Consider the following 144,179-nt stretch of genomic DNA (forward strand, 5'->3'; position numbering starts at 1 on the left):
AGGATGCACTCCAACCAACTGAGCCATCCGGGAGCTCAGCAGCAGCTCAGCTCAAGGTGCCGTGTTCAATCTTCGTTGCAGGGGGATCTGCCCACCATCCCTTCCACACAGTAATTCTTGAACCCTGACTCCTTCCATGTGCTACTCTCACATCATCAATAAAGGGAAAGGAATAGCAAAGAATATACAGGATGAAAGTGTGTTCATGCAAACAACAGATTTTCTGCATTAGTTATATTCGTAGCACTTCTTCCCTGCATGCAGTCTCTGATATATTATGATGGCTGACTTCCAAAGAAAAATTTTACCAAAATTCATACACAGAGTTTTTTGCCTGCATAAATTATGTCATACCCTTTGAGACATGACATGAACATGAAACTCTTCATTCATAGGGTTTCTCTCTTGTAAGTTGCGACCTGCACAACACAAGCAGTGGGGGAAAGCGAGGGAGGCGGCAAGGACTAAATTCTATTATAGAAATAAAGAGACCAGAGACACTGAATGCAGTGAAACCACAGAGGACCAAGGGACTCACAACCTCAAGAGACTGGAGCCCCGAATCGGGTCGTTGTGGGTATTTATTGCTTTTTTACAATAGGCATCACGATTCTGGGCAGGGTCTGTAAAACTCTTACACCACTAATACAATTAGCATATTCCCAATATCCAATCATATTGTCCCAAAGCAACCTGTGCATGCTGTCCCCATGTGAACAAGGTGCGGTGTATACAATCCCTGGGGGAGCAGGTCTCTCATGGCAATCATCCCATGAGCCAAGCGGGGAGCGAGATGGTTTCACTTAATTAATCATTCCTTAGCACAATAGGGTGCTGGTCACTTGAAGCAGGAGTCAGCAGCTCCCAGGAAACATTGGAGGAGGGGCATCCCTCCTAGTTTCAAAGGCTAACTCATGGGGGACCCTGGGGTCCCGTCTGGCTTAAGTCGTCCTTCCCTTGAGGAAACTTACTCATCTTTGACTGCAGACCCAGCATACTGGGACCAAGAGAGGAGACCTATAAAACTCAACCCCTAAGAGGGACAACCCGCAACCCTCTTTCCCTAAGGAAAGGATGGTAGGGACAAACGGTTAGGCTGCTGTGTGACAACATGAGTACGCTGATATTTTCCAAGTTTTGTCCTCCGCATGAAAGTTGTTCCACATTCATTACATTGAAAGGGTTTCTCCCCTGTGTGATTTCCCCCAAGATTTCTAAGGCATGCCTTCTGGCTGATTTCCCCACATTCATTACATTGATGATGTTTTAACCCTACGTGAGTCCTCTGATGTTTTCCAAGATGTGACATCAGACTGAAAGTTTTACCATATTCATTACATTGAAAGGGTTTCTCCCCAGTGTGAGTTCTCGGATGTGCTCTGAGGCTTGACATGGAATCAAAGCTTTCCCCCATTCATTACATTGATAGGGTTTCTCCGGAGTGAGTTCTATTATGTTGTCAAGACTTATCTTCTAGCTGAAAGTTTTACCACATACATTACATTGATAGTGTTTCTCCCCTGTGTGACTTCTCTGATGTCCTCTGAGGGCTGTCATAGACGTCAAAGCTTTCACTCATTCATTATATTGATAGGGTTTCTCCCCTGTATGAGTCCTCTGATGGATTCGCAGAGCTGAAGTCTGGCTGAAAGTTTTAACACATTCATTACATTAATAGGGTTTCTCCCGTGTGAGTTCTCTGATGTATTCCAAGAACTGACGTCTTGTTGAAAGTTTTACCACATTCATTACATAGATAGGGTTTCTCCCGTGTGAATTCTCTGATGTACTGTAAAGCCTGTTTTCTGCCTGAAAGTTGTCCCACAGTCAGTACATTCATAGGATTTTTCAACTGTGTGAGTTCTCTGATATGGTCTGAGGTATGCCATGCAGGTGAAACTTTCCCCACACTCATTACATTTATACGGTTTCTCCCATGTGAGTTCGCTGATGTTATCCAAGGTTTGACATCTGGGTATAACTTTTACCACATTCATTACATTGATAGGGTTTTTCCTGTGTGAGTTCTCTGATGTTCTCTGAGGAGTGACAAGCAGGTGACAGCTTTTCCACACTCATTACATTTATATGGTTTCTCCCCTCTATGAGTTCGCTGATGTCTTCCAAGGATTGACTTCTTCCAGAAAGTTTTACCACATTCATCACACTGATAGGGTTTCTCACCTGTGCGTGCTCTGATGCTCTCTGAATCGGGATAAGGAGAAGAAAGCTCTCCCACATTCGTTATATTGATAGGGTTTCTCCCCTGTGTGAGTGCTCTGATGTCTTCCAAGATGTGACTTCTGGCTGAAAGTTTTACTACATTCATTATATTGATAGGGTTTCTCCGGAGTGAGTTCTATGATGTACTGCAAGACTTATCTTGTGCTTGAAAGTTTTACCACATTCATTACATTGATAGGGTTTCTCCTGTGTGAGTTCTATGATTTATTCAAAGAGCTGACTTCTGGCTGAAAGTTTTTCCACATTCATTACTTTGATATGGTTTCTCCCGAGTGAGTTCTATGATGTAGTTGAAGACTTATGTTCTGCTTGAAAGTTTTACCACATACACTACATTGATAGGGTTTCTCCCGAGTGAGTTCTATGATGTACTGCAAGACTTATCTTGTGCTTGAACGTTTTTCCACATTCATTACATTGATAGGGTTTCTCCCCTGTGTGAGTACTCTGATGTTTTCTGAGACATGATAAGGAGACGAAAGTTTTCTCACATTCATTACATTCATGGGGTTTCTCTCCTGTTTGAGTTCTCTGATGGTGTGTAGCCTGTTCTTTGTATGCAAAAGTTTTTCCACATTTAACAAATTCATAAGGCTTCTCCCTAGTATGAGTTCTCCAGTGTACATTCAGATTAGATTTACTGAAGAAAGACTTCCCACATTCAGTACATTGATAGGGTTTCAATCCTTTATGAATTCTCTGATGTTCTCTAAGGCGAGATGAGGAGGCGAAAGCTCTCCCACATTCATTACATTTATAGGGTTTCTCAACCGTGTGAGTTCCCTGATGTCTGTGAAGAGATGACTTCTGGATGAAAATTTTACCACATTCATTACTTTGATAGAGTTTCTCCTGAGTGAGTTCTATGACGTACTGCAAGACTTATCTTGTGCTTGAAAGTTTTACTACATTCATTACATTGATAGGGTTTCTCCCCTGTGTGAGTTCTCTGATGTTTTGTGAGACGTGATAAGGAGATGAAAGCTTTCTCACACTCATTGCATTCATAGGGTTTCTCTCCTGAGTGAGTTTTCTGATGTTGTGCAACCTGTTCTTTGTATGCAAAAGCTTTTCCACATTCAGCACATTCATAGGGCTTCTCCCCAGTGTGAGTTCTCCAATGTACATTCAGATTAGATTTACAGAAGAAAGACTTCCCACATTTAATACATTGATAGGGTTTCTCTCATGTGAATTCTCTGATGTACATCAAGGCCTGTTGTGTGCTTCAAAGTTTTCCCACAATCATTACATTGATGGGGGTATTCCCCTGTGTGAGTTCTGTGATGTATTCCAAGAGTTGACTTCCTGTTGAAAGTTTTACCACATCCATTACATTGATAGTGTTTCTCCCATGTCTGACTTCTCTGATGTACTCTGAGGATTGTCATATACATCAAAGCTTTCCCCCATTCATTATATTGATAGGGTTTCTCCCCAGTGTGAGTTCTCTGATGTATTCCAAGAGCTGACTTCTTGTTGAAAGTTTTACCACATTCATTACATAGATAGGGTTTCTTCCCTATGTGTATTCTGATGTACTGCAAGGCCTGTTTTGTGCCTGAAAGTTGTCCCACATTTAGTACATTCATAGGGTTTTTCACCTGTGTGAGTTCTCTGATGTTGTCTGAGGTTTCTCGCCCAGGAGAAAGCTTTTCCACACTCATTACATTTATACGGTTTCTCCCCTGTATGAATTCGCTGATGTCTTCCAAGATTTGACTTGCTCCTGAAAGTTTTACCACATTCATTACATTCATAGGGTTTCTCCCATGTGAGTTCCCTGATGCTCTCTGAGTCGTGATAAGGAGACGAAAGCTTTCCCACATTCATTACATTGATAGGGTTTCTCCCGTGTGAGTGCTCTCATGTCTTCCAAGTTGTGACTTCCAGGTGAAAGTTTTTCTACATTCATTACATTGATAGCGTTTCTCCCCTGTGTGAGATCTCTGATGTATTCCAAGAGCTGACTTCTTCTTGAAAGGTTTACCACATTCATTACATTGATAGGGTTTCTCCCGTGTCAGTTCTATGATGTAGTACAAGACTTATCTTGTGTTTGAAAGTTTTATCACATTCATTACATTGACGGGTTACTCCCCTGTGTGTGTTCTATGATGTACTCGAATGGCTGACTTCTGGCTGAAAGTTTTACCACATTCATTATATTGATAGAGTTTCTCCCCTGTGTGAGTTCTCTGATGTACTCTAAGAGTTGACTTACGGCTGAAAGGTTTACCACATTCATTACATTGATGGGGTTTCTCCCCTGTGTGAATTCTCTGATGTTCTCTGAGACGTGATAAGGAGACGAAAGCTTTCTCACATTCATTACATTGATAGGGTTTCTCACCTGTGTGAGTGCTCTGATGTCTTCCAAGATGTGACTTCTGGATGAAAGTTTTACCACATTCATTGCATTGATAGGGTTTCTCTCCTGTGTGAGTTCTCTGATGTATTCGAAGAGCTGACATCTGGCTGAGAGTTTTACCACATTCATTACATTGATAGGGTTTCTCCCCTGAGTGAGTTCTATGATGTAGTGCAAGACTTTTCGTATGCTTGAAAGTTTCACCACATTCATTACATTGATAGGGTTTCTCCCGTGTGAATTCTGTGATGTATTCGAAGAGCTGACCTGTTGCTGAAACTTTTACCACATTCATTACATTGGTAGGGTTTCTCCCCTATGTGTGTTCTCTGATGTATTCCAAGAGCTGACTTCTTGTTGAAAGGTTTACCACATTCATTACATTGATAAGGTTTCTCCCCTGTGTGAATTCTCTGATGTTCTCTGAGACGTGATAAGGAAACGAAAGCTTTCTCACATTCATTGCATTCATAGGGTTTCTCTCCTGTGTGAGTTCTCTGATGTTGTGTAACATATTCTTTGCATGCAAAAGCTTTTCCACATTCAACACATTCATGGGGCTTCTCCCCAGTATGAGTTCCCCAGTGTACAGTCAGATTAGATTTACTGAAGAAAGACTTCCCACATTCAGTACATTGATAAGGTTTCAACCCTTTGTGAATTCTCTGATGTTCTCTGAGGCGAGATGAGGAGGCGAAAGCTTTCCAACATTCATTACATTGATAGGGTTTCTCCCCTGTGTGAGTGCTCTGATGTTTTCCAAGATGTGACTTCTGGCTGAAAGTTTTACCACATTCATTACATTGATAGGGTTTCTCCCCCGTGTGAGTTCTCTGATGTATTCCAAGAGCTGACTTGCAGTTGAAAGCTTTACCACATTCATTACATTGATAGGGTTTCTCCCCTGTGTGAGTTCTCTGATGTATTCCAAGACATGACTTCCTGTTGTAAGTTTTACCACATTCATTGCATTCATAAGGTTTCTCTCCTGTGTGAGTTCTCTGATGTTGTGTAACATGTTCTTTGCGTGCAAAAGTTTTTCCACATTCAACACATTCATAGGGCTTCTCCCCAGTGTGAGTTCTCCAATGTACATTCAGATTAGATTTCCTGAAGAAAGACTTTCCACATTCAGAACATTGATAGGGTTTCAACCCTTTGTGAATTACCTGATGTTCCCTGAGGCGTGATAAGGAAGTGAAAGCTCTCCCACATTCATTACATTTATAGGGTTTCTCCCCCATGTGAGTTCTCTGATGTCTTCTCAGGTTTGACACGCAGGTGAAAGCCCTTCCACATTCATTACACATATAGGGTTTGTCCCCTGTGTGAGTTCTCTGATGCTCTCTGAGACGTGACATGGTAATGAAAGCTTTTCCACACTCATTACATTCACACGGTTTTTCCCCTGTGTATATACTCTGATGTTTTCCAAGACTTGACTTACCGGTGTAAGTTTTACCACATTCATTACATTGATAGGGTTTCTCCCTTGTGTGAATTCTCTGATGTACTACAAGGCCTGTCTTGTGCTTCAAAGTTTTCCGACATTCATTACATTGATAGGGTTTTTTCCTTGCGTGAGTTCTCTGATGTTCTCTGAGGAGTGACAAGCAGGTGACAGCTTTTCCAGACTCATTACATTTAAACGGTTTCTCCCCTGTGTGAGTTGGCTGATGTACAACTAGGGTACATTTCCGGGAGAAAGCTGTCCCACATTCATTACATGCATAAATGTTTTCACCTGTGTGACTTCTTCGATGTAAAGTAAGAATTGACCTCTTAGAAAAGGATTTTTGACATTCATTACACTCAAACTGTTTTTCACTCACTTGAGGTCTCTGCTGTATATCAATCGGTGACTGAGAAGTGAAAGTGTCCTTATGAGTATTATTATCACAAGGTAGCTCTACCGTGTGAATCCTGTTTTGTACCTTAGTGGCTGAATTGTAGTTGAAGTGGTTCCCACAATCAAGTGGTTGCACTCCAGTGTGAGTTCTCTGATATTCGCTGAACTGTGGTTTTGGACCAAAAGTTTTCTCTCTTGTACCAGTTCTCTGAAGTTGAGCAACCCTCCTGAATCTGTTCCCAATTTTATTATATTTATCTTCATAAAATTCACAGGGACTCTTCTCTGTTTGAATACTGGGAGAAACAAGGGCTGATTCTTTACATAGCTGTCTTCCAAATTTATAAGATCTCTCTTTTGCATAAGCACTATTCCGTGTAATGAAGACAGGTTTATCATGCAAAGCACTACCACGTTCATTACATCCAAAAGACTGCCCCAAAGAAAATTCCGGCACATAACTGAAACTTTGCACATTTTTATAGTAATCAGAAGATTTCTCTCCAGTATCTCTTCTCTCATTTCGAGTATAAAAATGAGATGCATTACAGTCATCAATCTTCTTTTCCAACTCATTATGAGAAGCCAACGGGTAGAGATACAAGTATGTATGCCCTACACTGTCACATGAAGAGATCATTTTTCTTGAAGGAACAATGTCTGTGTGCAGATTACATGACTTTCCTGAAATTTTCTCTTGCTCTGAAGTCAATGGTCTGTTGGTGGTGAATGAAACTTGACATAAATACTTGTCTTGAATTTCTTGGCTCTTCTCAAAAAGTTGGCAGTCTCCTAAAAATGAAAAAGTTAAAAAAATTCTTTATGAAATGTAACATTGTTAATGTAGAAAGTCATATAGCTATATGCCCCACTATATATTTAACAAAATCCAGGTTCTTAAACTACCAAATGCAGATTAAAAAGATAGGATACTCATCAGTCCACATGTTCCATCTGGACGTTTCCCTTTCTCATTCTGCATATCAAAACCAAAATAAGTTTATAATGTAACAAATTTCCTCATATTTAAAGAAATAATCCTAAAACCCAAGTTCTGATTCTCCTGGGTGTCATTCTTAGGAACACAAATGCCCAAGAAGAAGTGTAAAAGTGACGGGAGGAAAGGGTATCTTTCCACCTCAATGGGAGTCATTGCTCTATTCTGGCTTTCATACTTTAGATTTCACTACTGTTGTTCAAAAAGCAAACGTTTTCTGACCAACAATCCTAAGTATCACGTTGTTAATATGCTCACCCATGTTGAAAACACCAGTTTTAACACTTTCCCAAATTTAACTCTGCTTTCCATACGCTTTTCAACATACCTGGTATCTACTAGTTGTGAGAACTTTAGGATCACATGTTTCAAATTCAACAAAATACTATGGAAGTGGAAAATAAGGATGTCTGCGTTGTGAGAGAAAATTTTCATCTTCAGTTGGTCATATTTGAAATAAAGACACCATAACACTGAGGTACAGCCACCCTAAACGAGGTCATCAGGATGAGATATAAAGGTCTGAATTACGGGGATGGATGACACAAGTATGGAGGGAGTTACTGGACAGAAAGAGCAGACAGAGAGGACAGAGCTCACAGACAAATTCGGAGAAGAAAGAGACTAGGAAACAAAATTTATTCACTCAAATATCCATTGTATGCCTATTCCTATTCCTTGTTGTGATGGAGGTACTAAGGATACAAGATAATACCAGGTCAATGAAATGTGAATAAGCATTCAGTGAAGCACAGACAAAAGTAGGATCAAATCCAAGGAGAGAGTGAGCTCGGGAATCATGATTAGTGCCATCACAGGAAGCAAACAATGTATGGGAGGGAGTATAGGCCTGTGAAGTTTTCAAATGGGACATAAAAGTAGAGATTCTGAAATATTATTCGAGAAGTAACAAGAGCTGATGAGTGCCTAGGAAAAAAATAAAACAAGGGCATAGATGGACTGACTGCTGGAGAAGAAGAGAGCCGCTATAAATAGGGCGCCGTGGAAGGACAGAGTTAGAAAGTGATCACAGGATCTGAATTCTTCATAGAAACAACACATTTGTGAGGAATGTATAGAGCAAGTGTCTCCCACTCATTACTCTGTTCCTTCCCAGCTTTTAGAACATGGATACCAAAACAAATGCACATAAATCCCTTCCGTATGAATGCACAGCAAATTGAGTTTTATGGTAGGGTATAAAGCTGGAAGAAAATGCCTTTTCATATAAATGTCTTTTGCAGCTTTCTACACTGTCATCCGGTTCATGAATCAGTTGTCATTAGAGCATGCATTTGTTTCTGGACCCTCTACTCTGTTTCAAAGCTCTGTAATTATCCCCATGCCAGTACCATTCTGTACCAAGTACAACAGATTTACAATATATCTTTAGTACCTGTTAGAAAAGATCCTACACCATCCCATTCTTCAGTATATTTATACAACATGGGTAAGAATTCAGAATTTTAGAGTAGTATCCCAATCTACGAACATGGTATATCCTCCATTTACTTCTATTTCATGTTGCTTAAAGATTTTCAAACATTTCCATATTTTGTGCAGATGTATTTCTAAGCATATTTCCATTGTAACTTCTTATATAATGTGTTCTCACTATTACCAGCATAGGATAACTACTATATGGATTCCATTTATTCTTTTCATTCCAAGAACCATATTTTGGCTTTTATTTAATTTATACTATTATAGCTTTCCAATTAATCCATTTACATATTTTTTTAAAATTAACTACTTCTGTTTTGCTTAAGTTTTCTCAAAATTCCTTGTACTTCAAACTTTCCATTACGTGATGCTATACCCATACCCCAAAATTGTGCGCAGTAAAGGGTAATCTCAGCAGGTTTGGTGTTGTACATTCCAAAGAAATGACTGCTCTCTGACAAAGTCGTGGGTGATGACGTATAAGCCCGTGGAACATCCTACCTGATAATAGTGTCTTTACATACCGGGGGCTTGGGCCAAAATGAATAGTTCAGGTTAACACTGGGATTTATGGTTGGGGCCTAGGTCCTCCCCAGACGGGCTACATGCTGAGTAAATGAGGTCAATCATACAGGTGGTCCAGCCCCACATGACCGACCCACAATAAGAACCTTGGACACAAAAGCTCGGGTAAATTTCTCTGCGTGACAATACTTCATGTGTGCTGTCATACATTGCTGCTGGCAGAATTAAGCACTTTCCATACAACTCAATAAGTTTGCATTAAGACTCTCTTGGATTCTGCCCTGTGTGACGTTTCCCTTTGCTGATTTTATCTGAAACCTTTTGTTATAATAAACTCTAATATAACAGCTTTACTGAGTTACCAGAGACCTCCACACACAGGTTCACAAATACATTTTATGCTTTTATAATTTTGATAAACCCGTGATCAAACAGATTTTCCAAAAGTTATATGTATTTTTAATTTAAATATGGGGTATTTTATTCTCATACTGTCTGGAACTTCTAGTTCTATGAAATTATGCTGCTTTACGAACTTAATGTTTTCTTTTAACCCAAAATAAAATTATGCTTTCTTACTCCACTGACTCTTCAGAGAAAGCTCATACTATATTTTCAGAGCACAGAGCTTAAAAAACACATATCATTGTATATTAGCACGTCATAAAATATGCTATTAATATGTAGAGCAGGGGTCAACCACCATTTATGTACAGGGCACGATGGTGAACGTTTTAGTCATTGTAGGCCATATAATATCAGTCACAACTATTGAGCCATTTTGTTGTACCACAAAGCCAGCCATAACCAATACACAAACAATGTATTCAAAAAACTTGTTATTTATAACAACACATAGCTAGCTGAATTTAGCTTAAGTAACATAACTTACCAACTCTTGACCTAGAATCACAGTTGTCGTCCACTGTATCTTGTTTGAAATCCGAGTGGTGTATAAGCAAGGTCGGACAATTAAGTGCGTGAACTCCTCTTAAAAAAGTGCTACATACCTCATTGCTGAATATCACTAGTGACCTTCAAAGTACTCCCCTTGGGAAGCTATGCACCGACGCGAGAGCCTAGTCTACCCATCAAAGTAATTTTGGAAGTCTTTTTCTGTAATGGCCATCAAAGCTGTCATAGTACCCTTGATGTCTTGAATGTCATCAAAACGTATTACTTTCAATATTTCCTTCATCTTCAGGTAAAGAAAGAAGTCAGCACGGTACAGATAAGGTGAACAGGAAGGGTGTTCCGACATCCTTATTTGTTTATTGGCTAAACACTCCCTCAGAGACAGTGCGGTGTCAGCTTGTGCACTGCCGCGATGCAAGGTCCTACAGGACCAATTTTGCACACACCTTTCTCATGCCAAGAATTTCAGTTAAGATTTTCTTAACTGTTTCTCTAACGATGTTTGCTTGGTCTGATATACGACTCCCAGTCAGCCAATGATTTTGACGCACAATTCAATGATTTTTTGCAATGTTTTCATCAGTTCTGTTTGTGACTGGCCAACCTGACTTCTCTTCATCAGTGAGGCGTTCTCTCCTCTCAGAAAAATGTTGAATCCATTTGTACGCTGCTGTTTTCTTCCTAGTATTATCCCCATAAATCTGGACCAATATGTCTCTCATTTCACTTCCCCTCTTGCAAACTTTAACAAGAATTTTAATGTTTGTTCATTGCTATAATTCTAGCTCACACATTCTTGCGACAGCACACAAAAACACACAACAATGTATGACACTCAGCAAGACACCACCACACGGTGACAAAAACACGGTTGCGAGGCACTGATATACCAACAATATAAAACCTTGGTGAGCTATTTGTACAGTGCTGCCAATGTAAGCACATGGTGGCAAGTTCGTGAACTTAACTGTCAGACCTTGTGTCTCTTCTCTCTCTTTTGCCATGCTTTAACATTCCATTTTAGTTAGCATTATAATCTTCCTCTATATTTAACTTTCTATTGGTTAAATAAAAACTCATTATTTGATTTGTCAGGTGTAAATGATACACTGTTGCCTAGTTCAAAAGATGAAAACAGGTAACGTTGTATCCTTTAAGTTTACACCCTCCATATCCATATTTTATTGGATCTACTCGTATCTAAACTTCCAAAGGTGCCCAATGTTGAACTGATCCCACTTTGGATTTAGTTTTCCAGGGATACCTTCTACCAGTATTCTCAAACTCACCTGGATAACACCCATTTAGAAATATGTCCTCCACTAACAATGGGTCTTCCTGTTCCAACTGGAAGATCACTTCTGGTTTTATAGAACAATACCCTGTAAATGGGAAATAATTTAGGAGATGGTTTCACTTCATGGGCTTTGATGATTCTAAACGTTTAGGAAGATGTGGCTTTAAGAATGGCACAGAAACAATATTCACTTGACCACCTCTAAGGGGAGGTGTAAAACAGAAATATTTTCAGCTGGTCAATGAACATCTCCTTAAACCCCTAAATCATAAGCCTAAATAACATTAAATTCTAATAAAGGTTCATGTTTAGTAGCTACAGTGAGAGAGAGAGAAAAAGAGCTACGGAGATCTACAGAAGGGCCCTTTCAATTTTTCATTGGATACTAACTTGTGGTCACATGTGAGGAAACTACGTAGGGGTGCAGAGTTACCACAGAAAAGTAGAATGAAAAATTACCAAGGCACACACAGAAGTGGGAAGTTTCTGTTTCCAGAGGAGAGAGGCAAAGACTCCTCAGTAAGATTCGTCATCAGAAACCATAAAGGGCAGAAGGTAGTGGGGTGATGATATACTCTTAAATACTCAAAGAAAAGGACTATCGGCAAAGAATCCAGGAAAATGATCTTTTAAAGATAAAGGTCAAGTGAAAATATTTCCAGAAGAACAAAAATTAACAGATGTTTGTGGCTAGTAGACGCGCGTGACAAGATACAGTAAAGAAAGTTGTCTTGACTGATTTAAAAAGTCATTGTGTACAACAATGAGTACATGTGTGCAATGTTGGGTTTCTAACACACACACGTGTGTTTTTATCTTTCCAAGAAAACCATAAAAGCGGTAGCAGGGAGTCAAGCTATACTAGAATAAGGAAATAATACCAAATGGTAACTCAAATGCACAATAAGAAATGAAGAGAAACAAAAATTAACAACATAAAACATATATAACAAAACATAATCCCTAACAATACCACAAAAGGGGGCGTAGGAAGAATAAACTTACATAGGAGGAACCTGTCTCTACATCTCTAAAATTAAGTTAAGATAACTTGTAGATCTGGTAAGTGCAGCTGTGTAAGGTAAACAGTAAAGGAATAACTAATTAAATGAACTCTCAATAAAGGTTGCGAATAAAATCATTATATAAACCAAAATGTTACATGAAAAAATATTCACATACTACAAAACAATAGAGAAATAGACGAGAAAAATACATGACACATGTAGGAAAAAAAATGCAAAATGGCGTACAAATATCCAACCATATAAAAAATAACATTAAATGTGAGCAAACTAAACAATCCAGACAAAAAGGAGAGACTGTCAGATTGATGAGGAAAAAAACAAGAAAAAAAAAACAAGCTCCAACTGTATTCAACTATACGTGGTCTAAGGACATACGCATTAAATTCAAAGATACAAAGATGTTGAAAGTGAGAGGGTGGCAAGAGATATTGCATGCAAACAGCAACCATAGGAAAGCTATAGTAATATGAAACAAAATACACTGTAAAAAATGTTATTAGAGATAAAAAAGATGTTAGTATTGATAAGGACAAAAGGGTAAATCCATCATGAAGATATTGTAACAATTATAAACACATGCACATGCAACAATTGAGCCCCAAAATACATAAAGTTAAAACTGGCAAGTGAAAAGAAAATAAACTATTAAACAGTAATAGTTGGAGACTTCACTGTCACACTCAATATGGAGAGAAAAGCTAGACACAAAATAGAGGACTTGAACAGAACTATCAGCCAACTAAACCTAACAGACATATATATACAACACACTCCACATAACAGGAGCACAATTCACATTTTCCTAAAATGCACATAAAACAGTCTCCATGATGTGCTACTTATTAGGCACAAAACAAACTTCAATAAATTTAAAACTACACAAATAATACAAAATATCTTTTCAGGCCCAATGGAATGAAATCACAAATCAGTAATTGAAAGAAATTCGGACAATACGCGAATACGTAAAAATTAAACACCAGTCTCCTAAATAAATAATACATCGAAGAGGAAATTACAAAGGAAGTTGAAAATCCTTTTTGATGACAGAAAGAGAAGGCACAATACACCAAACGTTGTAGTATGAAGAAAAATCAGTTTTTAGAGGGAAATTTATGACTGCCAACACCTTTAGAGTTGACTCTTCAACAATGCAGGTGTTGGGGTGCCGACCTGTGAGCAGGTGAAAATCCACATATAAATTCTGACTCCCGAAAAACTCAGTCATAACTCGTATACATGGGAAGTTGGCTCCAGGATGATCCCATCCCATGGGGACTAACATCTACAGCTGCTCAAGTCCCTTATATAAAATAACATAAAACAATGCATCCCGTCTGCCCTCCGCATCCATGGGCTGCTAACCACAGACTGAAAATACTGTTTTCAATCTACAGTTGGTTGAATCTGTAAATGCAAAACCCAGGGATGTGCAGGGCCAACTGTATATTTATTGAAAAAACATATGTGGAGAAGTGGACCCATGCAGTTCAAACTCATGTTGTTCAAGGTTCAAGTGTATTAAGAAAGAAGATCTCAAATCAACAACCTAACCCTCACATCTTCATGCAAAGGAAAACAAGGGCAAACTAAACCTAAAACAGGCAGAGGAAACAAACAATAAAGACTGGATTAGAAATTTATGAAAGAAAGGATACAAAATCAAAGTACCCACAGTTGATTCTTTGAAAATATCAACAAAACTGACAAATCTTTACCTAGATTAACCAGAGAATAAAGGGAGAATGCAAATTATTAAAATCAGTAATGAAGGAGATGACATTGCTATTGACTATAAAGAAATAAAAAATGAGTATAAAGGAATATTATGAACTATTGTACAGCGATATATTAGATAACTTAATAAAAGGGACAAATTCCTGGAAAGACACAGACTATAGAAACTAAGTCAAGAAGAAATAGAAACTCTGAATAGAGTTATCACAAGAGATTGACTCAGTAACCAAAACACTACCCACAAAGAAAAGCTTATGCCCATAGGATTTACAGCTGAATTCTACCAAACATTTAAAGAACCAATAATACTAATTCTTCACAAACTCTTGCAAATGACAGAAAAGGGAACACTTCCTATCTCATTGAATGAGGCCACCATTACCCTGATGCCAAAACCAGGTAAAGACATCACAAAAAACGACATCCCAATATCTCTTACGAATACAGAAGCAAAAATCCCCATCAAAATACTAGCAAACTGAATATAGAAACATATTCAATGTACTATACACCGTGACCAAGTAAGACTGATCCCAAGTATGCAAGGCTGGTGTAACATCCAAAAATCCAGCAATGTAACTCACCATATCAATAGATTACAAACCACACGATCATCGTCATAGATAGAAAAAGCATTATGACAAAACTCAACACTCTTTCATGATAAAAATATTGAACAAACTAAGAACAGAATGGAACTTCTTCAATCTCAAAACGGGTATCTAAGAAAACCCCACAGCTAGCATCACAGTTCAAGATCAGAACCTGGAGCTTCCCCACTAATATTAGAAGACAGGATGTTCATTCTGAACACCTCTATTCACTATTGTACTGGAGGTTCTAGCTGGGTCAACTATGCTACGAAAAGAAAAGTTATCCAGATAAAAGGACGGAGGGAGAGAACGAGGGAGGGAGGGAAGGAAGGAAAGAAGGAAGGAAGGAAAGAAGAAAAGAAGGAAGGAAAGAAGAAAAGAAGGAAAGAAAGAAGGAAGGAAAGGAGGGAAGATTGATTCACAAATGAAAATATCTTACGTAGCAAGAATTCGAAGAAGGGCCGTTAGAAGTCAATCATCAATAATGGAGTCAGACTCCATTACAATTCACATCTGATGTTTGATGACTGAGAGGTGCCATGTTCCCCTTAATTGGATTTGAACTCATTAGCTAATATGGCACTCTATGAGGACTGCAACATGAGGTTGTAAAGAAAGTAAAAGGTTTTTGTTCAAGAGCCCAGTACTGTGTATTATGAGACGTGACATTAAGCGCTTTGGTCATCATCAATGACATCAAGACTTCAAAGGAGTATCTTAATGACGCCTTGTATCTTGGCTTTAGTAGGGCCAGACTCATGTGTAACCGTGATTTATATGTTTGGGTATCGGGGAGGCAAGATGTCCAGAGTCTTTCCCCCAAAGGGGACTAAACTGGAGAGGAAATTGTCATTGTCATTGGATGAACCACACAGTCAGTTCATTGGCAATAGCTGAAATGTCTGTAAAACGGTGCAGAAGGGACCAATATTGGTTAGCGCATCCTCAAATAGCAAGATGAGTGCTTGAAGTTTGGCCAGTTGTACTATCTTGGGTCCAGTCTTGATCACAGAAATCCCAGGTAAAGGAGGAAAAGCAGCAGTTCTCCACGGAGATCTGTCATGAGTCACAGTGGCACTGCCATCCGAAAAATGAGGGAACTCCTTCTGCTGTTCGTTCAGTTGATCCCAAGGGGTTCTCTAGGGGTTCAAGAGGTCTGCAATAAGGATGACCTCCTCCAGCACTGCACCATCTACCCACGGACTGAGCACAGGGCAGGCCAAGGCCCCCTCCTGCTGCATGTGGGATGTGCCAGAGAGCTCGTGTGTATCTGTCTTGTAAACACCACTTGCACTTCAGCCAGGAGGTCTCACTGGCCATTCCGAGGTTGACGGACACTGCTTCTAGGACACAAGGCACACTGTTCAGCTGGGTACTGAAAGTCACAGACTCAGGACATGTGAGTATCTATTTCCAGGAAAGGCAAGTGTGCAGTCCACAATGCTGATCCAATGGCATGTCACATGATAACGGGGGCACTTTCCTGCATCGGAGGCTCATGGGCATTTTATGTGAAGCATGGGTGGTCCAGAAAGTCCAAGAGGCATGAGAAGGGATTGCTAAAGCCTCTACAGCAAGAGTCTCTCAGGGATAGACGTGCCTCTTACATAACAATTTAGGCAGATTATACAGCGTTTGGTTGTAGGAAACACCATTCAAAGTGGATGATTTGTGACTAATATTATAAAATTTGTTAAAAGGAATATGTTGTCACCAAAAACCAAAGGAAGAAAAAAAAAACTACAGGTATTGGTAACACTGAGGATATGGAGAGTGCTAAGAGCTATCTCATGAATGTCAGGAATACAGCTGTCCCTCAACTGACGAAAAAATTCTCTGGAATTTAACTGAGAAGGTGCGGCTTTGTATTAAGGATGGGACAATGACTCACTACGTTTTGTGAGCTCTTTTATTAGTATCTGTATGTCCTGAATGACTGTGTCAAATGCATCTCCTCAGAGGAGCATGTCATCAATGTAGTAATCCTATCTGTGCTCCTGAGGAAAGTTGGATGTGGTTAAGATCGCGCCTGCAAAGACTGTGTGCAATGGCGTAACTGAGGGGTGGGTTCACTGAGTTACATTTGTCAAGCTAATGAAGCATAAGTGTCAGACATGTAATTTCATTACCTTTGTTGGGTCACTAGGTCCATGATGCACTACAATGGGTGCTGTGTCACCACAGTGAGGTTGGTTAAGGCAATCATTCCAATGGTTCAGGTGAAGCATAACTATTTGTCCTCTATACAACACCTGCCCTTACAGAAAGCATCCTGTTAAAAGTCACAGGAATCCCCGTGTTAACTGTAATTTGAGCCCCAGTATGGATTAAGGCCTGATGTTTGCCAATTTGCCAATCAGTATATCTCAGCAGATGTTAATTAAGGATATGTATTTGAGACGCAAAAGGAAGTTGGCACCATTTTTTTTTTTTTTTTTATATTAGTATATCTTGGACTGCCAACTGGGTTAGTTTGCAGACTTCATTTCCAATACTTTGTTTCCTGCCTCTGTAACTATCCATGTTTGGGCTGTTTTGTAGTGTATACCAGGACACAAAAAAGTTTGTTGCGCACATATTGAGGCAATCAGAAGAGAGCAGGGTAGGCACCCATGACAGAATGAAAACAGTTTGAAGGAAGGAACCAGTGGCCCTGGATTTTACTGTGGTCAGAGGATGCAGCCAGAGTGAGAGTTGCTATTGATTACGTTGGTGCAAAGTAACTGCGGTTTTGCAATTATTTTTAACCTTTTAAACCACAATTACTTTTGCACCAACTTAATATAACTGACAAGTTATAATAAGCCTGGATTTTCATGGTTTAAATGGACTGATTTGTGCCAAGCAAGGAAGGGGCGGACTTCATGATTATCTTGCACAGCCTTGGAGACAGGACGGAGGACATGAGGCTTGCCAGCTCTCAGAGCTAGACATCAAAAATGCAGACAAACTATTTGCTAAGGAAACGCCAAACAGAATTAGCCCAAATAAAGCCACACCAAGACATAAAACAGTCAGACATCTAAAAACTAAGGAAAAATAAAAAAACTGTGAAAGCAGAAAAACAAAAGTAACCTGAAATATAGGTAAAAAGCAATTGGAACAGTGACATCTCATGACAAAGCACAAGGGCTATATAGGAAAGTGGCACAATGATTCAACTGCTAAAAACTCTTAACCCAAAATTCCATATGCGGTGAAAATACCATCAGGAATGAAGTGTAATCAAGACATTCTCAGATGAAGAAAAATGTACACATTTATCACCAGCAGGGCTACCCTAAAAGAATAGGACAAAAATTCTTTCACAGATTTTAAATGTCTAGGGATCTTAAATATCAGGGAAAAAAGTGAACAAGACAAGAATTAAAAAATATTAAGTACAGCCGTCCTCTCATACCTGTGGGAAATACGTTCAAGAACCCCCGGTGGGTGCCTGAAACTGCAGACAGCACCAAACCCTGTATATAGCATGATCTTCCTATACATACATACGCATGATAAAGTTTAATTTTTAAAATAGGCACAGAAACATATTAACAATAACATAATAAAATAGAACCATTATAAGAATAAACTGTAATAAAAGTTACGTGACCGTGGTCTCTCTCTGAAGGCAAACTAGCACAAATTTCTTTCTCCTTCTCGACAATATCACAGATAGAAGATTTGTTCTTACTGTACATTGTAGCAACTTCATCATATGAGTTTTTTTTCTCATTAAGAATGTTTACCTTTTCACTTAAACGAAGCACTTTATGGCTGCTCTTTGGCATGTCCGAATTGCCAGCCACTACTCTTGCACTTTAGGTCATTATGAAGTAAATCAAGGATGACTCGAACACAAACACTGCAACACCCTGACAGTCGATCTCATAACCCAGATGGCTACTAAGTGACAGTAGCAAACACAGTGTGGAGACCCTAGACAAAAGAATGACTTATGTCCCACACAGAATGGCCAAGATTTCATCACACTACTTACTCAGAATAACGCACAAGTTAAAACTTACTGTTTATTTCTGGAATTTTTCCATTGAACTTTTTGCAGACCTCGGTTGACCGCAGGTAACTAAAACCATGGAAAGCACAATCAGGGATGAGGGGGGACTACGGTATATCCAACACGCATTCCTTCTCTTACGTTTTCTAAACTCCTTCATGGTGGAAGCAGCATTATAACTGTCTGATATAGTTATGAGTATGTGGAGAGAAAATGTTTGACAAAGTTACATTATAAATTAGGGAAGGTAAAAGGAGGCACACTTCACTCAAACTAATAAAATGTGAACACTAGCAGCCTGTGATAAGTTATATAAAATGGAATTCCTAGAGAAAGCACTAAAAAGAACTACACAAAAACCTCAAAGACACTATGGGCAGATCAAAATGGAATTCTATAAAATTCTGAGGTAGCCCACAGGAAGGAAAAAATAAAGAAACAGAAGAAAATAATAAACAGCAGACTTAAGCCTTAACATATCAATAATTACATCAAATGCAAAAGCTCTAAAGACAACTTGTGAAACACAATCAGACGGATTTACAAACAATCTGACTACATACTGTCTACAAGAAACTCACTTCAAAGTAATGATGTAGGGAAGTTTAAACGTAACACACCAGAAAAAGATATACCGCGCATACATTTAAAAAAGAAAAAAAAAAAGGCTGAGGGTCTATATTTCTACCAGATAAAGTAAGCTGAACAGAAAAGAATATAAAGAGAGAAAGAGAAGGACAGTACATAATGATTAAAGGAACAACCCACCAAAATGACATGTCCATATAAAACATGTATATAGCAACAACAGAGATTCAAAATACATGAAGCAAAACCTAAGAGAATTAAAAAGAGAAGTCGACAAATTCATAATTATAATCAGAACCTTCAACATCCCCTTCCAACTACTGATAGAACTAGACAGAAAATAAGCAGATACACAACTTAACAAAACTATCAACCAACATGCTGTCATAGACATGTATAGAAAAGTCCACACAGTAACAGCAGAATACACATGCTTTTAAAAACTCTATACAACATGTACCGAGATAGCCATTATCCTGGGACATTAAAAAACCACAACAGAAAAGAAGTTTAATAAAAATGAACTAAAGCGTATTCTCTGACCACAATGAAATCAAACTAAAAATCAGCTACAGAAAGTTTTACAAAAATCTCCAAAGAAGTGGAAGTTAAACAACACATTTCTAAAGTCTTTCAAAGAGGAAGTCTCAAGAGAAACTAAAAGAAAAACACTGAACAAAATGAAAGTAAGACATATCAAAATTTGTGGGAGGCAGCTAAAACACCACTGAGATAAAAAACTGATACCACTAAATGCTTACATTAGAAAACAGGAAAATTCTCAAGTCAATAATCAAGCTTCTATCTCAAGAAATTAGAAAAAGAACAAAATGAAGCCCAAATAAAGAGAAAGAGGGAAATTAAAGCCCATTCATGAGAAAATTCTCTAACTTAACTAGCACAGAGAATTTCTTCCACTTCATAAAGAAAACTTATAAAAACCGTATAGTCAACATCATATTTAAGTAAGAAACAATACCAGTTCTATTCAATCTCTTCTAGAAAATAGTACAAATCGGTGGACTCAATTTATAAGTATTACCATGGCATCACGTCTTGAGACGTTACATCTAAAAATATCCTTTAGGGGCCGGCACGGTGGCTCAGGCGGTTAGAGCTCCATGCTCCTAACTCCGAAGGCTGCCAGTTCGATCCCCACATAGGACAGTGGGCTCTCAACCACAAGGTTGCCAGTTCAATTTCTCAACTCCCGCAAGGGATGGTGGGCTCCGCCCCCTGCAACTAAGATTGAACACGGCACCTTGAGCTAAACTGCCACTGAGCTCCTGATGGCTCAGTTGGTTGGAGCACATCTTCTCAACCACAAGGTTGCCAGTTCGACTCTCGCAAGGGATGGTGGACTGCACCGTCTGCAACTGGCAACGGCAACTGAACCTGGGGCTGAGCTGCGCCCTCCACAACTAGGACTGAAAGGACAACAAATTGAAGCTGAACAGCACCCTCCACACCTAAGATTGAAAGGACAACAACCGACTTGGAAAACAGTCCTGGAAATACACACTGTTCCCTAATAAAGTCCTGTTTCCTTTCCCCAATAAAATCTTAATTTTAAAAAAAACAAAAAACTTTCAACAGATTAGAGAATTTTCTGAAACTGATAAAGGTCAGTTTTAGAAACTAACAATTGATTCAGTTAATTAATTATGTCATGGTGAAGAATGAATGCTTTACCTTGAAGATTAGAAACAACACATAAGTATATTCTGTCACCACTTGTATTCAATGTTACATTGGTGGCCCTAGCCAGTGACGAAACAAACAAACAAAAAAGGCGTATAGTTTAAAAATGAACAAGTAACATATCTTAATTCACATAACATAACTGTTCATATAAAATATCCTTCAGAAGCTCCAAAAGATCTGCTACAATAAGAATAATAAAGTTACAAAACACAACGAAATAAATAAATCAACTGGATTTCTATATATTTCTAACAAACAATTGGAATTTGTAGTTGTAAATTAGAAGCCATTTACAGTATCAACTTCATAAAATACATTGAACAAAATATGTGTAAAATACACGCAGAGCTACAACTCATTGCAAACAAAAAAGGTAAAGATCTAAATAAAAGGGAGAGATACACTATCACTTAATGTATCAGAAGATCCATATTATTAATACGTAAATCCTTCTGGACCACTGTGAAGACTCAACACTATATCAACCAGAATTCCAAGCAAAAGTCTTGAAGAAATTGATTCGAAATTCTAAAAATTATATGGAAATTACAAAGAACGTATAATCAAAATAATTTTCAAATTAAAATATATTTGGAGGACTAAATCCTCCTTATTTGGTAACTTTCCAGAAAGCTACATAATCAAGAAGGTGCATTTCACACTCACAGAACCATTAAACGGAATAGAGTCCAGGTACAGAACTACATATATATGATCAATTTGTTTTTGACAAAGAACCAAAGCCAATTCAATGGAAAACTAATAATCCTTCCAGCAGGTGGTATGACTATAACTAGACACAGGTATACAAAAAGTGAACCACAACTCTTATTTCACAGCACATAAAAAAATTCGCTGGCAGTGAATCAAAATCCTACATGTAAAATTATAAAATATCTTCATGAAAACAAGGGAGGAAGTTTTAGTGACCTTAGATTAGGCAAAAAAAATATTTAAAAAGATACAAAAACGATGAAATATAACAAACGATGAAAAAACCATGGAAAAAAAACATTAAAAAAAAAAACAACGATATCTTAAAAAACAAAAAATTCTGCTGTTCCAAGACACTGTTAAGAAGAAAAAGCAAACAACAGGCAGAAAATTTAGCAAAAGATTTATCTAATCCTGGTCTTGCATAAAGATTATATAAAGAACTCTGTCAATTCAATGTAACTCTTTAAAAGAAACAGTCTTGAAAAATGGGCTAAATATTTGAACAGATTTCAAGAAACAAAATCCATGCATGGCAAAAAGTACCTGAAAAGATGTTCAACTTCCTTAGACATGCGGAAAACACAAATGAAAATCCAGTAAGATACAAAAAAATCTACTAGAATCTTTAAAAAAAAAAACAGCAACCACTGTTTAATCATGCTCCAAGATAAAAGTTATAAAAGCACAGTTATTTAACATGCAATTATATGATATGTAAAAAGTATTTCCTAGCTGTCTATTACATAAATTAGAGATCTTTGTGCACATCCAGAAAATTTCATTACGGCACAAAGTTATAGGAAAAAAAATGAAAGCACTACTGGTTAAAAGTCACATGTAAATTGAAAACAACATTTATTGGGCTTCAAAAATATGGAAATGTAGAAAGGAATAGACTAAAACAAAAAATGATTTCTACTCCCACAATTTTAAGTGGTCTCTTCCTCTTATTTTAAATATCTACTTTATGACTGTAAAACAAACAAACAAAAACAAAGTAACGGCCACCATGGGAGCACACAGTGAGAGGCTGGCAGCCTGCAACCCAGAAGCGGGTCTCCACCAGATATGGAGTCTACTCCATGATCCTGGACTTCCAGCCTCCACAACTGTGAGAAATCTACGTTTGTTGTTTGTTAAAAACCAAAACAAAAAACCATAATGACCTCCATTCCCACATATTGGTGAGAATGTAGAGCAACCATAACTATCAGACACTGCTAATGGGCACGCAAACCGGCACAGCCACTTTGGAAACATTGGGCAGGTTCCTATAAAGTGAACATAAGAACAATAATACCACATTATGGAATGTTTACACAAGACAAATGAAAACAAATGTCTCAACAAAACATGTAATTAAATGCATACTGCAGCTCTATTCCTAACAGCACAACTAAGGAAAACCCTACATGTCTATCAAGTGGTATACGGCTGACAAATTGTGGTGTACACATGCAAAGAAATACTGCCTAGAAATAAAAAAGAATGGTGACATACACAAAAGCATGCATGAATCTCAAACGCTAAGTGAAACAAAGAATTGGAGAGAAATTCATCCATGGATTGGAAGATCAACACAGTTAAAATGGCCATATTACCCAAAGCAATATGATGACTTCATCCAATCTCCATCAAAACCCCAAAGGCATTTTCTCAAAGAAATAGAGGAAAAAATCATCAGATTTGTATAGAACCACAAAAGATCATGATTAGCCAAGCAATCCTGAAAAAAAAGAACAAAGCGGAAGGGTCATACCTCCTGACTTCAAATTATACTTCAAAGAGACAATACTCAACACCGCATGGTATTGGCAGAAAAACAGACACACAGACCAACGGAACAGAAATGAGAGCCTACAAATGAACCCACATACATACGGGCAAATAATTTTCAATACAGGAGCCAAAAACATACCATTAAGCAAAGAAAGCCTCTTCAATAAATGTTGCTGGGAAAAGTGGAAAGCCACATGCAAAAGAAGGAAAGTAGATTACTATAATATCTGTCACCATACATCAAAACTCACTAAAAATGGATCAAAGAACTAAATACAAGACATGAAAAAATAAAATACGTGGAACAAACCATTGGTATTAAACTCACGGAACTTGGTCTCACGGAGGATTTTATGAGTGTGATCTCAAAGGCAAGGGAAGTAAAAGCAAACATAAAGGAATGGGACTGTATCAAACTCAAAAGCTTTTGCACAGCAAAAAAAACCATCGAGAAAACAAACGAATCAGACAAGATATTTGCAACAACGACTACCATAGAGGGGCCAAATACAAAATATATAGGGAACTCACGTAACTCAACGACAACAACAAAAATCAAACAATCCAATTATGGGTGGCCAGTTAGCTCAATTAGTTAGGGCACGGTGCTAATAACACCAAGGTTGCTGATTCGATCCCCGCTTGGGTCACTGTGAACTGCGCCCTCCAAAACAAATGGGCAGAGGCCCGAAAGAGACACTCATCCCAAGAACACAAATAAACGGCCACCAGCTACAAGGAAAAGATGCTCAACAATACTAGCTACAGGGAAATGCAAATCAAAACCTCAATGAGATAGTATCTCACACCTGTGTGAATGGCTGTTATCAACAAGGCAAGTCATCGAAAGTCTTGGAGAGGCTGTGGGGCAAAAAGGAACCCTCATACACTGTTGGTGGGAAAGCAAATTGGAATAGCCATTATGGAAACAGTATGGAGGTCGCTCAAAAAATTAAGAATACAATTACCATGTGACCCAGCAATTTCTCTCCTCACTGTCTAGCCAAAAATATCTGAAAACATTTATCCATAAAGATATATGCACTCTTATGTTTACTTCAGCATTATTCACAGTGGTCAAGACGTTGAAACAAACAGAGCATCCTTCAATAGATGATTGGATAAAGAAGACCTAGTACCTACATACAACAGATTAGTTGGCCACGACAAAAGTTAGACGGAAAACGTCGAGAACCATATGATTTCATTCATATGTGGGATATGAAACTGAAAACAAAAAAAAGACAAATAGACAAAAAAATCATTGACAGATAACAGTATGGTGTTTACCAGAGGGAAAGGCTAGAAGGAAAAGGTTCAATGAAGAGTCAAATATCTCCTGATAGAAGGAGATTTGACGTTGGGTGGTGAACACACAAACCAATATACAATTATGCATCATAGACCGGTACACTTGAAACCTATATCACTTTATTAACCAATGTCACGTCAATAATTTAATAAAATTAAAGAAAGATTTTTTTTATTTATTTTATTTTATTTATTTTTTTTTTGGCAGAGGACTTGAAGAGACATTTCTCCAAAGAGGACATACAAATGGCAAATAGACATATGAAAAAATGCTCAACATCACTAATCATCAGAGAAATGCAAATCAAAACCACAATGAGATATCACCTCACCCCAGTCAGAATGGCTATCATCAACAAGACAAATAATAACAAATGTTGGAGAGGCTGTGGAGAAAAAGGAACCCTCATACACTGTTGGTGGGAATGCAGACTGGTACAGCCGTTATGGAAGGCAGTGTGGAGGTTTCTCAAAGAATTACGAATAGAATTGCCATATGACCCAGCAATCCCTCTTCTGGGTATCTACCCAAAAAATCTGAAAACATTTAGAGATAAAGACACGTGTGCTCCAATGTTCATTGCAGCTTTGTTTACGGTGGCCAAGACATGGAAACAACCAAAATGTCCTTCGATAGATGAATGGATAAAGAAGTTGTGGTATATATACACAATGGAATACTATTCGGCAGTAAGAAAAGATGATATAGGAACATTTGTGACAACATGGATGGATCTTGAGAGAGTAATGCTGAGCAAAACAAGTCAGACAGAAAAAGCAGAGAACCATGTGATTTCACTGATATGTGGTATATAAACCAAAAACAACAAAAGAACAAGACAAACAAATGAGAAACAGAAACTCATAGACACAGACAATAGTTTAGTGGTTGCCAGAGGGTAACGGGGGCGGGGGGTGGGGGGTGGGAGATGAGGGTAAGGGGGATAAAATATATGGTGATGGAAAGAGAACTGACTCTTGGTGATGAACACACAATGGGATTTATAGATGATGTAATACAGAATTGTACACCTGAAATCTATGTAATTTTACTAACAATTGTCACCCCAATAAATTTAATAAATAAAAAAAAAAAAAGAAAGAAAGAGCCAAGTAAAAGAAGAAAGAAAAATGTGTAAATAACGTACGGTGTACATAAAATTCTAGAAAGGCAAAACTATTGGGACTAAAATACACCAGTGCTTGACAGGGAGGGGGAAAGGGAGAGAAATATGACTGGAAAGAGCTACAAGGAAAGTTTTTGGGGTGACAAAAGTATTTTATATCATTATTTTGGTGGTAGTAATCACCTATAAACATTTCCAAACTCAGCAAATTATACACTAAACATTAGTGACATTTAATTTCTGTTAATTACACCCCAATAAAAGTAATTTCAATATGAAGGAGAGAAGGAAAACGGAATTGCATTCAGAGGGAGTCAGGTGGTCAGGTCTGCTCACCCACGGACACGAGGTGGCTGTAGATCTCCAGCATCACATCTCTGTAGAGGGCCCGCTGAGCAGGGTCCAGGTGTTGCCACTCCTTCTGGGTGAACTCCACAGTCACGTCCTTGAAGGACACTGAGTCCTGTAACGGCATTTCTTACTCAGTCACAAGGGTTCAGAAACAGGTGATATGGCAAATAACTTTGCAAGCTGTTTTCTATCAGAATTATTGTGAAGAATTTAAAAGAAAATTTTATAAAGGACGCCTATGATGGCCTATCATTGTCTTACACTGTGAGGGTACTCACATAATTGGAACAAATTCTATTCTCGTGCCCGGATGTATTTGCATTTATTTCTAAATTACATACCACAGACTGTCAGTTAAAATACTAATGATAAAGTTTAGTGACTTGTCTTTTAGACAGTTTTATAACTAGGCTTCCTGTCATCTTTTCCTGTGCCCTAGTGAACTGTCCTGAGCACTCTCTAGGGTACACACACCCTCTTGGAGTTCTCTGCTGGGCTAACAGGAAACCAACGAAGAGACACGAAGAGATATGGGTAAGCTCTGGAGGTCGTACGCATCATGAGACTTGGCCATCAGACACAATGCTGTACAAGAGCGGAGAAAGTTTCACTTAGGAAAATAGAGGAGACCAATTTAAGGACCTCGAGGGCATTACGCAAAGTGAAATAAGAAAGACAAATACCACATGATCTTTCGAAAAGAAGGATGGACAATTATTTCGTGAATTGTTGCAACAATGTTGCTACCCTTTTTTGAATTCAGAGAGATTGTGCCTTATGAATTTGTACCACCTGGACAAACACTTAACCAAGTTTACTATCTGGAAGTGCTGAAAAGGCTTCGTGAAAACAGTTCCATCATCTGACCTTCCTTCCAATAATTCAGGGCTCTTCCATCACAACAATGTACCAGCTCACAGGGCACTGCCTGTGAGGGACTTTATAGCGAGTAAATAAATAATTGTATTGGAAATCGCTCCCTACTCATCTGGTCGGGCCCCCGAGGACTTCTTTCTTTACCCTAAGATAAAGGAAATAGTGAAAGGAAGACATTTTGATGACATTCTGGGCATCAAGTGTAGTATGAAAACAGCTCTGATGGCCATTCCAAAAAAGATTTCCAAAACTGCTTTGAAGGGTAGACTAGGCGCTGGCATAGGTGCATAGCACCCGAAGGGGAGTACTTCAAAGGCAGTGATACAGTGGTACCTGGGTTTTCCCACAGAAAGCAATAAAAAATGGATTAATCCGTTCCAGACTTTTAAAATCAACCCCTAAAACAGTAATTTAGCATGAATTTTACTATCTAATGATACCGCAGATCCATAAAATTTACGGTATTCATAAACCGAAATGTTCATCAACGGTGACGTTCGAAAACTGAGATACTACTGTATTCAGCAAGGAAGTATGAAGCACTTTTTCTAGAATGAGTTCGTTAACTTAACTGTCAGACCTTGTATCGGTGGAAACTACAAAGAAACAAAAAAAACACCACAGTTCATACCGACAATAGATTGGTGATTGCCAGAGGTGAACGATGAGGGATAGAGAAATGGATGAACTGTTTTGGTTTTTTAGTACTAACTCCATTTCTGAATTACGGTATTTTCAACTTACAGTGAGTATACCAGGATGGAACCCCGTGATAAGCAGACAATTATCTGCATATATGGGTTTCTGCTCCTGGTTCCTGCCACAGAGCTCCTAAAACCCTTGTACGTGCCTAAGTGACAAGAGCACCTGGAGCATCGTTTGTTTTAATGAGGTGACTGTAGCTGGACTCCAGGATGGGCACTGGTCACCAGAGAGACCAGGCCATAATCGGAAGCTTGGAATTTTCAGCCCTGCCTCCCACTTCCATAGATAGAAGAGAGAGGCTCAAAATAAAGTTAAGAATTGATCATTGGGCTGGCCCGGTGGCTCAGGCGGTTAGAGCTCCATGCTCCCAACTCCGAAGGCTGCCGGTTAGATTCCCACATGGGCCAGTGGGTTCTCAACCACAAGGCTGCCAGTTCAATAACTCGAGTCCCGCAAGGGACGGTGGGCTCCGCTCCCTGCAACTAAGATTGAACACGGCACCTTGAGATAAGCTGCCTCCTGGATGGCTCAGTAGGTTGGAGCGCGGGCTCTCAACCACAAGGTTGCCATTATGCTCACTTAACTGTGATACAGATATTCATTTATAAGTACAAGCAGAAATATCCCAGCCAACTCATCAGCAAGTAGGGTGTATACAGGAAATCAACCATGAATTAATATTGGAACATTCATTTTGCTGCTCACGATATGCATACGTTAACTATAGCTTTATTTTAATGGATACAGGAAAAATATTTAATATAATTCAAAGTACATTCATGACTAAACTAAAATCTAAACAAAGCAGCAATTACATGGAATATACGAATCAAAGGTTATCTACCAAGAGCCACTGCAAACATCAGAGCTAATGCTAAAACTGTGTATTTTCTCTCAAGACTGGCTTTATTTCTACTTCTCTTTGCATTGAATCGATGGACACTTATGAACCTCATAAATCCATCACAATGCAAAGTGGGAAATGAACAAAGTGCTCACCTGAGATGTGTTCATTCTGCTGCTCTGGGGAGACTGTAGAGAACTGGGGAGGTTCGACTGGGAGGCCAAAGAAGGACCGTGCAGGGGTAGCACCATCTGTCCACATGAGATGGGAAGTGGACACCTCGACTAAACCGTACAGTTTTTCATTGACTCAACTTCTCTCTGGTTAAAAAACAATGTAGTTGATTTTCTGAATGATTAACATAAACAACTTAGTTACATTAAAGTACATACAGGATAAGACACTGCTCTTTCACTAATATTTACATAAAACACTCAGGCTGCATCATTTAACTCTTTTCCAATTAATACTGTTTACATCTCCAAGGAGAAAATCCTCAGAAAGCCCAGTAAAAGAAGTATAGAGGGTTTGAGGGCAAGAATATTTCAGTTTAGTTTTAACTGCATTATATTTTCTCAAATGGTCCTTTTCGTAAGATATTTTTGCTGACTTACCTGTGAGAAAGTGAACGGCAGTCGTTTTCCTCCTGGTTCTGTCCTAAACTTCCTGACCCTTGATAAGTCACTGAAACTCCCTGGTCCAATTTCTTAAAGCTTTCAAGAGTCATAAGGACATCAGCATGGAAACCCTTCATGAACCATCGTTTTGGGATTCTCTGAGGTCAGGACAAGTCAATAATGTCACATGGGCACAGGTGAGAGCAGCACAGTGTTGTAAAGCGTGAAATACAGGGGGCCATCGAGCAACACGGGGACAGAATTTCCATCATGCGTCTGGTTGCCCCTTACCCCAGACCTCACGCTCACAAGGTCTCCCACAAAATGACCTTCCCTGGGCAGCATATCCCTGAGCCACCCCAGCTCACCCCTCTCTCAAAGCTGATCCAAATTCTCCACAGTCACACCAGTGTGGTAGCCATGACAATATCACCAAATCAGGCAAAAGGGATTAAGAACTTCTGACTGTGCAAAATTGGGACCTGCTGTTTCCTGTGTTCTTTTGCCTCAGCTCTGAAGCTCTGGTGAGGAGAGTAAGAACAGGGCTGGTCTCTTCCAGGGAACATTCCCGTTCCTGGAGCCCTTCCGATTCCTACATCACAGGAGCTGCTTTGTTCTAAAGTAAGTCCTTCCCAAAATATGGGACCTGGCTCTGGGAAATAAATTCACATTAGGGCCACAAACCTGACACTCTTGGAATGCCTAAAATTTCAGACTTAAAAGACAGACTACCTGCCAGTGCAGGAAGAGCTAGGAGCCTCTGTCTGACCTCAGGATTCTGATGAGACCAGACCAGAAATTCCGGAATACACCTGACAGTGCTGAGAGTCCATTCACATTCACTTCCAGTTTTACCCACACGTAGGTAAGGATAGGTCACTCTCTTAAGTGCTGTGAAAGGTGTAATGATGGTTTTAGGTAGGTGTGGCATTTAGATATATCCTGAGATTTAAAGCACATCTGCTCCTAATTCGGAGCTCCATCATCCCGAGCTTGTGAGCTGAGCAATACGCTCCACCAACCTCGGCCTCGGTTGCTTTCTTTTATTCTAATGCAGATGGTTATGCCTACCTCATATATTGGATGTGAGGTTTACAAAAGCCACCCAGTGAAGAGAAAGACCTAAGTACCTTCTGAATATAATGGCAATTACCACTTACTAGTTGGCTATTTGCTTTATAAGCGAGAACTTCTCTCTCAAAACGCAATTATTTTTCAATGAGAAATCGGACTGAGGCAGGTTCCTTCTGTCGGCCCTGCCTACAGGTGACAGAGCTGGACTTTAACCGGTAGTTTTAGCCCCAGAGCTCGTCTCTCAAGCAGACTCACCGCCCGCGCTTTCTGGCTCTCACCGTCTCATTATAACCGCACTTTCCCCTCCTGCCGCTAAAACCGGATTTTCTCCCGACCAGCGGCTGGCGGGCCGCGCACAAGGTCCCTGCACCCCGGCCCGCACCGGGCACCTGCTCCTGACCGGGCTCAGTCCCATCTGCGCCACGGGAACCGAAAGGCAGGGGTCCCCCCAACAGGTACCCGCGGGCTCTGCACTGAAGATCCCGCCGGGGGGATTCCCGTGACCTCCCGTCCCCTCCTCCACAGACACAAGTCCCCACGCGCTTCAAGCTGGGCCCAGGTCGCCCAGATTCCCCTTCACCCCCGCGCTCTACCTTTACACGCGAACCACCATGCCCACGAGGAAAACCAGCTCTACCAGGTGCGCTCCGCGTGACCAAGGTCCGTGCGGAAGCCGGGAGGCGGGACTAGAGCTGCACGGAGGCCGACAGAGGCCGGAAGACTCGTTCCCAGGGTCCTGCGCGGCCGCCAGTTCCATAAAGACTACATTTCCCATAAGACAACCGCTCCCACTCCTTTTCCTGCGTTAGCAATGTTTCCCCTTCTTAATTTGGTTTAAAATGTTGGTATAACCATCTCTTCTGCAGGGTTTTATGAAAAACCGAAAACGTTAGGGGTTAAACTTGAAGTTTACCGCCAATACCAGGTGTGGTCCTCGTAAAACAATCCCGATTAAATAAGCAACAGCTGCAAAAGACATTGGTTATAATTGGGGAAACTTGAATGTGCACTGGGTTACTCTTAAGTGTAAATATAATTAATCCGGACGTGTAACTGACTTAGGACTGTGGCCAGCCATCCTCAACCTTCAGTGATTTCCACTGATGACTCATGATCGGCTTTGGAACCGGTAGTCAGGCAGTTTCAGTTGTAACTCCGCTGCAACCACCAAACCAACGAGAAGGGGAATGAGCCGGATCGCTCATTTGGCTCAGGGTGTTTCCAATATAGCGGCCATTATGGGGACTGGTAGGGGCTTAACTTCATCAGATAAGTGAATATCACGCAAGAAAGCCAATAGTGAATGTTCCCGACCAACTGAGCAGCTATTAGAGTAGGGTTAGCAGAGATTTGGAGGGGAGCTTGTGGCTTCTGCATAATATCTCGTCCTAAAAGGGGTATGGGGCAGTGGGGCATAATTAGAAAGCTATGTGTAAAAGCAAGGGACGCAAAGCAACAAGGTAAATGTAGGGTCTCTCTGCATGTGGTGGGATTGCCTTCACTACCTGTTAGGAGGAGGCTGGAAGGAAGTGTAGGGCCGAGGTCATGAATTAGAGCAGAGTATGTGGTTCCTGGATCAAGAACATAACATTCTTATCATCCATGACAAGCATTACCCTGGACTCAGCCTCTGTGATGTTGAGCAGCGAAGCCAGGATGAGTCCTGGGGCTCCTTAGTCGAGGTGACAGTTGTCTGGCTCATAGTTCCTGATGACAGACATTGGCAGCTAGTTGGAGGAGCCACCCCTTTGGCATTTTATCAGTCGAGACAGCCTCCTTCCTCAAAGGGAGAGGGGGCAGTCCTTCCAGTGTCCTTCCTTTTTGCAAAGGGGACAAGGGCCTGAAGGGGCCCTCCTGGCTAGGTGAGGCCTAGCCTGACTTCAGTGACATTCCTGATGATAGTTGTAGCAGGTGTTTGGGACTTTCTTTGGTGGGGTCCCTCCTCGTGGGCCCAAATCTAGTTCAGTCTGTGAGGGCAGGGCACTAGCAAGGGTAGCAGCCATTAATTTAGCCTTTGTCTGACCTTTTTACTTGTCCCTCCGTACCCTAGGCTCCTTTTCCACTTAATCCCTATTAAAGATCTGAAAGGCTGTATCTAAGAGGACTGGGAGCGGAGTCTGCGGACCCAGCTCTCATTTCTGAAGCTTCCTTCTGATGTCTATCTAGAGAGCTGATTGTCCAAAATAATGCAAGGCGAGAATAGCCCTCGCGGCTAGATGGATCTAGGTTAGTATATTTTCAGAGGGCGTTAGCTAAATTGGCTTGAAAGAAGACCGGGTTTTCATCCAATCCTTGAGTAATTTCCCTCAGTTTCTAATGGTTAACTGGTTTCATTCCATTTTTTACGCCCTCGAGAACACAGGTGACCATATGGTCTGGTCTAATCCCGCCCTGTTGGCCAGGTTTATAATTCTAATCTAGATTATGATTGGGAATAGCCTTAGGCCCAAACCTGTGTCATGCTAGATTCCCACTAGCTAGCTATTCTGTGTCTGCGTGTCTTTGGGAAAGAGCACAGATATAGCTTTTTTTTCCCTAAGGAGCAGCAGGTGGTTAAAACCATGCAATGACCTGCCAAGTAAGATCAAAGGCTATAGTTAGGCTCTGGAATTCCTTAATGAACTTACAAGGGTCTTCAGAATAGGTCCGTAATTTTGTCTCTGAGCTAGATCTGCCATACGGAAAGGGACATGAACCCGAATTGTATCGGCCTCTCTGTTTGTGACGTCCCGGAGGGGCAAAATGGAGTCTGCCTTAAAATGAGCTCCACTATGTGTGGTGCCTGCAGGACTGGGCGCTTTGGCAGAATAGAGAAGGGGAGCAGGAGAAGAGGTGGAATGGGGCAGAGCAGGTTTGAGGAAGGATAGGTAGGAGAGGTAGGAGGTGAGTTTCGAGGAGCTCTAGGAGGGACCTGGAATAAAAAGGCGTCGTGTGAAACATCCGGAGGGGGAGAATGAGGAATTTTCATAGGACACATGTGGAAGTGTTTCTGGAGGTCTGGGAACTGGCTCAGAGCCATAAAGGTTTAGACATATGGAGCCTCAGACCATCTGTGAAGGCGCCTACAGAAAAAATCTAGTTGCGTGACTATTATAGTCTAAGTGCCATTAGTCGGCCTGACCTCCTGATCGTCTAGTTTATATAGAGGCCAGGTGGTATTGCAAAAGAAAAGCTCTTTGTTCTTTTTGAGAAAGGAGAGGTCAAATTTGGTCCAATTTTTGAGAAGACAGCCAAGGGGGGAGACGAGAGGGACAGAGGAGGAGCTGCCCATGATGCTAGGTATGGTGGTCTCATTATGGCCGGACTAGGAGACCGAGGGATGTCCCCAAGTTTCTCCAACGGATTGTCTGACTCAGGAGTTGTGGAATTATCAGTTTTTACCACATATTCTGGAGAAAGATATGACCATTAGTTGTGAGCGCGTCCCTGCAACACCTAGGGTAGAGGGTCGTGGACCCGGCTGGTGGAAACCCTGGGACCCTACAGCCATCAAAAGGCACATCACCTACCGACCAAAGGTCTGTTGTTGATCCATGGAGGTGGCAATGAAGGTCCAGAGAAGCAAAACAAGAACGGGGAGCGAGGAAGCAAAACAACTACAGGGAGTGGCCAGAGGAAAGGGAGTCTGTGTGCCTTCGACTTGTGTGCATTTCTGATGAGTGGGTCTTGTGGTGTCTTGCAGCGGTGGAACCTAGTGGTAGAGTCCTGGACTAATACCAGATGTTTCTGTCATGGAAAACTTAATAAAGTGGTGAATGCCTTGGAGGAATTTATGTGTCCATCCCATATCCACTAACAGTGCGGCCAAGGAGACTTGCTGATCCCGAGAAATAGAAAGTAGCCTCACACAAGGCGTGGCAATGGGATTCCCCAGCCATCAGAGAGGCTGGACTTATGATTCCACCAGATAGACCAGGCAGGGAAATGTCAATTTCCAACCCTTAAGGGAGGGGAACTGACAGAGGCTCTGGATGCGGGGAAAAGGGGTAGAGTCCAACTATTGGGTTTGGCACCAAAATGAATTGGCATAGAATTAACCCCTGGTTGTTTGCAGAAGGTGAAACGATTCACAAGACTCAGAAAAGTAGGAAAGCAAAGAAAGTTTTATTGAAGGTTAAGCAGAGAGAGAATGCCCATGGCAGTGTCTAAAGGAGACGGCTGCCCCCAGGTGAGGGAATGTAGGGGTTTTACATTTTTTTTTATGCTACGCAGGGGCCAGTTATCTTGCAGTTGTTCAGAGTTGTGGCTGGCCCCTTCTGAAATATATTGTCACAGTTGGTTTCCTCCAAAAATTGTCCAGGTGTTTGTCAGTCCGCAAAGGTAATGTTTAATGAGAAATCAGAACTTAAGTGGTTAATCTTTGAACCTATTCTGCTAGCTCTGAGACTCATTTTAATGAACTTTTTCTGATTCATCAGTTAATCTTTCGGCATATTCCTGTTAGCTCCTACTCTTGTTCTCATTAGCTCTTTTTCTGACTCATCACTTACTTTTTAGTTCCTTCGTATCCCACAAATAATATGAGAGGTCAAACACTCACTAAAATGTTATCGTTTCCTCTTTTCCCTTAATTTCTGAGTGGAAATACAGATGGTACCAAAAAATGTACACACATTTTAAGAAAGGAAAAGACTATTAAAATTATAATGCCTAATATGTACCGATAACAAAAGATGAATACAACTCGTGTTTGACTTCTGCAATTGCAAGAGGTGCTCAAAGTGGTTCCATCAATGTCATGACACTTCTGATTGCGGGGAACTTCTACTTGAGCAACGCTGAGCAAAGTGTCCCCTTGTATCCTTTTTGTGGCATCCCTGGTAGAACTCATCATGGGGCACCATCTTTAAACTGACACTGCAGGGCAAAACATGGAACTGGTGACACACATATCAACGCCCAGCAAGAGTATGAGATGTGGAAGAATACTTTTTCCTTGGGAAGGTATTGCACTATATGTATTATTAGAAACTTCTCAAAAACCATAGGGGAATTGCTGGAGCTACCACCATCGTACTACTCTCAAGGAAAAATGTATAAATTCCCTTGCATAACATATTAGACAGCAGAATTGCTCTTTACCATCTAGCCACACAAGATAGGGTTGCTCTAATGTTAAGACCTACTCCTATACTTTGATAAAACACCTCTAGTGAAAGAGACGCGAGTAGATAAAATATGAGCACAAGCCAAGAGATTAAATACAGCGCGCACTTACACTTCATGGTTCTTTAGTACCTTCAACTGACTGCCCTCAGGTATTGCCTCATAGATCAGGTCTATTCTTCAAATTGGACTTATCATATTTTTGTTATTACATAAATTTTTTCTGCTCTAAAACTTTGTTTTGCATAGGTCAATCTTATAAAGTCACCACTCTGACAATGGTCGCACAACGTTTGAGATGTTCACTAAGGCCTCTGAGACTTCATAGGAAAAACCTCAAGAAAAGACAGAAGTTGTTTGCCCTTAAAGAAACATAATAATAAAGACTTCCTGTGTTCTGGGGCAATTGCTCAAGTGGGGACTAAGACTCCCAAGGAAAAATAAAACCATGTTCACTTCTATGTAGGACAGGATACACATGGAAGGAGTCTTCCTGGCAACGAGAGAACAATGATGCTTTTAATAAGTGACCACTGTTGCTTTCCCATGATTGATCAGTAAGGCTGTTAAGAAACAACCTCAATCAAAGGGGAGAAGTATAAAAAGTAACATGAATGGAGTCACTTTAAAATGGAGTCAGAGCTGCAATCCCAGAAGTACCTTGCATGTCTAACACCTCAAACCTTTGGAATGTTAAAACTGGGCAAAGGGACCTTTCAACTGGGCCTAAAGCAGCATTTCAGCATTACAAGAAAGCAGATGTGATGACTACTGGCTGACATTTTTAAATATTCTTTAGAATTAGCATCATTACGGACTGAAAATTAAAAATATGCTGTAGAATTAGCATCACAATGTTGGCTTGTCGACATATATAGAAATTCCTTCCTTCTATTCGTGGAATTGTTCCCCTTCCCTTTGTCATCAATACCCCTTGCTTTTCCTCCTAATGGAAATCCTATTGTGTTTCTACCTAAATCAGTGCTTCACTAACAGCTATTCATTTGGATCTCAAATAAATGCTTGTTGACTCCCACTTTGGTCTTTTACTTTTAGGTTAATAGTTTACAAATAGATTTTGGAAACAATTCAAAGAATTATCCCAATAATTCATCGATAAAAACTTTAAGGCCATGCATGTGTCCAGGTTTATTGGAAGAGGGACAAGCAGATGGGACAGAAGAAATGTTGGAATCAACTGGACAATTTTCTCACAGCTCCTCTCTCATCTTTAGGTTACATAATACATAGAAACGTGTGTATGTTTGTATGTGTGTGAGTGTGTCACAGCAGCAAGCTTCCAAATTCCTGAGCCAAGGGGCAAGATAAAATTTCACACCCTTTTTATTAAGTTACATTAACTCATTTAACTCATTTTGTGATGAATATTGCTCAGTCTCCTAGGGGCTTTCACAGACTCCCAGATGGAATTCACAGGAACTGCCCAACACCTCCAGGCAGGGTACAAGGTTTACTTCTTGACTCTCCTTATGCTTAATGATTAAAGAGCTCCTGTGCTCTGCATGTGTTTTATCCTGTGAAGCAATGGTGACCATGTCCCAGTTTCCTATTTGTCATCAAGTCACGGTGTTGGGATACAGACCCCAGTGTCACTGTTAAAATGCCCTGCCAGGCCCTGCCCTGCCACTATGCAGGTGTCCATGTGGCTTTCCCTCAAAGACACTGACCAACCAGGGGTCTCTCTAGATGCCTCCTGGGGCACCCCACTTCTGGACAAAATCTCCAACGGCTCTCAAAAGGATCCACAGACTACCCCGAATCAAGACTCAAACAAATTCTTCAAAACCTCTCCCCAGAGTTCATCAATACCCTATAAATAAAGAGGCCCACCAAAGCATCAAGCTCATAATAAAAGGGCCTCATTGTCTCCCATGCAGATCCATAAGGCAGGCAGGCGAAAGGAACATTCATGTTTAGGGCTCAGGTTACATTCTCTCGTGGAGGATGTGGTGTTGGGGAGTGTCCTCTGGACACGTGCCAGCAAAGAGGTAAAGCGGGAAAGGCCTGGGTTCTATGTCACTAGGACTCTGCCTATGGATTTTTCCAGGAATGGATCTCAGCCAGTTGGTTATGTCAGTTCTACCTTGTGGATACCTGACTGAAATGAAATGAAATGCTATTCCAACTAGAAATTTTAAATCTTTATTTAAGGGAGAATAATATTCTAAATTTTGGGGAAACACTTAACATTTTCCAAAATACGAATAAAGGATTTGCTCTATAATGAAAACCTTTACATGGCAGATTAAACATTCTCATGATCACACAAATAAAAGGATGGTTTGGTAAAAGCAAAAAGATATCAGAAAAATTAATATTGGACACATGAGCCAATATGAATGCCCAGCAGCTTTATCTCAGATGATGTGACCATCAAAACAAAATAAACTAATAGCACTAATTAAGAATTATAACCTACTGTATTAAGCAAGAATCTGAGTACACGCAAACAGAAATTAAAAATTCTGGAAAAAGGAAAACTGTTTCATACCATGATGAGGACAGGAGGAATACTGGGAAACGTAATATGAGTTTGCAACTATGGTAAAAGTTGATTTGGGAAATGACCAGAAGTAAATGCTAAAATTTGTGAATCTTGAGGATTACAACATACAGAGTATATAGCCTGAGAGTGTCTTCTGAGATACTTAATGACTTTTGTGTGAAGACACATGGAAGATACCACATTAACCAAATAATCCAATTTTGTATCGCTATGCATGGGACCAATTAACAGTATGTGTGTCCTGGTATGACGTATGGAGAAATCCTCAATACTTCTTTTGTATTGCTACAAAGGTACATAACCTAAATGTAATCATAAGAAAACATCTAACAAATCATGTTATTTACATGATTCGTAACACAGAACAGCCATGGTTAACAGCTAACTGAAAAGTCAGAATACTGTCAAGGAATCCCTCCATGTTACTATTTTGATACATACCCACTTATCACTTTTCACAGTCATAGTCATAGTCTGTGATAGCTAAGGGATGTCTAAGACAGGTGAGTAACAGGCAGATCCAAGCTTACAACAGCTCAGCAGAGAACAAGTTTATTTTTCCTTGCAAAAGTCACACTGTTAGAGGAGGAAACTCATCCACACAGTAATTCTTGAACCCTGAATCCTTCCATGTGCTACTCTTCCACCATCATTGTAGGGAAAATGAACAGCAGAGAATTTATCGGATGAAAAAGTCTTCATGGGACTTGTTTTACCACTGACAGTCATATTCCACTACTTTAAATTTGATGACATTACCGCATTAGAATGAAAGAGTGCCTGGGAAATTTAGACTAGTCATGGACCTGAGGATAAAAGGAAACGATTATTGGTGAACATGTAGTATACGAGACAGGGGTCTTTTAATCTTAGGTTTATTATTTGTATATACTATATTGTGGATTGCCTTCTGGCAGTATTTCCCAAATCCATTACCTTCATAAGATTTCTTTCATTTGTCGATATACTATGAGGTCTCCAAGCTCTTCGCATTTTCTCCTGTACTGAGAAGGGAGGCTTCTGCCTGAAGTTATTACACATTTATCGCATTCTACATTTTCTTCATTGTGTGAATTCTCTACTCAGTGAGATTGAATCTTTGACAGAAGCCTGACACGTTTTCATTACACAGTATTTCTCCACAGCGGAAATTTGCTGACGGTTGAGATCATACAGAATATTGCCTATATTCATTACCTTCACAATGTGCTGTCCCCCAGAGAAGTCTCTGATCTCCAGGAAGGACTAAACTTATCCTTAGTGACTGAAAGACTGTGTATATATATTTCAAGGATTTCCGTCCAGTATAAGTTCTTGCTAAGAACTGAATGTTTCTGATCTCCCCAAATTCATCTGTTGAAATTTTATCCCCAACATGCTGGGATTTGGGGGTGGAGGGCTTTGAAGGTGATGATGTCATCAGGACAGAGCCCTTATTAAAGAGGCTCCAAAGAGAGCCGTTGTCTCTTCCACCACGTGAGCACACAAGAAAATAGCCGTCTAAGAACCAGAAAGTGGAGCCTCACCAGACACCAAATCTACCAATCCCTTGATTTGGGACTGCCACCTTCCAGAACTGTGGGAAACCAATGTTTGTTACTTAAGCCAACCAGTCTATGGTACTTTGTTCCAGTAGCCTGAAAGGACTAAGGCAGTTCTCTCATGTCTACGGAGGAGCTTCCCGAGGAACTCTATGTTCTTCAGCTTAATAAATTGTGGTCCCTATTCTGAGTTCTGCAACCTTTTCTTGACCTTGACTTGTACCTTCCACTACATTCATCATCTTTATGATTTCTCCCCTGTGAGTTCTCTGATGTTCTCAAAGTATGATTTCTGGGTGAAATCATTCCAACTTCCGTAACATTTAGAGGGTTTTGCATGTGTGTGAGTTCCCTTAGGTAATGCAAGATTTGATGTTTGGATGAAAGTTCTTCCACATTCATACAATCACGTCAAATTCCCTGTGAGTTTTTGATATTCTCTGCGGTTTGACTTCCAGTAAAAATTTTCCCTACTTCTACAGTTGTAAGGTGAGATCTCCCTGGTGTGATCAAAGACATCAAAATATGTCATGCCAAATTAAGCCAAAAGATTATTATCAGCGAAAGCAACTAAAAAGAATAGAAAGAAAACCCTTTTCACTCCACCTCCATATGACAAATGTCAGGGCACAAGTCTCCCTTCGTAAAGGTGTTCTGCATGCCCTCTGTGGAATAAGCAATAAGGGACAACTCATATCCCGTAGATGACACCAACTAGTACCTGCATAAACAAATCTTAATGAAATAACACTCCTCTCCCATTGGTTCCCCGAATATTTACATCCCCAGAACTTAGCACCTGCACAAGCTCTCAACCATTTTTTCTTTGTCTGGACACTTGCTTGCAAATGTATTGTCCTTTTGTTTGAATGGCATATAAGCTTCCAGGTCTGTTCACCTCCGTGGAGTTTTCATTTCATTTATCTGACACTCTCCATATGCATATAAAATAAACCATTCTCTCCTATTAATGTCTTTAATTTGCAGGATTCCAGCCACTGAACCTAACAGAGTACAAGAAAAAGTTATTTTTCCTCCCCTTCGCTTTTTGCATCTGAAAACTCTAAGAAGATTTTCCCATATTGACACGTTCATAAAATTTTTCACCTTTGTGAGTTTTCTGATGTTTTCGTAGGTGAGACTCATTGCTGAAAGTATAAATCACTACACTCCCGTCTGAATTGTGTCATAAGTTCAATTTTGAGAGTTTAGTTGGAAACAAAACCTTTGCTGCATCAGTTACATTTGCAGCATTTCTCCCTGTATGCAGTCTCTGACATGAGGGCTGATTTCCAAAGAAACTATTTCCCAGAATTCATACTTTCACAGGTTTTCCCCCCTGCATGAATTCTCTGATGTCCTTTGAGATATGACATGAAAATACACACGTTCAGTTTCATAGGGTTTCTCTCCTGTGGTGAGTGCTCTGATGTTTTCAAAGATGTGACTTCCACAGGAAAGTTTTTACATATTCATTATTATTACAGGGTTTCTCTCCTCTGTGACATTTCTGATGTTGTCTGAGTGATGAAAGCTTTTCCACACTCATTACGTTCATACAGTTTCTCCTGTGTGAATTCTCTGATGCGCTCCAAGGATTGACTTCTTGGTGTAACTTTTATCACATTCATTACATTGGTAGAGTTTCTCCCCTGTGTGAGTTCTCTGATGTACTGCAAGGCCTGCTTTGTGTGTGAAAGTTTTCCCACATTCATTACATTCATGGGGTTTTTCGCCTGTGTGAGTTCTCTGATGTTTTCCAAGGCTTGACTTGTGGGTATAACTTTTCCCACATTCATTACATTGATAGGGTTTCTCCCCTGTGTGAGTTACCTGATGCACTACAAGGACTGTTTTGTGCATGAAAGTTTTCCCACATTTCGTGCATTCATACGGTTTCTCCCCTGTGTGAGTTCTCTGATGTTTCCCAAGGCTTGACTTCCTGGTGTAACTTTTACCACATTCATTGCATTGATAGGGTTTCTCACCTCTGTGAGTTCTGTGATGTACTGCAATGTCTGTGTTGTATGTTAAAGTTTTCCCACATTCAGTACATTCATAGGGTTTCTCCCCCGTGTGAGTTCTCTGATGTTTTCGAAGTCTTGACTTCCGGGCGTAAGTTTTACCACATTCGTTACATTGATGGGATTTCTCCCCTGTGTGAGTTTTCTAATGTTCAACTAAGGATTCTTTCCAGGAAAAAGCTTTCCCACATTCGTTGGAGTCATACATTTTCTCGCCTGTGTGACTTCTGTAATGTAAAATGAGGGATGACCTCATACAGAAAGATCTTTGACATTCATTACACTCACAGTGTTGTTCCCTCCCTTGAGTTGTCTGCCGTATACCGAAGGCTGACTGAGAACTGAATGTTTCCTCACGTGTCTTATTATTACAAGATAGCTCTATTGCATGAGTTCTCTGTTGTACATTAATAACGGAATTGGAGTTAAAGTTTTTCCCACACTCAAGGGGTGGCACTCCTGTGTGATTTCTCTGATAGTCTGTGAACTGTGCTTTTTGACTAAAAGTTTTCTCTCTTATATCAGTTCTGTGAACTTGAGCAACCCTCCGCAAACTGTCCCCAATCATATTACATTTATCTTCATGAAATTCAAAGGGACTCTTCTCTGTGCTAATACTTGGAGAAACAAGGGCCAATTCATTACATACGTTTCTTTCAAATTCACAATAAGATCTCTCTTTTTTGTAAGCACTGTTCCATGTAATGAAGGCAGCCTTATCATGCAAAGCATTACCACGTTCCTTACATTCAAAAGACTGCCCCAGAATAAATTCCTCCACACAACTACAAGTTTGCACATTTTGATTGTAACCAAAAAACTTCTCTCCAATGTTTGGTCTCTCCAACTTCTCTCCAATGTTGTTGGAATGAGATGCATTAAATTCATCAGTCTTCTTTTTTGAGTCATTATGAGGAGCCAATGTGCAGACATCCATGTATGTAGTCCCCACACTATCACATGCAGAGAGTATTTTTCTTGAAGGAACAATGAGTGTGCCCAGATTAAATGGTTCTCCTGAAACTGTCTCTTGCTCTGTAGTCAATGGTCTGTTGGTGGTGAATAAAATTTGACATAAATATTTGACTTGGTTTTCCTGGCTCTTCTCTAAATGATCAAGTCGGCAGTCTTCTATAAATGAGAAAGTTAAAAAATTCCTTATGAAATTTTGCATATTTTTAATTTAGAAAGTAGTATAGACATTTACCATACTATATATTTCACAATTGGATTTCTTGCTAAGTCTTTCAACACTGTGGTAATTTCAAGTACATATTAACTATATTCTTTTACCTCGAGAGGCAGGAAGCTTGCTGTAGGAAAGGGGAAAAATGGAAAACAACTTGGAGGTGACTATTGTACGTATTTTGGCATTTTGAAATACAATTTTCAAACTTTGGCGTAAAAGAATGGAACGATGAATTGGGAACATAAGAAAGTTTTTAAGAAAGTTGGTCCTGTTGACAAAACAAATCAGAGAATGGCATGAATTCAACAACAACCAAAAAAATAAAAAATTATGGTCATGTGTTTTTATGGGTTCCAGCAGAGAAAGGGTTTGGATTAAGGAGATTATCAGGATCTAGGTTCTTAAACTATCAAATGCAGATTAAAATGGTAGGATACTCATCAATCTACATGCTTCCACTTGGAGGTTCCCCTTTTTCATTCTACATATCAATACCAAAATAAGTTATAATGGAACAAATTTCCTCATATTTAAAGAAATGATCCTAAAACCAAAGCTCTGATTCTCCTGGCTGTCATTCCTCGGAACACAAATGCCAAGAGGAAGTGTAAAAGTAACTGGAGGAAAATCCATCTTTCTACTGGGATGGGATGCATTGCTCTATTCTGGCTCTGTTGCTTTGGTGTTTGTTACTATTGGTCAAAAGTAAACAATTTTTGTCCAGAATATCTTAAGTATCACTTTTAAATATGCTCACTCATGTTCTTAAAACCAGTTTCAACTATGTCCCATATTTAACTCTGCTTTCTACACACTTTTCAACATACGAGGCTTCTACCGATTGTGAGAACTTTAAGGATCACATGTTTCTACCTCCTCCCATAAATTTTAAATATATCCCTTATGTTTAGCTATCATTAAAGAAATATTTGTATATTTGACTATTACCCTATTGCTACCTATATGCCATGCAAGCATGTCACGCTTAGCTAAACAGTTAAGATGATGCATAGCCCGCTAAGCACTCCTGACCCGCCAAAAGATAAAAGAATTAAGAGACATCCTTCTAGAAAATTTAGTTTTACATTACCTGTATTACTTAACGTATTCAAACTATCATTTCACAAATCTACTAGTCCACAGAATTTTCAACCATGGTCTGGTCCAGCCTATTTTCTTCTACAGTGGTTCATTTCAAAAAACACTATCTGTGGGCCAGCCCAGTGGCTCAGGGTGTTGGAGCTTCCTGCTCCTAACGCCAAAGGCTTCCGGTTTGCTTCCCACATGAGTCAGTGCCAGATTACTCAGTAGGTTGGAGCGTGGGCTCTCAACCAAAAAGTTGCTGGTTCGACTCCTCAACTCCACAAGGGATGGTGGGCTGTGCGCCCTGCAACTAACAACGGCAACTGGATCTGGAGCTGAACTGCGCTCTCCAAAACAAAGATTGAAAGGACAGCTTGACTTGGAAAAAAGTCCTGGAAGTACACACTGTTCCCCAATAAAGTCATGTTTCCCTTCCCCAATAAAATCTTTAAAAAAAAAAAAGGAACTAAAATTGTTAGAGCAACATTCTTCTTTTCATTGGCACTGGATGTTGCATATTTCCATTTAAATCAAAGGGAAAACTTGGTCATGAGCCACCTTACTCTTACCTAAATTGCTCACCAAATATTGTCAATTTTCCAATTGACAACAAATCTTGTAAATTTCCTTATAAAGTCACCACTAAGGATCATAAAAATAAACTCTCCCCACAGGATATAATCACTGATGGAGGAGGGAGTACTTATTGGACTTCCGGAGGACATGGACAGTTACAGCTCCACAAAACCAACCAAATCTCCCCAAACTTTTAAGTATTCTTGCTACTTTTTACTACCTATTTTCTTAGTACTTACACTTGTTGAATTCATTTATGTTATTCTTATTTATCTCTGTGCTCCAACATGACTTCACTTGGCAGTACTACCAACACTTATTTTCACTATTTTATATATTACCTTTTTCCTTTGTGAATATACCTACCAGCGGGGATGTCATGTGTCTCAAATAAACCCTTTGGGCAAACCCACAAACCATTATCAGGTCATGGGGCCCCAGGAGGGTATACCCCTCCTGTGTAATTTAGGACATAGGCTATGCAATAGAGACTGCTGCATATGCACTTATATAGCAGTAAGGTTACCTAACAGACAAAATAGGGCAATGGAATTTAAGAAAGTAAAACAACCAGCTTTTTAGTCTTTGGCATGCTTAGTGAAACATATTCTCCACTGTAGAATGCCTGGATACGTGGATTACACTTACAGAAAATATGAAGAACAGATAATGTCGTGTCCTGTCCGACAAGAGCTGTGGGAAGCGAGAAGGGCGGCACAGGGTTAAAAAAGACAGTAGCCAAGAGTAGAGTGCAAGCGGGGCCAAGGGACTCAAGTCTCAAGGACTGAGCCCCGAATTGGGCCAACGCATAGCTTTTATTGGTTAACAATTGAAGATGTTAATCTCAAAATCTGTGAATTACGTGCCTGCTGGCTGTCTTTCCGAAAGTGCCCATTGTGTTCCAGCTTGTACTTTTGCTTTCACACATGCACAACCCCAGGGAATCCACTGAAGGGGAGGGAACAATATGATTCCATCAGGTCTCAGTTTGCTGAGACATCCCCTCAAGGAAGCTTTTCTGATATCCCTCCATCCGGGCCTCAGTTTGCTGAGACACTCCCTTGTGAAGTCCTGGGAAGAGTGCGGGGGAGCAAACGGTTTGCCAGCTGTAAGGCAACAAGATAACATGGTACAAATATAATCTACAGATTGCTTTAAACTTTAGACAATCACTTAACCTAGTCTCACTACAAACTATTATCATTAGACAACTGTTAGACACCTTTACAGAGACACAGAAATACTTAATTAGAAGGATTCATTTTTTTAACACGCGTAGGAATGCCAAAACTAGACCATGAATTGGACCTTTAGAACCAAAACATTGGACAGAAGAAGAAATTATAGCTAGGATTCTGAGAAACTGCATTTTGAGTAGAAGAACAAATAATAGGGAAATTAGAAGGGGATTACAGGAATTACAAATCAGACCCTAATTAACTTTACCCCTGTCACAGATGATTTCGCCTTGCAGATTCACTTGCATAGTTTTCAGCTTTGTTTATTTGATCCTAATCTAGACAGCCATGTGTTTTACCGGACACTACACCATTTGTGGGACTAGAAATTGCTTTCAGGATAACATCACTGCAGGGGCTGACTGTAAAATGTTTACCAATTATACCTTGTGTTTTCTGGAAACATTGTGGCTCTAGATAGGAACTGCAAGAAGATGCTTCTTGGATACATAGATTTGATCTTCTCATGCCTGTAAGGAATGGGACCTTAATGCAAGAACATAAGGACTTACTGATACAAATTTGTTCAAGCATACAGCTTTTGGATAGACATCAAACTGAATATGGAAACATAGGATTTGCTTGGCTTTTAGTATACATACGGTACATTGTATTCGTCAGTTGCTTTATAAGCATCAGAGAGAACATAACCCTGAAATTTTGCTTGCTAGACCTGAATTACCTACTCCTAGACATGATGCAGTTCCACTTTTGGAACACATGCTTTCAGAAACTTCTCCTATCCACCCTCCTTATACTCGCAGGTATAGACCTTATTATTAATACAATCTCTGCTACAACTCTTACTGAAGCTCCAACACCCATGACATCATTACCACCTGCTAGAGCGACATATAGGACACCCACAGGTGCCACTCTCCTTCCAGCACCAGGATTAGAGGAACACATTCCTGAATATATTATATACAATTCTTCTAGGCTTTTGAGTACATTTTGAGGAGCATGAACTCTACAATGGCTCAGGGTTCGATCCTTTTGCTGTCTGTACCAGACACAGGACAGATGCACGCAGATTATATTGCAAAGACTGCAGACAGCCATGGGATGGAGGGAATTTACACAACAAACACCACAAAGACAAGATGTCCAAACCTGCAAGGATACACTGATAGGATGTACACAATTGGCTTATTGTACATTAAATCAGGATTTTAATAATATAACATGTCTTTTTTTCAGTTTACTTACAAGACCTAGAGGATGCAGAAACTTTTTAAAATTCACAAAGGCTCCATACAATATAATGACACACCTTTTGGCATGGACATTGATACCACCCGACTTAACCATATAGTCTCAGCCCTAATTCTACATGCTTCCAACTAATACTGGAATCTTACAATATAATCTATAACTTTTGGTAGGTATCTGGAGAAGAGCAAGAGGATGTTTATGATGAGTAGCATGATGAGGAGTATGAGCCGAGCAGTAACATCACATCTACTAACGTACTACACCTAACAGGAGTGCTACCTCTACAGCGAACCCATCCGTCCTCAATCTAATCTATTGTCCTTTCCTCTTCTCGCCTAGCAAAACAGTTATAACAGGAAGATTTGGATACCCACTTTCCTACAATATTACTTCCATAGACAAAGATGGTAGAATCTGGTATACATATAAACTGATAGATTTTCCAAATTTCCCAGTCTTTGGAAATTTTTGTGTCCATAAATGTGTGGAAAATTCACTATTTAATATTTTGTACAGCCCTTTGGACAATTTTTTTTCTCCTTCAAAATTTTTTAATAGACCCAAAACTACCCTTTCACCAGCAGAAATGCACTGGATCACTCATCCACCAGTTACAATTCTTACATCCACATTAGTTAATCTTAATAGGCTATTGGAATACCCTCAGAGAGATTTGGACCAGGAAATAATAGAAGCATGCACAAAACTGGAACACATTTTTGTAACTGGATACAGAGCTAATTATACTACAATACCCCTGAAGAACAGTACTTGGTTAAAAACTCAAAAACTTTTTGTTTGCTTCCCTGTAAATGCAACTATCACACAGAGAACTTGGAACCATGTAGGTACAGAAACACAATCTCATGCTATACTGTTCATATCTAATAGAGGTAGAAGCTTAAGGATCAGCATATCTTCTTTTTTTTTTAAATTTTATTTTATTAAATTTATTGGGGTGACAATTGTTAGTAAAATTACACATATTTCAGGTGTACAATTCTGTACTACATCATCTGTAAATCCCATTGCGTGTTCATCACCCAGAGTCAGTTCTCCTTCCATCACCATATATTCAATCCCCCTTACCCTCATCTCCCACCCCCCACCCCCCGCCCCCCTTACCCTCTGGCAACCACTAAACTATTGTCTGTGTCTATGAGTTTCTGTTTCTCATTTGTTTGTCTTGTTCTTTTGTTGTTTTTGGTTTATATACCACAAATCAGTGAAATCACATGGTTCTCTGCTTTTTCTGTCTGACTTTTTTCGCTCAGCATTACTCTCTCAAGATCCATCCATGTTGTCACAAATGTTCCTATATCATCTTTTCTTACTGCCGAATAGTATTCCATTGTGTATATATACCATAACTTCTTTATCCATTCATCTATCGAACGACATTTTGGTTGTTTCCATGTCTTGGCCACCGTAAACAAAGCTGCAATGAACATTGGAGCACACATGTCTTTATCTCTAAATGTTTTCAGATTTTTTGGGTAGATACCCAGAAGAGAGATTGCTGGGTCATATGGCAATTCTATTCGTAATTCTTTGAGAAACTTCCACACTGCCTTCCATAACGGCTGTACCAGTCTGCATTCCCACCAACAGTGTATGAGGGTTCCTTTTTCTCCACAGCCTCTCCAACATTTGTTATTATTTGTCTTGTTGATGATAGCCTTTCTGACTGGGGTGAGGTGATATCTCATTGTGGTTTTGATTTGCATTTCTCTGATGATTAGTGATGTTGAGCATTTTTTCATATGTCTATTTGCCATTTGTATGTCCTCTTTGGAGAAATGTCTCTTCAAGTCCTCTGCCCATTTTTCAATTGGGTTGTTTGTTTTTTTGTTGTTGAGTTGCATGAGTTCCTTGTATATTCTGGATACTAGCCCCTTATCGGAGGCACTGTTTGCAAAAATCTTCTCACATTCAGTTGGTGGCCTCTTTATTTTGTCAATGGTTTCTTTTGCTGTGCAGAAGCTTTTAAGTTTCATATAGTCCCATTCGTTTATTTTAGCTTTTACTTCCATTGCCTTTGGAGTCAAGTTCATAAAATGCTCTTTGAACCCAAGGTCCATAAGTTTAGTACCTATGTTTTCTTCTATGCAGTTTATTGTGTCAGGTCTTATACTTAAGTCTTTGATCCATTTTGAATTAACTTTGGTACATGGTGACAAATAGCAGTCCAGTTTCATTCTTTTGCACGTGGCTATCCAATTCTCCCAGCACCATTTATTGAAGAGGCTGTCTTTGCTCCATTGTATGTTTTCAGCTTCTTGGTCAAAAATTATCTGTCCATATTTATGTGGTTTTATTTCTGGGTTCTCAATTCTATTCCATTGGTCTATGTGTCTGTTTTTCTGCCAATACCATGCTGTTTTGATTATTGTAGCCCTGTAGTACAAGCCAAAGTCAGGAAGTGTGATACCTCCATTATTGTTCTTTTTCCTTAAGATTGCTTTGGCTATTCGGGGTCTTTCGTGGTTTCAAACAAATCTGATGATTTTTTGTTCTATTTCTTTAAAATATGCCATTGGGATTTTGATGGGGATTGCATTGAATCTGCATATTACTTTGGGTAATATGGCCATTTTAACTATGTTGATTCTTCCAATCCATGAGCATGGAATGTCTTTCCATTTCTTTGTGTCTTCTTCAATTTCTTTCAAAAATGTCTTATAGTTTTCAGCATATAGGTCTTTCACATCCTAGGTTAAGTTTATTCCTAGGTATTTTATTCTTTTTGCTGCAATTGCGAAAGGAATTGTTTTTTGTATTTCTTTTTCTGAGATTTCATTTTTAGTATATAGGAAGGCAATGGACTTTTGTGCATTGATTTTGTAGCCGGCAACTTTACTGTATTCGTTGATTGTTTCTAATAGCTTTTTGGTGGAGTCTTTAGGGTTTTCTATATATACCATCATGTCATCTGCAAAGAGTGATAATTTAACTTCTTCATTCCCAATTTGGATGCCTTTTATTTCTTTCTCTTGCCTGATTGCTCTGGCAAGGACTTCTAACACTATGTTGAAAAGCAGAGGTGATAGGGGACATCCCTGTCGTGTTCCTGAACGTAGAGCAAAGGGCTTCAGTTTTTCTCCATTAATTATGAGATTAGCAGAGGTCTTATCATATATAGCCTTTATTTTGTTAAGGTATTTTCCTTCTATACCTATTTTATTAAGTGTTGTAATCATAAATGGATGTTGTATCTTGTCAAATGCTTTTTCTGCATCAATTGATATAATCATATGATTTTTGTCCTTTATTTTGTTTATGTGGTGTATCACATTGATGGATTTGCATATGTTGAACCGTCCTTGTGCCCCGGGGATGAACCCCACTTGGTAGTGATGAATAATCTTTTTAATGCATTGTTGTATTCGATTTGCTAGAATTTTATTTAGGATTTTTGCATTGGTATTCATCAGAGTTATTGGTCTGTAGTTTTCTTTTTTTGAGCTGTCCTTACCAGGTTTTGGTATCAGGGTAATGTTGGCCTCATAAAATGAGTTAGGGAGTACTGTCTCTTCTTCAATTTTTTGGAAGAGTTTGAGTAGGATTGGTATTAGATCCTCTTTGAAGGTTTCGTAGAATTCACTAGTGAAGCCATCTGGTCCCGGACTTTTGCTTTTGGGAAGGTTTTGGATGACTGATTCAATTTCGTTACTGGTGATCGGTCTGTTTAGATTTTCCAGTTCTTCATGGTTCAGCCTTGGAAGGCTATATGCTTCTAAGAACTTGTCCATTTCTTCTAGGTTGTTGAATTTGGTGGCATATAGTCCTTCATAGTATTCTTGGATGATCCTTTGTATTTCTGTGGTGTCCGTGATAACTTCCCATTTTTCGTTTCTGATTTTGTTAATTAGTGTATTCTCTCTTTTTATCTTAATAAGTCTAGCCAAGGGTTTGTCAATTTTGTTAATCTTTTCAAAGAACAGACTCTTTGTCACATTAATTTTTTCTATTGTCTTTTTGTTCTCTATTTCATTTAGTTCTGCTCTAATTTTTGTTATTTCCTTTCTTCTGCTGTCCTTGGGTTTTACTTGTTCTTCTTTTTCTAGTTCTTTAAGGTGTAACATGAGGTTGTTTATTTGGGAGTTTTCTTGTTTCTTGAGATAGGCCTGTAATGAGATAAATTTCCCTCTTAAAACTGCTTTCGCTGCATCCCAAAAATTTTGGTAGGATGTATTTTCATTGTCATTTGTTTCTATGTATCTTTTGATCTCTTCTAACTTCTTCTTTGACCCAGTCCTTCTTTAAAAGTATGTTGTTTAATCTCCATGTGTTTGTGCTTTTTTCCGCTTTCTTTTTGCAGTTGATATTCAATTTCAAAGCCTTGTGATCAGAGAATATGCTTGGTATGATTTCAGTCTTCTTAAATTTGTTGAGACTGATTTTATGTCCCAATATATGGTCTATCCTTGAGAATGTTCCATGTACACTAGAAAAGAGTGTGTAGTCTGATGTTTTAGGATGAAGTGCTCTATAAATGTCAATTATGTCCATTTCATCTAATGTGTCATTTAGGGCTACTATTTCGTTATTTATTTTCTGTTTGGATGGTCTATCCATAGCTGTCAATGGTGTATTTAAGTCCCCTAGTATAATTGTGTTTTTGTCCATTTCTCCCTTTAGTTCTGTTAGTAGTTGCTTGGTGTATTTCGGTGCTCCCTGATTGGGGGCATAAATATTGATGACTGTTATGTCTTCCTGTTGTACAGTCCCCTTCACCATTATGAAATGTCCATCTTTGTCTCTTGTTATCGTTTTCACCTTGAAGTCTGTTTCATCTGATATCATTATGGCTATACCTGATTTTCTCTGGGTACCATTTGCTTGGAGTGTCAATTTCCACCCTTTCACTTTGAGTCTATGCTTGTCCTTGTAGCTGAGATGTGTGTCTTGGAGACAGCATATGGTTGGGTTTAGTTTTTTGATCCAATCTGCTACTCTGTGCCTTTTTATTGGTGAGTTCAGTCCATTTACATTTAGGGTGATTATTGATATGTGAGGATTTCCTGTCATTCTATCTATAGTTTTCTGGTAAGGCTGTGTCTCCATTGTATCTTTGCCTTTTTGTTGTTGTCTATTATTTCTGTGTGGTGGTATTCTATGATGTTTCCCTCTGTTTCTTCTTTTATTACAGTATATATTTCAGTTCTGGATTTTTTTTGAGTGGTTACCCTTAAGTTTATGTAAAAGAAAGTTTGATATTTAGAGTATTCCATTTTCTTCAGCACGCTTACTTTCTCCATTTCCGTATTCCGGTTCCGGCCTTTACTCTCCCCCTTTTTGAGCTTTGGTTGCCACAAATTGTCCCTGTTGATGGTGGTCGAATAGCCTCCTTTAGTATTTCTTGTAGTGCAGGTCGTGTATTAGAAAATTCCCTCAGCTTCTGTATGTCTGGAAAGGTCTTTATTCCTCCTTCATATCTAAAGGATACCTTTGCTTGATATATTATTCTTGGCTCATGATTTCTCTCTTTCAATAGTTTGAATTTTTGGTTCCACTCCCTCCTGGCTTGTAGAGTTTCTGCTGAAAAATCTGATGATAATCTAATGGGCTTTCCTTTGTAAGTTACCGTCTTCTTTTCCCTGGCTGCCTTGAGGATTCTTTCTTTGTCATTGATTTTAGACAGCTTCAATACAATGTGCCTTGGAGAAGGCCTGTTGGGATTGAGGTAACTAGGTGTTCTATTTGCTTCTTGGATTCGAGGGTCCAGTTCTGTCAACAATTTTGGGAAGTTCTCATCGACAATTTGTTTGAATATATTCTCTGTTCCCTTCTCTCTTTCTTCTCCTTCTGGTATGCCCATCATTCTTATATTCCTCTTTCTGATGGAGTCAGAAAGTTCTTGTAGAGTTCTTTCATTTCTTTTAATTCTCAAGTCGCTTTCTTCTTCCATCTGTGTCATTTCCAGGTTTCTATCTTTGAAGTCACCGATTCTTTCCTCCATCTGGTCAACTCTACTACCTAAGCTGGTTATTTCGTTCTTAGTTTCTTCTATTGAGTTCTTTATCTCCAGAAATTCTACTTGGTTCTTTTTTAGAATTTCAATCTCTTTCGTAAAATGCTCATGCTGTTCTTTGATTGAGTTTGAGTTCATTTAACTGCCTATCTGTGTTTTCTTGTATCTCGTTGAGTTTTTTCAGAACTGCAATCTTGAATTCTCTGTCACTTAAGTCACATATTTCTGAATCTTTAAGTGCCTTTTCTGGAGATTTTTCACTTTCTTTCTGTGCTATCTTGTTGCCTTGGTTATTCGTGACGATTACTGGTTTACTATTTCTCTTCCTAGACATCTACAGGAGTAACTTCTGCAACAGGTTGATAGGAAGCAGTCTTTCTTTTGTTTTCCAGTACTTGTTGATAGAATGTTTCATTTTTCTCCAACTGCAGCTTATTTTTCTTCTCCCACACGGTCGTGCTATGTTTTCTCTGCACTATTCCAGTTTCTCACACAATGGGGGGATTCCCTGGGAGACGCGCTTCTCCTCTGTTAATAGTTCGTCTAGGTCACAGGGTGCAGTGTCCCAGTGGGTATGCGGAGAGCTTTGGATGTTCCAAAGCTCTTCCAGCTCCTGATTCAGAGCCCGTATGTTTCAGCAGTTCTGTTTACTCCTGCAGGGATCCGCCCAGATAGGTGGGGCCAGGGGCAGGGTGAGTTGTGCGAGGTGGCCCAGAGCAATGGCAGCGACCACCAACACAGCCGGTCCTGCTTCCACAGCTCCCTCCCCTTTGCCGGAAGTAGATGGGCTGTGAATTTGTGTCTGCGGTCCACAGTTCTCAAAACAGCAAATTTTCTGTTGTTTGGATCTGACACTGCTACTGTTTCGCTTCTAGCACTGGGCAGGTGGGGGCGGGGCGAGCTCTGGGAGGGTAAGGAGGGGGCGGCTAGTCTCAGTGCCTAAGGCTCCGTCCTCTGCTCGGCAGTGAGGGCTTAAACCACCGTTTTCAGCCTTCTTCCCTCAGTCTTTTCTCCGAGGTCTCTGCCGTGAGCGTTGGGTTCAGCCGTGTTATATGCTGCCCCCTCAGCCCTGTGGGCCATAAGCGGAGCCCTAGGAGTCCGATTTCTTCCCTCTCCCGCAGCTGTGGTACTTCCGGGAAGCAGCGAGCTAGGAGCACTGAGCTAGTTCTGCGTCCTGCGCCCGTGCGGCTCCGTCTCTGTACTTCTCACACTTCTCCCTTCCCTCCTCCTCCCCACACTCGCGCGGATCTCCCACCTGTAGGTGATTTCAGTCGGTAGTGGGCCTCTTCGTCTTGCCTGTCTGCTGTGCAGGGAGTCCTTTGTGGAGTTTTTGTTGTTCGATTCTTTCTGAATTCCAGGGGAGCTTTACAGAGGCTCACCTCACGCCGCCATTTTTCTGGAAGTCGAGTGGTAAGGAAATTTTTTGTGAAGAAACATGGACGATATCACAGTAACCAAATAAACCAGTATCGCTTATTCATTTGACCTATGAACAGCATGTGTATCGTGGTATGATATACTCAGAAATCCTCAATACTTCTTTTGTATCGCTACAAAAGGTACACAACCTAAATGTAATCATAAGAAAATATCAAACAAGTCCTGTTATTTACATGAACAATAATAGATAAGAGCTATGTTTAATAGCGACTGATCATTCAGGATGTTGTCAGGGGTTCTCTCCATGTGACTCTTCTGACACAAATCCACTTGTCACTTTTCACTGAGATCACAGTCATAGCTCGTGATAGCTGAGGGATGTCTAAGACAGGTCAGTAACAGGTAGATCCAAACCTGTAACAGCTCAGCAGAGAACAAGTTCTTTCTTCCTTGCACAAGTCACAATGTCAGAGGAGGAAACTGTTCCACATAGTAATTCTTGAACCCTGACTCCTCCATGTGCTACTCTTTCATCATCACTGTAGGAGAAGGAACAGCAGAGAATATATAGGATGAAAATGTCTTCATGGGACTTGTTTTAGCATTGACAGTCATATTTCACTACCTAAAAATTGGTGACATTACTGCTTTAGGATGACAGAGTGCTTGGGATATTTAGACTAGTTGTGGGCCTAAGGTCAAAAGTAAATGGTTATAGGTGAACATGTAGTATATGGGGTAGGGGTCTCTTTTTATTGGACATATTATTTATATATATTAATTGTGGATGGACTACTAGCAGGATTTCCCAAATCCATCCATTACCTTCATAAGGTTTCTTTCATCTGGTCGATATACTATGATGTGTCTACTGCACTGCACATTTTCTCCTGTACTGAGAAGGGTGACTTTAGCTTGAAGTTATCACACATTTATCACATTTTACATTTTCTTCATTGTGTGAATTCTGTACTCCAAGAGATTCAATCTTTGACAGAAAGCTTTCATTTTTTCACTACAGTCAGTATTTTCCACAGTAGAAGGGCTGACGATTGAGTTCCTACAGAATATTTGCTACCATGTTTCCCCAAAAATATGACCTATCCAGACCATCAGCTCTAATGCATTCTTTGGAGTGAAAATTAATATAAGACCGGGTCTTATATTATTTTTTGTTCCAAAACACACATTAGAGCTGATAATCCAGGTGGTCTTATTTTCGGGGAAACATGGTATATTCATTACGTTCACAATGTTTCTTTCCCCACAGAGTTTTCTGATGTCCGCTAAACTTATCCTTAGTGGCTGAAAGACTGTCTTATACATTTGAAGGGTTTCCTTGCAGTGTAAGTTCTGAAAGGACACAAACTGAATGTTTCTGTTCTCCCCGAACTCATCTGTTGAAATCTAAACCCAAAGGTGCTGGGATATGGAGGTGGAGGCCTTTGAAGGTGATGAAGTCATTAGGACAGAGTCCTTATTAAAGAGGCCCTGACGAGTTCCCTTTCCCCTTCGGTCATGTGGGGCAGCCTGCAGGGTCTCTGGTCCCGATCCCCACATAAGAACGCAGACCATGGTGAGGCCAAAATGGAACACCCACGGAGCCATAGATAGGGGAGTCATAGCACTATATTCTCGCTGGCGGCTGGGTTGGAGAAACAAGAAACAGGAGCCACACATTCCGCAACCCGCTGTCCACTTGTCTCTACCAACCAACCTCACTCGCTAGCTGCAATCTGCTCTTGCTAGCTCAGCCACCATCTTCTTGCTAGCCCCGATTTTTCTGCTAGCATAGCCACAGCAATTATATTAGTGGCCAATGGCTCACTGGTTACAGCTGACAGCCAAATAGCCACAGCTGATGGACATCCAATCACAGTTGATGGCCATTTACTACCTGAGCCACCCCTCCACATGAGGCCGAGAGCCTGGGAACTGCTCTCTGGGGCTCTGTCCCCACACCTTCGTCTTTGTGAGGACACCAGAAGATGATGGCCATCTATGAACCAGGAAGTGGATTCTCACCAGACACCAAATCTGCCAGTGCCTTGATCTTGGACTCTCAACTTTCAAGAAATGAGAGAAAGAAATGTTTGCTATTTCAGCCAATGAGTCTAATGGTATTTTTTTTTTTTTTTTTTTATAATAGCCTGAACAGACTAATGGAGTTCTCTTCTATTTAGAGAGGACCTTCTCTAAGTTCTGAAATCTTTACTTTCCATACATTCATCTTTATGTTTTTTTGTGAGTTCTCTGATGTTCTCAAAAGTGTCACTTCAGGCTGAAAGCATTCTAAATTTGTAAGATTTATAGGGCTGTTCATGTGTGAGAGCTCTCTTAGGTAATGTCCCAATGAAAGTTTTTCCATAATCGTTACATTCATGTTTAATTCTCTGTGAGTTTACTAATGCTCTCTGAGGTTGACTTCTGGTGAAAATTTTCCCCACCTCTGTCACATTTATATGGTTCTCCCTGGTATGATCAATCAGATCAAAATATGCCACCCTGAAATCATGCCACTTTGGCAAAAGGATTCTTCTGAGCTGAAAGCCACTGAAAAATAGTAAACATAGAAAAACCCTTTCACTCTGTCTCCACCTTCCGAAAGGTAGTGTATAAATCTCCTTCATAAAAGTGTTCCCCATCCTCTCTCTGGTATAATCCAAAGGAGGCAATTCTTATCGTTGTAGATGACACCAACTAATGTCCGCATAAACAAATCTTAATGAAATACCACTCATCTTTCATTGGTTTTCCCGTCTATATACTTTCCCACCATGTACCACCTGTTTAAGCTCGAAATAGTATTCCTTTGATCACTTGTTTGCAAATGGTATATAAGCCAGAAGGTCTGATCCCCTCTTTAGTTTCATTCGATTTATCTAAGACTCTCCACATGCGTACGAAATAAATCATTTCTCTTCCACTGTTAATGTCTTTCAATTTGCACGGCTCCAGCCATGGAACATAATAGAATACAAAAGGAACAACAACAAAAAACTAATTTTTCCTTCCCTTTGCTTTTCACATCGGACGAGTCTCTGAACACTTTCCCACATTACCAAGTTTACAGGATTTTTCACCCTCTGAGTTTTCTGATGTTTCCATAGGTGACAGTCATTGGTGAAATTGTGTAAATCACTACACTCCATTGTGAGAACTGTCTTCAATTTTGAGAGTTAAGTTGCAAACAAAAGCTTTTCTTCCTTAGTTACACTGGTAGCATTTCTTCCCTGCAGTCTCTGTTGTATTAGGAGGACTGATTTCCAAACAAAAATATTCCCAAATGTCATACATTCATAGGGTTTTTTCCTGAGTAAATTCTCTGATGTCCTTTGAGGTATGATATGAAAACGAAACTCTTCCAGATTCATAGGGTTTCTCTTCCGTGCTGAGTGTTTGGATGTGTTTCCAAGGTTTGACTTCTGCTTCAAAGTTTTTCCAAATTCATTACATTGGTAGGACTTTAACCCTTTGTGGTTTCTCTGATGTACCCAAGGCTTGATTTCTCGATTAAGTTTTACCACATTCATTAAATTCATAATGCTTCTCACCTGTGTGAGTTCTTTGCTATTTTCCAAAGCTGCTCGGTGGCTGAAAGTTTTTTCACATTTAGTACCTTTGCAGGGTTTCTCCCGTCTAAGTTCTCCGATGATGTCTTCTGAGGTGTGACATGGAGTTGAAAGTGTTTCCGCATTCAGTACATTTGTAGGGCTTCGCCCCTGTGTGAGTTCTCTGATGACTTCTGAAGTGCGACATGGAGATGAAAGCTTTTCCAATTCATTACATTCATAAGGTTTCTCCCGTGTGAGTTCTCTGATGTACTCTGACAAGTGACATGGAGATGGAAGATTTCCCACTGAGTTCTCTGATGTACTCTGACAAGTGACATGGAGATGAAAGATTCCCCACTGAGTTCTCTGATGTACTCTGACAAGTGACATGGAGATGAAAGATTTCCCACTTCATTACATTCATATGGTATGCCCCTTATGTGTGTTCTCTCATGTTTTCCAAGGACTGCTTTGAGGCTGAAAGCTTTCCCACATTCATTACATTCATAGGGTTTCTCCCCTGTGTGAGTTCTCTGATGTACTCTAAGGCTTGACTTCTCGGAATAAGTTTTACCACATTCATTACATACATAGGGTTCCTCACCTGTCTGAGTTCTCTGATGTACTCTAAGGCTTGATTTCCAGGTGTAACTTTTACCACATTCGTACATTGATAGGGTTTCTCTCCTGTGTGAATTCTCTGATGTACAACGATGGATAATTTCCAGGAAAACCCTGTCCCACATTCATTGCATTCATAAATTTTCTTACCTGTGTGAGTTCTTTGATGTATAATGAGGGATGATCGCCTAGAGAAGGATTTTTGACATTCATTCCCTCCATGAGTTCTCTGCTGTCTACAGAAGCCTCACTGAGAACAAAACGTTCTTTACCTGTATTATTATCACAACACAGCTCTACTGTGTGTGTTCTTAGTTGCATGTTAATGGCTGAATTGTAGCCGTAGTTCTTCCCACATTCAAGTTTGCCCTTCTGTGTGAGTTGTCTGACATTCTCTGAAATGTGCTTTTTGATCAAAAGGTTTCTCTCTTGTATCAGTTCTCTGAAGTTGAGCAACCCTCCTGAAACTCGTCCACGTTTTATTACATTTATCTTCATGAAATTCACAGTGACTCTTCTTTATGTGAATACTTGAGAAACAAGGGCCCATTTATCACATAGGTTTCTTCCAAATTCATAATAAGCTCTCTCTTCTGTGTAAGCACTCTTCCGTGTAATGGAGGCAGCCTTATCATGCAAAGCACTACCACGTTCATCATAATCAAAAGACTGTCTCAAAGTAAGTTCGTCCAGTCAACTATTAAAGAAAAATTGCACATTTTGATTGCATTCCAAAGACTTCTCTCCAGTGTTTCTTCTCTAGCATTGGAATGAGAGGCATTAAATTCATAAGTCTTCTTTTTTGAGTCTTTATGTAGAGCCAATGGGTAGAAACCAAACTATGTGGGCCACACAGAGTCACATGTAGAGAGTATTTTTCTTGAAGGAACAATGTCTGTGCCTGGATTAAATGGTCTTCCAGAAACTTTCTCTTGCTCCCTAGTCTATGGTCTCTTGGTGGTGAATAAAACTGGACATAAATACTTAGTTTCCGTGGCTCTTCTCTAAAAGATCAACTCGGCAGTTTCTATAAATGGGAAAGTTTAAAAATCCCTTATGAAATTTAACACATATTTCATGTAAAAAGTCTTATAGACATATGCCCTACTTTATTTTTAACAGTTTCATTTCTTGCAATGTCTCGCAACACTGTACTAATTCAAAGTACACACTAACTATACTCACTTTACTTGGGATACAGGAGGCTTGCTGTAAGTGGAAAAGGGGAAAAGAAATTGGAGGTGTATATCGTACGTACTTTGGCATTTTGAAATATAATTTTTAAACTAGGGCATAAAGGAAAGGAGTAATGGATTGGGAACATTACGGTTTCAAGAAACTTGGGTCCTGGAAACAAATAATGTCAGAGAATAGTATTAATTCATTAACAACAACAACAAAAATTCTTAACGGATTTTAGGTGTTCCAGCAGAGAAAGAGTTTGAATGGAAAAGATTATCAGCATCTAGGTTCTTAAACTCTCAAATGTAGATCAAAATGGTAGGATACTAATAAGTCTACATGCTCCCATTTGGAGGCTCCCCTTTTTCATTCTACATATCAATGCAAAATAAAGGAACAAATTTCTTTATATTTAAAGAAATACTCCTAAAACAGAAGCTCTGATTCTCCTGGCTGTCATTCTTCGGATCACAAATGACCAAGAGGAAGTGTAAAAGTAACTGGAGAAAAAACCATCGTTCCACCTGTATTTTTTCATTGCTCCATTCTGGCTCTGATACTTTGGTTTCCATTAATGTTTTTCAAAAGTAAATGTTTTTTGACCTCCAAATACTAAGTATCACCTTTTTAATATGCTTACTCATGTTCTTCAAACTAGTTTTAACTCTTCCCATACTTAACTCGGCTTTCAATTCACTTTACAACATATCAAGTTTCTACCGATTGTGAGAGCCTTAAGCAAGGATCACATCTTTCAACCTAAACAGAATAACTAAGGAAGAAGTGAAATTTATGTCCTATTACAGTACTGTTTGGCCAATGTATATATTAGGTTCTGGCAGGCGCTGGCTGCTCAATAGATCCTTAGATTATTATACTATTTTGCAACTGGAATTGTTCTGTTAGAGGTCTGGAAAATAGGATGAAATTTCTTACGTACAAGCCTGTATGACAGACTCTGAAAAGAAGGGAACTAAACTGGTAGTTCAGAGAAAAGGGGAATCTATCCATCTCCAAATCCACTTACCGTATTGCCCCGAAAATAAAACTGGGTCTTATATTAATTTTTGCTCCAAAAGATGCATTAGGGCTTATTTTCAGGGGATGTCTTATTTTTTCAGGTACAACAATCTACATTTATTCATGCACAACAATCTACATTTATTCATTTATTTGTGTACAGAAATCTACATTTATTCAAATACAGCCATGTCTTCATTTTATGGAACATCGTCATAACTCTCCAAACCCAAAATTACTCCTGAATTTCTTGCAACTCCATTTCCTATAGAACCTTGACCTCACCCTCTCATGTCCAACAAAAGAGATCTTAAATGAGCACTTCTTGTCCATGTAGCCTGCTCATAGTGCATTGGCAACACAGCTGTCAGTGATTTTATCCCATGAATTCTTCACGCCAGTCACGACCTATTGCAGACTAGGTTTCACAATGTTTCCACACTGGTTTCTCTCCATTCTATTTTCAATGTAGTCATTGATTTCCATGCGCAAATAGTCCTTGATTGGCTTGCGTATTGCGATATCAAGTGTCTGGAGATAAGCAGTCATTCCTGCGGGAATCATTATTTCATCTATTCTTCTCTCTGCAAGGAAGTTCTTCATGTCTTTAGCGCAGTAAGTGCTGGCTGAATACCACACTAGCAGACCTCTTTGGCCCCCTCACAAAACAAGTGACAGCATTAAGTCGACCCACTTCCTTGTAACTGCTTGTGTGCACCAAAATTTTTCGGCTTCAAGAACATAAACGCCTGAAACACATTTAATAACTTCACTGTCTTCCAGCTTGAACAGTGTTGTCAATCTTCTTAGAGACAGTTCATATTGCTGAAGGAAGCCATCCAGCCTGTGTTGTGATGCTTTGAATTCTTCTGGGGATATTTCTAACTCTGGTGCCATGGCAAGGGCAAATGCTTGAGTATCACCCCTGGGCACAACCAAAGCCTCTGTTCTGTCAGCAATCCATTCACAGATGATGTCTTCCAACTCAGGAAATAATGGTTGCCGACCTGATCGACACTTGGGCTTCTTAGCATTTCCCTCCTCCACCTGTTGACTGAGGTTATCATACTCTGCTCACCATTTTCACACCATTCAGATATCCAACTTCTCTTTGCACACAGCTATAAGATTCTTGCCCTGGGAATACTCCACGATTCCTTTCATGTACTTGATGGACTAGCTTTCTTTTTGCACTCATCTTGTCTGGGGGTCTAAATATTCCCTTTATATCCACCAATAAATCAAGTGTTAGTTGGAGACTTACAAGACAGGAGTGGGAACAAAAATGATGACAGTTAAGAATGATGCTCCACACAAAAGCAATGAAAAATTGCAGGGACCAAAATTCAGAAATCGTTTCTTTATTTCACACGAGTGCATTAAGTACATCCGTTACAACATATGACATACTGAATTATGAAGATTCATATTAGACACAACCACGTCTGTTCATTATCAAGTGCGCATGTAATTCGTTCATTGTGTCTGTACTCCGATTGGTCATTTGACAATAAGTCTCGAGTTCATCTGTTTTCATAGGCGTTTACCTCTCATTCCAAGATGCCCACTTGGGTATTTATAAATACTTATAATTTATATTATCATTTACTTTAAGTATTAACGTCAATAATCTTTATTTGTATTTATATATTATTTTAGAATTCAATACGTCCATGATGTGTTGCAACGGAAGTACTAAAGGCGTCCATTTGGCTGCCGATCTTACCTGGAGCTAATTTTGGGGGTAGGCCTTATATTACGAGCATCCTGAAAAATCATGTTATGGCTGATTTTCCGTTTAGGTCTTATTTTCGGGGAAATAGGAATGCCTAAGGCTGATGTAACTGAAGAAAAAAGGCATTTCAAAAAGAACAAGCAGCTGATGTCACAAGTAGGACGCCACCCCTTGTTCCGCCCTTTTTGAAATCGTAAGAGCTAGGACCTCTCTGCAATTGTTAATAGGTCTCTTGATACCGTGTTTCCTCGAAAATAAAACGTAGGCAGACCATGAGCTCTAATGCATCTTTTGGAGCAAAAATTAATATAAGACCCTGTATTTTTTATATATTATATTACATTGTATTGCATTAAAGAACAGGTCATACAGTATGGAAAAATAAGGCTAGGTCTTATATTAATTTTTGCTCCAAAAGACGCATTAGAGGTGATTGTCTGGCCCGGTCTTATTTTCAGGGAAACATGGTATGTTTATGCTCTCTGATATTTGTGTTTGTCTATATTTTATATATAACATCTTTCCTTGGGATGGTATTACCAAATTATATTTGATGGGATTAAATTGAAAAAAGATTAAGCTCTTATATATAATTTAAATAATAAAAAGTTAATCCAAGTACTTGTCAGAATCACACAATCTAAGAAAATATTCCAAACTAAGCTGGTTTAACTTTTGGTTAAATACATGTGTTTTAAGGTTATTACCATTAAATATGGTATCTTTTGTTTTACCTGGCTTGCAAAAGTAAATTCATGGTATCTCTGTTACAAAATTTGTCAAGAAAATAGCTTGAGTAATAATTAACATTGAAATGCCATGACATGAAGAACTAATTAGGGGCAGCCACGAGGCTCACTTGCCTAGAGTGTGAGCTCTCAACACCAAGGTTGCCAGTTCAATTCCTACATGGGATGGTGGACTGTGCCCTCCAAAACTAAATTGATGGACAATGACCTGACTTCGAGCTGATGGATCCTGGAAAAAACAAACAAAAAAGCACACACAGAATACAAAGGGCCGGCCTGGTGGCTCAGGTGGTTGGATCGCCATGCTCCTAACGTGGAGGTCGTGGGTTCAATTCCCACATGGGCCAGAGAGCTGTGCCCTCTACAGCTAAGATTGGGAACAACAGCCCTCCCTGGAGCTGGGCTGCCGTGAGCAGCCGGAGGTTGGCGTGAGCTGCCTGAGAGGTGCCTTGTGCTGCTGCAGGCTGCTGTGTGCCGCCAGGAGCGGCTGGTGGCCAGCATGAGTTTCTGTGTGGTGCCGTGGGCTACCCTGTGCTGCTATGAGTGGCCGGTAGGTAACGTGAGTGGTCGGCAGCCAGCCTGAGTGATCGGCAGCCATCGTGAGCTGCTGTGTGCTACCGTGATCTGCTGTGAGAGGCCAAACAACGACTGGCGACCGACTGCCTCAGCCAGGGGGAAGCACGAGGCACACAATACCAGCATGGGCCAGGAAGCTGTGTCCTACACAAGTAGACTGAGAAACAACGGCTTCAACAAGAGTGGGGGAGAAGACAGAAGAAAGGGGGGAAAAAACTAATTAAATGTTAACTGAGGGCCACCCGGTGGCTCAGGCGGTTAGAGCTCTGCACTCCTAACTCTGAAGGCTGCCGTTTCGATTCCCACATAGGCCAGTGGGCTCTCATCCACATGGTTGCCGGTTCAGCTCCTCGAGTCCCGAAAGGGATGGTGGGCAGTGCCCCATGCAACTAAGATTGAATACAGCACCTTGAGCTGAGCTGCCGCTGAGCTCCCAGATGGCTCAGTTGGAATGCCCTCTCGACCACGAGGTTGCCGGTTCGTCTCCCGACAAGGGATGGTGGGCTGCAGCCCCTGCAATAAGCAATGGCAACTGGACCTGGAGCTGAGCTGTGTCCTCCACAACTAAGACTGAAGGACAGCAACTTGACTTGGAAAAAACTGCTGGAAGTACACACTGTTCCCCAATAAAGTCCCATTCCCCTTCCGCAATAAAATCATAAAATATATATATTAACTGAAATAAGGTTTTAGATAAAATTTTTCAGTAATAATTATGTTGTGTGCATGGGTGAACATGGTTTGTCAGCATATGTTCGTAACATTAAGATTTTAATTTTACTAAGCCATTTAAATGATAAAGATTGTTGAATCTCTAGGTATTTCAACATAATGAAATGCTAAACTGTTGCTTATTAGATCGCTCTGAGTTCATCTATTTTTGGATTCTTGTCACAGGAAACCTAAAAGGCAGATTGATATCCGTCAATACATATGTCTAGTATATTATTACAAAAGCCTATGCTTTTGAAGGTTGCAAATTATGTTCCTGGATTTGCCAGTGGAAATGCTAATTTCTTGCTTTAATTGTCAGCATAAAGTTCTGAAGGTTATGGATTCTAATTAATGTGAAAAGACATGATGAATGTCTTCAGGGAAGGTATAAGGCATGGGAACATACTTTTGAAGGAAGTGTAAGAAAGTAGTTTGTCTTAAGGATGGTTATTTATGAATGAGTGAGAAGAGACAAATTAAAGAAGTTGTAGATTTGTGGAAAAAAAACAAACCTTAAGAGAATTTTATAGGGTTTAGCTAAATGTGATTAATTAACTAAATTTATATATCAAAAGTAAAATGGCACAAAATTGGACGTCATAGGAATGGCGGCAGTGGGATGCACTTTTTGAGTTCTCCGTCCGATCTTATCAGAAACGGGAAGCTTATAACCCATCAAAGGACTCTCTGCTCATCACGCAGAACAGCGAAGAGACTCGCGCAGGGATTTCTTGCAGGTGGGGAAAAATTGAGCGAGCAGGGGAAGAAGGAAGGGAGCGGAGCGGAGACACGCCGCACCTGCGGCGGCGGTGGGGACGCGGGTGGAATCGCGGTCCACACCTGTGGCGGTAGAAATTCGGCCCCCACCCTTGGGTTGTGGAAATCTGCTCCGCACCTGTGCCTGTGAAATTCCAGCCCACACCCACGGCTACAGATATGCAGGATATTCCAGGACGGAGGAGAGCCCGGAAGCCAGGAGGTGGGCGTTTTGCCCTGCGTCCCACAGCCGGACCTCTCCGCTGCAGGGGCAGCGTATCCAGCAATTGAGGCAATAACTCCAGCTATCTCCAATAAGTCTTAGGCCGGACAAAGGACACAAACTCCATACCTGGGCTCCTCCCCCCGCTCTTCCGACACTACCCCCGCCTTTCTAGAGACTTGATCTAGCCCCTGCACTAAGGAGCAGCGGCAGATTACAGAGGAGCCTTGGAGCCCGGGCTCCGGGAAGACAGGTGGGCGGCTCTGGCCCAGGGAGGAGGCTAGGAGCTGGGCAGGGAGAGGGGGGAATCTTCCGTCCCCAGCCACCACCTTTTCTGGCCTGCGGGAAGAGTGTTAAGACAGCGGGGCTGGGAAAGAGAAGACCCCTCCTTCCATCCCCAGCCCCCACCCTTTCTGGCCAGCCTAGGGTGGGGCAACCACATCCCCAGCTGCAGAGACGCAGGGGTTCCCAGGACAAAAGAGAGAACACAAAAGCCAGGTAGCGGACTCTACTCTGCGTCCCACAGCAGACCTCTCCCCCCCGCAGAGGCAGGATATCTAGCATTTGAGGCAATTAACCTCAGCGGGACAAAGGACACAAACTCCATACCTGGGCCCTTCCCCCCGCTCTTCCAATCCTACCCCCAACCTTCCAGAGACTTGAACTGGCTCCTGATCTGAAGAGCAATGTCAGATTACAGAGGAGCCTTGGGGTTTGGGCTATGGGAAGACTGGCCGCAGGCTCTGGCCCAGGGAAGAGGCTGAGAAGAGTGTGGTTTGCCCTGGCCTAGGAGACAGGAGACTCATCCATCCCCAGACACCACCGTTTGTGGCCTGCGGGTGGGGTGTGACACAGCTGGACTGGGAAAGAGAAGACCCCTCTTTCCATCCCCAGCCCCCACCCTTTCTGGCCTGCCTGGGGCGGGGCAATTACATCGGCGGAGGCACTCCCAGGGATCAGCAGTAAGTGGCAGATGCAGCTCTCAGCTTTCAGCAGCTGAGGAATCCCCTGCCCGCCACACACACACACACACACAGGGAAGAGGTGCCCTAAGACTCAGGAGAACTGGACACAGGGCTGGTGGTGCTATTCTCGGTGTGCATATGTGCAGGCAAGGGCAGAAACTGCACTGGCTTTGTAAAACCTACTGTCCAGACCCCTCAGCCCCACGCATCTAAAGCTGCAGCCCCAGCGTCACTCTGGGCACCAGGTGACAGGCTCTACCTGCACAATACGCAGGGGACTCTGTGCTACAGCAGAGAACAACCTGGAGATTACTTGGTGGGCTTAAGCCACAAGTGGCGCTGTTTTGTTTTTTTTTTGTTCTGTTTTGATTTGTCTTTATATTTTTGACATCTTTGCCTGTGTTGAGTGGGGACTCTGTGCTACAGCAGAGAACAACCTGGAAATTACGTGGTGGGCTTAAGCCACAACTGGCGCTGGGTTTTTTTTGTTCTGTTTTGATTTGTCTTTATATTTTTTTGACATCTTTGCCTGTGTCGAGTGGGGGTTGTCCATTGCTTTTTTACATGTGAATGTATTTGACTTTTTCCTTGTTGTTGTTGTTGTGCTTGGTGATTTGCTTTGTTCTGAAATTGCCCTACCAGTGCCCAGCTTAAGAGGCACAAGATTCAACATACCCAGCGGCCAACTCCAGACCAAGCCAGAGTACTACCGGGTTTGACCTACAAGTGACACACCCAGAGGGGATTCTTTACAGGCACATAGAGGCCAAAGGGCAAACCACATCTAAGCAGTCAACCCTCACGCAGCAGAATACCCTGCGTGGGCATAGTCAAGTCTCACAACTAGTCAGCCTAGGAGTTAACCCCACCTACTCACAAGCAAAAAGCAATTAAGGATCTTCTTTAACAGGACAATATACACAACACAAGAGTCACTTTTAGAGCACACGCAGGGGAGAAGAACGAAGTAGTGCAAGTCAAATATAAAGGACATTTACTATATACTAATCCAGCAAGAACCAAGAACTCCAGGGCAACTACCTAATACATCGAAGCAAACACAGAGAGTCAGCCAGAATGAGGAAACAAAGAAACATATCCCAAATAAAAGAACAGAAGAAACCTCCAGAAATGGAACTAAATGAAGCAGAGGTAACCAAACTATCAGAGATAGAGTTCAGAATACTGATAAGAATGTTTAAGGAACTTAGAGAGGACATCAAGAAGGATGTAGAAATCATAACGAACAACCAGTTAGAACTAAAGAACACAGTTACCGAAATAAAGAACTCACTTGAAGGAATTAACAGCAGGTCAGATGAAGCAGAGGATCGAATCAGCGATTTACAAGACAAGTTAGCAGAGATCACCCAAACAGAACAACAGAAAGAAAAAAGAATAAAAAACCATGAGGATGGTTTAAGAGACCTATGGGATAACATCAAGCGCAACAACATGTGCATCACAGGAATACCAGAAGGTGAAGAGAAGAAACAAGGGATTGAGAACATATTTGAAGTAATAATGTCTGAAAATTTCCCTAACCTGATGAAGGAAACCAACATACAAGTCCAGGAAGTGCAGAGAGTTCCAACCAGGATAAACCCAAACAGGTCCACTCCAAGACACATTATAGTTAAAATGGCAAAGGTTAAAGACAAAGAGAGAATCCGAAAAGCAGCAAGAGAAAGACAGAGGGTTACATACAAGGGAACTCCCATAAGACTATCAAATGACTTTTCTGCAGAAACATTGAAGGCCAGGAGGGAGTGGCAGGAGATACTCAAAGTGATGGAAAACAAAGGCCTACAACCGAGGTTGCTTTATCCAGCAAGGCTATCATTTAAAATTGACGGGGAGATAAAGAGCTTCCCAGAAAAGAATAAGCTGAAGGAATTCATTACCACCAGGCCAGCATTGCAAGAAATACTAAAAGGACTTCTGTAAATAGAAGAAAGATGAAAACAATCTAACCACAAATTTAAAAATGGCAATAACTATGTACTTATCAATAATCACTTTAAATGTAAATGGTTTAAATGCTCCAATCAAGAGACATAGGGTGGCTGAATGGATAAGAAAGCAAGACACTTGTATATGCTGTATACAAGAGACTCACCTCAGATCAAAAGACACACAGGCTAAAAGTGAAGGGTTGGAGTAAGATATTCCATGCAAATGGAAATGAGAAAAAAGCTGGAGTTGCAATACTTATCTCTGACAAAATAGACTTTAAAATGAAGAAAATATTAAAAGACAAAGATGGACACTATATAATAATAAAGGGATCAATTTGACAAGAGGACATAACCCTAGTAAACATCTATGCACCCAACATAAGAGCACCTAAATATATAAAACAGATATTGACTGACATAAAGACGGAGATCAACAGTAACACTATCATAGTAGGGGACTTCAACACACCTCTGACAACAAGGGACAGGTCTTCCAGACAGAAAATCAATACGGAAACAACAGCCTTAAATGACACATTGGACCACTTGGATTTAACCGATATTTTCAGAGCATTCCACCCCAATGCTGAAGAATACACGTTCTTCTCAAGCGCACATGGAACATTCCCCAAGATAGACCATATGTTAGGCCACAAAGCTAGTCTGGATAAATTTAAGAAAATTGGAATCATACCAATTGTCTTCTCTGACCACAGTGCTATGAAATTAGAAATGAACTACAGGAAAAAGACTGGAAGATACACAAATTCATCGAGGCTGAATAACACGTTAGTAAATAATGAATGGGTCAAGCAGGAGATCAAGGAAGAAATCAAAAGATATCTCGAGACAAACGAAAATGAAAATACAACGACCCAAAATCTATGGGATGCCGCGAAAGCAGTCCTAAGAGGGAAGTTCATAGCACTGCAGGCCTACCTAAAGAAACAAGAAACATCACTAATCAACAGTTTATCTTCACACTTAAGGGATCTGGAAAAAGAACAACAAAATAAGCCCAAAGGGAGTACAAGGAAGGAGATAATAAAGATCAGAGCGGAAATAAATGAAATAGAAACCAGAAAAACAATACAAAAGATCAATGAATCCAAGAGTTGGTTCTTAGAGAAGATAAACAAAATTGACAAACCTTTAGCCAGATTCATTAAAAAAAAGAGAGAGAGGACCCAAATTAATAAAATCAGTAATCAAAGAGGAGAAGTGACAACAGACACCGCAGAGATACAAAAAATCCTAAGAAATTACTATGAGCAACTATATGCCAACAAATTTGACAACCTGGAAGAAATGGACAATTTCCTAGATGCATACAACCTTCCAAGGCTAACTCAAGAGGAGACAGAAAACCTGAATAGACTGATTACCACCAAGGAAATTGAATCAGTAATCAACAATCTCCCAACAAACAAAAGCCCTGGACCAGATGGCTTTACAGGTGAATTTTTCAGAGCGTTCAAAAAAGAATTGTCACCTATTCTCCTCAAACTCTTCCAAAAAATTGAGGGAGGGAAGACTCCCAAACACTTTTTACGAAGCCACTATCACCCTGATCCCAAAATCAGACAAAGACACCACAAAAAAAGAAAACTACAGGCTGATATCGCTAATGAACATAGATGCAAAAATCCTCAACAAAATACTAGCGAACAGAATTCAGCAATATATTAAAAAGATTATACACCATGATCAAGTGGGACTCATCCCTGGTATGCAAGGGTGGTTCAACATCCGCAAATCAATTAATGTGATACACCACATTAACAAAATGAAAAATAAAAATCATATGATCATATCAATTGACGCAGAAAAAGCATTTGATAAAATTCAGCAGCCATTCATGATAAAAACCCTTAAGAAAGTGGGAATAGAGGGATCATATCTCAACATAATAAAGGCCATATTTGATAAACCCACAGCTAACATCATACTCAATGGGGAAAAGCTAAAACCATTCCCCTTAAGATCAGGAACAAGGCAAGGTTGCCCACTTTCTCCACTTCTATTCAACATAGTGCTGGAAGTTCTAGCCACAGCAATCAGACAAGAAAAAGAAATAAAAGGCATCCAAATCGGTAAGGAGGAAGTAAAACTGTCATTATATGCAGATGATATGATACTATATTTAGAGAACCCTAAAGACTCCACCAAGAAACTATTAGAGCTGATAGATGAATTTAGTAAAGTAGCAGGATACAAAATTAATATTCAGAAATCAGTTGCATTTGTATATACCAATAATAGAACATCAGAAGGAGAAATTTAAAAAGCAATTCCATTTACAATTGCTCCAAAGACTATAAAATACCTGGGAATAAATTTAACCAAAGAAGTAAAAGATCTGTACTCAGAAAATTATAAGACACTGAAGAAAGAAATGAAAGAAGATACAAATAGATGGAAACACATACCATGTTCATGGATAGGAAGAATTAATATAGTTAAAATGTCCATACTGCCTAAGGCAATATATATATTCAACGCAATTCCTATCAAACTACCAACGACATTTTTCACAGAAATAGAACACATAATCCTAAAATTTATATGGGATAACAAAAGACCCCGGACATCTTCAACAATCTTGAGAAATAAGAACAAAGTGGGAGGTATAACAATACCTGACTTCAAATTATACTACAAGGCTACAGTAATCAAAACAGCATGGTACTGGCATAAAAACAGACCCATAGATCAATGGAACAGAATAGAGAGTCCAGAAATAAATCCATGCCTATATGGCCATTTAATCTATGACAATGGAAGCAAGAATGTACGGTGGGGTAAAGACAGTCTGTTCAATAAATGGTGCTGGGAAACCTGGACAGACACATGCAAAAAGATGAAGCTGGATCACCTCCTTACACCACATACAAAAATAAATTCAAAATGGCTTAAAGATTTAAATGTAAGAACTGAAACCATAAAATTCCTAGAAGAAAATATAGGAAGAAACTTCACAGACATTACCCGGAGTAAGATTTTTACTGATATATCCCCTCGAGCGAGGGAAGTAAGAGAAAAAATAAACATGTGGGATTACATCAAACTGAAAAGCTTTTTCACAGCAAAGGAAACCAACAATAAAACAAAAAGGGATCCTACTGATTGGGAAAAGATATTTGCCAATGATATATCTGATAAGGGGTTAATATCACAAATTTATAAAAAAACTCACTCAACTCAACTCCAAAAAAACAAACAACCCAATTAAAAAATGGGCAGAGGACATGAAGAGACATTTTTCTAAAAAGGACACACAGATGGCAAACAGACATATGAAGAAATGTTCAACCTCACTAACCATCAGAGAAATGCAAATAAAAACCACAATGAGATACCACCTCACCCCAGTCAGGATGGCTATCATCAATAAATCAACAAACAACAAGTGCTGGCGTGGATGTGGAGAAAAGGGAACGCTGGTGCACTGTTGGTGGGAAGGCAGATTAGTGCAGCCACTATGGAAAACAGTATGGAGGTATCTCAAAAATCTGAAAATGGAACTACCTTATGATCCAGCAATCCCACTCCTAGGTATCTATCCGGAGAAATCCAAAACTCCAATTCAAAAATCTTTATGCACTCCTATGTTTATTGCAGCACTATACACAATAGCCGAGACCTGGAACCAACCGAAATGCCCATCGGTAGATGACTGGATTAAGAAACCGTGGTATATTTATACAATGGAGTATTACGCAGCCACAAAGAAGAAAGAAATCTTACCATTTGCAACAACATGGATGGACCTAGAGAACATTATGTTAAGTGAAATAAGAAAGAAAGAGAAAGACAAATACCATATGATCTCACTTATATGCGGAATCTAAAGAAAAGAATAAGTGAATGAACTAATCAGAGACAGTTTTGGAAACATGGAGGAAAAACAGAGGGTTGCTAGAGGGGCGGGGGGGTGGGGATAAGGGGAAGGTGAGAGGTTTTGAAAAATAGTCGGTAACCACAAGATGGTCATGGGGGTTTGAAAATTAATTTGGGGAACGTACAGAGGGATAGTGGATGGGGGAAGGGGGGTTCACACAGTGTGAGGGACATAAATGATAAACGTCTAAGTTTTGCTTTGTCTTGTGCACCTGAAACTAATTAAAATATAAATAAATAAATTTGAAAAAAAATGGCACAAAATTAAAGTTTTCTGATGCTGCTAAATAACACACAGTTTGTTAGACAGATATTATGAAAAAAGTTTTCTGCCTAAAAATCAAAGATTATATTCATCATCAATAAATTTCTATGTTTTATATTGATTAATTGGGTCTTTGGTTACTCAAGAAAACTAAATCTAAGAACTAAGTTTTGCTAATAGCTTTGCAAACGTCTGTATTTTACGAATACCAGAGTTCAGGTGCCATTCTCGGCAATAAGAGTATAGACCCACCCACGGAAGTTAGGCTATTGTTTTTCCTAACCTGTTCGTGTATTACAGTGGTTCTACCCCACTGTTACATCCCTGATAAAGAGGCTAAGATAGTAAAAGAAAGCCAGGGAATATGTTTAAATGTCTTTAAACAGTGAGGCTGGAGATGAGGCCAGAGGAAGACCAGATTTTGGGCTGCTGTTAGTAGAGAAGCAAAGGCCAGGGACATAGCAGCAGCCCCAGAACACCAGGTAAACGAGCATGCGTTGGACGTAGAACCCCAGATCACTAGAGTAAGGAATGTCCCAATCCTCCTAAACAGCCATGGCCCCTACGCACACTAAAAGGACAGTGGAAGACGGATTGTCCCACTCTGAAGGGAGCAGGGATCAATTCCTTCCCTACAAGTGCTGATGAGTGAGACAGGTCTGAGGGTCACGGAGCCCCTCAGGAGAAAGAGGCTGTTCTCATGACAGGGGAGAACTGCAGGTGACCCTTGATGTGACAGGTAAGCCTGTTAACTTCCTGAGTGATATGGGAGCCAATTATTGTCTTGATCGCTCACTCTGGACCCAATTCTTCTGAAACCTATTTGTATAGATAAACAAAGCCCCGAAATTTGGGCTCATATTCAAGCTTGTTCCTTACCACTGGCCTATACCTTGCACAAAATGTAAAACAAGCAAATCTGACTTAAAAAGAACTCTGGAAGTTTTCTCAAAAGATTTCTAAGCCCTGGCTCTAATTGCTGCCCATGGCTTTGGATTCTCACCTCAAATCTGTTATTTCCTATGTTGTTAACTAGGGAGAGGTTCCGCCAACACTTCGGAAATTTGAGAGAATGGCATCTACCTAAAGCCCACTCTTATACATATAGTTGTCACCCCAGAAAGCCAGGGCAATGAATACTATTAGAAGCCTAGAGTGGCAGGGTTCTCTTACAGACCAGTCACTTCCTGAATGGGAGGGACCCTTTGCACTTTCCCGAGCACCACAACTGTTATCGGGCTTCTGAGAGTTGTGGTTGTGTCCACTTCATTTAAATCTCCACAGGACGCCCACAGAAGGAAGACTGTCTCTCCTCTTCCTGTAAGCCAACTGAAGACCTTAAGATCCTCTTCAAACAGAACTACTGGAGTTGCTTGGTATTGCCGCTCTACTTGTGCGCTCCCTGGGATACCCATTAAAAGCCTTTAGGCTCTCCTCTGCCCCCGGCTCCTCTAGGGAAAACAAGAATCTAGTATCTTTATAAAATTGTTCTAATAGCTAGGTGCAACAGGCTCTCTGACTGCTTGATATGCCATAAACATCGCTCTCCCCACTATGATAAATTAGCAAGAAATTCTAGGGCCCATAGGCAGGGATGATGCCCACTCACAGGAAGCAGCCAGGAAAAGTCATTGTCCCCTCCCCTTACAACCACACTAAATTTATAGAAATAAAATGAATAAAAGGGTAATTGAAGCAGGGCCTGGTTGCCTCCCCCTCACCCCCCATAGTACAGCCCTGTCCGTGACACCAGCCTCACCTTTTCTTGACCTATAGCTTAACAATAGATCATCTCACTACGGCTTGAGTTCCAAATGTCCCCTCTCCTACCCACTTCCCCGTTTTAGAAAATTACCCTGAAACTTATGATAAATACCCATAGGCTTATTGATCACAGTCTGGTCTAGCATTCTTTCCAGGCTACTCCCATCAGTGTTCCTGGGTTTGACACCACAAGAGAATGACACTACCAGAGGGAAGGCTCCTTGTAGACTCGCCAGAACCTTCACGTAGCCTCTGGCAGACCACCAGATATTCCCCTAAAATACCCCAAGCCGGAGTGAAAAGCTTAAGGCAGAGGTGTAAATCCTCTGCCTTCTCAGACCACCGGGGCTATGATAAAAATAGACTTATTCTATGACCCAACTCCTGCATCAGTCTATTGGCTGCACGGTGCAGGCAGCACTAGCCCTGACTCGGTTGGCCTCTGGATTCAACCCAAGACCCGGACGAGTCCTGCATAATCAACATTTTTCCTTCTTTCCTTACTTTATTTACTTCCTTCCATTCTCACAAATAATGAGAGGCAAAGCACTCACTATAATGTTAAGGTTTCCTTTCCCCATTAATTTCTGCCTATAAATATAGCTGAACAGGGAGCATTATCATTTAAGTGACTTTGCAGGTCAAAACGTGGAACTGGATGCACACGTAGTCAAAGCACAGCAACGGTATGAGATTTGGAAGAATACTTTTCCATTGCCACATACTGCAATACATAAAAACATGATCAAGAACGTCTGAAAAACCTCTAGGTAATTGCTGGAGCTACAACCAACTAGCCAAAAAGGAAAAATCTATAAAGTTCCTTACATGACTTATATTACACAACAGAATTGCTCTTCACAATATAGCTAAACAGGGTAGGGGTTGCTCTAGTGTTAATAATAACTCCCGTTCTACTTGGATAAAACACCTCTGGTGAAATAGAGTAGGAAATAGATAAAATATGTGTGCAAGCCAAGAAATTAAATACATCGCCCACTGACATCTCATGGCTCTTTAATATCTTCAGCTGACTGCCCTCAGGTATTGTCTCCTGGTTCAGGTCTAGTCTTGAAATTGGACTTATTTTGCTTGTTGTTACATGAGTATTTCCTGCTCTAAAACTTTATTTTGCATCGGTCAATGTTATAACGACACTACTCTGAAGACGGTCGCTCAACGTTTTCAGGTGATCGCTAACGCCTCTGAGACTTCATAGGAAAAACCTCAAGAAACTTCAGAAGATGTTTGCCCTTAAAGAAACAAAATGGAAAAGACTTCCTGTGTTTTGCGGCAATTGCTCAAGTGCGGTCTAAGGCTCCTAAGAAAAAATAAAACCACGTTCCCTTCTATGTGGGACAGAATGCACAGCGGACGGGGTCTTCCCAGCGATGAGAGACCAACAATCCTTTAATAAGTGATCAGTGTTGCTTTCTGATGATTGATCAGTGAGGCTTCCAAGGCAAGACCTCAATCAAAGGGGAGAAATATAAAAAGTAACAGAAACAAAGCCACTTTAAAATGGATTTGGAGCTGCCATCCCAAAGGAAGTACCTTGCACATCTTATTCCCCAGACATTTGGAATGTTAAAACTGGGCAAAAGAACCTTTGCACTGGGCCTAAAGCAGCATTTCAGCATAACAAGAAAGCAGACAGGATGACTATGGTGGAAATTTTTAAATAATCTTTAAAATTAGAAGCAGTATGGGCTGAAAATTTAAAATTCATTCAGAATGACCATCACTATTTTAGCTTTTCTGCACATAAATTCCTTCCTTGTATTCATGTAATTGTTCCCCTTCCCTTGCTCATCAATAGCCCTTGCCTTGCCTGCTAATCAACACCCTTCTGTTTCTGCCTAAATCAATGCTTCACAAATAGCTATTCTTTTGGATCTCAAATAAGTGCTTCTTGACTCTCACTTTCGTCTTTTACTTTTAGGTTAACAGTCGACAAATAGATTTTGTAAAAAAATCAAAAAATGATCCCAATCATTAATCAACAAAAACTCTAAGGCCCTGCATGTCTCTGTGTTCATTGGGAGACGCACAAAGAGAGGTGAAAGCAGAAATGTTGGATTCAATTGGGCAATTTTCTCACCACTCCTCTCTTCCCTTTAGTGTATATAACATATAGAAAGGTGTGTCAAAGCAGCAAGCTTCAGAATTTCTGAGCCAGAGCACAGGATGGAATCTCATTCCCTTTTTAAGTGATAAATTGATTTAGGTCATTTTCACTGATGAAAACTGCTCAGTCTCCTAGGGGCTTTCACAGACTCCTAAATGGAATTCACAAGGACTTCCCAACACCTCCAGTCAGTGTACATGGGTGAGCTCATCCCTGTCCTCGTGCTGTTTCATACCATGATGAGGACATACTGGGAGGAATACTGGGGAAAGTAGAATGGTTTTGTAACTATGGTAAAAACTGATTTGGGTGACAATCAGAAATAAATGCTAAAATTTGTGAAAGCTTGAGGAATACAAAGATATAGGTATCGTTTGAACGTATCTCAAGACACTTCTGACTTTTTTTTGTGAAGAAATATCGAAGACACCACATGAACCAAATAATGCAATTTCATTTCACCATTTTTGGGACCAAGTAAAAGTATGTGTGTCCTGGTATGATGTATCGAGAAAATCTCAATATTTCTTTTGTATTGCTACAAAAGGTACACAATCTAAATGTAATCATAAGAAAACATCGAACAAATCATATTATTTACATGATTAACAATAGAGAAGAGCTACGGTTAATAGGTACTGATCATTCAGGATACTGTCGGGGATTTCTCCATGTGACTCTTCTGATACATACCAACTTGTCACTTTATACAGTCATAGTTTGTCATAGCTGCGGGATGTCTGAGAAGGGAAAGTAACAAGCATTTCCAAACCTATAACAACTCAGCAGAGAACAAGATTTTTCTTTCTTGCAAAAGTTATACTTTCAAAGAAGGAAACAGTTCCACACAGTAATTCTTGAACCCTGACTCCTTCCATGTGGTACTCTCTCATCATCCATAAAAGGAAAAAACAGCAAGGATAAACAGGATGAAAGTGTATTCATGCAAACAACAGCTTTTCTGCATTAGTTACATTCGTAACATTTCTTCCCTGCATGCTGTCTCTGATGCATTATAATGGCTGATTTCCAAAGAAAAATTTTACCAAAATTCATACAGAGTTTTTTGCCTGCATAAATTATGTCATGCCCTTTGAGATATGACATGAACATGAAACACTTCCAGATTCATAGGGTTTCTCTCTTGTGAGTACTCTGATGTTTTACAAGGTTTGACCTCCGCCTGAAAGTTGTTTCACATTCATTACATTGATAGCGTTTCTCCCGTTTGATTTCCCTCATGATTTCTAAGGCATGACTTCTGGCTGCTTTTCCCACATTCATTACATTGATGATGTTTTCACCCTACGTAAATTCTCTGATGTTTTCCATGATGTGACATCAGGTTGACACCTTTACCTCATTTATTACATTGAAAGGGTTTCTTCCCTGTGTAAGTTCTCTGACGTATTCCAAGAGTTGACTTCCTGTTGAAAGTTTTACCACATCCATTACATTGATAGTGTTTCTCCCATGTCTGACTTCTCTGATGTCCTCTGAGGGTTGTCATATACATCAAAGCTTTCCCACATTCATTGTATTGATAGGGTTTCTCCCCTGTGTGAGTCCTCTGATGTATTCCAAGAGCTGGCTTCTGGCTGAAAGTTTTACCATTCATTACATTAATAGGGTTTCTCCCCTGTGTGAGTTCTCTGATGTATTCCAAGAGCTGACTTCTTGTTGAAAGTTTTACCACATTCATTACATAGATAGGGTTTCTCCCCTATGTGTATTCTGATGTACTACAAGGCCTGTTTTATGTCTGAAAGTTGTCCCACATTCTCTACATTCATAGGGTTTTTCACCTGTGTGAGTTCTCTGATGTTCTATGAGGTTTCTCGCCCAGGTGAAAGCTTTTCCACACTCATTACATATATACGGTTTCTCTCCTGTGTGAGTTCGCTGATGTTTTCCAAGGCTTGACTTCAGGGTATAACTTTTACTACATTCATTACATTGATAGGGTTTCTCCCCTGAGTGAGTTCTATGATGTAGTGCAAGACTTATCTTATGCTTGAAAGTTTCACCACATTCATTACATTGATAGGGTTTCTCCCCTGTGTGATTTCTCTGATGTCTGCAAAGATCTGACTTCTGGATGAAAGCTTTACCACATTCATTACATTGATAGAGTTTCTCCCCTGTGTGAGTTCTCTGATGTATTCCAAGAGATGACTTCCTGTTGTAAGTTTTACCACATTCACTGCATTCATAAGGTTTCTCTCCTGTGTGTGTTCTCTGATGTTCTGTAACCTGTTCTTTGTATGCAAAAGCTTTTCCACATTCAACACACTCATAGGGCTTCTCCCCAGTGTGAGTTCTCCAATGTACATTCAGATTAGATTTCCTGAAGAAAGACTTCCCACATTCAGAACATTGATAGGGTTTCAACCCTGTGTGAATTCTCTGATGATTTGTAAGAGTTGACTTCAGCCTGAAAGGTTTCCCACATTCAGTACATTGATAGGGTTTCAACCCTTTGTGAATTCCCTGATGTTCTCTGAGGCGAGATGAGGAGGCGAAAGCTTTCCAACATTCATTACAGTGATAGGGTTTCTCCCCTGTGTGAGTGCTCTGATGTCTTCCAAGATGTGACTTCTGGTTGAAAGTTTTACCACATTCATTACATTGATAGGGTTTCTCCCCTGTGTGAGTTCTCTGATGTACTTCAAGGTCTGTTTTGCGCCTGAAAATTTTCCCACATTCAGTACATTCATAGGGTTTTTCACCCGTGTGAGTTCCTTGATGTTCTCTGAGGTATGACATGCAGGTGAAAGCTTTTCCACACTCATTACATTTATACGGTTTCTCCCCTGTGTGAGTTCGCTGATGTTTTCCAAGGCTTGACTTCTGGGTATAACTTTTACCACATTCATTACATTGATAGGGTTTTTCCCCTGTGTGAGTTCTCTGATGTTCTCTGAGGAGTGACAAGAAGGTGACAGCTTTTCCACACTCATTACATTGATACGGTTTCTCCCCTGTGTGAGTTGGCTGAAGTACAACTAGGGTAAATTTCCGTGAGAAAGCTGTCCCACATTCATTACATGCAGAAATGTTTTCACCTGTGTGACTTCTTCGATGTAAAGTAAGAATTGACCTCTTAGAATAGGATTTTTGACATTCATTACACTCAAACTGTTTTTCACTCACTTGAGGTCTCTGCTGTATATCAATGGGTGACTGAGAAGTGAAAGTTTCCTTATGTGTATTATTATCACAAAGTAGCTCTACCGTGTGAGTCCTGTTTTGTACCTTAGTGGTTGAATTGCAGTTGAAGTGTTTCCCACACTCAAGTGGTTGCACTCCAGTGTGAGTTCTCTGGTATTCGCTGAACTGTGGTTTTGGACCAAAAGTTTTCTCTCTTGTACCAGTTCTCTCAAGTTGAGGAACCCTCCTGAATCTGTTCCCAATTTTATTATATTTATCTTCATAAAATTCACAGGGACTCTTCTCTGTTTGAATACTGGGAGAAACAAGGGCTGATTCTTTACATAGCTGTCTTCCAAATTTATAAGCTCTCTCTTTTGCATAAGCACTATTCTGTGTAATGAAGACAGGTTTATCATGCAAAGCACTACCACGTTCATTACATCCAAAAGACTGCCCCAAGGAAAATTCCGGCACATAACTGAAAGTTTGCAAATTTTGATAGTAATCAGAAGATTTTTCTCCAGTATCTCTTCTCTCATTTCGAGTATAGGAATGAGATGCATCACACTCATCAATCTTCTTTTCCGACTCATTATGAGAAGCCAACGGGTAGAGATCCAAGTATGTATACCCTACACTGTCACATAAAGAGATCATTTTTCTTGAAGGAACAATGTCTGTGTGCAGATTACATGGCTTTCCTGAAATTTTCTCTTGCTCTGCAGTCAATGGTCTGTTGGTGGTGAATGAAACTTGACATAAATACTTGTCTTGAATTTCCTGGCTCTTCTCAAAAAGTTGGCAGTCTTCTAAAAATGAAAAAGTTAAAAAAAATTCTTTAAGAAATGCAACATTGTTAACGTAGAAAGTCATATAGCTATATGCCACACTATATATTTAACAAAATCCAGGTTCTTAAACTACCAAATGCAGATTACAAAGATAGGATACTCATCAGTCCACATGTTCCATCTGGACGTTTCCCTTTTTCATTCTACATATCAAAACGAAAATAAGTTTATAATGTAACAAATTTCCTCATATTTAAAGAAATAATCCTAAAACCCAAGTTCTGATTCTCCTGGGTGTCATTCTTAGGAACACAAATGCCCAAGAAGAAGTATAAAAGTGACGGGAGGAAAGGGTATCTTTCCACCTCAATGGGAGTCATTGCTCTATTCTGGCTTTCATACTTTAGATTTCACTACTGTTGTTCAAAAAGGAAACGTTTTCTGACCAACAATCCTAAGTATCATGTTTTTAATATGCTCACCCATGTTGAAAACACCAGTTTTAACACTTTCCCAAATTTAACTCTGCTTTCCATACGCTTTTCAACATACCTGGTATCTACCAGTTGTGAGAACTTTAGGATCACATGTTTCAAATTCAACAAAATAAGGATGTCTGCGATGTGAGAGAAAATTTTCATCTTCAGTTGGTCATATTTGAAATAAAGACACCATAACAATGAGGTACAGCCGCCTTAAATGAGGTCATCAGGATGAGATATAAAGGTCTGAATTAAGGGGATGGAGGACACAAGTATGGAGGGAGTTACTGGACGGAAAGAGCAGATAGAGAGGACAGAGCTCAGAGAAAAATTAGGAGAAGAAAGAGACTAGGAAACAAAACTTATTCACTCAAATATCCATTGTATGCCTATTCCTATTCCTTGTTGTGACTGAGGTACTAAGGATACAAGGTTATACCAGGCCAATGAAATGTGAATAAGCATTCAGTGAAGCACAGACAAAAGTAGGATCAAATCCAAGGAGAGAGTGAGCTCGGGAATCATGATTAGTGCCATCACAGGAAGGAGACAATGTATGGGAGGGAGTAAAGGCCTGTGAAGTTTGCAAATGGGACATAAAAGTAGAGATTCTGAAATATTATTCGAGAAATAACAAGAGCTGATGAGTGCCTAGGAAAAAAATAAAACAAGGGCATAGATGGACTGACTGCTGGAGAAGAAGAGAGCCGCTATAAACAGGGCGCCGTGGAAGGACAGAGTTAGAAAGTGATCACAAGATCTGAATTCTTCATAGAAACAACACATTTGTGAGGAATGTATAGAGCAAGTGTCTCCCACTCATTACTCTGTTCCTTCCCAGCTTTTAGAACATGGAAACCAAAACAAATGCACATAAATCCCTTCCGTATGAACCCACAGCAAATTGAGTTTTATGGTAGGGTATAAAGCTGGAACAAAATGCCACTTTTCATATAAATGTCTTTTGCAGCTTTCTACACTGTCATCCGGTTCATGAATCAGTTGTCATTGGAGCATGCATTTGTTTCTGGACCCTCTACTCTGTTTCAAAGCTCTGTAATTATCCCCATGCCAGTACCATTCTGTACCAGTTACAACAGATTTACAATATATCTTTAGTACATGTTAGAAAAGATCCTACACCATCCCATTTTTCCAGTATGTTTATACAACATGGGTAAGAATTCAGAATTTTAGAGTAGTATCCCAGTCTACGAACATGGTATATCCTCCATTTACTTCAATTTCATGTTGCTTAAAGATTTTCAAATATTTACATATTTTGTGCAGATGTATTTCTAAGTATATTTCCATTGTAACTTCTTATATAATGTGTTCTCACTATTACCAGCATAGGATAACTACTATATGGATTCTATTTATTCTTTTCATTCCAAGAACCATATTTTGGCTTTTATTTAATTTATACTATTATAGTTTTCCAATTAATCCATTTACATATTTTTTTAAAATTAACTACTTCTGTTTTGCTTAGGTTTTCTCAAAATTCCTTGTACTTCAATCTTTCCATTACGTGATGCTATACCCATACCCCAAAATTGTGTGCAGTAAACGGTAATCTCAGCAGGTTTGGTGTTTCACAGCCTGCACATTCCAAAGAAATGACTGCTCTCTGACAAAATCGTGGGTGATGACGTATAAGCCTGTGGAACATCCTGCCTGATAATAGTGTCTTTACATACCCGGGGGCTTGGACCAAAATGAATAGTTCAGGCTAACACTGGGATTTATGGTTGGGGCCTAGGTCCTCCCCAGACGGGCTACATGCTGAGTAAATGAGGTCAATCATACAGGTGGTCCAGCCCCACATGACCGACCCACAATAAGAACCTTGGACACCAAAGCTCGTGTAAATTTCTCTGCATGACAATACTTTATGTGTGCTGTCATACATCACTGCTGGCAGAATTAAGCACTTTCCATACAACTCCACCGGGAGAAGAAAATAAGTTTGCATTGAGTCTCTCTTGGATTCTGCCCCGTGTGACGTTTCCCTTTGCTGATTTTATTTGCAACCTTTTGTTATAATAAACTCTAATATAACCGTTTTACTGAGTTACCAGAGACCTCCACACACAGGTTCACAAACACATTTATGCTTTCATAATTTTGATAAACCCGTGATCAAACAGATTTTCCAAAAGTTATATGTATTTTTAATTTAAATATAGGGTATTTTATTCTCATACTGTAACTTCTAGTTCTATTAAATTATGTTGCTTTACGAACTAAATGTTTTCTTCTAACCCAAAATACAATTATGCGTTGTTACTCCACTGACTCTTCAGAGAAAGCTTATAGTATGTTTTCAGAGCACAGAGCTTAAAAAACACATATCAATGTATATTACCACGTCATAAAATATGCTATTAATATCTAGAGCAGGGGTCAATCAACATTTACGCACAGGGCACGATGGTGAATGCTTTTGTCATTGTAGGCCATATAATATCAGTCACAACTATTCAGCCATTTTGTTGTACCACAAAGCCAGCCATAACCAATACACAAACAATGTATTCAACAAACCTGTTATTTATAACAACAAATAGCTAGCTGCATTTAGCTCAAATAACATAACTTACCAACTCTTGACCTAGAATCACGGTTGTCGTTCACTGTATCTTGTTTGAAATACGAGTGGTGTATATGCAAGGTCAGACAATTAAGTCCGTGAACTCCTCCTAAAAAAGTGCTACATATCTTATTGTTGAATATCACTAGTGACCTTCAAAGTACTCCCCTTGGGAAGCTATGCACTGATGCCAGAGCCTAATCTACCCATCAAAGCAATTTTGGAACTCTTTCTTTAATGGCCATCAGAGCTGTCATATTACCCTTGATGTCTTGAATGTCATCAAAATGTCTTCCTTTCCATATTTCCTTCATCTTCAGGTAAAGAAAGAAGTCACCAGGGTACAGAAAAAGGTGAATAGAAAGGGTGTTCCGATACCCTTATTTGTTTATTGGCTAAAAACTCCCTCAGAGACAGTGCGGTGTCAGCTTGTGCACTGCCACAATGCAAGAGGTCCTTTAGGACCAGTTTTGCACACACCTTTTTCATGCCAAGATTTTCAGTTAAGATTTTCTTGACTATTTCTCTATCGATGTTTGCTTGGTCTAATATGCTACTCCCAGTAAGCCAACGATTTTGACGCACAATTCAATGAATTTTTGCAATGATTTCATCAGTTCTGTTTGTGACTGGCAAACCTGACTTATCTTTATCAGTGAGGTGTTCTCGCCTCTCAGAAAAACATTGAATCCATTTGTACGCTGCTGTTTTCTTCCTGTATTATCCCCATAAACCTGGACTAACATGTCTCTCGTTTCACTTCCCCTCTTGCAACTTGCCAAGAAATTTAATGTTTGTTCATTGCTCTAATTCTACCTCACACATTCTTGAGACAGCACACAAAAACACGCAACAACAACAATGTACGACACTCAGCAAGACACCACCACATGTCGACACAAACACGGTTGCGAGGCACTGACATACCAAGATTATGAAACCTTGGTGAGCTGTTTGTACAGTGCTGCCAATGTAAGCACATGCTGGCAAGTTCGTGAACTTAACTGTCAGACCTTGTATCTCTTCTCTCTCTTTTGCCATGCTTTAACATTCCATTTTAGTTAGCATTATAATCTTCCTCTATATTTAACTTTCTACTGGTTAAACAAAAATTCATTATTTGGTTTGTCAGGTGTAAATGATACACTGTTGCCTAATTCAAAAGATGAACACAGGTAACGTTGTATCCTTTAAATTTACACCCTCCATATCCATATTTTATTGGATCTACTCGTATCTAAACTTCCAAAGGTACCCAATGTTGAACTGATCCCATTTTGGATTTAGTTTTCCAGGGATACCTTCTACCAGTATTCTAAAACTCACCTGGATAACTGCCATTTAGAAATTTGTCCTCCACTAACAATAGGTCTTCCTGTTCCAACTGGAAGATCACTTCTGGTTTTATACAACAATACCCTGTAAACGGGAAATAATTTAGGAGATGGTTTCACTTCATGGGCTTTGATGATTCTAAATGTTTAGGAAGATGCGGCTTTAAGAGTGGCACAGAAACAATATTCACTTGACCACTTCTAAGGGGAGGTGTAGAACAGAAATATTTTAAGCTGCTCAAAGAACATCTCCTTAAACCCCTAAATCACAAGCCTAAATAACATTAAACTCTAATAAAGGTTCATGTTTAGTAGCTACAGTGAGAGAGAGAGAAAGAGCTACGGAGATCTACAGAAGGGTCCTTTCAATCTTTGAATGGATACTAACTTGTGGTCACGTGTGAGGAAACTACCTAGGGGGGCGGACTTACCACAAAAAAGTAGAACGAAAAATCACCAAGGCACACACAGAAGTGGGAAGTTTCTGTTTCCAGAGGAGAGAGGCAAAGACTCCTCAGTAAGATTCGTCATCAGAAACCATAAAGGGCAGAAGGTAGTGGGGTGATGATATACTCTTAACTACTCAAAGAAAAGGACTATCGGCAAAGAATCCAGGAAAATGATCTTTTAAAGATAAAGGTCAAGTGAAAATATTTCCAGATGAACAAAAATTAAGAGATGTTTGCAGCTAGTAGACGCGCCTGACAAGATACAGTAAAGAAAGTTGTCTTGACTGATTTAAAAAGTCATTGTGTACAACAATGAGTACATGTGTGCAATGTTGTGTTTCTAACACACACACACGTGTGTTTTTATCTTTCCAAGAAAACCATAAAAGCGGTAGCAGGGAGTCAAGCTATACTAGAATAAGGAAATAATACCAAATGGTAACTCAAATGCACAATAAGAAATGAAGAGAAACAAAAATTAGCAACATAAATCATATATAACAAAACATAATCCCTAACAATACCACAAAAGAGGGCGTAGGAAGAATAAACTTACATAGGAGGAACCTGTCTCTACATCTCTAAAATCAAGTTAAGATAACTTGTAGATCTGGTAAGTGCAGCTGTGTAAGGTAAACAGTAAAGGAATAACTAATTAAATGAACTCTCAATAAAGGTTGTGAATAAAATCATTATATAAACCAAAATGTTACATGAAAATATATTCACATACTACAAAACAATAGAGAAATAGACGAGAAAAATACATGACACATGTAGAAAACAAAATGCAAAATGGCGTACAAATATCCAACCGTATACGAAATAACATTAAATGTGAGCCAACTAAACAATCCAGACAAAAAGGAGAGACTGTCAGATTGATGAGGAAATAAAAAAAAAAAAAAAACAAGCTCCAACTGTATTCAACTATACGCGGTCTAAGGACATACACATTAAATTCAAAGATACAAAGATGTTGAAAATAAGAGGATGGCAAGAGATATTCCATGCAAACAGCAACCATAGGAAAGCTATAGTAATATGAAACAAAATACACTGTAAAAAATGTTATTAGAGATAAAAAGACATTAATATTTATACCGACAAATGGGTAAATCCATCATGAAGATATTGTAACAATTATAAACATGTACACATCCAACAACTAAGCCCCAAAATACATAAAGTTAAAACTGGCAAGTGAAAGGAAAAATAAACGATTAAACAGTAACAGTTGGACACTTTACTATCACACTCAATATGGAGACAGAAGCTAGGTACAAAACAGAGGATTTGAACAGAACTATCAGCCAACTAAACCTAACAGACATATATATACAACACATCTCACATAACAGGAGCACAATTCAAATTATTCTAAACTGCGAATAAAACAGTTCCTTGATGTGCTATTCATTAGGCACAAAACAAACTTCAACAAATTTGAAACTACAGAAATAATACAAAGTATCTTTTCTGTCCCAATAGAATGAAATCAGAAATCAGTAATGGAAAGAAATTTGAGCAATACACGAATATGTAAAAATTAAACACCAGTCTCCTAAATTTGAGGAGGAAATTACAAAGGAAATTGAAAATACTTTCTGATGACAGAAAGAGAAAGAACAACATACCAAACCTTGTAGTATGAAGCAAAATCAGTTTTTAGAGGGAAATTTATGGCTATAAACAACTTTACAGTTGACTCTTCAACAAAGCAGGTGTTGGGGTGCCGCCCCTTGAGCAGGTGAAGATCCACATATAAATTCTGACTCCTGAAAAACTCAGTCATAACTTATATAAATGGGGGTTTGCCTCCAGGATGATCCCATCCCACGGAGACTAACATCTATAGCTGCTCAAGTCCCTTATATAAAATAACATAAAACAATGCATCCCGTCTGCCCTCCGCATCCATGGACTACTAACCAGATTCAAAATACTGTTTTCAATCTACAGTTGGTTGAATCTGTAAATGAAAAACCCAGGGATGTGCAGGGCCAAATGTATATTTATTGAAACAATATATGTGTATAAGTGGACCCAAGCAGTTCAAACTCATGTTGTTCAAGGGTCAAGTGTATTAAGAAAGAAGATCTCACATCAACAACTTAACCCTTACATCTTCATGCAAACGAAAAACAAGTAGTACAAACTAAACCTAAAACAAGCAAACGAAACAAACAATAAAGACTGGATTAGAAATTCATGAAAGAAAAGATACAAAATCAAAGTAATTACAGTTAGTTCTTTGAAAAGATCAGCAAAACTGACAAATCTTTACCTAGATTAACCAGAGAATAAAGGGAGAAGATGCAAATTATTAAAATCAGAAATGAAGGAGATGACATTGCTATTGACTATACAGAAATAAAAAATGAGTATAAGGGAATATTATGAACAAATATATAGCAATATATTAGATAACTTAATAAAAGGGATAAATTCCTGGAAAGACACAAACTATAGAAACTAGGTCAAGAAGGAATAGAAACTCTGAATGGAGTTATCACAAGAGATTGAATCAGTACCCAAAACACTACCCACAAAGAAAAGCTTATGCCCATAGGATTTTCAGCTGAATTCTACCAAACATTTAAAGAACCAATAATACCAATTCTTTACAAACTCTTCCAAATGACAGAAAAGGGAATACTTCCTATCTCATTGAAAGAGGCCAGCATTACCTTGATACCAAAACCAGATAAAGCCATCACAAAACAACTACGGACTGGTACCTCTTATGAATACAGAAGCAAAAATCCCCATCAAAATACTAGCAAACTGAATCTAGAAACATAGTCAATGTATTATACACCATGACCAAGTGAGACTGATCCCAAGTATGCACAGCTGGTGTAACATCCAAAAATCCAGCAATGTAACTCACCATATCAATAGATTACAAACCACACGATCATCTTCATAGACAGAAAAAGCATTATGACAAAACTCAACACTCTTTCATGATAAAAGTGCTGAACAAACTAGGAACGGAATGCAACTTCTTCCATCTGATAACGGGTATCTAAGAAAACCCCACAGCTAGCATCACAGTTCATGATCAGAACCTGGAGCTTCCACCTAATATTAGAAGACAGGATGTTCATTCTGAACACCTCTATTCACTATTGTACTGGAGGTTCTAGCTGGGTCAACTATGCTACGAAAAGAAAAGTTATCCAGATAGCAATGGAGGGAGGGAGGGAGGGACGAAAGGAAGGAAGGAAGGAAAGAAGGAAGGAAGAAAGGAAGGAAAGAAGGAAGGAAGGAAAGGAGGGATGATTGATTCACAAATGAAAATATCTTACGTAGCAAGAATTCGAAGAAGGGCTGTTAGGAATCAAACATCAATAATGGAGTCAGACTCCATTACAATTCACATCTGATGTTTGATGACTGAGAGGTGCCATGTTCCCCTTTATTGGATTTGAACTCATTAGCTAATATGGCACTCTATGAGGACTGCAGCATGAGGTGTAAAGAAAGTAAAAGGTTTTTGTTCAAGAGCCCAGTACTGTGTATTTTGAGAAGTGACATTAAGCGCTTTGGTAATCATCAATGACATCAAGACTTCAAAGGAGTGTCTTAATGACGCCTTGTATCTTGGCTTTAGTAGGGCCAGACTCATGTGTAACCGTGATTTATATGTTTGGGTATCGGGGAGGCAAGATGTCCAGAGTCTTTCCCCCAAAGGGGACTTAACTGGAGAGGAAATTGTCATTGTCATTGGATGAACCACACAGTCAGTTCATTGGCAATAGCTGAAATGTCTGTAAAACGGTGCACATGGGGCCAATATTGGTTAGTGCATCCTCAAATAGCAAGATGAGTGCTTGAAGTTTGGCCAGTTGTACTATCTTGGGTCCAGTCTTCATCACAGAAATCCCAGGTAAAGGAGGAAAAGAAGCAGTTCTCCAGGGAGATCCGTTACGAGTCACAGTGGCACTGCCATCCGCAAAATGAGGGAACTCCTTCTGCTGTTCATTCAGTTGATCCCAAGAGGTTCCCTAGGGGATCAAGAGGTCTGGAATAAGGATGACCTCCTCCAGCACTGCACCATCTACCCATGGACTGAGCACAGGGCAGGCCAGGCCCCTTCCTGCTGCATGTGGGATGTGCCAGAGAGCTCGTGTGTATCTGTCTTGTAAACACCACTTGCACTTCAGCCAGGAGGTCTCACTGGCCATCCCGAGGTTGACGGATATGGCTTCTAGGACACAAGGCACACTGTTCAGCTGGGTACTGAAAGTCACAGACTCAGGACATGTGAGTATCTATTTCCAGGAAAGGCAAGTGTGCAGTCCACAATGCTGCTCCAATGGCATGTCACATGATAACGGGGGCACTTTCCTGCATCGGAGGCTCATGGGCATTTTATGTGTAGCATGGGTGGTCCAGAAAGTCCAAGAGGCATGAGAAGAGGTTGCTAAAGCCTCTACAGCAAGAGTCTCTCAGGGATAGAAGTGCCTCACACAATTTAGACAGATTATACAGCGTTTGGTTGTAGGAAACATCATTCAAAGTGGATGGTTTGTGACTAATATTATGAAATTTGTTAAAAGGAATATGTTGTCACCAAAAACCAAAGGAAGTAAAAAAAAAAAAGCACAGGTATTGGTAACGTTGAGGATATGGAGAGTGCTAAAAGCTATTTCATGAATGTCAGAAATACAGCAGTACCTCAACTGACGAAATAATTCTCAGGAATTTAACTGAGGAGGTGCGGCTTTGTACTAAGGATGGGACAATGACTCACTACGTTTTGTGAGGTCTTTTATGAGTATCTGTATGATCTGAATGACTGTGTCAAATGCATCTCCTCAGAGGAGCATGTCATCAATGTAATAATCTTATCTGTGCTCCTGAGAAAAGTTGGATGTGATTAAGATCTCGCCTGCAAAGACTGTGCAATGGCGTAACTGAGGGGTGGGTTCACTGAGTTACATTTGTCAAGCCAATGAAGCGTAAGTGTCAGACATGTAATTTCATTACCTTTCTTGGGTCACTAGGTCCATGATGCACTACTTTGGGTGCTGTGTCACCACAGTGAGGTTGGTTAAGGCAATCATTCCAATGGTTCAGGTGAAGCATAACTATTTGTCCTCTATACAACACCTGCCCTTACAGAAAGCATCCTGTTAAAAGTCACAGGAATCCCCGTGTTAACTGTAATTTGAGCCCCAGTATGGATTAAGGCCTGATGTTTGCCAATTTGCCAATCAGTACATCTCAGCAGATGTTAATTAAGGATATGTATTTGAGGCGCAAAAGGAAGTTGGCACCATTTTTTTTTTTTTTTTTATATATTAGTATATCTTGGACTTCCAACTGGGTTAGTTTGCAGACTTCATTTCCAATACTTTGTTTCCTGCCTCTGTAACTATCCATGTTTGGGCTGTTTTGTAGTGTATACCAGGACACAAAATAGTTTGTTGCTCACATATTGAGGCAATCAGGAGAGAGCAGGGTAGGCACCCAAGACAGAACGAAAACAGTTTGAAGGAAGGAACCAGTGGCCCTGGATTTCACTGTGGTCAGAGGATGCAGCCAGAGTGAGAGTTGCTATTTATTACATTGGTGCAAAGTAACTGAGGTTTTTGCAATTATTTTTAACCTTTTAAACCACAATTACTTTTGCACCAACTTAATATAACTGACAAGTTATAATAAGCCAGGATTTGCGTGGTTTAAATGGACTGATTTGTGCCAAGCAAGGAAGGGGCGGACTTCATGATTATCTTGCACAGCTGTGGAGACAGGACGGAGGACAAGAGGCTTGCCAGCTCTCAGAGCTAGACATCAAAAATGCAGACAAACTATTTCCTAAGGAAATGACAAACAGAATTAGCCCAAATAAAGCCACAGTCAGACATCTAAAAACTATAGAAAAATTTAAAAAATTGTGAAAGCAGCAAAACAAAAGTAACCTTAAATATAGGGAAAACACAATTGGAACAGCGACATCTCATGACAAAGCACAAGGGCTACATAGGAAAGTGGCACAATGATTCAACTGCTAAAAACTCTTAACCCAAAATTCCACATGCAGTGAAAATACCATCAGGAATGACGTGTAATCGAGACATTCTCAGATGAAGAAAAATGTACACATTTATCACCAGCAGGACTACCCTAAAAGAATAGGACAAAAATTCTTTCACAGATTTTAAATGTCTAGGGATCTTAAGCTATCAGGAAAAAAAGTGATATGACAGATAGAAGATTTGTTCTTACTGTACATTGTAGCAACTTCAGCATATGGGTTTTTTTTCTCATTATGTCAAGAATGTTTACCTTTTCACTTAAACGAAGCACTTTACGGCTTCTCTTTGGCATGTCAGAATTGCCAGCCACTACTCTTGTGCTTTAGGTCATTATGAAATAAATCAAGGATGACTCGAACACAAACACTGCAACACCCTGACAGTCGATCTCATAACCCAGATGGCTACTAAGTGACAGTAGCAAACAGTGCGGAGACACTAGACAAAAGAATGACTTATGTCCCACACAGAACAGCCAACATTTCATCACACTACTTACTCAGAATAACGCACAAGTTAAAACTTATTGTTTATTTCTGGAATTTTTCCGTTGAATCTTTGCAGACCTCAGTTGACCGCAGGTAACTAAAACCATGGAAAGCACAACCATGGATGAGGGGGGCTACGGTATATCCAACACGTATTCCTGCTCTTATGTTTTCTAAACTCCTTCATGGTGGAAGCAGCATTATAACTGTCTGATATAGTTATGAGTATGTGGAGAGAAAATGTTTGACAAAGTTACATTATAAATTAGGGAAGGTAAAAGGAGGCACACTTCACTCAAACTAATAAAATGTGAACACTAGCAGCCTGTGATAAGTTATATAAAATGGAATTCCTAGAGAAAGTACTAAAAAGAACTACACAAAAACCTCAAAGACACTATGGGCAGATCAAAATGGAATTCTATAAAATTCTGAGGTAGCCCACAGGAAGGAAAAAATAACGAAATAGAAGAAAATAATAAACAGCAGACTTAAGCCCTAACATATCTATGATTACATCAAATACAAAAGATCTAAAGACAACTTGTAAAACACAATCAGACAGATTTACAAACAATGTGACTATATACTGTCTACAAGAAACTCACTTCAAAGTAATGATGTAGGCAAGTTTAAACGTAACACACCAGAAAAAGATATACCGCACATACATTTAGAAAAGAAAAAAAAAGGCTGAGGGACTACATTTCTAGCAGATAAAGTAAACTGAACAGAAAAGAACATTAAGAGAGACAGAGAAGGACAGTACATAATGATTAAAGGAACAACCCACCAAAATGACGTCAATATGAAATATGTATATAGCAACAACAGAGACTAAAAATACATGAAGCAAAAACTAAGAGAATTAAAAAGAGAAGTCGACAAATCCATAATTATAATCAGAACCTTCAACATCCCCTTCCAACTACTGATAGAACTAGACAGAAAATCAGCAGATACACAACTTAACAAAACCATCAACCAACATGCTGTCATAGACATGTATAGAAAAGTCCACACAGTAACAGCAGAATACACATGCTTTTAAAAACTATAGAACATGTACCGAGATAGCCATTATCCTGGGACATTAGAAAACCACAACAGAAAAGAAGTTTAATAAAAATGAACTAAAGCGTATTCTCTGACCACAATGAAATCAAACTAAAAATCAGCTACAGAAAGTTTTACAAAATTCTCCAAAGATGTGGAAGTTAAACAACACATTTCTAAAGTCTTTCAAAGAAGAAGTCTCAAGAGAAACTAAAAGAAATACACTGAACAAAATGAAAGTAAGAGATATCAAAATTTGTGGGAGGCAGATAAAACAGCACTGAGATAAAAACTGATACCACTAAATGCTTACATTAGAAAACAGGAAAATTCTCAAGTCAATAATCGAGCTTCTATCTCAAGAAATTAGAAAAAAAAACAAAATGAAGCCCAAATAAAGAGAAAGAGGGAAATTAAAGCCCATTCATGAGAAAATTCTCTAACTTAACTAGCACAGAGAATGTCTTCCACTTGATAAAGAAAACTTATAAAAATCGTATAGTCAACATCATATTTAGGTAAGAAACAATACCAGTTCTATTCAATCTCTTCTAGAAAATAGTACAAATCTGTGGACTCAATTTATAAGTATTACCATGGCATCAAGTCTTGAGATGTTACATCTAAAAATATCCTTTAGGGGCGGGCCCGGTGGCTCAGGCGGTTAGAGCTCCATGCTCCTAACTCCGAAGGCTGCCAGTTCGATCCCCACATGGGACAGTGGGCTCTCAACCACAAGGTTGCCAGTTCAATTCCTCAACTCCCGCAAGGGATGGTGGGCTCCGACCCCTGCAACTAAGACTGAACATGGCACCTTGAGCTGAGCTGCCACTGAGCTTCCGATGGCTCAGTTGGTTGGAGTACGTCCTCTCAACCACAAGATTGTCGGTTCGATACCGCAAGGGATGGTGGGCTGCACCCTCTGCAACTAGTAACGGCAACTGGACCTGGGGCTGAGCTGCACCCTCCAAAACTAAGACTGAAAGGACAAAAACTTGAAGCTGAACAGCACCCTCCACACCTAAGATTGAAAGGACAACAACCGACTTGGAAAAAAGTCCTGGAAATACATACTGTTCCCCAATAAAGTCCTGTTCCCTTTCCCCAATAAAACCTTAATTAAAAAAAAAAAAAAAAGCTTTCAACAGATGAGAGAATTTCCTGAAACTGATAAAGGTCAGTTTTAGAAACTAATAATTGATTCAGTTAATTAATTATGTCATGGTGAAGAATGAATGCTTTACCTCGAAGATTAGAAACAACAAATAAGTATATTCTGTCACCACTTGTATTCAATGTTACATTGGTGGCCCTAGCCAGTGACGAAACAAAAAAAACACACAAAAGGCGTATAGTTTAAAAATGAAGAAGTAACATATCTTAATTCAGATAACATAACTGTTCATATAAAACATCCTTCAGAAGCTCCAAAAGATCTGCTACAATAAGAATAATAAAGTTACAAAACACAACGACTATAAATAAATCAACTGAGTTTCTATATATTTCTAACAAACAATTGGAATTTGTAGCTGTAAAGTAGAGGCCATTTACAGTAACATCAACTTCATAAAATACATTGAACAAAATATGTGTAAAATACACGCAGAGCTACAACTCATTGCAAACAAAAAAGGTAAAGACCTAAATAAAAGGGAGAGATACACTATCACTTAATGTATCAGAAGATCCATATTATTAACACGTAAATCCTTCTGGACCATTGTGAAGACTCAAGACTATATCAACCAGAATTCCAAGCAAAAGTCTTGAAGAAATTGATTCGAAATTCTAAAAATTATATGGAAATTACAAAGAACGTATAATCAAAATAATTTTCAAATTAAAAATATATTTGGAGGACTAAATCCTCCTTATTTGGTAACTTTCCAGAAAGCTACATAATCAAGAAGGTGCGTTTCACACTCACAGAATCATTAAACGGAATAGAGTCCAGGTACAGAACTACATATATATGGTCAATTTGTTTTTGGCAAAGAACCAAAGCCAATTCAATGGAAAACTAATAATCCTTCCAGCAAATGGTGTGACTATAACTAGACACAGATATAAAAAAGTGAACCACAACTCTTATTTCACAGCACATAAAAAAATTTGCTGGCAGTGAATCAAAGCCCTACATGTAAAATTATAAAATATCTTCAAGAAAACAAGGGAGAAAATTTTAGTGACTTTAGATTCAGCAAAAAAAATATTTAAAAAGATACAAAAACGATGAAATATAACAAACAATGAAAAAACCTTGGGAAAAAAAAAGAAAAAAACAAACGATATCTTAAAAAACAAAAAATTCTGCTGTTCCAAGACACTATTAAGAAGAAAAAGCAAAAGATAGGAAGAAAACTTAGCAAAAGATTTATCTAATCCTGGTCTTCCATAAAGATTATATAAAGAACTCTGTCAATTTAATGTAACTCTTTAAAAGAAACAGTCTTGAAAAATGGGCTACATATTTGAACAGATTTCAAGAAACAAAATCCATGCATGGCCTAAAGTACCTGAAAAGATGTTCAACTAACTTAGTCATGAGGAAAACACAAATGAAAATCCAGTAAGATACAAAAACATCTACTAGATTTAAAAAAAGAACAAAACAAACAAAAAAAAACCACTGTTTCATCATGCTCCAAGATAAAAGTTACAAAAGCACAGTTATTTAATATGCAGTTATATGATATGTAAAAAGTATTTCCTAGCTGTCTCTTACATAAATTAGAGATCTTTGTGCACATCCAGAAAATTCATTACGGCACAAAGTTATAGGAAAAAAAATGAAAGCACTACTGGTTAAAAGTCACATGTAAATTGAAAACAACATTTATTGGGCTTCAAAAATATGGAAATGTAGAAAGGAATAGACTAAAACAAAAAATGATTTCTACTCCCACAATTTTAAGTGGTCTCTTTATCTTGTTTTAAATATCTAGTTTATGACTATAAAAAACAAAACAAAAACAAAAACAAAGTAACGGCCACCATGGGAGCACACAGTGAGAGGCTGGCAGCCTGGAACCCAGAAGTGGGTCTCCACCAGACATGGAGTCTACTCCATGATCCTGGACTTTCAGCCTCCACAACTGTGAGAAATCTACGTTTGTTGTTTGTTAAAAACAAAAACAAAAAACCATAATGACCTCCATTCCCACATATTGGTGAGAATGTAGAGCAACCATAACTATCAGACACTGCTAATGGGCACGCAAACCGGCACAGCCACTTTGGAAACATTGGGCAGGTTCCTATAAAGTGAACATAAGAACAATAATACCACACTTTGGAATGTTTACACAAGACAAATGAAAACAAATGTCTCAACAAAACATGTACTTAAATGCATACTGCAGCTCTATTCCTAACAGCACAAATAAGGAAAACCCTACATGTCTATCAAGTGGTATACGGCTGACAAATTGTGGTGTACACATGCAAAGAAATACTGCCTAGAAATAAAAAGAATGGTGACATACACAAAAGCATGCATGAATCTCAAACGCTAAGTGAAAAAAAGAATTGGAGAGAAATTCTTCCATGGATCAACACAGTTAAAATGGCCATATTACCCAAAGCAATATGATGACTTCATCCAATCTCCATCAAAACCCCAAAGGCATTTTCTCAAAGAAATAGAGGAAAAAATCATCAGATTTGTATAGAACCACAAAAGATCATGATTAGCCAAGCAATCCTGAAAAAAAAGAACAAAGCGGGAGGGTCATACCTCCTGACTTCAAATTATACTACAAAGAGACAATACTCAAAACCACATGGTATTGGCAGAAAAACAGACACACAGACCAATGGAACAGAAATGAGAGCCTACGAATGAACCCACATACATACGGGCAAATAATTTTCAATACAGGAGCCAAAAACATACCGTTAAGCAAAGAAAGCCTCTTCAATAAATGGTGCTGGAAAATTGGAAAGCCACATGCAAAAGAAGGAAAGTAGATTGCTATAATATCTGTCACCGTACACCAAAACTCAATAAAATGGACCAAAGACCTAAACACAAGACATGACAAAATAAAATACGTGGAACAAACCATTGGTATTAAACTCACGGAACTTGGTCTCACAGAGGATTTTATGAGTTTGATCTCAAAGGCAAGGGAAGTAAAAACAAAAATGAACGAATGGGACTGTATCAAACTCAAAAGTTTTTGCACAGCAAAAAAAAGTCAATAAAACAAAGAGAAAACCAACCAAATCAGACAAGATATTTTCAAACAACACCTACCATAGAGGGGCAAATACAAAATATATAAGGAACGCACGCACGTAACTCAACGACAACGACAAAAATCAAACAATCCAATTATGGGTGGCCAGTTAGCTCAATTAGTTAGGGCACGGTGCTAATAACACCCAGTTTGCTGGTTCGATCCCCGCATGGGTCACTGTGAACTGCGCCCTCCAAAACAAATGGGCAGAGGCCCGAAAGAGACACTCATCCCAAGAAGACAAATAAACGGCCACCAGATACAAGGAAAACATGCTCAACTTTACTAGCTACAGGGAAATGCAAATCAAAACCGCAATGAGATAGTATCTCACACCTGTGTGAATGGCTGTTGTCAACAAGGCAAGTCATCGAAAGTGTTCGAGAGGCTGTAGGGCAAAAAGGAACCCTCATACACTGTTGGTGGGAAAGCAAATTGGAATAGCCACTATGGAAAACAGTATGGAAGTCACACAAAAAATTAAGAATACAATTACCATGTGACCCAGCAATTTCTCTCCTCACTGTCTACCCAAAAAAATCTGAAAACATTTATCCATAAAGATATATGTACCCTTATGTTTACTGCAGCATTATTCACAGTGGTCAAGACGTTGAAACAAACAGAGCATCCTTCAATAGATGACTGGATAAAGACCTAGTACCTACATACAACAGATTACTTGGCCACGACAAAAGTTAGACGGAAAACGTCGAGAACCATATGATTTCATTCATATGTGGGATATGAAACTGAAAACAAAAAAAAGACAAATAGACAAAAAAGCATTGACAGATCACAGTATGGTGTTTACCAGAGGGAAAGGCTAGAAGGAAAAGGTTCAATGAAGAGTCAAATATCTCCTGATAGAAGGAGATTTGACGTTGGGTGGTGAACACACAAACCAATATACAATTATGCATGATAGACCGGTACACTTGAAACCTATATCACTTTATTAACCAATGTCACGTCAATCATTTAATAAAACTTAAGAAAGAGGCAAGTAAAAGAATCAAGAAAAATATGTAAATAATGTACGATGTACATAAAATTCTAAAAAGGCAAAAGTATTGGGACTAAAATACACCAGTGCTTGACAGGGAGCGGGGACAAGAAAGAAAAATAACTGCAAAGAGCTACAAGGGAAGTCTTTGGGGTGACAAAAGTATTTTATATCATTATTTTGGTGGTAGTAATCACCTATAAACATTTCCAAACTCAGCAGATTATACACTGAACATTCCTGACATTTAATTTCTGTTAATTACACCCCAATAAAAGTAATTTCAATATGAAGGAGAGAAGGAAAACAGAATTGCATTCAGAGGGAGTCAGGTGGTCAGGTCTGCTCACCCACGGAGACGAGGTGGCTGTAGATCTCCAGCATCACATCTCTGTAGAGGGCCCTCTGAGCAGGGTCCAGGTGCTGCCACTCCTTCTGGGTGAACTCCACAGACACGTCCTTGAAGGACACTGAGTCCTGTAACGGCATATTTCTTACTCAGTCACAAGGGTTCAGAAACAGGTGATATGGCAAATAACTTTGCAAGCTGTTTTCTATCAGAATTATTGTAAAGAATTTAAAAGAAAATTTTATAAAGGACGCCTATGATGGCCTATCATTGTCTTACACTGTGAGGGTACTCACATAATTGGAACAAATTCTATTCTCGTGCCCAGATGTATTTGTATTTATTTCTAAATTATATACCACAGACTGTCAGTTAATATACGAATCATAAAGTTTAGTGACTTGTCTTTTAGACAGTTTTATAACTAGGCTTCCTGTCATCTTTTCCTGTGCCCTAGTGAACTGTCCTGAGCACTCTCTAGGATACACACACCCCTTGGAGTTCTCTGCTGGGGTAACAGGAAACCAAGGAAGAGACACGAAGAGATACGGGTAAGCCCTGGAGGTCGTACGCATCATGAGACTCGGCCATCAGACACAATGCTGTGCAAGAGCGGAGAAAGTTTCATTTAGGAAAATAGAGGAGACCAATTTAAGGATCTCGAGGGCATTACGCAAAGTGAAATAAGAAAGACAAATACCACATGATCTTTCGAAAAGAAGGATGGACAATTATTTTGTGAATTGTTGCAACAATGTTGCTACCCTTTTTTGAATTCAGAGAGATTGTGCCTCATGAATTTGTACCACCTGGACAAACACTTAACCAAGTTTACCATCTGGAAGTGCTGAAAAGGCTTCATGAAAACAGTTCCATCATCTGACCTTTCTTCCAATAATTCATGGCTCTGCCATCACAACAATGTACCAGCTCACAGGGCACTGCCTGTGAGGGACTTTATAGCGAGTAAATAAATAATTGTATTGGAAATCCCTCCCTACTCATCTGGTCGGGCCCCCAAGGACTTCTTTCTTTACTCTAAGATAAAGGAAATAGTGAAAGGAAGACATTTTGATGACATTCAGGACATCAAGTGTAGTATGAAAACAGCTCTGATGGCCATTCCAAAAAAGATTTCCTTTGAAGGGTAGACTAGGCGCTGGCATTGGTGAATAGCCTCCGAAGGGGAGTACTTCAAAGGCAGTGATACAGTGGTACCTGGGTTTTCGAACGTAATTCCTTCCGGAAGACCTTTAGAGTTCTGAAACGTTCGAAAACCGCGGCACGGTTGCCCACAGAAAGTAATAAAAAATGGATTAATCCGTTCCAGACTTTTAAAATCAACCCCTAAAACAGTAATTTAGCATGAATTTTACTATCTAATGATACCGCATAGCCATAAAATTTACGGTATTCATAAACCGAAATGTTCGTCAACTGTGACGTTCGAAAACTGAGATGCTACTGTATTCAGCAAGGAAGTATGAAGCACTTTTTCTAGAATGAGTTCGTTAACTTAACTGTCAGACCTTGTATCGGTGGAAACTACAAAGAAACAAAAAAAACACCACAGTTCATACCGACAACAGATTGATGATTGCCAGAGGTGAAAAATGGATGAACTGTTTTCGGTTTTTTAGTACTAACTCCATTTCTCAATTACGGTATTTTCAACTTACAGTGGGTTTATCAGGATGTAAGCCCGTGATAAGCAGATGATCATCTGCATACATGGGTCTCTGCCCCTGGTTCCTGCCACAGAGCTCCTAAAACCCTTGTACGTGCCTAAGTGACAAGAGCCCCTGGAGCATCGTTTGTTTTAATGAGGTGACTGTGGGTGGGCTCCAGGATCGGTACTGGTCACCAGAGAGACCAGGCCATAATCGGAACCTTGGAATGTTCAGCACTGCCTCCCACTTCTGTAGAGAGAAGAGAGAGGCTCAAAATAAAGTTAAGAATTGATCATTGGGCCGGCCCGGTGGCTCAGGCGGTTAGAGCTCCATGCTCCCAACTCCGAAGGCTGTCGGTTCGATTCCCACATGGGCCAGTGGGCTCTCAATCACAAGGTTGCCGGTTCAACTCCTCGAGTCCCACAAGGGATGGTGGGCAGCGCCCCCTGCAACTAAGATTGAACATGGCACCTTAAGCTCAGATGCTACTGAGCACCCAGATGGCTCAGTCAGTTGGAGCGCTTCCTCTCAACCACAAGATTGCCGGTTTCGACTCCCGCAAGGTAAGGTGGGCTGTGCCCCCTGCAACTAGCAAGGGCAACTGGACCTGGACCTGAGCTGCACCCTCCACAACTAAGACTGAAAGGACAACAACTTGAAGCTGAATGGCACCCTCAATAACTAAGATTGAAAGGACAACAACTTGACTTGGAAAAAAGTCCTGGAAGTACACCCTGTTCCCAAATAAAGTCCTGTTCCCTTTCCCCAATAAAAAAAAAAAATTCTTTAAAAAAACAAACACAAAAACACACAGATTTAAAAAAAAAAAAAAGAAGAATTATGCCTATATGATGACTAGTCTACGAAAACCTCAAACCCCAAAATTACATATTTAGAGAGCCTCTAGATTGGGTTGCTGAACATAACAGTAATGTGTAAGGAGAGGGCTGCACCCCAACTCCATGGGAACAAAAGCTGCTGTGCTCAGGACACTCACCCTATGTATCTCTTCATCTGGCTGTTCACTTGTATCCTACACCATGTCCTTTAATATACTGATAATTGCCTTTCCCTCAGTTCTGTGTGTTGCTCTAGCAAATTAATCAAACCCAAGGAGGGGGTCCTGGGAACCTCAGATGTATAGCCCAAGGTCAGAAGCACAGGTGACAACTGGGAAATGCAGTTGGTACCTGCAGTGGAGTGGGAGCAGTGCGGTAGAATGAGCCCTTTACTGTGGGATCTCATGCTATCTCCAGGCAGATGGTATCAGACGAATTAAACTGTAACATGTTTGGCTGGTGTTGCAGACACTTACTTGGGGGGGAACAAAACCCACACACTTGGTGACCAGAAGCATCAGAAGTAACATATTCTGTGTAAGTAGCAAAGGAGACACACAGAAGGGAGGACTACTGGGTTTCTCGACATCACCCGTGAGCTGAGGTAGAAGAACTAAAGGAAGGGGATGGGCAGAGGGTCACAGTGAGGAAGATGTTCTTCATTTACAATTAAGAGATCTATCAACATAGAGATGGAACTATACACTGCGCTGTTGGATGCATGACTTTGGAACATAAAAGGGAGGTCTAAAACTGAGGTATAGCATCACTGCAACCACACGCAAAATTAGAGCACATTTTGAAGATACAAAGGTATATTCTAAAACTTTTAGGAAGAGGTAAAGGATTTACACTATCCAATACAATTATGAAAAAGCACAAGTTGGGGAAATGCACAACACCAATTTCAAGACTTACATGAAAGCAACAGTAATCAAGGGAGTATAGTATTAGCAAAAGGACTGACACACATCAACAGAAGAGAATAATGACTCGAGAAACAGAACCACAAATAATATAAAATCAAACGATTCCCCACAAAGGTGTCAAAGCAATTCCGTGGAGAAGGTATTTATATTCATTGCAGCAAATGTTGCTGGAATATCAAACATGCATAAGCAAAAGTAAACAATCTTGATCTATACCTTGCACCATAAAAGTTAATGCTAAAGATCACAAACTGTAATTATAAAACTTACAAAAACAGGACAAAACATCATCGTGACCTTGACTTAGGAAGATTTTTTTATATATGACCAAAAAAGCATAACTAACAAAAGGAAAAGACTAAAATTTTGAAAACCTGATTAAATGCTTCTGCTCTTTGAAAACTCCATGGTGAGAGAAAAACACAGGAGACACCTATGATCTTTAATAAACATATTTGGTACTCAAAATCTTCACACATCAATCCCCTGCAAACAACATGCAATTGGCATGGAATAAAATACAGGGGAAAAAACATTACACAAAGGAAACAAAAAAAAGGTGAGAGTCACATTCTTTTTATGAGGCTAATATAAACATATCACCAAAATTGGATGGAAACACGGGAAAAGGAAATGATACGCTCGCTTAACTGTGATACAGATACTCATTTATAAGTACAAGCAGAAATATCCCAGCCAACTCATCAGCAAGTAGGGTGTATACAGGAAATCAACCATGAATTAATATTGGAACATTCATTTGCTGCTCACGATATGTATACGTTAACTATAGCTTTATTTTAATGGATACAGGAAAAATATTTAATATAATTCAAAGTACATTCATGACTAAACTAAAATCTAAACAAAGTAGCAATTACATGGAATATACGAATCAAAGATTATCTACCAAGAGCCACTGCAAACATCAGAGCTAATGCTAAAACTGTGTATTTTCTCTCAAGACTGGCTTTATTTCTACTTCTCTTTTGCATTGAATATATGGACACTTATGAACCTCATAAATCCATCACAATGCAAAGTGGGAAATGAACAAAGTGCTCACCTGAGATGTGTTCATTCTGCTGCTCTGGGGAGACTGTAGAGAACTGGGGAGGTTCGACTGGGAGGCCAAAGAAGGACCGTGCAGGGGTAGCACCATCTGTCCACATGAGACGGGAAGTGGATACCTCGACTAAACCGTACAGTTTTTCACTGACTCAACTTCTCTCTGGTTAAAAAACAATGTACTTGATTTTCTGAATGATTAACATAAACAACTTAGTTACATTAAAGTACGTACAGGATAAGGCACTGCTCTTTCACTAATATTTACATAAAATACTCAGGCTGCATCATTTAACTTTTCCAATTAACACTGTTTACATCTCCAAGGAGAAAATCCTCAGAAAGCCCAGTAAAAGGAGTATAGAGGGTTTGAGGGCAAGAATATTTCAGTTTAGTTTTAACTGGATCATATTTTCTCAAATGGTCCTTTTCGTAAGATATTTTTGCTGACTTACCTGTGAGAAAGTGAACGGCAGTTGTTTTCCTCCTGGTTCTGTCATAAACTGCCTGGCCCTGGATATGTCACTGAAACCCCCTGGTCCAATTTCTTTAAAGCTTTCAAGAGTCATAAGGACATCAGCATGGAAACCCTTCATGAACCATCGTTTTAGGATTCTCTGAGGTCAGGACAAGTCAATAATGTCACATGGGCACATGTGAGAGCAGCACAGTGTTGTAAAGCGTGAAATACAGGGGGCCACCAAGCAACACTGGGGACAGAATTTCCATCGTGGGTCTGGTTGCCCCTTACCCCAGACCTCACCCTCACAAGGTCTCCCACAAAATGACCTTCCCTAGACAGCATACCAGAGCCACCCCAGCTCACCCCTCTCTCAAGGGTGACGCCAATTCTCCACTGTCACACCAGTGTGGTGGTTGCAACACATAGTATCTCCAAATCTGGCCCAAGGGATCAAGAACTTCTGACTGTGCAAATATAGGACATGCTGTTTGCTGTGTTCTTTTGCCTCAGCTCTGAAGCTCTGGTGAGGAGAGTAAGAACAGGGCTGTTCTCTTCCAGGGAACAATCCTGTTCCTGAAGCCCTCCCGATTCCTACATCACAGGAGCTGCTTTGTTCTAAAGTAAGTGCTTCCCAAAATCTGGGACCTGGCTCTGGGAAATAAATTCACATTAGGGCCACAAACCTGACACTCTTGGAATGCCTAAAATTTCAGACTTAAAACACAGACTACCTGCCAGTGCAGGAAGAGCTAGGAACCTCTGTCTGACCTCAGGATTCTGATGAGACCAGAAATTCCGGAATACACCTGACAGTGCTGAGAGTCCATTCACATTCACTTCCAGTTTTACCCACACGTCTGTAAGCATAGGTCACTCTCTTAAGTGCTGTGAAAGGTGTAATGATGGTTTTAGGTAGGTGTGGCATTTAGATATATCCTGAGATTCAAAGCACATCTGCTCCTAATTCGGAGCTCCATCATCCGGGGCTTGTGAGCTGAGCAATACGCTCCACCAACCTCGGCCTCGGTTGCTTTCTTTTATTCTAATGCAGATGGTTATGCCTACCTCATATACTGGATGTGAGGTTTACAAAAGCCACCCAGTGAAGAGAAAGACCTAAGTACCTTCTGAATATAATGGCAATTACCACTTACTCAGTTGGCTATTTGCTTTATAAGCGAGAACTTCTCTCTCAAAACGCAATTATTTTTCAATGAGAAATCGGACTGAGGCAGGTTCCTTCTGTCGGCCCTGCCTACAGGTGACAGAGCTGGACTTTACCCGGTAGTTTTAGCCCCAGAGCTCGTCTCTCAAGCAGACTCACCGCCTGCGCTTTCTGGCTCTCACGGTCTCATTATAACCGCACTTTCCCCTCCTGCTGCTAAAACCGGATTTTCTCCCGACCAGCGGCTGCCGGGCCGCGCACAAGGTCCCTGCACCCCGTCCCGCACAGGGACCTGCTCCTGACCGGGCTCAGTCCCATCTGCGCCACGGGAACCGAAAGGCAGGGGTCCCCCCAACAGGTACCCGCGGGCTCTGCACTGAAGATCCCGCCGGGGGGATTCCCGTGACCTCCCGTCCCCTCCTCCACAGACACAAGTCCCCACGCGCTTCAAGCTGGGCCCAGGTCGCCCAGATTCCCCTTCACCCCCGCGCTCTACCTTTACACGCGAACCACCATGCCCACGAGGAAAACCAGCTCTACCAGGTGCGCTCCGCGTGACCAAGGTCCGTGCGGAAGCCGGGAGGCGGGACTAGAGCTGCACGGAGGCCGACAGAGGCCGGAAGACTCGTTCCCAGGGTCCTGCGCGGCCGCCAGTTCCATAAAGACTACATTTCCCATAAGACAACCGCTCTCACTCCTTTTCCTGCGTTAGCAATGTTTCCCCTTCTTAATTTGGTGTAAAATGTTGGTATAACCATCTCTTCTGCAGTGTTTTATGAAAAACCGAAAACGTTAGGGGTTAAACTTGAAGTTTACCGCCAATACCAGGTGTGGTCCTCGTAAAACAATCCCGATTAAATAAGCAACAGCTGCAAAAGACTGGTTATAATTGGGAAAACTTGAATGTGCACTGGGTTACTCTTAAGTGTAAATATAATTAACCCGGACGTGTAACTGACTTAGGACTGTGGCCAGCCATCCTCCACCTTCAGTGATTTCCACTGATGACTCATGATCGGCTTTGGAACCAGTAGTCAGGCAGTTTCAGTTGTAACTCCGCTGCAACAACCAAACCTACGAGAAGGGGAATGAGCCGGATCGCTCATTTGGCTCAGGGTGTTTCCAATATAGTGGCCATTATGGGGACTGGTAGGGGCTTAACTACATCAGATAAGTGAACATCACGCTAGAAAGCCAATAGTGAATGTTCCCGACCAACTGAGCAGCTATTAGAGTAGGCTAAGCAGAGATGTGGAGGGGAGCTTGTAGCTTCTGCATAATATCTCATCCTAAAAGGGGTATGGGGCAGTGGGGCATAATTAGAAAGCTATGTGTAAAAGCAAGGGACGCAAAGCAACAAGGTAAATGTAGGGTCTCTCTGCATGTGGTGGGATGGCCTTCACTACCTGTTGGGAGGAGGCAGGACGGAAGTGTAGGGCGGAGGTCATGAATTAGAACAGAGAATGCGGTTCCTGGAGCAAGAACATAACATTCTTATCTTCCATGGCAAGCATTACCCTGGACTCAGCCTCTGAGATGTTGAGCAGCGAGGGCAGGATGAGTCCTGGGGCCCATTAGTCGAGGTGACAGTTGTCTGGCTCATAGTTCCTGATGACAGACATTGACAGCTAGTTGGAGGAGCCACCCCTTTGGCATTTTATGACTCGAGACAGCCTCCTTCCTCAAAGGGAGAGGGGGCAGTCCTTCCAGTGTGTGGGGGCAGAGCCCCAGAAAGTAGTTTCCAGGCTCTCGGCCTCACATAGACAGGTGCTGGTTCAGGTAGTAAATGGCCATCAACTGTGATTGCATGGCCATCAGCTGTGGCTAGTTGGCCATCAGCTGTAACCAGTGAGCCATTGGCCACTAATATAACTGCTGCGGCTACGAAGGAGAGCCGAGGAGAGGGAGAGAGAGAAAGAATGGGGGCTAGCAAGAAGATGGCGGCTGGGCTGGCAAGCGTGGATGGCGGGTTGCGAACAGTGTGGATCCAGCCTCCAGTGAGAGTATAGTGCCGCCAGAGAGAATATAGTGGTATGACTCCCCTACCTATGGCTCCGTGGGTGTTCCTTTTTGGCCTCACCATATCCTGCGTTCTTGTATGGGGAGCGGGAGCAGAGACCCCTCAGGCCTCCCTGCATGACAAATGGCGCAGCGAGCAGGGTACGGTGCCGGCCAAAGCTCTCCAAAGGACGGTGGAGCAGTTTGTGCATATGAACACTGAGTCTGAGGAAGACCAGGAGGAGCAGCTGCCGGAGAGCTGGACCCCCGTGGAGGGGTGGGAGGATGTGGACGGTTCTCCCACCAGCACAGGAAAAGCCATGCAGCTGCTGGAGAGATGGAGTCCCGTGGAGAGGTGGAAAGATGTGGACGGTTCCCCAACCAGCACAGGCCAGAGAAAGCGAAGGTCGTTGCAGCCCTGTGGGCCGGGAAGTTCCTGCTCAGGCAGCCCGGATGCGGGACTTGTCCCAGGAGGAAAGGCTTGCTGAGTCCTCCGTGGGAGATAAGGGTGAGGTCAAGGTCGTCCTTCACCCCAGGACAGCCCTGGAGAAATGACTATGTACTATGGGGAATTGCCTTCCATCCCTAATTTAATGGACCGCTTGACTGTTTGTTTGGGAACTGTTGTTAGTGGAACTGGGGGATATTTGCTTTTGTGTCTTGACTGGCCGCCATTGAGAATATGTAAGCACCTTGATTGTGAGTCGCTGTTGTTCCAGCAGGGTACCCTGAGAGGCACAGAGAGAGTGGCAGTGCCCTGAGAGCCCTGGCTGAGTCCAGGAAGTCTGGCTGTGCCCTGAAGATGCCCTGGCTGTGCCCAGGAAGTCGGGCTGTATCCCCGAGAGAGTGGCAGTGCCCTGAGAGCCCTGGCTGAGTCCAGGAAGTCTGGCTGTGCCCTGAAGATGCCCTGGCTGTGCCCAGGAAGTCGGGCTGTATCCCAGAGAGAGAGTAGCAGTGCCCTGAGAGCCCTGGCTGAGTCCAGGAAGTCTGGCTGTGCCCTGAAGATGCCCTGGCTGTGCCCAGGAAGTCGGGCTGTATCCCCGAGAGAGTGGCAGTGCCCTGAGAGCCCTGGCTGAGTCCAGGAAGTCTGGCTGTGCCCTGAAGATGCCCTGGCTGTGCCCAGGAAGTCGGGCTGTTCCCAGAGAGAGTGGCAGTGCCTTGAGAAATCCTAGCTGTGCCCGGGGAAACTAGTGGTACCCTAAGAAGTCCAGGAAGTCTGGCCGTGCCCAGAAGTACTGGTGGTGCCCTGAGAAACCCTGGCTGTGTCTGGGAAGACAGGTGGTACCCTAAGAAGTCCAGGAAGTCTGGCCGTGCCCAGAAGTACTGGTGGTGCCCTGAGAAACCCTGGCTGTGCCCAGAGAGCCTGGCTGTGTCCAGGATATTGCATTCACCTTCAGGCTCCTCGCACAGGGCCCCTCGCGGAAGACGCTTGTCACGTAGATGGTGAGGCGAGAGCCTGTAGGGGTGGAGTGTGGGGGCAGAGCCCCAGAAAGTAGTTTCCAGGCTCTCGGCCTCACATAGACAGGTGCTGGCTCAGGTAGTAAATGGCCAACTGTGATTGCATGGCCATCAGCTGTGGCTAGTTGGCCATCAGCTGTAACCAGTGAGCCATTGGCCACTAATATAACTGCTGCGGCTACGAAGGAGAGCCGAGGAGAGGGAGAGAGAGAAAGAATGGGGGCTAGCAAGAAGATGGCGGCTGGGCTGGCAAGCGTGGATGGCGGGTTGCGAACAGTGTGGATCCAGCCTCCAGTGAGAGTATAGTGCCGCCAGAGAGAATATAGTGGTATGACTCCCCTACCTATGGCTCCGTGGGTGTTCCTTTTTGGCCTCACCATATCCTGCGTTCCTGTATGGGGAGCGGGAGCAGAGACCCAGCAGGGTCTCCCACATGACACAGTGTCCTTCCTTTTTGCAAAGGGGACAAGGGCCTGAAGGGGCCCTCCTGGCTAGGTGAGGCCTAGCCTGACTTCAGTGACATTCCTGATGATAGTTGTAGCAGGTGTTTGGGACTTTCTTCGGTGGGGTCCCTCCTCGTGGGCCCAAATCTAGTTCATTCTGTGAGGGCAGGGCGCTAGCAAGGGTAGCAGCCATTAATTTAGCCTTTGTCTGACCTTTTTTCTTGTCCCTCCGTACCCTAGGCTCCCTTTCCACTTCATCCCTATTAAAGATCTGAAAGGCTGTACCTAAGAGGACTGGGAGCGGAGTCTGCGGACCCAGCTCTAATTTCTGAAGCTTCCTTCTGATGTCTATCTAGAGAGCTGATTGGCCAAAACAATGCAAGGCGAGAATAGCCCTCGCAGCTAGATGGATCTAGGTTAGTATATTTTCAGAGGGCGTTAGCTAAATTGGATTGAAAGAAGACCCGGTTTTCATTCAATCCTTGAGTAATTTCCCTCAGTTTCTAAGGGTTAACTGGTTTCATGCCATTTTTTACGCCCTTGAGAACACAGGTGACCATATGGTCTGGTCTAATCCCGCCCTGTTGGCCAGGTTTATAATTCTAATCTAGATTATGATTGGGAATAGCCTTAGGCCCAAACCTGTGTTATGCTAGATTCCCACTAGCTAGCTATTCTGTGTCTGCGTGTCTTTGGGAAAGAGCACAGATATAGCTTTTTTTTCCCTAAGGAGCAGCAGGTGGTTAAAACCATGCAATGACCTGCCAAGTAAGATCAAAGGCTATAGTTAGGCTCTGGAATTCCTTAATGAACTTACAAGGGTCTTCAGAATAGGTCCGTAATTTTGTCTCTGAGCTAGATCTGCCATACGGAAAGGGACATGAACCCGAATTGTATCGGCCTCTCTGTGACATCCCGGAGGGGCAAAATGGAGTCTGCCTTAAAATGAGCTCCACTATGTGTGGTGCCTGCAGGAATGGGCGCTGGGGCAGAATAGAGAAGGGGAGCGGGAGAAGAGGTGGAAGGGGCAGAGCAGGTTTGAGGAAGGATAGGTAGGAGAGGTAGGAGGTGAGTTTCGAGGAGCTCTAGGAGGGACCTGGAATAAAAAGGCGTCATATAAAACATTCGGAGGGGGAGAATGAGGAATTTTCATAGGACACATGTGGAAGTGTTTCTGGAGGTCTGGGTACTGGCTCAGAGCCATAAAGGCTTAGACATATGGAGTTTCGGACCATCTGTGAAGGCGCCTACAGAAAACATCTAGTTGCGTGACTATTACAGTCTAAGTGCCATTAGTCGGCCTGACCTCCTGATCGTCTAGTTTATATAGAGGCCAGGCGGTATTGCAAAAGAAAAGCTCTTTGTTCTTTTTGAGAGAGGAGAGGTCAAATTTCGTCCAATTTTTGAGAAGACAGCCAAGGGGGGAGACGAGAGGGACAGAGGAGGAGCTGCCCATGATGCTAGGTGTGGTGGTCTCATTATGGCCGGACTAGGAGACCGAGGGACGTCCCCAAGTTTCTCCAACGGAGTGTCTGTCTCAGGAGTTGTGGAATTATCAGTTTTTACCACATACTCCGGAGAAAGAAATGACCATTAGTTGTAAGGGCGTCCCTGCAACACCTAGGGTAGAGGGTCGTGGACCGGGTTGGTGGAATTCCTGGGACCCCACAGCCATCACAAGGCACATCACCTACCGACCAACGGTCTTTTGTTGATCCATGGAGGTGGCAATGAAGGTCCAGAGAAGCAAAACAAGAATGGGGAGTGAGGAAGCAAAAACAACTACAGGGAGTGGTCAAACGAAAGGGAGTCTGTGTGCCTTTGAATTGTGTGTATGTCTGATGAGTGGGTCTTGTGGTGTCTTGCCCCAGGTGGGACCTAGTGGTAGATTGCTACCAGATTATTCTGTCACAGAAAACTTAATAAACTGGTGAACGTCTGGGAGGAATTTATGTATCCATCCCATATCCAGTAAGAGTGCGGCCAAGACTTGTCGATCCCGAGGAATAGAAAGTAGCCTCACACAAGGCTTGGCAATGGGATTCCCCAACCATCAGAGAGGTTGGACTTTGGATTCCACCAGATAGACCAGGCAGAGAAATTTCATTTTCCAACCCTCAAGGGAGGGGGACAAAGGCTCTGGAGGTGGGGAAAAAAGGGTAGAGTCCAACTATTGGGTTTGGCACCAAAATGTATTGGCGTGGAATTAACCCCTGGTCGTTTGCAGAAGGTGAAAGGATTCACAAGACTCAGAAAAGTAGGAAAGCAAAGAAAGTTTTATGAAGTTTGGGCAGAGAGAGAATGCCCATGGCAGTGTCTAAAGGAGACGGCTGCCCCCAGGTGAGGGAATGTAGGGGTTCTACATTTCTTTTATGCTACGCAGGGGCCAGTTATCTTGCAGTTGTTCAGAGTTGTGGCTGGCCCCTTCTGAAAAATATTGTCACAGTTGGTTTCCTCCAAAAATTGTCCAGGTGTTTGTCAGTCCGCAAGGGTAATGTTTAATGAGAAAGCAGAAGAGAAGTAGTTAATTTTTAAACCTATTTTGCTATCTCCGAGATTCATTTTCATGAACTTTTTCTGACTTATCAGCTAATGTTTCTGACTCATCAGTTAATATTCCTGTAAGCTCCTACACTTGTTCTCATTAGCTCTTTTTCTGACTCATCACTTACTTTTTAGTTCCTTCCTATCCTACAAATAATATGAGAGGTCAAACACTCACTAAAATGTTATCGTTTCCTTTTTTCCCTTAATATCGGAGTGGAAATACAGAGGGCACCAAAAACATGTACACGCATTTTAAGAAAGGAAAAGACTATTGAAATTATAATGCCTAATATGTACCGATAACAAAAGATGAATACAACTCGTGTTTGACTTCTGCAATTGCAAGAGGTGCTCAAAGTGGTTCCATCAACGTCATGACACTTCTGATTGCGGGGAACTACTGCTTGAGCAACGCTGAGCAAAGTGTCCCCTAGTATCCTTTTTGTGGCATCCCTGGTAGTACTCAACATGGGGCATCATCTTTAAACTGACACTGCAGGGCAAAACATGGAACTGGTGACACACATATCAAGGTCCAGCAATGGTATGGGATGTGGAAGAGTACGGTTTCCTTGGGAAGGTATTGCACTGTATGTATTAACAGAAACTTCTCAAAAACCATAGGGGAATTGCTGGAGCTACCACCATCGTACTACCCTCAAGGAAAAATGCATCAATTCCCTTGCATAACTTATATTCGACAGCAGAATTGCTCTTTACCATCTAGCTACACAAGGTAGGGTTGCTCTAGTATAGACCTACTCCTATACTTCGATAAAACACCTCTGGTTCAAGAGACGCGAGTAGGTAAAATATGGGCACAAGCCAAGAGATTAAATACAGCGCGCACTGACACTTCATGGCTCTTTAGTACCTTCAACTGACTGCCCTCAGGTATTGCCTCATAGATCAGGTCTATTCTTCAAATTGGACTTATTGGTTTCTTATTACATAAACTTTTTCTGCTCTAAAAGTTTGTTTTGCATAGGTCAATCTTATAAACACACCACTCTGACAATGGTCGCACAACGTTTTGAGATGATCACTAAGGCCTCTGAGACTTCATAAGAAAAACCTCAAGAAAAGACAGATATTTGTCCTTAAAGAAACATAATGGCAAAGACTTCCTGTGTTTTGGGGCAATTGCTCAAGTGTGGCCCAAGGCTCCCAAGGAAAAACAAAAACGAGTTCACTTCTGTGTAGCACGGGATACACTGGGAAGGGGTCTTCCTGGCAACGAGAGAACAATGATGCTTTTAATAAATGACCAGTGTTGCTCTCCCATGATTGATCAGTAACTTTCAGGAAAAGACGTCACTCAAAGGGGAGAAGTATAAAAAGTAACAAGGGAGTCACTTTAAAATGGAGTCAGAGCTGCAATCCCAGAGGAAGTACCTTGCATGTCTGACACCTCAAACCTTTGGAATGTTAAAACTGGGCAAAGCAACTGGGCCTAAAGCAGCATTTCAGCATTATAAGAAAGCAGATGTGATGACTACTGGCTGGCATTTTTAAATATTCTTTAGAATTAGCATCATTATGGACTGAAAATTTAAAATGCTTTAGAATTTCCATCACAATGTGGGCTGTGGACACATATGGAAATTCCTTCCTTCAATTCATGGAATTGTTCCCCTTCCCTTTGTCACCAATACCCCTTGCTTTTCCTCCTAATGGAAATCCTATTGTGTTTCTACCTAAATCAGTGCTTCACGAACAGCTATTCATTTGGATCTCAAATAAATGCTTGTTGACTCCCACTTTGGTCTTTTACTTTTAGGTTAATAGTTTACAAATAGATTTTGGAAACAATTCAAAGAATTATCCCAATAATTCTTCGATAAAAACTTTAAGGCCATGCATGTGTCCAGGTTTATTGGAAGAGGGACAAGGAGATGGGATAGAAGAAATGTTGGAATCAACTGGACAATTTTCTCACAGCTCCTCTCTCATCTTTAGGTTACATAATACATAGAAACGTGTGTATGTTTGTATGTGTGTGAGTGTGTCACAGCAGCAAGCTTCCAAATTCCTGAGCCAAGGGACAAGATAAAATTTCACACCCTTTTTATTAAGTTAAATTAACTCATTTAACTCATTTTGTGATGAATATTGCTCAGTCTCCTAGGGGCTTTCACAGACTCCCAGATGGAATTCACAGGAACTGCCCAACATCTCCAGGCAGGGTACAAGGTTTACATCTTGACTCTCCTTACGCTTAATGATTAAAGAGCTCTTGTGCTTTGCATGTGTTTTCTCCTGCGAAGCCATGGTGACTACGTCCCAGTTTCCTATTTGTCATCAAGTCACGGTGTTGGGACACAGACCCCAGTGTCACTGTTAGAATGCCCTGCCAGGCACGACCCTGCCACTATGCAGGTGTCCATGTGGCTTTCCCTCAAAGACACTGACCAACCAGGGGTCTCTCTAGATGCCTCCTGGGGCACCCCACTTCTGGACAAAATCTCCAATGGCTCTCGACAGGATCCACAGACTACCCCCTATCTAGACTCAAACAAATTCCTCAAAACCTCTCCCCAGAGTTCATCAATACCCTATAAAGAGGCCCACCAAAGCATCAAGCTCATAATAAAAGGGCCTCATTGTCTCCCGTGCAGATCCATAAGGCAGGCAGGAGAGAGGAACATTCATGTTCAGGGCTCAGGTTACATTCTATCGTGGAGGATGCGGTGTTGGGGAGTGTCCTCTGGACACATGCCAGCAAAGAGGTAAAGCGGGAAAGGCCTGGGTTCTATGTCACTAGGACTCTGCCTATGGATTTTTCCAGGAATGGATCCTGGCCAGTTGGTTAAGTCAGTTCTACCTTGTGGATACCTGACTGAGATGAAATGAAATGCTATTCCAACCAGAATTTTTAAATCTTTATTTAAGGGAGCATAATATTCTAAATATTTTGGGAAACACTTAACTTTTTCCAAAATACGAATAAAGGATTTGCTCTATAATGAAAACCTTTACAATGGCAGATTAAACATTCTCATGATCACACAAATAGAAGGATGCTTTGGTAAAAGCAAAAAGGCATCAGAAAAATTAATACTGGACACATGAGCCAATCTGAATGCACAGCAGCTTTATCTCAGATGATTTGACCATCAAAACAAAATAAATAACACTAATTAAGAATTATAACCTACTGTATTAAGCAAGAATCTGAGTACATGCAAACAGAAATTAAAATTTCTGGAAAAAGGAAAACTGTTTCATACCATGATGAGGACAGGAGGAATACTGGGAAACGTAACATGAGTTTGCAACTATGGTAAAAGTTGATTTGGGAAATGACCAGAAGTAAATGCTAAAATTTGTGAATCTTAAGGATTACAACATACAGACTATATAGCCTGAGAGTGTCTTCTGAGATACTTAATGACTTTTGTGTGAAGACACATGAAAGATACCACATTAACCAAATAACTCAATTTAGTATCGCTATGCATGGGACCAATTAACAGTATGTGTGTCCTGGTATGATGTATGGAGAAATCGTCAATATTTCTTTTGTGTTGCTACAAAAAGTACATAACCTAAATGTAATTATAAGAAAACATCGAACAAATCCTGTTATTTACATGAATAATAATAGAGAAGAGCTATGTTTAATAGCGACTGATCATTTAGGATGTTGTCAGGGGTTCTCTCCATGTGACTCTTCTGACACATATCCACTTGTCACTTTTCACTGAGGTCACAGTCATAACTTGTGAGAGCTGAGGGATGTCTAAGACAGGTCAGTAACAGGTAGATCCAAACCTGTAACAGCTCAGCAGAGAACAAGTTCTTTCTTCCTTGCACAAGTCACAATGTCAGAGGAGGAAACTGTTCCACATAGTAATTCTTGAACCCTGACTCCTTCCATGTGCTACTCTTCCATCATCACTGTAAGAGAAGGAACAGCAGAGGATACATAGGATGATAATGTCTTCATAGGACTTGTTTTAGCATTGACAGTCATATTTCACTACCTAAAAATTGGTGACATTACCGCTTTAGGATGACAGAGTGCTTGGGATATTTAGACTAGTTGTGGGCCTAAGGTCAAAAGTAAATGGTTATAGGTGAGCATGTAGTATATGGGATAGGGGTCTCTTTTTGTTAGATTTGTTATTTATATATATTAATTTTGGATGGACTGCTAGCAGGATTTCCCAAATCCATCCATTACCTTCGTAAGATTTCTTTCATCTGGTCGATATATTATGATGTCTCTAGGGCACTACACATTTTCTGCTGTACTGAAAGGGTGACGTTAGCTTGAAGTTATCACACATTTATCACATGTTTCATTTTCTTCATTGTATGAATTCTGTACTCCAAGAGATTCAATCTTTGACAGAAAGCTTTCATTTTTTCACTACACAGTCAGTATTTTCCACAGTAGAAGTGCTGACGGTTGAGTTCCTACAGAATATTTGCTACCATGTTTCCCCAAAAATAAGACCTAGCCAGACCATCAGCTCTGATGTATCCTTTGGAGTAAAAATTAATATAAGATGAGGTCTTATATTACATTATATAAGACTGGGTCTTATATTATTTTTTGTTCCAAAAGACGCATTAGAGCTGATGATCCAGGTGTTCTTATTTTCTGGGAAACATGGTATATTCATTACGTTCACAATGTTTCTTTCCCCAGAGAATTTTCTGATGTCCACTAAACTTATCCTTAGTGGTTGAAACACTGTCTATATACATTTCAAGGGTTTCCTTCCAGTGTAAGCTCTGAAAGGACTCAAACTGAATGTTTCTGTCCTCCCCGAATTCATCTGTTGAAATCTAATCCCAAAGGTGCTGGGATATGGAGGTGGAGACCTTTGAAGGTGATGAAGTCATTAGGACAGAGTCCTTATTAAAGAGGCCCTGACAAGTTCCCTTTCCCCTTCTGTCACGCGGGGTGGCCTGCTGGGTCTCTGGTCCCGCTTCCCACATAAGAACGCAGAACATGGTGAGGCCAAAAAGGAACACCCACGGAGCCATAGAAAGGGGAGTCACACCACTATATTCTCGCTGGCGGCTGGGTTGGAGAAACAGGAAACAGGAGCCACACAATCCGCAACCCGCTGTCCACTTGTCTCTGCCAACCAACCTCACTCGCTAGCTGCAATCTGCTCTTGCTAGCTCAGCCACCATCTTCTTGCTAGCCCCCATTTTTCTGCTAGCATAGCCACAGCAGTTATATTAGTGGCCAATGGCTCACTGGTTACAGCTGACGGCCAACTAGCCACAGACGATGGCCATCCAATCACCGTTGATGGCCATTTACTACCTGAGCCAGCACCCCTCCACGTGAGGCCGAGAGCCTGGAAACTGCTCTCCGGGGCTCTGTCCCCACACTCCACCCCTACAGGGTCTCGCCTCACAATCTATGTGGCAAGCGTCTTCTGCGAGGGGCCCTGCACTAGGAGCCTGGAGGTGAATGCAATATCCTGAACAAAGCCAGGCTCTCTGGGCACAACAAGGGTTTCTCAGGGCACCACCAGTCCTTCTGGGCACAGCCAGACTTCCTGGGCTTCTTAGGGTACCACCAGTCTCCCTGGACACAGCCAGGGCCTCTCAGGGCACTGCCACTTCTCTGGGCACAGCCAGACTTCCTGGTCTCAACCAGGGCTCGCAGGGCACTGCCACTCTCTCTGGGCACAACCAGACTTTCTGGACACAGCCAGGGCCTCTCAGGGCACGGCCACTCTCTCTGGGCACAAACAGACTTTCTGGACACAGCCAGGGTTCTCAGGGCACTGCCACTCTCTCTGGGCACAACCAGACTTTCTGGACACAGCCAGGGCCTCTCAGGGCACTGCCGCTCTCTCTGGGCACAACCAGACTTTCTGGACTCAGCCAGGGTTCTCAGGGCACTGCCACTCTCTCTGGGCACAACCAGACTTTCTGGACACAGCCAGGGCCTCTCAGGGCACTGCCACTCTCTGGGCACAGCCAGACTTCTTGGGCTCAGCCAGGGTTCTCAGGGTACCACCAGTCTTTCTGGGCACAGCCAGTCTTTCTGACATATTCTCCACGGTGGCTGGTCGAGGCACAAACGCAAACATCTGCCAGTTCCACTACATGGTGGTATGCTCCCAGACAAACAGTCAAGCGGTCCATTAAATTAGGGGTGGAGCCCATTCCCCATAGTCCGCAGTCACTCTCCAGGGCTGTGCCTTAGCCTCACAATGTGTGATCTCTCTGCAGAGCAAGGGCTCCAAGTCCTCCCCAATCGGGGGTTGAGGGACGACCTTGACCTCACTAGCATCTTCCACCGAGGACTCAGCAAGCCTTACCCCTGGGACAAGTCCCGCATCCAGGCTGTCTCAGCAAGAACTTCCCAGCCCACAGGGCAGCAAAGACCTTTGCTTTCTTTGGCCTATGCTGGTTGGGGAACCGTCCACGTTTTCCCACTCCTCCACGGGGTCCAGCTGTCTGGAAACTGCTCCTCCTGGTCTTCCTCAGACTGAGTGTTCATACGCACAAACTGCTCGGAGAGCTTTGGCCAGCTCCATACCCTGCTTGCTGTGCCATTTGTCAAGCGGGGCGGCCTGCGGGGTCTCTGGTCCCACTCCCCACGTAAGAATGCAGGACATGGTGAGGCCAAAAAGGAACACCCACGGACCCATAGATAGGGGTCTCATACCACTATATTCTTGCTGGCGGCTGGTTTGGAGACATAGGAAACAGGAGCCACACAGTCCGCAACCCGCTGTCCACTTGTCTCTGCCAACCAACCTCACTCGCTAGCTGCAATCCACTCTTGCTAGCTCAGCCACCATCTTCTTGCTAGCCCCCATTTTTCTGCTAGCATAGCCACAGCAGTTATATTAGTGGTCAATGGCTCACTGGTTACAGCTGACGGCCAACTAGCCACAGCTGATGGCCATCCAATCACAGTTGATGGCCATTTACTACCTGAGCCACCACCCCTCCACATGAGGCCGAGAGCCTGGAAACTGCTCTCCGGGGCTCTGTCCCCACACCTTCGTCTTTGTGAGGACACCAGAAGACGATGGCCATCTGTGAACCAGGAAGTGGATTCTCACCAGACACCAAATCTGCCAGTGCCTTGATCTTGGACTCTCAACTTTCAAGAAATGGGAGAAAAAATGTTTGCTATTGAAGCCAAGGAGTCTAACGGTATTTTTTTATAACAGCCTTGAACAGACTAATAGAGTTCTCTTCTATTTAGAGAGGAACTTCTCTAAGTTCTGCAATCTTTACTTTACCCTGACTTGTAAGTTTCCATACATTCATCTTTATGATTTCTCCCCTGTGAGTTCTCTGATGTTCTCAAAAGTGTCATTTCGGGCTAAAAGCATTCCAAATTTGTAAGATTTACAGGGCTGTTCATGTGTGAGCGCTTTCTTAGGTAATGTCCGGATGAAAGTTTTTCCATAGTCGTTACATTCATGTTTATTCTCTGTGAGTTTACTGATGCTCTCTGAGGTTTCACTTCTGGTGAAAATTTTCCCCACCTCTGTCACATTTATACGGATTCTCCCTGGTATGATCAATCAGATCAAAATATGCCACCCTGAAATTATGCCACTTTGGCAAAAGGATTCTTCTCAGCTGAAAGCCACTGAAAAATAGTAAACATAGAAAAACCCTTTCACTCTGTCTCCACCTTCCGAAAGGTAGTGTATAAATCTCCCTTCATAAAAGTGTTCCCCATTCTCTCTCTGGTATAATCCAAAGGAGGCAATTCTTATCGCTGTAGATGACACCAACTAATATCCGCATAAACAAATCTTAATGAAATACTACTCATCTTCCATTGGTTTCCCCGTCTATATACTTTCCCACCATGTACCACCTGTTTAAGCTCGAAATAGTATTCCTTTGATCACTTGTTTGCAAATGGTATATAAGCCAGAAGGTCTGATCACCTCTTTAGTTTCATTTGATTTATCTAAGACTCTCCACATGCATATGAAATAAACCATTTCCCTCCCACTGTTAATGTCTTTCAACTTGCAGGGTTCCAGCCATGGAACATAATAGAATACAAAAAAAAACCAACAAAAATCCCTAATTTTTCCTCCACTTTGCTTTTCACGTCAGACAAGTCTCTGAACACTTTCCCACATTACCAAGTTTACAGGATTTTTCACCTTTCTGAGTTTTCTGATGTTTTCATAGGTGACAGTCATTGGTGAAATTGTGTAAATCACTACACTCCATTGTGAGAACTGTCTTCAATTTTGAGAGTTAAGTTGCAAACAAAAGCTTTTCTTCCTTAGTTACATTGGTAGTATTTCTTCCCTGCAGTCTCTGTCGTATTAGGAGGACTGATTTCCAAACAAAAATGTTCCCAAATTTCATACATTCATAGGGTTTTTCCTGAGTAAATTCTCTGATGTCCTTTGAGGTATGATATGAAAACGAAACTCTTCCAGATTCATAGGGTTTCTCTTCCGTGGTGAGTGTTCGGATGTGTTTCCAAGGTTTGACTTCTTCTTCAAAGTTTTTCTACATTCATTACATTGGTAAGACTTTAACCCTTTGTGATTTCTCTGATGTACCCAAGGCTTGATTTCTCGATTAAGTTTTACCACATTCATTAAATTCATAATGTTTCTCACCTGTGTGAGTTCTCTGATATTTTCCAAAACTGCTTTGTGGCTGAAAGTTTTTTCACATTTAGTACCTTTGCAGGGTTTCTCCCATCTAAGTTCTCTGATGTCTTCTGAGGTGTGACATGGAGTTGAAAGTGTTTCTGCATTCAGAACATTTGTAGGTCTTCGCCCCTGTGTGAGTTCTCTGATGACTTCTGAAGTGCGGCATGGAGATGAAAGCTTTTCCAATTCATTACATTCATAAGGTTTCTGCCGTGTGAGTTCTCTGATGTACTCTGATACGTGACATGGAGATGAAAGCTTTTCCACTTCGTTACATTCATATGGTGTGTCCCTTATGTGTGTTCTCTCATGTTTTCCAAGGACTGCTTTGAGGTTGAAAGCTTTCCCACATTCATTAAATTCATAGGGTTTATACCCTGTGTGAGTTCTCTGATGTACTACAAGGCTTGACTCCTCAATGTAAGTTTTATGACATGTATATCATTCATAAGGTTTCGACCCTGTGTGAGTTCTCTGATAAACTCCAAGTCCTGATTTGCAGCTGAAAGTTTTCCCACATTCAGTACATTCATATGGTTTCTTCCCTGCGTGAGTTCTCTGATGTTCTGTAAGGTGTGACATGCAGTGGAAATCTTTTCCACACTCATGACATTCATAGGGTTTCTCCCCTGTGTGAGTTCTATGAGGTACTCTAAGGCTTGACTTCTCACAATAAGTTTTACCACATTCATTACATTCATAGTGTTCCTCACCTGTCTGAGTTCTCTGATGTACTCTAAGGCATGCTTTCCAGGTGTAACTTTTACCACATTCAGTACATTGATAGGGTTTCTCTTCTGTGTGAATTCTCTGATGTACAACGAGGGATAATTTCCAGGAAAACCCTGTCCCACATTCATTACATTCATAAATAAACAGATTTTCCAAAATTTAACTTTACCTTGCTTAAATATAAATTCACTATTTGAGTTATAAGGTATTAATGATATACTGTGTTGCCTAATTGAAAAAATGAAAACAATTACATTCTATCCTTTATGTTAAACTCACAATACCCACATTTTATTGTAACTACTAATATCTAAACTTCGAAAGGTGCCCATTGTGGAACAGATTCCACTTTGGATTTAGTTGTCTAGGAATAATACCTTTTACCAGTATTCTAAAACTCACCTCGAAAACTCCCATTTAGAAAGTTGTCCTCTACTAACATTGGGTCTTTTTGTTCCAACTTCAAGATCACTTCTGGTTCTATAGCGCAATACCTTGTAAATGAGAAATAACTTAGGATGTGGGTTTCCTGTATGGGCTCTGATGATTCTGAATGTGAAGGAAGATTCAGATTTAAGAGTGGCACAGAAACGATACTCACTTGACCCCTTCTTTGGGGAGGTGAAAAACAAAAATATTTTCAGATGCTCAAAAGAACTCTCCTTAAACCCCTAAATCACAAACCTAAATAACATTAAGTTCTAACAAAGGTTCATGCTTATTAGCTACACAGAGAGAGAGCAAGAGCGAGAGCGAGAGCGAGAGCGAGAGAGAGAGAGAGAGAGAGCGCAAGAGTGTGCAAGCAAGCTATGGAGATCTACAAAAGGGTCCCTTCAATCTTTACTTGGATACTAATTTGTGGACACATGTCAGGAAACTATGTAGGGGTGGGAAATTACCAGAAAAAAGTAGAATGGTAAATCACCAAAGCACACACAGAAGTGGGAAGTTTACATTTCCAAAGTGGAGAGGCAAAGGATCTTCAGTAAGATACCTCACTAGAAACTGTAAAGGGCAGAAGGTAGTGGGCTGATATACTATAACTACTCACACAAAAGGACTATCAGAGAAGAATCAGGAAAATGATCTTTCAAAGATAAAGGCCAAACAAATATATTTCCAGATGAACAAAAATTGAGAGATGTTTGTTGCTAGCAGAGCCACCTTACAAGATACACAAAAGAAAGTTCTCTTGACTGATTTAAAAAGTAACTGTATAAAACAATGAATACATGTGTGCAATGTTCGGTTTCTAACAAACACAGATGCATTTTTATATTTCCCAATAAAACTATAAAAGACGTAAGTGGGAGTCAAGCTATACTAGACTAACGAAATACAGTAGTACCTCAGTTTTCGAGCATCACTGTTGACAAACATTTCGGTTTACATATGCCGTAAATTTTATGGATCCATGGTATCATTAGATAGTAAAATTCATGCTAAATTTGCTGTTTTAGGGGTTGATTTTAAAGGTCTGGAACAGATTAATCCATTTTGCATTACTTTCTATGGGGAAACCACACCTCGGTTTTTGAACATTTCAGAACTCAGACTTCCGGAACAGATTACGTTTGAAAACCATAATACCAAACAGTAACTGTAATACCAAACAATAACTGAAATGCACAGTAACAAATGAAGACAAACACAATTTAACAATATATTAACATATATAACAAAAATTAACATATAACAATACCACAAGAAGGGGGTAGGAAGAATAAACCTACATAGGAGTAACCTGTCTATACATCTCTAAAACTAAGTTAACATAAACTTGATGTAGATTCTGGTAAGTGCAGGTGTATGTGATAAATCCTAAGGGAATAACTAATGAAATAAACTCTAAAAATATTGTGTAAAATATCATTAAAGAAAGTAAAGTGTTACATTAAAAAATATTCACATACTACAAAACAACAGCAGAGAAATGGATGACCAAAATATGACACATGTAGAAAACAAAATTAAAAATGGGAGACAAATATTCAATCTTATAAGAAATAGCATTAAATGTGAAAGAACTAAGCAATCCAGACAAAAAGCAGAGATTGTCAGACTAGATTTAAAAAGAAAAAAAAAAAAAAAAAAAAAAAAAGATCAAACCACACTCAACTATATGCGGTCTAAGGACATACACATTAAATTGAAAGATACAAAGATATTGAAACTAAGAGGATGGAAGAAGATATTACATGCAAAGAGCAACCATAGGAAAGCTATACTAATATCCAACAAAATAGACTTTAAATTAAAAAAAAATGTTATTAGAGATAGAGACATATTTATAATGACAAAAGAGTAAATCCATCAAAAAGATGTTACAACAATTATAAAAATATACGCATCCAAAAACTGAGCCCAAAATACATAAAGTTAAAACCGTCAATTGAAAGGAAACATAGACAATTAAACAATAACAGATGGAGACTTCACTATCACTCTTTCAATAAGGGATAGAGTAACTACGTAGGAAACAGAAGATTTGAAAAACACTATCAGCCAATTAAAGCTAACAGACATATATATGGCACACTCCATATAACAGTAGCACAATTCACATTCTTCTAAAATGCACATAAAACAGCCACCAGGATATGCCATTTATTAGGCCAAAAAACAAACTTCAATAAATTTAAAAGAAGAGAAATAATACAAAGTATCTTTCCTGACCCTAATGGAATGAAATCAGAAATCAGTAATGGAAAGAAATTTGGGAAATTCACAAATATGTAAAAATTGAATACCAGTGATCTAAGTAATTAATGGATCAGAAAGGAAATTGAAAATACTTTTTGATTACCAAGACTGAAGGTACAACATACCAAAACTTATAGGATGAAGCAAAAACAGTGTTTAAAGGGAAATTTATAGCTATAAATAACTATAGAGTTGACTCTTGAACAACGCAGGTGTGGTGGGGCCCCAACCCCATGCAGTTGAAAATCCATATATAATAGGAGCTTCCGGAAAAATGGCGGCGTGAGGTGAGCCTCAGTACAGCTCCCCTGGAATTTACAAAGAATCGAACAAAAAAACTCCACAAAGGACTCCCTGCACAGCAGACAGGCAAGACGAAGAGGCCCACTACCGACTGAAATCACCTACAGGTGGGAGATTCACGCGAGTGGAGGGAGGAGGAAAGGGAGAAGTGCGCGGAGACGGAGCCGTGCGGGCGCAGGACGCAGACCTGGCTCAGTGCTCTGAGCTCGCTGCTTCCCGAAACTACCGCAGCTGCGAGTGAGGGAAGAACTCGGACTGCTAGGGCTCCGCCTGGGCTCCACAGGGCTGAGGGGACAGCATATACCACGGCTGAACCCAACGCTCACGGCAGAGAACTCGGAGTATAGACTGAGGGGAAAAGGCTGAAAACGGTGGTTTAAGCCCGCACTGCCGAGCAGAGGACGGAGCCTTAGGCACTGAGACTAGCCGCCCCCTCCCTCCCCTCCCAGAGCTCACCCCGCCCCCACCTGCCCGGTGCTAGAAGCGAAACAGTAGCAGTGTCAGATCAAAACAACAGAAAATTTGCTATTTTGAGAACTGTGGACCGCAGACACAAATTCACAGCCCAACTAGTTCCGGCAAAGGGGAGAGAGCTGTGGAAGGAGGACCGGCTATGGTGGTGGTCGCCGCCATTGCTCTGGGCCACCTCTCACAACTCACCCCGCCCCTGACCCCACCTATCTGGGCGGATCCCTGCAGGAGTAAACAGAACTGCTGAAACATACGGGCTCTGAATCAGGAGCTGAAGAGCTTTGGAACATCAAAAGCTTTCTGCATACCCACTGGGACACTGCGCCCTGTGACATAGATGAACTATTAACAGAGGAGAAGCCCGTCTCACAGGGAATCCCCCCATTGTGTGAGAAGTTGGAATAGTGCAGAGAAAACATAGCACTACCGTGTGGGAGAAGAAAAATAAGTTGCAGTTGGAGAAATAATAAAACATTCTACCAACAAGTACTGACAAACAAAAGAAAGACCGCTTTCTATCAAGCTGTTGCAGAAGTAACTCCTGTAGATGTCTAGGAAGAGAAATAGTAAACCAGTAATCGCCATGAATAACCAAGGCAACAAGATAGCTCAGAAAGAAAGTGAAAAATCTCCAAAGAAGGCACTTAAAGATACAGAAATATGTGACTTAAATGACAGCGAATTCAAGATTGCAGTTCTGAAAAAACTCAACGAGATACAAGAAAACACAGATAGGCAGTTAAATGAACTCAGAAACTCAATCAAAGAACAGCATGAGCATTTTACGAAAGTGATTGAAATTTTAAAAAAGAACCAAAGAGAATTTCTGGAGATTAAGAACTCAATAGAAGAAATTAAGAACGAAATAACCAGCTTAGGTAGTAGAGTTGACCAGATGGAGGAAAGAATCGGTGACTTCGAAGATAGAAACCTGGAAATGACACAGATGGAAGAAGAAAGCGACTTGAGAATTAAAAGAAATGAAAGAACTCTACAAGAACTTTCTGACTCCATCAGAAAGAGCAATATAAGAATGATGGGCATACCAGAAGGAGAAGAAAGAGAGAAGGGAACAGAGAATATATTCAAACAAATTGTCGATGAGAACTTCCTAAACTTGTGGACAGAACCGGACCCTCGAATCCAAGAAGCAAATAGAACACCTAGTCACCTCAATCCCAACAGGCCTTCTCCAAGGCACATTGTATTGAAGCTGTCTAAAATCAACGACAAAGAAAGAATCCTCAAGGCAGCCAGGGAAAAGAAGACGGTAACTTACAAAGGAAAGCACATTAGATTATCATCAGATTTTTCAGCAGAAACTCTACAAGCCAGGAGGGAGTGGAACCAAATATTCAAACTATTGAAAGAGAGAAATCATGAGCCAAGAATAATATATCCAGCAAAGATATCCTTTAGATATGAAGGAGGAATAAAGACCTTTCCAGATATACAGAAGCTGAGGGAATTTTCTAATACACGACCTGCACTACAAGAAATACTAAAGGAGGCGATTCGACCACCATCAACAGGGACAATTTGTGGCAACCAAAGCTCAAAAAGGGGGAGAGTAAAGGCCTGAACCGGAATACGGAAATGGAGAAAGTAAGCGTGCTGAAGAAAATGGAATACTCTAAATATCAAACTTTCTTTTACATAAACTTAAGGGTAACCACTCAAAAAAAATCCAGAGCTGAAATATATACTGTAATAAAAGAAGAAACAGAGGGAAACATCATAGAATACCACCACACAGAAATAATAGACAACAACAAAAAGGCAAAGAAACAATGGAGACACAGCCTTACCAGAAAACTATAGATAGAATGACAGGAAATCCTCACATATCAATAATCACCCTAAATGTAAATGGACTGAACTCACCAATAAAAAGGCACAGAGTAGCAGATTGGATCAAAAAACTAAACCCAACCATAAGCTGTCTCCAAGAGACACATCTCAGCTACAAGGACAAGCATAGACTCAAAGTGAAAGGGTGGAAATTGACACTCCAAGCAAATGGTACCCAGAGAAAATCAGGTGTAGCCATAATGATATCAGATGAAACAGACTTCAAGGTGAAAAAGATAACAAGAGACAAAGATGGACATTTCATAATGGTGAAGGGGACTGTACAACAAGAAGACATAACAGTCATCAATATTTATGCCCCCAATCAGGGAGCACCGAAATACACCAAGCAACTACTAACAGAACTAAAGGGAGAAATGGACAAAAACACAATTATACTAGGGGACTTAAATACACCATTGACAGCTATGGATAGACCATCCAAACAGAAAATAAATAACGAAATAGTAGCCCTAAATGACACATTAGATGAAATGGACATAATTGACATTTATAGAGCACTTCATCCTAAAACATCAGACTACACACTCTTTTCTAGTGTACACGGAACATTCTCAAGAATAGACCATATATTGGGACATAAAATCAGTCTCAACAAATTTAAGAAGATTGAAATCATACCATGCATATTCTCTTATCACAAGGCTTTGAAATTCGATATCGACTGTAAAAAGAAAGCGGGAAAAAACACAAATACATGGAGATTAAACAACATACTTTTAAAGAAAGACTGGGTCAAAGAAGAAGTTAGAGGAGAGATCAAAAGATACATAGAAACAAATGACAATGAAAATACATCCTACCAAAATTTTTGGGATGCAGCGAAAGCAGTTTTAAGAGGGAAATTTATCTCATTACAGGCCTATCTCAAGAAACAAGAAAACTCCCAAATAAATAACCTCATGTTACACCTTAAAGAACTAGAAAAAGAAGAACAAGTAAAACCCAAGGTCAGCAGAAGAAAGGAAATAACAAAAATTAGAGCAGAACTAAATGAAATAGAGAACAGAAAGACAATAGAAAAAATTAACATGACAAAGAGCTGGTTCTTTGAAAAGATTAACAAAATTGACAAACCCTTGGCTAGACTTACTAAGATAGAAAGAGAGAAGACACTGATTAACAAAATCAGAAACGTAAAAGGGGAAGTTATCACGGACACCACAGAAATACAAAAGATCATCCAAGAATACTATGAAGGACTATATGCCACCAAATTCAACAACCTAGAAGAAATGGACAAGTTCTTAGAAACATATAGCCTTCCAAGGCTGAACCATGAAGAACTGGAAAATCTAAACAGACCGATCACCAGTAACGAAATTGAATCAGTCATCCAAAACCTTCCCAAAAGCAAAAGTCCGGGACCAGATGGCTTCACTAGTGAATTCTACCAAACCTTCAAAGAGGATCTAATACCAATCCTGCACAAACTCTTCCAAAAAATTGAAGAAGAGATAGTACTCCCTAACTCATTCTATGAGGCCAACATCACCCTGATACCAAAACCTGGTAAGGACAGCACAAAAAAAGAAAACTACAGACCAATATCTCTGATGAATACAGATGCAAAAATCCTAAATAAAATTCTAGCAAATCGAATACAACAATGCATTAAAAAGATTATTCATCACGACCAAGTGGGGTTCATTCCAGGGGCACAAGGATGGTTCAACATCCACAAACCCGTCAATGTGATACATCACATAAACAAAATAAAGGACAAAAATCATATGATTATATCAATTGATGCAGAAAAAGCATTTGACAAGATACAACATCCATTTATGATTACAACACTTAATAAAATGGGTATAGAAGGAAAATACCTTAACATAACAAAGGCCATATATGACAAGCCCTCTGTAAATCTCATAATTAATGGAGAAAAACTGAAGCCCTTTGCTCTACGTTCAGGAACACGACAGGGATGTCCCCTATCACCTCTGCTTTTCAACATAGTGTTGGAAGTCCTTGCCAGAGCAATCAGGCAAGAGAAAGAAATAAAAGGCATCCAAATTGGGAATGAAGAAGTTAAATTATCACTCTTTGCAGATGACATGATGCTATATATAGAAAACCCTAAAGACTCCACCGAAAAGCTATTAGAAACAATCAACCAATACAGTAAAGTTGCCGGCTACAAAATCAACGCACAAAAGTCCATTGCCTTCCTATATACTAACAATGAAATCTCAGAAAAAGAAATACAAAAAACAATTCCTTTTGCAATTGCAGCAAAAAGAATAAAATACCTAAGAATAAACTTTACCTAGGACGTGAAAGACCTATATGCTGAAAACTATAAGACATTTTTGAAAGAAATTGAAGAAGACACAAAGAAATGGAAAGACATTCCGTGCTCATGGATTGGAAGAATCAACATAGTTAAAATGGCCATATTACCCAAAGCAATATACAGATTCAATGCAATCCCCATCAAAATCCCAATGGCATATTTTAAATAAATAGAACAAAAAAAATCATCAGATTTGTTTGGAACCACAAAAGACCCCGAATAGCCAAAGCAATCTTAACAAAAAAGAACAATAATGGAGGTATCACACTTCCTGACTTTGGCTTGTACTACAGGGCTACAATAATCAAAACAGCATGGTATTGGCAGAAAAACAGACACATAGACCAATGGAACAGAATTGAGAACCCAGAAATAAAACCACATAAATATGGACAGATAATTTTTGACCAAGAAGCTAAAAACATACAATGGAGCAAAGACAGCCTCTTCAATAAATGGTGCTGGGAGAATTGGATAGCCACGTGCAAAAAATGAAACTGGACTGCTATTTGTCACCATGTACCAAAGTTAATTCAAAATGGATCAAAGACTTAAGCATAAGACCTGACACAATAAACTGCATAGAAGAAAACATAGGTACTAAACTTATGGACCTTGGGTTCAAAGAGCATTTTGTGAACTTGACTCCAAAGGCAATGGAAGTAAAAGCTAAAATAAACGAATGGGACTATATGAAACTTAAAAGCTTCTGCACAGCAAAAGAAACCATTGACAAAGTAAAGAGGCCACCAACTGAATGGGAGAAGATTTTTGCAAACAGTACCTCCGATAAGGGGCTAGTATCCAGAATATACAAGGAACTCATGCAACTCAACAACAAAAAGACAAACAACCCAATTGAAAAATGGGCAGAGAACCTGAAGAGACATTTCTCCAAAGAGGACATACAAATGTCAAGCAGACATATGAAAAAATGTTCAACATCACCAATCATCAGAGAAATGCAAATCAAAACCACAATGAGATACCACCTCACCCCATTCAGAATGGCTATCATCAACAAGACAAATAGTAACAAATGTTGGAGAGGCTGTGGAGAAAAAGGAACCCTCATACACTGTTGGTGGGAATGCAGACTGGTGCAGCCATTATGGAAGGCAGTGTGGAGGTTCCTCAAAGAATTACGAATAGAATTGCCATATGACCCAGCAATCCCTCTCCTGGGTATCTACCCAAAAGATCTGAAAACATTTAGAGATAAAGACACGTGTGCTCCAATGTTCATTGCAGCTTTGTTTACGGTGGCCAAGACATGGAAACAACCATAATGTCCTTCGATAGATGAATGGATAAAGAAGTTATGGTATATATACACAATGGAATACTATTCGGCAGTAAGAAAAGATGATATAGGAACATTTGTGACAACATGGATGGATCTTGAGAGAGTAATGCTGAGCGAAATAAGTCAGACAGAAAAAGCAGAGAACCATGTGATTTCACTGATTTGTGGTATATAAACCAAAAACAACAAAAGAACAAGACAAACAAATGAGAAACAGAAACTCATAGACACAGACAATAGTTTAGTGGTTGCCAGAGGGTAAGGGGGGCGGGGGGTGGGGAGTGGGAGATGAGGGTAAGGGGGACCGAATATATGGTGATGGAAGGAGAACTGACTCTGGGTGATGAACACACAATGGGATTTATAGATGATGTAATACAGAATTGTACACCTGAAATCTATGTAATTTTACTAACAATTGTCACCCCAATAAATTAAAGAAAAAAAAAAATCCATATATAACTTCTGACTTCCCAAAAACTCAGTCATCACTTGGTGTCCATGGGAGGTTGGTTCCACGGTGACCCCATCACACGGATACTAAAATCCACACATGGCGGTGACGTCATAGGAATGGCGGCAGCGGGGCACACTTTTTGAGTTCTCCGTCGGATCTTATCAGAAACGGGAAGCTTATAACCCATCAAAGGACTCTCTGCTCATCACGCAGAACAGCGAAGAGACTCGTGCAGGGATTACTTGCAGTTGGGGAAAATTGGGCGAGCAGGGGAAGGAAGGGAGTGGAGTGGAGACGCGCCACACTGGCGGCGGTGGGGACAGGGGGGTGGAATCGGCACCTGTGCCTGTGAAAATCCAGCCCACATCCACGGCTACAGATATGCAGGAGATCCCCGGACGGAGGAGAGCGCGGAAGCCAGGAGGTGGGCTCTTTGCCCTGCATCCCACAGCAGACTTCTCCCGCTGCAGGGGCAGCATATCCAGCATTTGAGGCAGTAACCTCAGCTGATACCTCCAGTTAAGCCTTAATCCGGACAAAGGACACAAACTCCATACCTGGGCCCCTCCCCCCGCTCTTCCGACCCTACCCCCGCCTTTCTAGAGACTTGATCTGGCCCCTGCACTAAGGAACAGTGGCAGATTACAGAGGAGCCTTGGTGCTCGGGCTCCGGGAAGACAGGCGGGCTGCTCTGGCCCAGGGAGGAGGCTGGGAGGAGTGTGGTTTTTGCTGGGCTGGGAGAGGGGGGAATCCTCCGTCCCCAGCCACCACCTTTTCTGGCCTGCAGGAAGGGTGTGACACAGCTGGGCTGGGAAAGAGAGGACCCCTCCTTCCGTCCCCAGCCCCCACCCTTTCTGGCCTGCCTAGGGCGGAGCAGTTACATCAGCGGAGGCACTCCCAGGGATCAGCAGTAAGCGGCAGACGCAGCTCCCAGCTTTCAGCAGCTGAGAAATCTCCTGCCCGCCACACACACACACACACACACACACACAGGGAAGAGGTGCCCTAAGACTCAGGAGAACTGGACACAGGGCTGGTGGTGCTACTCTCAGTGTGCATATGTGCAGGCAAGGGCAGAAACTGCACTGGCTTTGTAAAAACTACCGTCCAGACCCCTCAGCCCCACGCATCTAAAGCTGCAGTCCCAACGTCACTCTGGGCACCAGGTGACCGGCTCTACCTGCACAATACGCAGGGGACTCTGTGCTACAGCAGAGGACAACCTGGAGATTACTTGGTGGGCTTAAGCCATGACTGGCGCTGCTTTTTGTTCTGTTTTGATTTATCTTTATATCTTTGACATCTTTGCCTGTGTCGAGTGGGGGTTGTCGATTGTTTTTTACATGTGAATGTATTTGATTTTTTCTTTGTTGTTGTTGTTGTGCTTGGTGATTTGCTTTGTTCTGAAATTGCCCTACCAGGGCCCAGCTTAAGAGGCACAAGATTCAACATACCCAGAGGCCAACTCCAGACCAAACCAGAGTACTACCGGATTTGACCTACAAGTGACACACCCAGAGGGGATCCTTTACAGGCACAAGAGCCCATTGAGGCCAAACCACATTTAAGCGGTCAACCCTCACGCAGCAGAACACCCTGCAGTGGGCAGAGCCAAGTCTCACAACTAGTCAGCCTATGAGTTAACCCCACCTACTCACAAGTGAAAAGCAATTAAAGATCTTTTTTAACAGGACAATATACACAACACAAGAGTCACTTTTGGAGCACACGCAGAGGAGAAGAACGAAGTAGTACAAGTGAAATATAAAGGACACATACTACATACTAACCCAGCAAGAACTAAGAACTCCAGGGCATCTACCTAACACATCGAAGCAAACACAGAGAGTCAGCCAGAATGAGGAAACAAAGAAACATATCCCAAATAAAAGAACAGAAGAAACTTCCAGAAATGGAACCAAATGAAGCAGAGGTAACCAACCTATCAGAGACAGAGTTCAGAATACTGATGATAAGAATGCTTAAGGACCTTAGAGAGGACATCAAGAAGGATGTAGAAATCATAACGAACAACCAGTTAGAATTAAAGAACACAATTACCGAAATAAAGAACTCACTTGAAGGAATTAACAGCAGGTTAGATGAAGCAGAGGATCGAATCAGCGACTTAGAAGACAAGTTAGCAGAGATCACCCAAACAGAACAACAGAAAGAAAAAAGAATAAAAAACCATGAGGATGGTTTAAGAGACCTATGGGATAACATCAAGTGCAACAACAAGTGCATCATAGGAATACCAGAAGGTGAAGAGAAGAAACAAGGGATTGAGAACATATTTGAAGTAATAATGTCTAAAAATTTCCCTAACCTGATGAAGGAAACCAACATGCAAGCCCAGGAAGTGCAGAGAGTTCCAACCAGGATAAACCCAAACAGGTCCACTCCAAGACACATTATAGTTAAAATGGCAAAGGTTAAAGACAAAGAGAGAATCCGAAAAGCAGCAAGAGAAAGACAGAGGGTTACATACAAGGGAACTCCCATAAGACTATCAAATGACTTTTCTGCAGAAACATTGAAGGCCAGGAGGGAGTGGCAGGAGATACTCAAAGTGATGGAAAACAAAGGCCTACAACCTAGGTTGCTTTATCCAGCAAGGCTATCATTTAAAGTTGATGGAGAGATAAAGAGCTTCCCAGAAAAGAATAAGCTAAAGGAATTCATTACCACCAAGCCAGCATTGCAAGAAATACTAAAAGGACTTCTGTAAATAGAAGAAAGATGAAAACAATCTAACTACAAATTTTAAAACAGTAATAACTATGTACCTATCAATAATCACTTTAAATGTAAATGGATTAAATGCTCCAATCAAGAGACATAGGGTGGCTGAGTGGATAAGAAAGCAAGACCCTTGCATATGCTGTATACAAGAGACTCACCTCAGATCAAAAGACACACACAGCCTGAAAGTGAAGGGTTGGAGTAAGATATTTCATGCAAATGGAAATGAGAAAAAAGCTGGAGTTGCAATACTTATTTCTGACAAAATAGACTTTAAAATGAAGAAAATATTAAAAGACAAAGATGGGCACTATATAATAATAAAGGGATCAATTCGACAAGAGGACATAACCCTAGTAAACATTTATGCACCCAACATAGGAGCACCTAAATATATAAAACAGATAATGGCTGACATAAAGACAGAGATCAACAGTAACACTATCATAGTAGGGGACTTCAACACACATCTGACTACAAGGGACAGGTCTTCCAGATAGAAAATCAATACGGAAACAACAGCCTTAAATGATACATTGGACCACTTGGATTTAATCAATATTTTCAGAGCATTCCACCCCAATGCTGCAGAATACACGTTCTTCTCAAGCGCACATGGAACATTCTCCAAGATAGACCATATGTTAGGCCACAAAGCAAGTCTTGATAAATTTAAGAAAATTGAAATCATACCAATTGTCTTCTCTGACCACAGTGCTATGAAATTACAAATGAACTACAGGAAAAAAACTGGAAGACACACAAATTCATGGAGGATGAATAATATGTTACTAAATAATGAATGGGTCAAGCAGGAGATCAAGGAAGAAATCAAAAGATATCTCGAGACAAACGAAAATGAAAATACAACGACCCAAAATCTATGGGATGCCGCGAAAGCAGTCCTAAGAGGGAAGTTCATAGCACTGCAGGCCTACCTAAAGAAACAAGAAACATCACTAATCAACAGTTTATCTTCACACTTAAGGCATCTGGAAAAAGAACAACAAAATAAGCCCAAAGGGAGTACAAGGAAGGAGATAATAAAGATCAGAGCGGAAATAAATGAAATAGAAACCAGAAAAACAATACAAAAGATCAATGAATCCAAGAGTTGGTTCTTAGAGAAGATAAACAAAATTGACAAACCTTTAGCCAGACTCATTAAAAAAAACAGAGAGAGAACCCAAATTAATAAAATCAGTAATGAAAGAGGAGAAGTGACAACAGACACCGCAGAGATACAAAAAATTTTAAGAAATTACTATGAGCAACTGTATGCCAACAAATTTGACAACCTGGAAGAAATGGACAATTTCCTAGAGGCGTACAACCTTCCAAGGCTAACTCAAGAAGAAACAGAAAACCTGAACAGACTGATTACCACCAAGGAAATTGAATCAGTAATCAACAATCTCCCAACAAACAAAAGCCCTGGACCAGATGGCTTTACAGGCGAATTTTACAGAACGTTCAAAAAAGAATTGTCACCTATTCTCCTCAAACTCTTCCAAAAAATCCAGAGGGAGGGAAGACTCCCAAACACTTTTTACGAAGCCACTATCACCCTGATCCCAAAATCAGACAAAGACACCACAAAAAAAGAAAACTACAGGCCGATATCGCTAATGAACATAGATGCAAAAATCCTCAACAAAATATTAGCGAACAGAATTCAGCAATACATTAAAAAGATCATACACCATGATCAAGTGGGATTCATCCCTGGTATGCAAGGGTGGTTCAACATCCGCAAATCAATTAATGTGATACACCACATTAACAAAATGAAAAATAAAAATCACATGATCATATCAATAGACGCAGAAAAAGCATTTGATAAAATCCAGCAGCCATTCATGATAAAAACCCTTAAGAAAGTGGGACTAGAAGGATCATATCTCAACATAATAAAGGCCATATATGATAAACCCACAGCTAACATCATACTCAATGGGGAAAAGCTAAAACCATTCCCCTTAAGATCAGGAACAAGGCAAGGTTGCCCACTTTGTCCACTTCTATTCAACATAGTGCTGGAAGTTCTAGCCACAGCAATCAGACAAGAAAAAGAAATAAAAGGCATCCAAATCGCTAAGGAGGAAGTAAAACTGTCGTTATATGCAGATGATATGATACTATATTTAGAGAACCCTAAAGACTCCACCAAGAAACTATTAGAGCTGATAGATGAATTTAGTAAAGTAGCAGGATACAAAATTAATATTCAGAAATCAGTTGCATTTGTATATACCAATAATAAAACATCAGAAGGAGAAATTTAAAAAGCAATTCCATTTACAATTGCTCCAAAGACTATAAAATACCTGGGAATAAATTTAACCAAAGAAGTAAAAGATCTGTACTCAGAAAATTATAAGACACTGAAGAAAGAAATGAAAGAAGATACAAATAGATGGAAACACATACCATGTTCATGGATAGGAAGAATTAATATAGTTAAAATGTCCATACTGCCTAAGGCAATATACATATTCAACGCAATTCCTATCAAACTACCAACGACATTTTTCACAGAAATAGAACATAATCCTAAAATTTATATGGAACAACAAAAGACCCCGGATATCCTCAGCAATCTTGAGAAATAAGAACAAAGTGGGAGGTATAACAATACCTGACTTCAAATTATACTACAAGGCTACAGTAATCAAAACAGCATGGTACTGGCATAAAAACAGACCCATAGATCAATGGAACAGAATAGAGAGTCCAGAAATAAATCCATGCCTATATGGCCATTTAATCTATGACAATGGAAGCAAGAATGTACGGTGGGGTAAAGACAGTCTGTTCAATAAATGGTGCTGGGAAACCCGGACAGGCACATGCAAAAAGATGAAGCTGGATCACCTCCTTACACCACATACAAAAATAAATTCAAAATGGCTTAAAGATTTAAATGTAAGATCTGAAACCATAAAATTCCTAGAAGAAAATATAGGAAGAAACTTCACAGACATTACCCGGAGTAAGATTTTTACTGATATATCCCCTCGCGCGAGGGAAGTAAGAGAAAAAAATAAACATCTGGGATTACATCAAACTAAAAAGCTTTTTCACAGCAAAGTAAACCATCAATAAAACAAAAAGGGATCCTACTGAATGGGAAAAGATATTTGCCAATGATATATCTGATAAGGGGTTAATATCACAAATTTATAAAAAACTCACTCAACTCAACTCCAAAAAAATAAACAACCCAATTAAAAAATGGGCAGAGGACATGAAGAGACATTTTTCTAAAAAGGACATACAGATGGCAAACAGACATATGAAGAAATGCTCAACCTCACTAACCATCAGAGACATGCAAATAAAAACCACAATGAGATACCACCTCGCCCCAGTCAAGATGGCTATCATCAATAAATCAACAAACAAGTGCTGGCATGGATGTGGAGAAAAGGGAACGCTGGTGCACTGTTGGTGGGAACGCAGATTGGTGCAGCCACTATGGAAAACAGTATGGAGGTATCTTAAAAATCTGAAAATGGAACTATCTTATGATCCAGCAATCCCACTCCTAGGTATCTATCCGGAGAAATCCAAAACTCCAATTCAAAAATCTTTATGCACTCCTATGTTTATTGCAGCACTATACACAATAGCCAAGACCTGGAAACAACCGAAATGCTCATCGGTAGATGACTGGATTAAGAAACCGTGGTATATTTATACAATGGAATATTACGCAGCCATAAAGAAGAAAGAAATCTTACCATTTGCAACAACATGGATGGACCTAGAGAACATTATGTTAAGTGAAATAAGTCAGAAAGAGAAAGACAAATACCATATGATCTCACTTATATGCGGAATCTAAAGAAAAGAATAAGTGAATGAACTAATCAGAGACAGTTTTGGAAACATGGAGGAAAAACAGAGGGTTGCTAGAGGGGTGGGGGGGTGGGGATAAGGGGAAGGTGAGAGGTTTTGAAAAATAGTCGGTAACCACAAGATGGTCATGGGGGTTTGAAAATTAATTTGGGGAACGTACAGAGGGATAGTGGATGGGGGAAGGGGGGTTCACACAGTGTGAGGGACATAAATGATAAACGTCTAAGTTTTGCTTTGTCTTGTGCACCTGAAACTAATAAAAAAAAAAGCCTAAATGAACTTCCAAAATAAAAATAAAAAAAATAAAATCCACACATGCTCAAGTTCCCTATATAAAATAACATAAAACAATGCTACAGTCGGCCCTCTGCATCCACAGATTGTCAACCACAGATTGAAAATACAGTTTTCAATTCCCAGTTGGTTGAATCTACAAATGTAAAAACCTAGAGATGTGCAGGGCCAACTGCATATTTATTGAAACAAAATCCATGTATAAGTGGACCCATGCAGTTGCAACTCATGTTGTTCAAGGGTCTATGGTCTTAAAAAAGATCTCAAATCAACAACCTAACCCCTATCTTTATGCAAAGGAAAAACATAAGCAAACTCAACCAAAAGTAAGCACAAGAAAACAAACAACAAAGACTGGATTAAAAATACATGAAAAAAAAGAACACAAAATCAATGTAACCACAGTTGTTTCTTTGAAAAGATCAGCAAAACTGACAAATCTTTAGCTAGATTAACTACAGAATAAAGAGAGAAGACTCAAATTATTAATATGAGAAATGAAGGAGGTGATATTACTATTGACTATCCAGAAATAAAAAAGGATTATAAAGGAATATTATGAACAATTATATGTCAATATATTAGATAACATAGATAAAAGGGAAAAATTCCTGGAAAGACAGAAGCTACAGAAACTAACTCAAGAAGAAATACGAAGTCTGAACAGAGTTATCATAAGAGATTGGATCAGTAACAAAAACAATACCCACAAAGAAAAGCCCATGCCCATACGGCTTTAGGGCTGAATTCTACCAAACATTTAAAGAAACAAGAATACCAATTCTTCACATATTTTCCAAATGACAGAAAAGAGAATACTTCCTATATTTCTTATGAATACAATAGCAAAAATCCCCATCAAAATACTAGCAAAATGAACCTAGAAACATAGTAAATGTATTACACACCATGATCACCTGGGATTTATTCCAATTAGCAAGGTTGGTGTAACATCCACAAATCCATCAGTGTAATTCATCATATCAATAGAAGTTTAAAAACCACAGGATCATCTTCATAGATATAGAAAAAGCATTATGACAAAACTCAACACTCCTTCAAGATAAAAATACCCAACAAACTAGGAACACATTGGAACTTCTTCGATCTGATAACGGGTAACTAAGAAAACCCCATAGCTAGCACCATACTGTATGATCAGACGCAGGAGCTTGCCCCTAAGATTGGAAGACAAGGATGTTCCCTCTCTACACTACTATTCACTATTGTACTGTAGGCTCTAGCTGGGTCAAGTAGGCAACAAAAAGTTATCCAGATTAGTAGCAAAGAAATAAAACAATATTCACAAATGAAAATATCTTATGTAGCAAGAATTCTGAGGAGGGCTTTTAGAAGTAAAACATCAACAATGGAGTCAGACTCGAATACAATTCACCTCTGATGTTTGATGAATGAAACTGGATTAGACTCATGAGCTAATATTGCACTCTATAAAGACTGCAGCCTGAGGTTGTAAGGAAAGTGAAAGTTGTTTGTTCAAGAGCTCAGTAGTGTGTATTTTGAGAAGTGACGTAAGTGCCTTGTTCAACGTTGATCACACTCTAGCAGTTCAATGGTCAGGAGTGTCTTAGTGACACCTTGTATTATAGCTTTAGTAGGGCCAGACTCATGTGTAACCTTGATTTACATGTTTGGGTATCAGTGAGGCAAGATGTCCAGAGCTCTTTCCCCGCAAAGGCAGCTAACCTGGACAAGGAATTGTAGTTGTTATTGGTTGAACCAGGCAGCCCGTTCATTGGCAATGGCCCAAATGTCTGTAAAACAGTGCAGATGGGACCGATACTGGCTAGTGCATCCTCCAATGCCAAGATGAGTGCTTGAACTTTGACCAATTGTACTATCTTGGGTCTCATACTTTTTTATAGGAATCACACTTAAAGGAGGGAGATACATTCCAGGAACCCCTGACGGGTGCCTGAAACTGCGGACACTACCAAACACTGTATATACTGTTTCTTCCTAAACATACATACCCGTGATTAAGTTTAATTTATAAATTGGGTATAGTAACAGATTAACAACAACTAACGATGAAATAGAACAATTATAACAATATACTGTAATAAAAGTTATGTGAATGTGGTCTCCCTCTCCAGGCAAACTACCACAAATTTCTTTTTTCTTCTCCACAATGTCACAGATAGAATATTTGTTCTTCCTGTAGATCATAGCAATTTCAGCATATGACATTTTATCCTTATTAAGTCAAGAACATTCACCTTTTCACTTGAAGGAAGCACTTTATGCCCTCTCTTTGGCATATCCGAATTGCCAGCTCCACTACTCTTGCTCTTTGGGGCCATTATGAAGTGAAATAAGGGTTACTTGAACACAAGTACTGCAATAGTGTGACAGTCAATCTCAAAACCGAGACGGCTACTAAGTGACTAACGGTACCATATACAGTGTGGAGATACTGAACAAAGGGATGACTTCTGTCCCACACAAAACTGCCCAGGATTTCATCATGCTACTCAGAATAATGCACAAGTGAAAACTTATGAATTGTTCATTTCTGGAATTTTCCATTTAAACTTTTCAGACCTCGGTTGACTGGGGTAACCATGGATAGACGAGGACTATTGTATATGTAAAAGATATTCCTTCTATTATGTTTTCTAAACTGGTTTACGGTGGAAGCAACATTATAACTCTCTGATATAGCTATTAGCATGTGGCAAGAAAATATTAAACAGTTATATTATAAATGAGGGACGGTAAAAGGAGGTACACTTCACTCAGACTAATAAAATGTGAACATTAGCAGCCTATGATAACTTATGTAAAATGGAATTCCTACAGTAATCACTAAAAAGAACTATCTAGGAAAACCTCAAAAACACTATAGGCAGATGTGGGGGCGGAGCCCCAGAGAGTAGTTTCCAGGCTCTCGGCCTCACATAGACAGGTGCTGGCTCAGGTAGTAAATGGCCAACTGTGATTGCATGGCCATCAGCTGTGGCTAGTTGGCCGTCAGCTGTAACCAGTGAGCCATTGGCCACAATATAACTGCTGTGGCTACGGGAAGGAGAGAGAAGAAAGATGGAGGAAGAGAAGAGAGAAAAAAAGAATGGGGCTAGCAAGAAGATGGCGGCTGGGCTGGCAAGTGTGGATGGCGGTTTGCGGACAGTGTGTATCCAGCCTCCAGTGAGAGTATAGTGCCGCCAGAGAGAATAAAGTGGTATGACTCCCCCATCTATGGCTCCGTGGGTGTTCCTTTTTGGCCTCACCATATCCTGCGTTCTTGTATGGGGAGTGGGAGCAGAGACCCCGCAGGCCGTCCCGCATGACAAATGGCGCAGCGAGCAGGGTCCCCCGCATGACACATGGCGTAGTCGGCAGGATATGGTGCCAGCCAAAGCTCTCCAAAGGACGGTGGAGCAGTTTGTGCGTGTGAACACTCAGTCTGAGGAAGACCAGGAGGAGCAGTTGCCGGAGAGCTGGACCCCCGTGGAGGGGTGGGAGGACGTGGACGGTTCTCCCACCAGCACAGGAAAAGCCATGCAGCTGCTGCAGAGATGGAGCCCCGTGGAGAGGTGGAAAGACGTGGACGGTTCCCCAACCAGCACAGGCCGGAGAAAGCGAAGGTCGTTGCAGCCCTGTGGGCCGGGGAAGTTCCTGCTCAGGCAGCCCGGATGCAGGACTTATAGTCCCAGGAGGTAACGCTTGCTGAGTCCTCCGTGGGAGATGAGGGTGAGGTCAAGGTCGTCCCTCACCCCCAGGACAGCCCTGGTGAATGACTATGGACTATGGGGAATTGCCTTCCATCCCTAATTTAATGGACCGCTTGACTGTTTGTTTGGGAACTGTAGTTAGTGGAACTGGGGGATATTTGCTTTTGTCTTGACTGGCCGCCATTGAGAATATGTAAGCACCTTGATTGTGAGTCGCTGTTGTTCCAGCAGGGTACCCTGAGAGGCACAGAGAGAGTGGCAGTGCACTGAGAGGTCTGGCTGAGCCCTGAAGATACCCTGGCTGTGCCCAGGAAGTCGGGCTGTTCCCAGAGAGCGTGGCAGTGCCCTGAGAGCCCTGGCTGTGTCCAGGAAGTTTGGCTGAGCCCTGAAGATACCCTGGCTGTGCCCAGGAAGTCGGGCTGTTCCCAGAGAGAGTAGTAGAGCCCTGAAGGTACCCTGGCTGTGCCCAGGAAGTCGGGCTGTTCCCAGAGAGAGTAGTAGAGCCCTGAAGGTACCCTGGCTGTGTCCAGGAAGTCGGGCTGTTCCCAGAGAGAGTGGCAGTGCCCTGAGAGCCCTGGCTGTGTCCAGGAAGTGTGGCTGTTCCCAGAGAAAGTGGCAGTGCCCTGAGAAATCCTAGCTGTGCCCGGGGAAACTAGTGGTACCCTAAGAAGTCCAGGAAGTCTGGCTGTGCCCAGGAGTACTGGTGGTGCCCTGAGAAATCCTAGCTGTGCCCGGGGAAACTAGTGGTACCCTAAGAAGTCCAGGAAGTCTGGCTGTGCCCAGGAGTACTGGTGGTGCCCTGAGAAACCCTGGCTGTGTCCGGGAAGACAGGTGGTACCCTAAGAAGTCCAGGAAGTCTGGCTGTGCCCAGGAGTACTGGTGGTGCCCTGAGAAACCCTGGCTGTGTCCGGGAAGACAGGTGGTACCCTAAGAAGTCCAGGAAGTCTGGCTGTGCCCAGGAGTACTGGTGGTGCCCTGAGAAACCCTGGCTGTGTCCGGGAAGACAGGTGGTACCCTAAGAAGTCCAGGAAGTCTGGCAGTGCCCAGGAGTACTGGTGGTGCCCTGAGAAACCCTAGCTGTGCCCGGGGAAACTAGTGGTACCCTAAGAAGTCCAGGAAGTCTGGCTGTGCCCAGGAGTACTGGTGGTGCCCTGAGAAACCCTGGCTGTGTCCGGGAAGACAGGTGGTACCCTAAGAAGTCCAGGAAGTCTGGCTGTGCCCAGGAGTACTGGTGGTGCCCTGAGAAACCCTGGCTGTGTCCGGGAAGACAGGTGGTACCCTAAGAAGTCCAGGAAGTCTGGCAGTGCCCAGGAGTACTGGTGGTGCCCTGAGAAACCCTGGCTGTGTCCGGGAAGACAGGTGGTACCCTAAGAAGTCCAGGAAGTCTGGCTGTGCCCAGAAGCACTGGTGGTGCCCTGAGAAACCCTGGCTGTGCACAGAGAGCCTGGCTGTGTCCAGGATATTGCATTCACCCCCAGGCTCCTCGCACAGGTCCCCTCGCGGAAGACGCTTGTCGCGTAGATTGTGAGGCGAGAGCCTGTAGGGGTGGAGTGTGGGGGCGGAGCCCCAGAGAGTAGTTTCCAGGCTCTCGGCCTCACATAGACAGGTGCTGGCTCAGGTAGTAAATGGCCAACTGTGATTGCATGGCCATCAGCTGTGGCTAGTTGGCCGTCAGCTGTAACCAGTGAGCCATTGGCCACAATATAACTGCTGTGGCTACGGGAAGGAGAGAGAAGAAAGATGGAGGAAGAGAAGAGAGAAAAAAAGAATGGGGCTAGCAAGAAGATGGCGGCTGGGCTGGCAAGTGTGGATGGCGGTTTGCGGACAGTGTGTATCCAGCCTCCAGTGAGAGTATAGTGCCGCCAGAGAGAATAAAGTGGTATGACTCCCCCATCTATGGCTCCGTGGGTGTTCCTTTTTGGCCTCACCATATCCTGCGTTCTTGTATGGGGAGTGGGAGCAGAGACCCCGCAGGCCGTCCCGCATGACAAATGGCGCAGCGAGCAGGGTCCCCCGCATGACAGCAGATCAAAATGGAATTCTGTAAAATTTTCAAATAACCTACAGGAAGGAAAAAAGAAAAGAAACAGAAGTAAATAATAAACATCAGACTTAAGCCCTAACATATCAATAATTGTATCAAATGCAAATGATCTAAGGACAACTTTTAAAATCAGAGACAATCATATATATAAAAACAATCTGAATATATACTGTCTACAAGAAACTCATTTCAAGGTAATAATGTAGAGAAGTTTAAAAGTAGTAGAACAGAAATAGATATATACCATGCAAACATTTTATAAAAAAAAACAAAACGCTGAGAGGCTATATCACTATCAGATAAGAGACTGAACATTAACAGACACAGAGAAGGACAGTACATAACGATTAAAGGAACAATCCACCAAAATGACACTCAATATAAAATGTGTACATAGTAACAACAGAGCTTCAAAATATATGAAGCAAAAACTAAGACAATTAAAAAGAGAAATAGATAAATTCATAAATATAATCAGACACTTCAACATCCCCTTCTAGCACCTGACAGAATTAGACAGAAAATAAGAGGATATGTAACTTAATAAAACCATCAACCAACATGCTTTCATAGACATTTATAGAAACTCCACCTAGTAACAGCAGAATACACATAACTTTTCAAAACTCTATAGAACAGGTACCAAGATAGATAATATCCTGGGCGATTAAAAAAACCCAATAAGTTTAAGACAAATGAAATACAGTGTGTTCTCCGACCACATTAAATCTACCTAAAAATCAGCCACAGAAAGTTATCGAAAAATCTCCAAAGACATGGAAGTTAAACAACACATTTCTAAATAATCTCTCAAAGAGGAAGTCTCAAGAGAAATAAAATAAAAATACACTGAACAAAATAAAATGAAAATATGATGTATCAAAATTTGTGGCAGGCAGCTAAAACAGCACTGAGATAAAAATGTGTACCACTAAATGCTTACATTAGAAAGCAGGATGAGGATCGAACATGGCACAGTAGGTAAACATTGTGATTACCTTCTCACGACCGCAACAAAATTACAACTAAACTGCAAAACAACCATCATTGAGAATTTCCTAAAACCTTGCTAAACGGAAGCCCTACATCTAAGGATATACAGAAAAGCCAGCTCAAGACTGATAGGAGGGGCAGAGATGCAGAATAGGCTGGTCACACACCCACAGTGATCATTAAAGGTTGGCAAGGATATTTCAGCTGTGGAGGTCCTCCCCACTGCCCAGAGGAGCGAAAGGTCCCAGCCCCACCCCAGCCCTGGGTTCCAGTTTTGGGGAGAGAAGACCTCATAATTTCTGGTTGTGAAAACCAGTGGAGAATGTGACTGAGGGAGACAGCGGGCTGCTGGACTCTCAGGTGCTCCTCTTAAAAGGACCGCACACCCAGACTTACGAACCAAAGGAATCATTGTCTCTGAGCTCCCGCGCTAGGTAGCAGGTGGAAAGGCAGGAGGGAAACATGGTGGGGAACTGAGTTGTCTGCTTGGGACGCGGGCTGAAGAGGCAGCTTTCTCTGGGACAGAGGAGCTGGTGGAGGC

The 144,179-nt window shown here is 40.7% G+C and overlaps 2 protein-coding genes, 1 non-coding gene and 2 pseudogenes across 4 annotated transcripts; 1 reads left to right on the forward strand and 4 right to left on the reverse strand.

The window, feature by feature from the left end:
• Positions 1 to 505: 505 nt before the first annotated feature.
• Positions 506 to 3,336, reverse strand: LOC148755040 (uncharacterized; annotated as a pseudogene).
• On the reverse strand, positions 506 to 31,429 carry LOC148755039 (uncharacterized). The gene is given in 9 exon segments (XM_088793145.1): positions 506 to 3,768; positions 3,770 to 4,027; positions 4,081 to 4,259; positions 4,335 to 4,851; positions 4,853 to 7,256; positions 11,634 to 11,726; positions 26,565 to 26,691; positions 29,160 to 29,324; positions 31,289 to 31,429. Coding segments are annotated over 8 exon segments (4,035 nt in total). The 5' UTR covers positions 29,256 to 29,324; positions 31,289 to 31,429; the 3' UTR covers positions 506 to 3,407.
• A 32,253-nt stretch (positions 31,430 to 63,682) lies between these two features.
• TRNAR-CCU (transfer RNA arginine (anticodon CCU)) lies at positions 63,683 to 63,756 on the forward strand. The gene has a single exon. It is a non-coding gene; the product is annotated as a tRNA-Arg (tRNA).
• A 13,336-nt stretch (positions 63,757 to 77,092) lies between these two features.
• On the reverse strand, positions 77,093 to 105,428 carry LOC148755042 (uncharacterized). 2 transcript variants are annotated; one of them, XM_088792858.1, is made up of 5 exons: positions 105,287 to 105,428; positions 103,161 to 103,325; positions 98,658 to 98,784; positions 85,007 to 85,099; positions 78,156 to 80,620 (listed from the first exon to the last, which is right to left on the reverse strand). In XM_088792858.1, the coding sequence occupies exons 2-5, from the start codon at positions 103,254 to 103,256 to the stop codon at positions 78,360 to 78,362; spliced, it is 2,577 nt and encodes an 858-aa protein (XP_088648984.1). In that variant the 5' UTR covers positions 103,257 to 103,325; positions 105,287 to 105,428; the 3' UTR covers positions 78,156 to 78,359. The 2 variants fall into 2 exon arrangements, with proteins under 2 accessions (XP_088648985.1, XP_088648984.1); XM_088792859.1 differs by lacking the exon at positions 85,007 to 85,099 and having other exon boundaries at positions 77,093 to 80,620.
• Positions 105,429 to 119,912: 14,484 nt separating this feature from the next.
• On the reverse strand, positions 119,913 to 120,754 carry LOC148755043 (uncharacterized; annotated as a pseudogene).
• Between the last annotated feature and the right edge of the window lie 23,425 nt (positions 120,755 to 144,179).

The sequence above is a fragment of the Rhinolophus sinicus genome, chromosome 16 (assembly GCF_057876585.1).
Source record: "Rhinolophus sinicus isolate RSI-liver-muscle chromosome 16, RSI-T2T, whole genome shotgun sequence".
Lineage (NCBI taxonomy): Eukaryota > Metazoa > Chordata > Mammalia > Chiroptera > Rhinolophidae > Rhinolophus > Rhinolophus sinicus.

What these genes read in the sequence shown, in the direction of transcription:
- LOC148755042 (XM_088792858.1), bottom strand. Translation starts at nt 103,256, where the DNA reads ATGGTGCTACCCCTGCACGGTCCTTCTTTGGCCTCCCAGTCGAACCTC. An exon ending in GCAGAATGAACACATCTCAG is followed by an intron (nt 98,785 to 103,160) that starts GTGAGCACTTTG and finishes ATGCCGTTACAG; the next exon opens with GACTCAGTGTCCTTCAAGGA. An exon ending in CAGCCACCTCGTCTCCGTGG is followed by an intron (nt 85,100 to 98,657) that starts GTGAGCAGACCT and finishes TCCCGTTTACAG; the next exon opens with GGTATTGTTGTATAAAACCA.